This window comes from Rattus rattus, chromosome 6 (genome assembly GCF_011064425.1).
Source record: "Rattus rattus isolate New Zealand chromosome 6, Rrattus_CSIRO_v1, whole genome shotgun sequence".
Classification (NCBI taxonomy): domain Eukaryota; kingdom Metazoa; phylum Chordata; class Mammalia; order Rodentia; family Muridae; genus Rattus; species Rattus rattus.
Genome location: NC_046159.1, coordinates 104,274,303 through 104,396,198, shown reverse-complemented (window position 1 = coordinate 104,396,198; position 121,896 = coordinate 104,274,303). Strand labels below are relative to the sequence as shown.

Sequence of the window (121,896 nt, the reverse complement as noted above, 5' to 3'; positions counted from 1 at the left end):
AGGCAGAGGTAGTCGTGTTCCTGGCTAAACCTGGTTGATCACATTCTGTGGAGCATGGAAGCTTTGACTAGCATACAAGGAGCTATACACTCAGACTTCTGGTAGGCCGGAGATTTGACTTAATAAAAATGGTCAGAAGAAAACTATGCCTGGTATAAAACCTACATAGACAGTAGTAACGGAAGCGGTTACAACAGTGGAGTAACTGCAGAGGACTCCTCTTTCCTCAGACACATTTAGTCAGCAACCGATAGTGAGATCGGAAGCGTAGGACAGCAGCAAACAGGAGAGAGGTCGGCCTCTAGCCTCCCATTTTTCTGGTGGGAAAAATGACATGGTCCTCAGGAGGACAGAGGAGGCCTCGCTCTGCAGCAGTCATCAGAGACATTTATTGAGCACTTAGACTTTAATACATCGTAAAGAACCCCAGGCACATCTTCCCCTCAAAGGGCCCGTGGACGTGTAGGAAACACTGGCAAGACACTCTGGTGTTCTCAGAAACAAACTAGCTATTAAGTGGAGAAGTAAGTGTAACATCAAACCCACTGTGGTCTTAACCGTAGTTCTGCTCTTCCTAATGAGACAGGTACGAACCCTTTTCCTCCCTCACCACACTCACGAGGCAACTGAGTCTCTCATTGTGACAGTACATGGAGAAGCTGACTTCAGGATGGTTTGTTTGTTTTTTTCCATCTCTTTCCTTCGGTGGAATCGGGCCAGCCTCTTTCTGAAGGAGAATATTATTTCTTTACAGGAATTTGGCGCCGAGGTAGAGGGACCACTGAAGAGAGATTTAAGGCAGATAAGACTGGCAAAAGCACAGATTGCCACAGGAGGACCTCCTAAGCCTTAGGATCCGAGGTTACCTTTCTCTAGAGACAGGATAGAAATGCTTGAGGACATAGGTAAGGCTCTCTCCCAGAAGAGAGGTCACAGGCCTCATGATCTGCACAGGCAGAGTGATCTGGCTGGCTCTGAGTCCTAGGAAGGTAAGACTGGTAACGCAAAACCTAGTGAGGCTAGCCAGTTTCTGAGGCTTCCCCTCAGGGCACTAAGGCTTGCAGTGTTTCTGGTCTTCAAAAAGAGTTAGGGCTGGACACAGGAAGAGAGAGCAGCTGTAGTCTTTCTTGAGAGTTGGTGGTAAGGGAAGCAGGCAGGCTGGGAGGGAGACACAGCCAACACGCCTATGGCGGGTGGAGGAATCTGGGAGCAGGAAAATCCTCCATATGAGTCTGGGGTGTGTGCTCCTGGTGGTCTTCTTGGCCCGTGGTTCAGCTCTGGCTGTGCTAGGTCACTGTCCTTTCCTGTTAGGTCTGATCAGTGATGTTGCTGACCTTAGCCCAGGCTGGGAAAGTGTCCAAGTGGAAGAGGCTAACTCCCCAAGTATTGATGGCCACCATCACTATCACCAGGCCGATGACATTGACCCCTAGGCCAGCTTTCACCTGCAGGGCACAAGCCAGAAAACGCTGGTCATTCTGAGTCAACAGCAGCCAGACTGTCTCAAAGGGAGCCCTTCTTAGGCCTGGCCTTAGCCTTGTCCCCATGCCAGTTCTGAATCTTCTCCCAGCCCCCACCCCCAGTGGCTGCCTGGACTGCTCTCTTCTACCTCATCAAGTTGTACCCAATGGGGAAGGACTGGAAAGACAGGGAGGTAATGGGGGGATGGGAAAGACTGACGTTTGCTTCTCACCGGCAGCACTCTTGTCATAAAGTAGAAGCCTAGAAGTTCTGTGAGCTACTTGGGAAACCAGCTCTGAGGAATGTTGTCATTCATACAACAAAACCTTGGGGGAACTATGTTAAACATAAGGAGATATCCTGAGCAGGCACGGAATGCTTCCTAGGCGCTCGTGTACATTAAGAATGTAAGAGAAGCTGTATCGAGCCACTCCCCTCCCCTCTCTAAGGAATAGCTAAGGGATATAGAGTACCTTGGGTTTACTTAGGGGAAGTAGCTGTCTCTGTTCGTGGACCCCAGGAGAGCTACACAGGGAGAGCTGAGGCAAAACTCTGTGTGAGCAGACTAAGGGTTATGCAGTAAGGGGGGGGGGAGGAGAAAGGCCATGGACTCCCGCCCTGAAGTTGGCCCATCGATGAGCAGTTCTGATGGTGGAAAAGGTCTCCAAAACCTTCCTTGGTTCCAACTGCTGGCTTGTGTGGCTGCTGAGGAAAATAGCCTCACCTCAGCATGGGGTGACTGGACCCCATTTCAGACCACTGGGCCTCAGTGGTTCATATTAGTCTAATTTCTCCTAGACCTGTGGTCAGCTGTGAGGATTTGGTTGAGCCGTGATTATAACGGTGGAAAGTGGATAAGCCCAAAGCTAAGAGCAGCCACAGAATGTCTCTGCGGAGCCATCTCCTGTGAGCCAGCTGGAAACCAGAGTCCGGAGCGCAGGCATGTTACTCTGTGTCCTTGCTTCAGGGCTTCCTTGCTTGGGTGAGAACTGAACAGAAGGATCCTGTTCTTACGAGGTCCCTCCCCCGCAGCCTGGGTTCATAGTTTCTCATACTTCATTGTGTATGGATAAATCAGCTCTTGTCCAGCGAGGGTTTGTGCAAGCTCATGGCTTCTGGAACCAGGCCACAGCCTGTGCCCTGGGTAGCTTTATCCCTGTGCCTGCTTTCTTCCTGAGGAGAGTTAGGGAGAGCCCACTGCTATTCCTGGAGCTTCCAGGCCAACCAAGAACCTTTTTACCAGAGTCATTCTTTCCACCCACCAGAGAGTGTGCCGAGAGCCCGCTATGAAATGAGACTCCAGGAAAAGGCCACACGGAGAACCATCCCTACCCTGACGGAGTGGGGGCTGGCAGAGGGCACCCGTAGCTCACCATGTCTTTGATCTGGCAGTGCCCGTAGCTGAAGACGATAGCATTGGGAGGGTTGCCCACAGGCAGCATTACAGCAAAGGAGATGGACATGGTAACCGGGACCAGGGTGTACAGTGGATTGATGTGCAGTGTTTCGGACTGGAAGAGAGAATTAACAGTAACATTAACTTTGAGACTAGGTGGACATTTCCTGTGCACGAATGTGTTGGCTTGGTGCTAGGCACCATGTTCTGGGGATAGTTGGCTCCCTGCCCTCTGGGGCATTGGTTTTTGGCAACCCACAGGGGCTGAACCCTGAGACAATTCCAAGGATGGGTATTTGAGCTATGAGGAGGAGGGGGCACCGTAATGAAGTGGTTCTTGAAGTTTTAATTCTTTAGCTGAGAAATCCCTTCTTTAAAAAAAATAAAAATCTCATGAATGAAGTGGCTCTAATTGAAGCAAGACTCCCTCACCCCAGGGGTACAGATCTGAGGGACTCACCCAGCCCTGGAAGATTGTTTAATTGCTCTCTTCGGGATTTGAACCCATGACTTTCAATATTGCTGTGTTTTAAGATAAGGTCTTGAAGGGCATGGTGGCCCATGTCTTTAATTCCTGTCCTCCTCCCAGTACTGGGAAGCAGAGGAAAGTGTATCGCTGGGTTCAAGCCCGAGCTGGTATACCTAGAGAATTCCAGGACAGCCAGGGCTACATGGAGAAACCCTATCTTGAAAAATCAAAAAAAAAAAAAAATCTTGAATGCTCAACAAGCAAGGTGACAAAGGAGGCAGATAGGGCCAGCTAAACTGAGAGCTGAGAGTAGCCATGTGAGCTGGCACTCCGGGGAGCCGGGAGGATTATTTCGTAGGAGATGGGTAAGGGCTTTCATGTCCTATGTTTCCAGGGGCAGCATCGCCTGCGTTACTACGGTGGCTTTGTCAACAGGCTAAGGTTGGGCTGTTGTCCCTTACTCATTTCTCTCATTACAGGCTGGCCTGAGGCCACGGAATCAGGCTGATGATTGGAGGTGGTGACTGTTGTATATCTGTTTTCCTGAGATGGCTTTATTGTATAGCCCAGGCTACCCACAAATAATGCAGCCCAGGCTACCCACAACTAGATTAATTATGCGTTCTTCTTTTGAAAAGTATTTCTAAACTCTTAACATAATTTTATTTTACTAATTGTCATTTGAGGATTGTCGCTGTTTAAACTACGGGCGGAACACCCACCACTGGAAGGGGTGTGTGGTGAGAGAGCAATGGCTGTAGAAACCATTTCCTGGGCCAAGCCTGGGGCACTGCCTGGCCGTCTGCTTGTCTTATCCACTCACCAGGGTGCATAGGATGGGCAGGAAGATGGTGATGGTGGCTGGATTGCTGACAAACTCCGTGACGATGGACACCAGGACGCACGCCAGCAGAGTGATAGCCCATGGCGGGAGGCTGCTCAGGGACAGCATCTGGTGCCCAATCCATGTTGAGAGGCCAGAGCTCTGCGGGAGGAGGCAGTACCATGAGAAGGAAGAGTCAAAGCAGGTTCCAGAGGCCGGTGGTGAGGGGTCAGGAGTGCTGGCTGGGAGGGCCACCAGGCCTCAGCTGCCTTGTCTGGCCTGACCGGAAGTCATGTTGAGTTTATGACTAGATCAGTTTTGTAGTGCGGAAATGTCTCAAGGTTGTACAACATTTTGTCTTTGGGTTTCCTGCTCACGGGGCATCAGAGCCACCCACCTTGGCTGTGAGACCCTTCTTAGGGCACCAGAAGTCTTCACCCTGCACTTTGAACTTGAGTGTGACTCTCACCCTTCTCCCAGCCCGACAGCCTCATGCTCTGCAGCCCTGTCACAATGCTGACAGTTATCCCTCTCCTAACGTAATTCAATGCCTCTCCCACGGCATCGGATTTCTGTGCTAATCCATCCTGGGTCACATAGGCACTTTTCACCTTTCTCTCCTCTGTGGCTGACATGTTTAGACTCTTCATAGAGTATCCTAGAGACTGAAAAGGCAATAAAGAGATGGGGAGCGTTCAGAAACTGAGGTAGGGCATTTCGCAGTTCGTCGATGTTTTACAGCTTAAAGACCACCACGTGGCGGGGTGGCAGGCTCCCTTTGCTAAAGTCATCATGATCTCACGGACTTTCAGGGACTCTACCACATCCTGGCAAGCTCAGAGACAGTGACGACCAGAGAGGCCTTCAGCATTCTCTGCTCTGGCCGGGGCACGTGGAGAACTCTGAGAGAGGCACACACAGTCCATGGAGACGGTGTTGGTTAATAATTGGTATAGCCTCCAGCAACTGTCACTGTTCTTTCTTATAACTCATGATTACACCACGAGACTGGCACAGAGGCAGGTCAGGAAGGGCCATCGGGGGAGTTAGAAATGTTGCATTTTAGGAAACAGTGGAGAATTACTTATGTTATCCAAATGTACTTATCACTAGAGTCAAATAATCTAGTGATAATTACTTTTCCAAAAGAAATCTCCTACATTAAAATTTAAAATGAATGATAAACTGTGGTATCAAGTTAGACAAAGCATAACAAATGAAGACTTACTTTACTTTTAAAAATATTTGGTGTGATGGGATTTTCCTTACCAGTGCCAAAACTCTGAAGTAGCCTCCGACTCAGTAGAAATGATACAGGTTTCACCTGACTTGCTCTAGTATTAAAATTGGCTGAGTCAGGGCTGTAGAGATGGCTCAGCCGTCAAGAGCACTAGATGCTCTTCCCGAGGTCCTGAGTTCAAATCCCAGCAACGACATGTTGGCTCACAACCATTGGTAATGTGATTAGATGCCCTCTTCTGGTGTGTCTGAAGATAGCTACAGTATATATATGTATGTATATATATATGTACAGTATAGTATACATATTTATATACAGTATACATATAACATATATATGTAATAAATAAATAGATATTTTAAAAAGAAGAAAAAATACTAGCTGAGACAGAACTGAACTATGGTGTCAAAAATAAAAAATATAAAGAAATAAAGGAAAAAAGAAAACAAAGAAAAAAAGAAAAGAAAGAAGTAGGTCTTGCCAGGGTAGACTCAGGCCAAACTTATAATTGAAATTCAACAGAAATCAATATAAAACTCTGAACACAGAATTAGAAAGGCTGTCAGCACAGATACAGGGGATGCTGAAGGGACAGAGCTTTAATAGTGGCCGCTGATGCAAAGAATAAGTCACAAGTGATTGCGGTTTCAATGTTAGTGTTGACATGCGTGCCAGGGAAACCTCATACAAACTCCCACGAAGCTTCAGGTGGATGCTGACGTCAGAGACAGAGGAGGGTGACCTAATATAACTAATCCATTGGACTGCCCACCCCTGGACCATATTTAAATACAGTCGAGGAAAGCTGTAGGGGGTCCTGGGTGAAGCCAGGAGGTGTAACCTCTGAGAGTGGCTAAAAGAGCTCGGGTTAGCGTCTACTTCCTGCTCTAATAATTATTACCTAGAATTCCCAAAAACAGAGCCAGAACCAACACACAGACAGAGACTAAACAAAACTTGGCTGGCAGTGAGTAACGATTCTTTGTGTGGGGAGCACCCCGTCAGTGGAGGTGTGCAAGGATAAATGTCCTAGAGGGAACAGTCGGTGGGGAGGAGATGGGCCTCAGGGTCCCCAAGGTTCCCTCCCCATGTTGGCTACAGATGGTGACAGGAATGCACAATCAAAAGTGCACCAGATTGGCGCCGGAGAGAAGGCCCAACTGCTAAGAGCATTTGTTCTAGAAGAGGACCTGGGTCCAGTTCCCAACACCCTGACTCCAATTTCAGGGGATCCAATGCCTTCTGAACTCTGCAGGCATCAGGTACACATGTATACACACAGGCAAAGCACTCACACACATACATTTTAAAGTTTAAACTACACCAAGTCTAGGGCAGTTTAGTGCATGTAAACAGAATGGAGGAAGAAGCTTCCTGAACCTCGGTCTGATTCCTTCACCAGATTCTTCACAGAGGGCCAATGGCAGAGGCATCTCTGTTGTCTCCCACAAGCCTCACTGAAAAGATTCCAGGCTGAGCGATCCCATCCAGTGGGGCAAGCAACTCACTTCAGCTGAGAGTCTCTGAGAGGCTCGTCTAGGCGTGTAGACAGACTGAGAGACAACCCACTGAGCTGCCATTTGGGGTTCAATGAGCCCTTACGACCCACCCTCTGTCAGAACTGTGAGACGCCAGCAAGGAGACACCTATAAATTCCAAAATTCCTTCTGCTTGTGACAGTGTGGGCCCTGCAAAGGAGGTTTCAGCGCCTGTGTGCTGTGACCTGTGACACCTACTGAGATGGCCAGGGAGGAAAAAGAGCATCCGTCCTGCTGTGTTGCCTTGGTGACTATTAGGCTCTCCCTTGGTAACTTCTAGTCTTCCCTTCAGGGTTGCGATGGACTCCTTTAGGAAGCTCCTGGACCAATAATTGACCAAGAAGAGAACCGAATTGTTACCTTGCTGCCCGAAGCCAGGGCGTAGCCTCCTCCCACTAGGATGACAATCTCCCAGGGCATAGTTTTCTGGAAGTCCTTCCATGTGATGATGGGCTCTATCCCCCGGGAGGCTTCCTGGCCTGCTCCTGCTCCTGCATCACAGGTGGAGAGAAATGGAGTCAGAGAAGCCCCTAGAGCAGTGGTTCTCAACCTTCCTAATGCTGTGACCCCTTCCTTGAAGCAGTTCCTCATATTGTGTGACCCCCAACCATAAAATTATATTTGTTGTTACTTCATAACTGTAATTTTGCTACTGTTATGAATCGTAATGCAAATATCTGATATGCAGATGGTCTTAGGCAAGCCCTGTGAAAGGGTCATTTGACCCCCAAAAGGGTGGAGACAATTTGATCCCCACAGGGGTTGAGACCCACAGGTTGAGCACCACTGCACCTAGAGGCATGATTCGTAAGGAAGGGTTTAGCTAACGGGTAAATCACAGGGCTTGGGAACTAGCTCTACTGTTTGGGTTGGAGTCTGAAGGGCCTTGGGAAGTGTCTTTTGAAAATTCTGACTCGATATAAAGCCACTTCGCCCAACTTTGTCCTTGACACTAGCTCCTTTGTCATCAGCCCTCCATGAAGGAAAGGATCCTGTGAATGAATCAGACTGAGGTTCAGGATGCTCCCCCCCAATCTCGTTCACAAGCACTGAACGTTCACTGTCTCACCGTCACTCTTCTTCCCAAAGCAGGGCTTCTTCGCTGGGATGAGGAAGAGCAGGAAGCCAAGGAATACAGAGACGGTGGCGTCCGTGCGGTAGCCTTTCCTAGCAAAGACATACACAGGACAACAGGGAGGGAGTTGGGAATCCTCGAGAGCTGTGCGGTCTCAGGACAGGCTGTGGGGACACAGCACCTCCTCACAGGACCCAGCCTAGCAGTGACAGCAACCTGACTTTTGCCAGTTGTTGGGCTGTGCTGTGGTGGACTCGTGGGCAGGATTCCTGTCTACAGACAGCTTCCCTAAGGGAGTTTTAGTGTGAATTGACAGACAGGTAGTCTTTGAGTCCTGGGAGGGACTGGAGTTGTTTAGATAAAAGCAGAACATGGTTTCTCTCCTGTGAGGACCACACCTCAACGTTGGTGCTGGGATTGCTTATGAATCCACAGTGGAGCTGGGAACCTATGTGTTCCCCCCCTGGTGGCTTCTTCCTCCGAAGGCCTCAGACCCTGAGGCCACAGATTCATTCTAGCTAGTTCTTGATTGGTCTTATCCTCTTCATGGTCTTAGCATCCTAGGAATTAGGTGAGGCTCCAAGCACTTAAGACAACTAAGGTCACACAGCTGGTAAATGACAGCCCCTCGTTCCAACCCCAGACAGGGACTTCCAACACTGTGCTTTCTCCTGGCCCTATCTATACTGCTGTTTCCCTAGAAAGAAAGGATTTATCAGGGACAAAAATGCCTCCTGGGTTTGTGTAACCCATAGTCAGCACAGAGGACTGAGTGAGGATGGGCTTCCAGAGGAGACAGCATCACTTACTTTTCAAAGAAAGAATCCCAGCCAGGGACAAAGCCGGGCTCCCGGGTAAACCACAGCACTGTCATCAGGATGAAGAAAAATGCGGTCACCATTTCAGGGTAGCTGTCAAAGGTAGCAGAAAGAGCCACTCAGGAACTGGGAACTCACAGCCTTTTCATGCGGCTCTGGAAGCTCCTAGTCAGAGCACCAATGACATAGAACACAGTCGCTCGCTTTAAGCACTAGAATGGCTGGCAGGGAATTAGGAAAGAACTCACAGGATGTTAGAGACAATGGAGAAATGGAGAAATGAAGGTGGGGTGGAGAAATCACGGCAGCAGCATGCATAGAAAACTTAATCTTAGCCTCTCCAGAGAGTGCCAGACACTGAGCGCCTTCAAAATCTGCCCTTGGGAGCACAGACTGCTACCAACCAGTGTTGTCAACAATTTACCATATATCTCAGTTTTGGTTTTTCCCATCACCCGAGACAATGACTGGCAAAGTACAGTGGGTTATCACCTACTAAAAATAGGAATGACCGTGTTGTTGCTTATCCAATGAGAGTCCATGACAGCAAATACGTTTTGGTATAACTGTTAAATTGAGGTCCAACCAGTAATAGTCATGTTGTCACAGCAGAATGAATGACACAGGGGCATAGTCAGAGCAGAAAGTTAAGTGAAAATAGACAGATTTACAACTCTATTTAGTAAGAACCTTATAAAAATGTGTGCATTACACACACACACACACACACACATACATAGACACACAGACACAGGCACACATACACACATACACACACAGATACACACACACATACACACATAGACACACACACATAGACACAGGCACACATACACGTAAACACTCACACACACAGATACACACACACACACACACACAGACACACACACATATACACACACACACACACACACACACACACACACACACACACACGCACACACACACACACAGGACACACACACAGACACACACACAAACACACACACACAGACACACATACACACACACACGCACACACACAGACACACACACAGACACAGGCACACATACACACATAGACACACACAGACACACACACATATACACATAGACACACACACACAGACACAGGCACACAGACACACACACACCACACATGCACATGCATACACAACACATACATTCAAGGGAAGGAGTATATAATGGTAACAATTAACACCAGGATATAATTTTACACTTTTTTCTTATACTTTCCTATATTTTATAAATGCCATGCCATGAACATTTATGTATTATGAATTAACACTTTAAGAAATATAATTTCTATCTCATTTTTTGTTTTTACTTAAAGTTCTGTACAGGGAGCGCTCTGAGAGAGCATTAGACAGAAGGCTGCACTGGGGAGCTGTGGGACTACCTATGGAAACGTCTGAGGTTGTCAGTAATGTCTGGTTTTCATGTCTTTAAGTCTGTGTTTGATGTTGTCTTATGCTTTAAATACAGCACCAAGGCCCCCTGCTCCCTGGGAGTGATAGCTTGATCTGTGACTCATTTGGGAAATGCAGGAGCCCTGGCTTTGTAAGGAGTGGCTGTGTTTTCTTTCTGTCGATTTTTCTCCAGCTGCTCCAGTAGATGCTCCAACCATACATACCCTGGACTCTGGAGATAGAAGGGGGGGCCACTGGAATCTGGGCCAGCATGGCTCTGACTAAATGGCACCTTCTGAATGCTTAGACTCAAGAGCTCTGGAAGAGTCTGTCAATGTGGGGGACCCTAGGAACAAGGCTGCTGGTTCCCTTCACTGTTGGCGCTGCGTCAGGGAAAGGGGAACAGTGCAGCTCTTACCTAATGTCTCCCAGTTTTTCATATTCCTCCCGGATCCTCCTCTCTGACAGCTCCTCCCTCCTGGTCTTCTTCTTCTTGCTCAGAGAGCAGGTCTCTTTAAAGCTAAGAAGGGAGAGCAAGCACAAAAGTAAAAAGTGTTTGTGCTTTTGAGGTCACATACACGCTCCTCTCTTGCTGTGATCACTTTGTCCTGCACACTGCCCCTCCTCCTTCTGTCTGCCTAGTTACCCAGCCCCTCTTAAGACCTTCCCCTGGCCTTTGGTTATATTCATTGGGACATGGCTTGGGTGTATCAGCATGCAATTATGTGTTACAGATGTGCAACTGGGTATTTATGTCTAGTTGCTTCCACACAACTGTCTTGTATATGAGTGGAGTCAGAGTGTTGAAGGATGTGTTTGTGTGTGCATGCGTGTGTGTGTGTGTGTGTGTGTGTATGTGTGTGTGCTTGTGCATATGCATGTGTACATGTGTAGAGAAGGCTTGCCTGGGGTAAAAGCAGGTGCTGGTTTTATAATACAACATTGGCCTGTATGTGCAGCCATCATTGGTTTGGCAATAAGCTGAGTAGAAAGGAAACATCCCTTGGCCAACAGAGTGATGGGTTCCCTAGGCAGCTTATGTGTTTTCCCCTTTGGCATTTGAGGTGGATCAAATTTAGAGTAGACTGGTGTTTATTAAGAAAAGGCTTACTAAGCAGTTTAATATTGGAAATAATATCACAAGGGTCATATCCAACTTATCATTTTGGGAGATATGAGCACATTCCATACAGTCTGCTAAGCAGAAACCACCACTGCCTTAGGATTAAACCTAGGGCAGCTTTACTTAGAATCACGTTTCTAAGAGCAGTTTGGGTTACTCTGCATGATTTGAGGGCGATGAAGCTACCCCAGACGCCCTCCAGGCTCTCTATAAATCAGACAGCTCTGCTAGCCAAGTGGTTAGAATTAAGAACACATCTCATTGTGCAGAGAGAGAAGTTCATGAAATATTCAAGTCTCCAGAAGAGACCACGTCCCCAGTTGTGTCCCCTGCACTCCCAAAGCGCAGACCATTCGTTGGTTCTGGCCATGCCCACTTTGAGCAGAGCCTTCCCGCCTGAACCATCGCCTTTGGGAGAACCCTGGGGCTCTGCAGGCGGGGCCCTGGTACTCACTTGCAGCCCAGGAAGAGCCAGTGCATCCAGAACCAGCTGACCACCAGCATGATGAGAGAGATGGGGAAGCTGAAGAGGAACCAGGTCCCGAAGTTCACCACCTCTGCCGCCGGATACTGGCTGCAGGGTAAAGACCAGGTGAGGGGCAAGGAGCAGATGATGTTTCCACATGGTATTTGGGGGGAAGGGGATAGCCAAGAATGCCTTCAGAAGGCATGAAGCAGGGCCGAGTTCAGAGGAAACTACATTATTTAGAACCATGCAGACTCAACTGTACAGATGCACCTCTGCTCCTCCTCCCCTCCTCCTCTTCCTTTCCTTCCTCCTCCTCCTCCCTGGCACTCCCTCCAAAGGCCACAAAAAGCTCTCGTTCTAAACCCCCCTCCTGCCACCCCCACCATTCCATTGTGCTTTTCAGTTTCCATCCAGTACGAGTTTTCAAAACCATAGCTCTGACCTCCTCACCCCTTCCTTCGTATTCCTCGAACGCATCTCCTGGCCTTTCTTTCAGGTGCCGTCCAAGCTCTCTGTGGATCTTGCCAGCCCTCTGTCATCTGTTCCTCTCCCTCTCTGGTCCCCTTTGCCCTGCCATTTCTTTTACGTGCCCTATTCTCATGCCTCAGACCCCTCTCACTCCAGTAGGTTCTTTGAAAAGCTTATCTAGTTTACCCTGCCAGACCATCCAGGCGGCCCTGTTGGTGCCTTCTCTTTGGGGTGGAGTCTCTGTGGACGGAGGAGCTCCCTGAGCAGACTAGCATGCTTGGCTTACTTGTTCAACTAGAGCTGCTCCGCTCTGGCTCCTGCCTTGTTCCTAGCACCCGGTCCTGTTCTGTCCCAGCCACCAATATAGGCGCTCACCTGGTACTTGGTGACAGAGTGAATCACTTACTTGTTGAAATGCTCTAAGAAAATGAGGCTAGTGGAGGTGCCTATGATGGTGGTCAGGCCGCCAATGGTGGCAGCGTAAGATATGCTCAGAGAGAGGCACTTGCAGACCATCTGGTCATGGTGGGATCTGTACTTCTTCTTGTTCAGTTCTTGGTTCTTGGAGCTGGGGGTCGGGACTCCCGGTTTTTCCTACCAAAGGAGAATCAGGGGATCCCACAGTCAGCGTGGGCTGTCCTGCACTGAAGCCAGAGGGGCAGGACACACGCTGGCTCAGTGGACAGACATTGAGCTTCAACATCAGATGGATAAATCCCCACATAGCTGTGCAGGGCGAAGGAATAATGTATGCAAGACACTTGGATGGCTTCCTGGCCTTCTTTGGGAATGGTGTGTCACTGGGCTGTAAGCCATTTGGCTTCCAGGTTAAGAGCACTGACTGCTTCCCAGAGGACCTGGGTTCAGGTCACAGCACACATCTCACGTGGCTCCCAAGCACCAGTTACTCCAGTTTCAGGGGAGCTGATGCCCTCTTCTGGCCCCTATGGGCGATGAACCTGCATGTGGCCCAAACATATACATGTAGACACTCACATATACACATACAAATAGACACGTTTAGACATGATAAGCTATTTTGAGTTTTTATAAACTGTTATGAGTATTTTTGTTTTTTTTTTATTTCTTCTCTGGAGATGGGCCTGCAGGAACCCCAGTTAGCTTCACACTAACTATATAGCTCAGGCTAACCTCAGACAAGTGATCCCCTCCCTCCTGGCTCCTTAGGATTTTCAGTGTTATTGATGTTATTAATATGAACAGCATTGCTTGTTCTCACATGAGCTCTAGCAGCCCCCCACTTTGCTTTTAAGTCAACAGAAGATGCTTATTATTTTGAATTTTTAAATGTTTATCATTCACTTAATGTGTTGGTTCATTTATTTAATGTGTGTTTGTGTTTGTGAGTGTGTGTGTATGTGTGTGTGTGTGTGTGTGTGTGTGTGTGTGTCATGTGCATTGGTCCCCCGGGGAGGCCAGGGGAGGATGCTGGATCTCCTAGAGTTGTAATACTCAGTTGTGAGGCACCTTGTGGGTGTTGGAAATTGAACCCAAGACCTCTGCGAGAGCAGTCAGTGTTCCTCACTGCTGAGCCATCTCTCCAGCCCCAGATAGTTATTTTTATATGGAGGTGGGACGGCAGTCTCCGTGGGGAAAAAGGATTAGACTTAAGCTTGGAATGGGGATGTTTCTCAGTGGTAGAACACTTGCTTAACACGTACAGGGCCTTAGGTTTGCTATCTAGCACTGCAGAAAACGAAGCCAAACAACCCTTCAGTTACAGAAGAACTAATCTCCCGAAGAAAGTCTCTCTGCGTTCCCAAGGGCACCTCCGCTAAGCTCATGCCTACCACCATCCAGCCAAAGACTCTGTCTGGTGGGACCAGCCGGACCTCCCCTTTTCCCCCTTGGCCCTGGGCTAGATCCAGCCCTGAGGGACCCCACTCCGTTCTCAGCTCTTCCACCGCGTCTCAGCGGCACCTGAATACCCAAGAGCCTGAGAACCTGACGCCCTGGCCTCCTTACAGGTCCGGGGGTGGGGGTGCCCCAGCCAGCTCTGGCTGTGTCCTGCTCAGACCTGCCCGGTGGTGTGGCTGCGTTGGGTAAGCATGGTCAACTTCCTGCTCCTGCCTCCCAGAGCAGCCCGAGCCCAGAACCGATGCAGGACCCCACCATTCATCCTATACTGCTGGGAGAAGAAGTCGTCTCTCCACGCTTCTCACAGACTTTAAACTATTGCCTTCTTTTTCCGAGGGCCAAAGTAAGACTCTGGCTTTTCTTTTTTTTTTGGAGCTGAGGACCGAATCCAGGGCCTTGCGCTTGCTAGGCAAGTGCTCTACCACTGAGCTAAATCCCCAAGTCCCGACTCTGGCTTTTCTAACTACCAAAAGATTCACTGTTTGCTCAAGCTGGAAAGGACTGCTTAGATTTCCTGGATTTCCCATGAATTTTTCTTCTAATGAAATTTATACCGAACCCGAATTCACGATCCAACTGGCTTCTACTTTGTAGCTGGAGGTCTGCCAGGGGTTTAGCCACGTGTGCTGGAGGAATCTAGATGCTATCCTTTCCAGCTCTCCACTGCTAGTTCCTGGTTTCATTCTGCTCGATACCTTGATTGCAAGGATGAAGTTCAACACCACTACTTTGTTGAGCTAGGACTATGGAGAAAGTGCTTACCGCTGTGCTTGGTATATGTTTATGGACTAAACACTCCACATTTCTGAACAGTGATGGTGAAGGACGTGAGACAATTGAGACCAATGATGGTTAAAGAAAACTGAAACCAAGTGCCCCAGGCGACTGGAGCCTCTTCAGAGCAGCCTCAACACCCACTGTGTTTCTGCATTTTGTTTTAGTGTTACAGCAGCAGGAAAAGATTCATCTGTCCAGAAAAGCAAGTGTGCTTTATAATCGCAGGACATTAAAGAAAGTATTTGCATGGGGACTGGTACGATGGCTCAGTGGGTTAGGGCACTTGTCTCACAGCCTGGCAATCTGAGTTGAATCCCTGGAACCTACAGAGTAGAAGGAGAGAACTGACTTCTGGAAGTTGTCCTCTGACCCCACATTTGCATCTGCATACTCCTGTGAATACAGGCATGTGCGCATGTGCGCATGCACGCGAGCGCGTGCGCGCGCGCGCGCACACACACACACACAGAGAGAGAGAGAGAGAGAGAGAGAGAGAGAGAGAGACTAAGTGTAATTAAAAAATATTTATAGCCATTCAAGTGTCTTCAGAGAGTTATTTGAACTTCAAATCTAGCAACCTTGGACATCACCAAAATGAAAAACCTGTGACCCAAGAACTGGCACATCTTGGCTCTTGATGTCTAGTGAGCCTGTGTTCTTTCTGTGGTGCCCATGTCTGACATATGCTAATGACAGAGGCCTTGTCAACATGAGGGCCAGTGCTTTAGGAAGCATAAGATGGTCACTTAGGGTTCAGTTACCTGTGATTGCTGCTGCTTCTTCTGTTGCTGTTGGTTTGCTGTCTTGATGGACTTGGTGACCATGGGCACACCATTCAGATTCTGCTGGGACAAAAGCCATCATCACTGTTAGGAAGAGGATGTGGTCCAAGTACCTGGAAAGATACCACTTAATTGTCCCAGGACTACCCTAGGACTTGCTACTGTGGGACTTAGAGGTCTTGGAGGACATTCCTGAGAGCACTCCTACAGAGGATCAGACTCTGTTGTCACCGCTTCCATCCAGCCAGGGGAAGAAGCTCTGAAACCTAGGGACATCACTTTGTCCTTATAGGCAAAACTAGCTTTCTGGGAGTTGATGACGAACTCTACTACTGTTTAAAAGTACGAAATATTAGCAATAATCTATCACAATGAAATCTAGCTTTCGGGGATCCAAAAACCTCCTTCTGGACTTTGCAGACCTTTGCACTTAAGTACATACACACAGAAACATACATACATACACACAGACACATACATATATACATACATTCATACACACACACACACACACACACATACACACGTAAAATACAAATCTTAAACCACACAGGGGTTGGGAATTTAGCTCAGTGGTAGAGCGCTTGCCTAGCAAACACAAGGGCCTGGGTTCGGTCCCCAGCTCCGAAAACAACAACAACAACAAAACCAAAACAAACCACACAGTTTAATTGGCCATTTATACTTCCTGTGAAAAAGATGTAAACCGGTAGGGAGAGGGGGTGGGACTTAGCCACAGTATACAGGCAAACCCTCCCCTCTTAAATATTAAGATTTTTTTTTTTTTTTGGAGCTGGGGACCGAACCCAGGGCCTTGCGCTTGCTAGGCAAGTGCTCTACCATTGAGCCAAATCCCCAACCCCAAATATTAAGATTTTACGAATGGAATTCCCAGGGAGAGTAATAAAGTTCCCAGCTTAGACATGTGTTTCTTAAAATTGAGATGTCTGAATTTTGGGTTCCATAAAAACGGTTAGCTTGTATTTTACTTATTTAGATTATTTTGTCTTCTTGAGCTACCCAGGACTCAGAGCTGCCCGTGTCAGAGCCCCAGTGGCTCTTCTGTCCAGCCTGGGTGAGCACCTCTCCGCTGTCAATCCACTGAGCTTGCTGGCCTGTGGGAATGGCTACCAGGCATCTTGGTGCATGCGGTATCTGAGGGAGTTCCAGGTGATCTCAAAACCAGGGGTGGGGGGAACCGAGCTCATACCTTGTTCTGCATCAGAGAAGTGAAGTCTGCAGCCGACGTGCTGAAAACAAGAGAAACAGGGAAACAGAGTGGATCATGCTTGGTGAGAGGGATGCTCTTCCTCATGGTGGGTGTTTGGTATAAGGATGTTAGTCTTATACTCAAGTTGTCTATCCCCCAAAGAGGACCAGTTTTTCCCCAAGTCATTCCTGACTCCTGAGATGCAAGACCAGGGAGCTTGCTTCCTCCCAAGGACAGAGTGGCAGCTTCATTCGAAATGACACCAATATTCCTAACTAATGGCAAACATAGAGGGCTGACTGGGGACTTCATTCCTTATGACACTGCCAACCCACATGACAGATGCAGACCGCCAGCATCTATTTACATCATCAGAAGTGGGTGCACAGGGGTCTCCCACCGTCTCACTGGAGAACCTGTCCCCCGATGGTGTCCTTACTACCGGACTCAAGAAGGCCACTGTCTAGACACAGAAATGTGGGACATGCGTATGTGAGGAGACAGCAGTAGGAGGGACAGGCAAGGGAGAAAACAAGATGGGGAAGAATTTTGGGTCACTGACTACACCTCAGGGATGGGGTAGTCAGCTCTACTCCCTGAATCCTTCCCACATCTGAGGCTTCACAGGTCTTTTCCTTGGTGGAAGAGGGGAACAAATCAGAGTCACTGATATACTGAGTTTTTAGTAGCTGTAGACAATCTAACTCAGTTGTATTGGCTGTGAGCCTAGCAGCTCACCTACTGGACACTCACACACAGGTCAGAAAGTCCTGTAACCATCAGCCTGTCAAGGCTGCATCAGTGGGAGCTGAGGGAGGCTTCCAGGAAGGGGCTCTTTGGAGAATGTGCTGTCGTGTTTTGCTTCCTTCCTAGACTGGCTGAAGAGGGGAAGCCACTTCAGAAGGCAGGGGAGGTACTGGTCACAAGGAAGTCTACTAAATACTCTGGCTTCCATCAGCACAGAGGAATCTGAGAAGTCTAGGTACAGGTGAGCTTTTGTTTTAGACTTTTGTCACTGATTCAGTGTAGCTAGAAAGGCTGGAGAGGAGAGTGACTGTGGTCATAGGAGCAGCCTATACTTCCTGTGTTCTATAGAACACCAGCTCCTCAGGGAGTGGACACACAAGACATAGCAGGACTGGGGCCATCTGCAAAAGCACTGCCCAGAAAACCGTGAGCACAGGAAACAAAGAGGGCTAGACCATCAGAGCACAGACAAGAGTGGTGATGCATGGCCATCCAAGAGCCAACAGCTATCAGGCCTTGGTGGCAAAGAGGTCACCTCAAGGGGGTGACTGTGGACCCTCAAGCAGGGTGCTCACAAGTGACAGAGCTAGGGTCTGGGTCTCAGACAGGAGTCCACCCTGGAGCTCTTCTGCCCTTTGGTCTTTTCTGTACCCTAAGTTTACCCCAACCCTGGAGACTGCAGAAGCAGCAGAGTGAGGGGATGGTAAACAAGGGACAGGAGGAGATGTGGCAGGGGGCAGTGAAAGGTCAATTCCTCCCTCACCAACTCTCATCTCTTCTTCTGCAGGCTTGGGCCCAGAGGGAACAGCTGTGGGCCCACAGAAAGGGGAGGAGCTTTGGAAACAGAGCAGAGGTTTGATCCGAACCTAGGCTGTTGAGGCTCTGAAAATGACATCACTGTGCCTCTCTGAAGGGGCCAGAAAACCTGGGGCATCTACTTGAGATACCAAGGAAGATGGAGGGCAGCAAGAACAGGGTAACCATGGAAGACAGCGGGAAGACGAGGGTGAAAACATTTCCTGGCAAATTACAACGAACCATTGAGAAACACAACTTTTAAATGTGTAGTATTCACCATGGAATACCCTTAAAGATCATGTATGTATGTATGTATGTATGTATGTATGTATGTATGTATGTATGCATGCATGTATGTATGTATGTATGTGCATATAGACACTCTGGAAAGAAGTCAGCTGTTGATGGACCCCACAGCACATGAATGCTCAAGACTGCATTTGTTCTTTCCTACTTTCGCCTTTCTAGAGCATCAAACAGCCTCTTAACAACTGTCTGCTACTATTCTAACCACATCAGCCCAGATGGAATTGTACTTGGCAGTCATAAGGCGGCTCCTACATCTACTGGGATTTAACGCTGGTCTTTTTATTCCTCCCTATTCCCAAGTGTTTTGGAATTAGGGAAGACCCGCTCAAGATCTTGAAAGGTAGATCGAATGGATGGAGACAAGATGGCCATCTTGGCGCACACATCGAAAGGAGATGCATTTGGTCTTATCTTTCCTGTCCTCTCCAATGGGCCCAAGAGGCTCTGCCTGGGAAGAGGATGGATGGTCATACTCACTCTTCGTTGACAAAGATGAGTTCTACAGAAGTCTGTCTGTTGCTTACGTCCACACCTAAAGTGGTAAAGAAACACAAGGAGTGAAAACTAAGGCTGGAGTGGACCCTGTATGTGGAAGACCAGGGCCTCAGGGCAAGGGGCAGAGGTGTGATGGATGACCTTCTCCCCCTTCTCTCTGATCCAAAGGCATAGTGGGGCTGTAGATGCAGACAGACCCCAGAGTTTTGTAATAATGCTTGGGACAAAGAGAAGGGGCGGAGGGTACCTGTAAGCAAAGTAGGAAGGAAGAATAGGAACGGGTTAAGGGTAGCTTGGGTTATGCAGCTGGCATGGCTAAGAGGCTAGAATAAAGAGGAGGGGATGGGCACCAGGTTGGGCAGTGTCCCAAGGGGAGACTGGCAGGGAATGCGGGGGTGGGGTGTGGGGAGGGGGCAGAGCAAAGGGAAGGTGAGCCCCAGTGAACCGCACCCATGAGCTCAGCCTCCTCAGTGCTGGGGTTGCCCGCCACCAGCTGTTCCTCCTCAGCGTTGATCAGCTCCTGCAGCACGGCCTCCACGATGGGCATCACCATGGCGGTGGTGGAGGTGTTGGAGAGCCACATGGACAGCATGGTGGTACAGCACATGAAGCACAGCAGTAACCTGGAGGGCAGGGACAGTGGGGGTAAGACATTATCCCGCTGAATTATGACCCTGGGACCCTCAGGTGCCATTCAGCTTCAAACTCCCAGAGCTTGGTGCAGAGTAACCCTTATTTCAGCATTGGTCCGGCAAACTATTCCCATATTGTGGCTAGTGACCTTGGCCAGGAGAGCTTTTAAAGAAGGAAGGGATAGCTTTGATAGAAAGGCCCCAGGGTGTGGACTCAGTGGTTGCTCCCTTCTCTCTGTTTGGACATTAGGTGGAGCTCTGTGATGTGCCTCTTATGCGTAAGGGGATTCTTTCCCCTCCCCCTGCAGCCAGCAAGTCTAGGGCACCCCATGCTCTATGCAAGTCAGCATAGTTATTTGGGAGCAAACAGAGATAAAGGACTGGCACTCAGTCCTCCCACTACTCGTCCCAGTGGCAGCTAGCAGCAAGAATGGCTGCAAAGCCACAGAGGTCTCCCCTGTCACCGCTTTGAGTGCCTGTCTCCAGCTGGTCTCTGAAAGAGTCAAGCTTGGAAAGGCACTGAAGGAAAATAACCTTCAAATGATTTCCCTTTGATTTGAAGTGCCGTGCAAACAGTGCGTGTGCCGACCTGGGGCGTGTTGCCTAAGAGAGGTGGAGACAAAGATGACTTGTTCATATTTCCGATGACTTTGCACAGACTGGGGACAGCACATGTGTGGATTGTGCGGGCGCAGGGCGGAATCCTGGAACTCTTTGGTTTGAGCCGACAGTAACATAGTTCTCATGTCTGGTACACCCACTGATAGCATACCTTGATGGTACGAACTTGCTAGGTAGTGTGGCAAACAGGGAAGGCGGCAAACACAGACAGGTTTCTTGTTGATAGTATAAAGTTTTCAAGAGCTACGCAGGGGCTGGAGATGTGGCTCAGGGCTTGTTCATTCTCTCCACCCCTCCCCCAGTCCCACAAGGGAAACAAAACGAAACAAAACGGAACAGAATAGAGACAAAGGAACTACAAAGTCCCACCGTGTTGGAAGAAATGCCCCATGTGCCTAGGAAGCTGAATGAGGAGATGGTCGCTGGGCCTGGGTGGATTAAGCTGTAGTTAGTAAGGCTCTACTTAGCAACCTGGGGAGGCAGGAACATGCTTCTGAGTTCCAACAGACTAGTCTGAAAGACTAACCGCTGAAAACAATGCTACATTGTTTCTAGTCTGCCCTTCCAGCTGGTGAGGCGGCTTACATAAGATTCGTGACAAGTTCTGAACTAGGAGTGGAGAAAGGGGAGAGGAACAAAGGGGATCTGGTGCAGGGGAAGCCAGGCTATGTGAAACTGTCCACCTTGATGCCCTCATGTATGCTGTGAGGGAGAGGATGCTCCCTCCTTGGGCCTCTTGATGGCGGAGTAGAAGGAGAAAGAGGGAGCATGTGAGGGCCTGGTCAGACACCAGCAGGCCTGATGGATCTGTGTTCTGAAGCACTCCCCCGACCCCCCACCCCCGCCCTCATCAACTCGGGTGGACTGGAAGAGATGCTCATGGCTTCTTAAATGACAATGGAAAAGCCACCCAATTCTGTGACCTGTGTGCACTCTAAACTATAAGCAAAAATTGAGAAACTTTTTGTTGGTCCACTTTGTGCTTTCTAACAAAGGCCCTCAGGTGTTGCAAACCCTTCGTCCTTGCTGCCCAGGTTATCAAGAGAATTCCTTAGATTCAGGTGATAGTAACACCAGGGCCACTGTTCAGATCTGTATTCCCTGATTTTTGGGATCTGTCTCACAGGTGCGGGAGGTAGGAGTCCATTATTCTAATGTCATCTCCCACTTAGCAGAGGAGCTCAAGGATACATCCTGCTGTGACACAGCCCGCTGCCCCAGGACACCACGTGACTCACATGCCAGGCTTGGCTCCGGCCATCAAGACCATACGCAGGGCTATGCGCTTGTGTAAATTCCATTTCTCCACAGCCGCTGCCACGCAGATGACACCCACCAACAGCAGCGTTGTGTTCTTGAAGTACTCAGCCGCTACCTGTAGGGAGGTCAGGAAAGTCAGTCACCAGCTGGAAAAGGGCCATGTACAGTGTGTTCTCAGAGTCAGAGGCGAGAAACAGAAGCAGGGAGGTGAGGCTTATTGAAATACCTGAGCATTTCCTTATCTTCTTCAGCTCTGAGATTAAACCCAGGGCCTCTCTCATGCTGGGTAAGCATGCTACCACTGGCTAAAATAGTTGGTTCTTTAAAAATACCAACTCCATTAGGTGTTCATGGTGCAGGCCTTTAATCCCAGCACTTGGTGGATCTTCGATTTGGAGGCCAGTCTAGTCTACAGAATAAGTTCCAGGACATCCAGGGCTATGCAGAGAAACCCTGTCTCAAAAACTGAAAACTAGACTTACTGTCACACTCAGTGGGGTAGAATTCTCACGGGTACTTTTACAATTTGATTTCCTTTTTTCCCCATTTCACTCGAATGAGAAAACCAAAACATTAATAAAGAATACAATATTCTTTTGTATCCTTCACTTTGATTAATCCTCCCTTCTCGTCCACATTGTCTTTCCTGTACATCCAGCCCCATCCTTGTTGGATTGTTCCATTCCCAGAATCCCTTTCCTCACCACCTATCTTCTCACTTGGAACATTCTGTCTTTATCTCTGGCTGTACATTCGGGATGGACTTCAAAGCCAAGTTCAGGCCTGGTGCCCTCCAGAACACCTTCCTTTGCTCCTAGCGTCTGATTGTTCCCTGGGGACATTATTAATTCCTTGTACTGCAGAGCACTCAGGGCTGGGCTGGGATCGTGGCTTTAGTTAATCCCACACACCATGGTATGCTCAGGGCAAGGCTGAGATCAGGGCGTACTGTAGTTGACTGAGTTTATATCCACCTCTTCAGTCTTTTAGTAAAAACTTGGGATTGCCAACAGCGGAGTAACATGCTCAATAAATAATAGTCACATAGTTGAAGGATCCATGGCAGAAAGTGAGGAGATGAACTTTTAACCTAAAATGTCTTTTACGGTGACAGAACAAGAACAGTTTTAACGGCAGGAAAAGTAATTGAGCAGTAAAGGACATTTAAGTATAGTAAAATATATGGACGTCAACAATGTTATCTTAAGAGTTAAAAAGAGTTAAGAGCTATCTTTTGATTATTGAATGTAAAAATGTTGAGGGGCTAGGAAGATGGCTTGCTGGATAAAAGTTTGTGCCAACCAGCCTGAAGGGTATGAATTTGGATTCCCTGAACCCATGTTAAAAGCTAGATTTGATAACATGTATCCTCAATCCCAGTATCCTGTGGGGGAGAGGGGAGGCAGAGGCAGAGTCACCTGGAAGCTCTTTTTCGTTAGCTACACTGTCACACTGTGGCAGAAACAAGAGAGACCCTGCCTCAAACAAGGTGGAAAGTGAGAACTATTTCTTTAAAATTGTCCTCTGCCCTCCACAAATACACTGTGACACATACATTCCTGCAGTCACACACACACACACACACACACACACACACACACACACACACACTCACACAGACATACACACACACACACACACACACACACACACTCACTCAGACATACATACACACACACACACCCAGGCACATACACACCTGAGCACACACACACACTCAGGAGCACACATGCACCTACACACACATGCACACATACATGAGTGCACACACACAGACATATGCACACACACACACTCAGGCACACACACATATGTACACACACATACACACACACACACACTCACTCAGACATACATACACACACATACACACCCAGGCAAATACACACTTGAGCACACACACATACACTCAGGCGCACACATGCACATACACACACATGCACACACACACTTAAGTGCACACACACAGACATATGTACACACACATTCAGGCACACACACATATGTACATACACACACGTGCACACATACACTCAGGTACACCCCCACCACCACCACACACACACCTACAAACCAAATACAGTTAGTTACTGACTGGAGAGTGAAACGATGTGCAGCAGAGGATGTAAGAGAACACAATCCTCATCTGTCATAATGGGAAGTGTCATCTAGCAATGACAAGAACTAATGCAACAGCATGTTGGAGTATGGTGACTAATACCAAGGGGTAGCTGAGTTGGAAGGCGAGAAGTGTGAGGCTGGTTGGTGTGAGGAGGGGGTTGGTAGATGTGAAGTGAAGAGGTAGAGAAGGGGTCTGCTGGCATTCACAATAGGTTCTCTGTTACCATTCAGTGTTACACTTTGTTCAAAGAACCCAACACAGACACAACAAAGACATCTGCTCCATAACGCTTCATTCCTTTTTGTCCCATGAAAATTTCATTGGCTTGAGTTGAGACGATTCATGCCTGTAACCATGGTCTAGAGGCAGAGACCGGTCCTTCTGGTTGACTTAGCTCTTGTCCCAAGTTGACACTGTCCCTTAGGAGGAGTGAGCATAGCCAGATGCTTGCAGGCTCTAATGTGGGGATAGAGTACCTTTCTAGTTTCTTTCTTAGGCCTCTGTGAGTTAGCTTGGGGACACGGTTATATTTTCCTTTGTCTGCCAAGAGGGACCCCCATAGCAGACATAAGACATAGAAGTTGTGGGGAGTAGTCCCTCTATCACACTATGACCCCACTCTCTGCTGCTGAAGAGTTGAGGAGACCATAATTTTTTTCCTGGGAGGCTGGTAACAACAGTGTATACTCTGTTTCTTTGGCGTGTGACATCCCATAACACTAGTTAGTCTGTGATGTCTTTTAGAAGGTCAGTGAGTGCCTCACAGAGCTAAGACCACTTTCTCTGGGTCCATCGAAGAGTAAAAGGAGAGACTTCATGTAGACTAGAGCACCTTCTCCACTCCCTGTGCTTCTTGGCTTGCATTTGCTCTCTCCTCTGAGTTCTGCGCCAGTCCTGTTGGACATATGCGGGCTGTGTTTAACTTTAAGATGAGCAAACTCAAAGAGTTTGAGGATCGTGACTTAGGTCACAGTGCAAGGGCAGAGGCAGGGTGTCCAAGCACAGATGAAGCTAAAACCTATGAGGTAACATGGTGTATAAGGAGAAACCAACTGGAAACCAGTTGGGAGCAGACCAGAGTCCAGAAAGCACCGGCCAGCACACACTCACTGACACTGGCTGTAACTGCTGAGGCCTGGTACCAATCAGAGACTCAGCTCCAGTGTGCTATTAGCTTTGTGATGTTTTCTCATTTTTTTTATGGGTTTAAATCAATTCAGGAGCCCTCCCTGAACTCTTGTGTCTGAGCCAGGGGCTCTGGATACATAGGCCTTGCCTTCAAAAGTAGCATCCTGGAGTAGAAAGAGTGAGAATTCCAGAGCCAGCCACCCTAGGAAGATTACGCAACCTTTCTCAGCTTTATTCTCTAAATGAAAAAAACCGCGGGGTTATGTAAATCCCTACCTTGTAAAGTTGTTGCCAAGATGAAACACCAGTTTTGCAAACCTAGCTAGCACAGTTTGCCGGTTTGCCGCATCAACAATCAGGATTTCTGGACACCTCCTCCTGTTTCTGGGTACTTCCTCAAAGCCTGGCCCGGTCTGGGTGACCAGCAGCACACTGAGCAGGCTCACACACAGAGCAAAGCCTGCTCTTCACATTGGTCAATGAAAGCCCTGCTCCGGAGTGGTGTCTACAGCCTTCCCAGTGCACTGACTCCTGTTCCACAGTAAGATTTGCTTATTTAGAATTCCTCCAGGGAGTCCCCAAGTCTCCAGATTCCTGAGGATTATCTTAACCATTCTCTAAAGTGTGCTGTAGTGACAGTTCTGGACAATTTTGGTGTCCGAAAAATACAGAGGTATTATAAGAATATGTTTTCCTTTTAAACCCAGGTGTGGAGTATGGGCCTGCTTCGGACTGTCCACAGCAGCTGACTATGATTTACCTCGTGCTCTAGGAGAGATGTGGTTTTGCCAGCTACAGATAATTTCTGCAGTTGTGTGACATTTGGAATTCTGGGGACTTTTCAGAGGGATAGAAATGCTAGGGCCCCAAGAGGCAGTGTGGGTTGTTGGTTATTGTTGGTTTTGGTTTGTTAAGTAGTGTGCTTAAATAAAAAACATGGAGGAGGAGGGGGAGAGGGGGAGGAGGGGGAGGAGGAAAAGGAGGAGGAGAAAAAGTGAGAAGAAGCAGATTAGTAGTAGTAGTAGAAGAAGAAGAAGAAGAAGAAGAAGAAGAAGAAGAAGAAGAAGAAGAAGAAGAAGAAGAAGAAGAAGAAGAAGAAGAAGTAGTAGTAGTAGTAGCAGTAGTTAGATATCCTGATGTCAAAGATCAAAATTGCCTCAAGGAACTCATTACCCCTAATCAGCAGGAAATAGTCTAAGTATAACATTATCCCCTTTCCAACCCCTGACTTTATTCAGGGATCTCTTTCCTTTCCTCTATATTCTTTTTTTCTCTCTTATCTGATGTTAGAAGATTGAAGGGATGGAGAAGGGTAGAAGAAAGAAGAACCCACAAAGGAACAAAATGCTCCTTGCTTCCTGACTCACTAGAGCTCCTTCCTTCTCCCAGCCTCTTTTCAACACGCACAGCTCTCCCGGGTCCTATCCCAGCCCAGCAATGCCCACACAGCAGCAAGCACACTCCACTAGCTGCTGTCAGTACTGACCCTCCCTTCCCCTGTCCACCTCTTATACATTTTCTGTCTATTCTCAGGCCATGCAGTGTCCTCTGTCATGGCAAATGTCCTCAGCCGTCCTTTCCCCAAGTTCTAGTACTCACTGGCTTGGAAGACTTAACAGCAGAAGCTGTTAGCAGCACTAGGCTCTAACGGGGCACTCCTTCCGGGAAGAAAGCACACGGATTTGTGATGTGTGGGCAGTCACTGCTTTCTCTGCCTTTTGGTTTTGTGGCTTTTCTCAGAGTACCACGCTCTTGACCTCGGAGTGAATAAGTATTTGGAGGTTGCATTTTAGAAGAGATGGGTTCCCTTGAAAAGATGTCATCACAGAGGGGTACAGTGGGGAGCCTGGGCTCTGGGGATTAGCCAGTGGCTGTTACCCCTGACTCACTCTTACCTGTCTCACCCAGGAGCTGCAAGCTCCAGGACAAGCTAATGGACCCCATATTGGTCATTCCGGCCTATGACATAGCAACAGCAGAGATTCATAACTCACTAAATACTAGAACATCTGGGTCCTGAGAAGTGACCAGTGAAGTACTTATCAAAGAAGGAAAGGAACTCAAAGCCAGGGTGTGGGGAGTGAGACTAGGGTTCTGGTAGGCCAGCACAAGCAAATGAAGGAAACAAGAGAAGAAAATGTCAGGAAGGACAGACCAGACCTGGAAGAGGTCACTCCAGGTTTCCTCGGTGAGAGGGACTGCTCCCAAAGAGCTATCCACCTGGGACAGGATGCCTGCTGACTGGTCTTCTAATCGGGAATTGCAGATGAACCTTTAATTAGCTTTAACTATTTCTTTCCCTGAACACAAACCTATTGCTTGTGACCTGGACACAGCCACCTCTTTCCCTGCAGTTTTACTTTTCTGTGGTTTTACTCTTTGCAGAAGGGTAGGAACTCTCTTGCCTCCCATTTGGCACATGGGTTAGCCCCATGTATCTACCCTGTATATGGTATTCTCCTGCCAGCCATATAATAGCTGTGTCAGTCATTAGAATCACGGACGTACTGGAGCGCCCATGTTCATGTGACTCAAAGTTAACGGTGATCCTAATGCAAGGAGTGGAGTGAGATAAAGGTGGCCGTAGGCTTGAGCCCCAGAAGGACAAGGGAACTCTGTCTCTCTGTGGCAGAACTGCAGGGCACCGAACAACATAATTTATCTAGTATTTGATGTTCCATGTTTCTAGGCAACCGCGGGGAGACTTGGGACATAGTCCCTATGTATAATGTATAAGTGTGTGTGTGGGTAGAGGACTATGAAGTATTACTTTAATTAATTTTTAATCTTTTTTTTTAAGTGGGAGGAAGGAGAGTGTGGTTCTGTTCCAAGAAGTCTGAGAATGGAAATCCAGATATAACTTCATCTTGCTGTTTTCCTCACAAAGAATGTGGGCTTGAATCTCTCTTGGGGCAATCCTCTTGGGGGGCAGACAGATGGCTGACTCCTTGTTCTTGCCTGTTAGCTGGTGCTGGATAGGTGCCGTCACACTGAGACCAGCACAGGGGCCTCCCAGGGCCCATGAGGGGCTCAGAGTAGGTACCTCCAATTTGGCAGACTTTGCAATGTGGGCCAAATTCTCACTGAGCCCGAAGCTTCCTATTTTTATTTTCACCAGGTTGGCTGGCCATCGAGTTCCCAAAATCCACCTTTCTCTCACCCACAGTAAATAGGGTTCCCGACTCCTGTGGCCACCTCATAGGTGCTGGAGATCTGAACTCAAATCTCCTCACCTCACCAGAAAGTTCTCTAACTCTCTAAGTCATCACCATAGTCCCAGTTTACATTTTTTTTTTCTTGGAGCTGGGGACCGAATCCAGGGCCTTGCTCTTACTAGGCAAGTGCTCTACCACTGAGCTAAATCCCCAACCCCCAGTTTACGTTTTATTTTGGACTGCATTCATAGCTATTTTTTTCATTCATAGCTATTTTAGGGTGCATGAGGTCTAAGGGTCACAGGTTGGACATATCTGCAATGTTAGACCCAGAACACGATGACTGATTTAGCTCTCCATTAGCACTGAGCCCTGTCAAAGCCAGGGACAGTACACACCCTGGCTAGCATCTAAGGAAGACATCATGGCCAGCCATGTCTGCCACTCTTTGTCGTTCCCTTCAGACTGTGATGCCATTACACTGAGAATGCCCTGCAGGGGCTCCGGTTCCTTCTCATCACCTCATCTTCCTTCCTGGGAACAAACTGTTGCAGTAAATTCTAGGGGGTAGCCATAGGAAGGAAGGGATCAGGGATCAATCCAAGTAGCTGGTATGCTAGGCTCCCATTCCCTATGGGAGTAGGCCTTGCTCTTCTGTATATTGAGTGTCTTAAGGTTGGGTTTAAAGAAAAGATACCGAGTCAGGACTGGTGTCACTCATCTGTAATACCAACTGAGGCAGGAGGATTAAAAGTTTGAGGCCAGCCTGGGCTACATAGAAAGATTCCCCCACCCCTCAACAAATAAATGAAGAACTACAGAAAGAAAAAAAAAAGGAAAGGAAAAAATATAAATATAAATATAAAAATATTTGGCCAGGGCGGGGGGGGGTGCAGGGTGCAACTGGAGAGATGGCTCAGTGGTAAAGAGAATTTTCTGCTTTTCCGGAGAATCTGGGTTTGGTTCTCAGCACCCACATCAGGTGGCTCACAACTGCCTGTAACTCCAGCTCCAGGGGATCTGACAAATCTCTGGCTTCAAGGGCACCTGCATGAATGCAATGCACACAGACTCACCAGCATACACACATACGCATAAATACAAAATAAAAAAGTTAGAAAAATGTAAAACTCTTCCTTAGCAGGAAGACCTTGATGGATATCCTCAAAGCTGGCCTATCTTCCGTATGGCTGGAGATCTTGACCTTGCTCTCCAGTTTCTAATCTGGGACTCAAGAATTAGGCTCCGATTAGGAAGGCTGAGGCAGGGGCTGGGCTCTGAGGCCAGGCATAAAGTTTGCTCTGGTGTTGGCTCAGAGAAAAGTTGTTTTCTTCCACAGAAACGTGAAGTTAGCCTCAAAGGCTACAGGGTCTACACGGCTTTACATCAAGTCTGGATATGAAGTTCAGCTGAGGCTGAGTTTACGGCAGATGCCCGCCTGATCTGCAGCCTGCAGCCTGCATCCCTGAAGGGCCTGCGGGCAGGAGGAAGGTCAGCTCCATGTGCAAGAGAGGCCTTTCGAGCCTTCAGCGTGGGGTGGGGAATGCCTCCAGGGTTGAATAAACAGAGAAAGCCAGAGTTTGTACAACAGGCAGGCATCCAGAGGGTCAGAAAGACTGGGAGCCAGCAGGGAAGCAGATGGGTGACATCAGACTCCAGCAGGATGTGGCTGCTATCCCAGTGGGGGTTGCCCCAATCTCTCTTGCCCTGGTAGGACCTTGAATCTGAGTGAGGCTTGCCCAGTGGCTTGCAGTGCACGGACACTGGCACAGCTGATGGGAGAAGATGCTGACAGAAGGGGTTGTGTACAGACAGAACATGCAGATATTATCAGAAGTGTGGTAATGGGGGGAGGATGGGGAGGGGAACACGCATACAGAGGGGAGGGGGAGGGGCTACGGGGATGTTGGCCTGGAAACCGGGAAGGGGAATAACAATCGAAATGTATATAAGAAATACTCAAGTTAATAAAGATGGAAAAAAAAGAAGTAATTTCTGTGCCTGGGCTTCCTAGTAGTAAGGGTGAGAAGACTTTTAAAAGACAAATCTAATGTCAGTAAGAATCACAGAGGAGTCCAAAACAAACAAAAGGAACCATAAACACTGACTAAAATCCAGGATGGAGTTCTGCACAGCAGCAGAGGGAGGTATTACTTGATGCTCAGGGGAAGACTGCAGGAGGTATGGGGAGAATGCTTGGAACGTTACCCTGTAATTTCACCTCTCTGGAGGCAGAGACAGGATGATCCTTGAGGCCGGTTTAGGCTAGACACAGAGACCTAGTCAAAAATTAAATGGCAGAGTCCTAAAGTCAAGGGGACTTTAGTGTCTGATCATCTGCCAAGGTACAGAGTCCGTCTCTAGTCCAGTGTTCCTGACCGGGTCATTTGGCTTGAACCTCCTGGAACAGGAATGAGGACTGTGCCCAGCAGCCAGCTCCTGAGTTCCCCTTACACCTGGTACTTATGGTGAGGCGCTCCTTCCGGCCCTGTCACTGGTTAGTTTAGATTGAGGCCACTATACTATAGACACAGAAAACATGTCTCCTTAAATCGTTCCTTCATTCCTCATGCTTCTCAGGATCCAGGTCTTTGATGTTCTGGCCAACTCGCCCTTGGAAGTGCTCCCTGTGCAGGCTGAGGTGCTGTGCCCATCATTTATTAACCAAATGGAAGCTTTCGGTACAATGGCCCAGGGACCAAGAGTTCAGGTTTTAGAATCACACACCCCTAGATATAAGACTTGGTTTTATTGCTTACTAGCTGGGCAACCTTGGGTAAATTGCTTAACCTTCCTGAGCTGCAGTTTGCTCCTCTATACAATGAGGGTAGAAAACCGTGGCTCCTTTTAGAAGATTAAAAAACACAGTGCCTGGAGACATTTTCCAAGGAGCCTGGCATAAAGTGAACAGGTGGAGGAAGAAGCCCCTTTCCCCAGCTCTGCGGCCTGAACCTCTCATCTTATTTTCTGCTCCCGGGCTGGGATTTAGGCCACCAGCTCCCCTGGTCCTCAAGTCACCCGGCTCCTAGCTGTCACACCCAGTGCTCCCCTGGATGCCTGCAGCAGAACAGGTTATAGGATGTTTCAAGTGCATGGTGGAGGCAGTTTCTTATAAGCCATTTCTTTCTATGTCTGTATCTACAGCTATCCCACCCTCCCGTTGGACTGGCTCTGTTTCTCTCCAGTGTGCTAACTCCTATAAACAGCTTCAGTGGAGGGGAACTCAGGGGGGTGGCAGAAATAAGACTTGAGTGGGCAGAAATGGCGTATTTGCTTTGACCACCCTTTGGGTACTTCCTGAATGGAAGATTTAGAACTCAGAATCCCACGTGTATGATATGAAGGACGAAAGCCACAGGTCCCAGGGCTGGACCGACCCCATTCTCATGCTTTTATGGAGATCAGGCTCTTGCCAGTCCCAAGAAGAAATGGCAACTGAGAACGGAGGCCCCAGGGCACTGGGACACACACAGGCCCCGAGACAGTACAAGTCCTAGAGAATGTGTGTCTACAGAAGGTACATATAAATGGTACATATCATCTTGATGAAAGCATCAAGCTAGCTCGGAGGGTAGGGAACTACTCTTAGGTGAAGCCTTCAGACACATTTTTTTTTTTTTTTTTTTTTTGTTCTTTTTTTTTGGAGCTGGGGACTGAACCCAGGGCCTTTCTCTTCCGGGTTAAGCGCTTTGCCACTGAGCTAAATCCCCAGCCCCACATTTTTACCAGAGTGTAACTGAGTCACAGGGTTTTAGAAGTGAAGAAGCGGGGAGGACAAGCCTCAGCCAGGGAGGGTGGAGCAGTAGCTGGGTTGGGAACAGAATGTGTAGGTGACTTGCAGGCTCCTGGCAGGAACACCTTGCTTTTCCCTGTGAGCCATGAGGTTGGTGTTAGGGAGCACCTAGAGAGTGTGGAATGGGTGCTTCTGCTGTAGCTAGCTGGCCCACAAGGAGCTGTCACCTATGCCCTCTTTTCTGTTGGCATTCTCCTTTAACCCGAGCTAAGGTCAGCTGCACAGACTGTATTTGGACTAAATTGTTTCCTAAACCCCAATTGCTAAATAGACTTGTCCAAACCAGCTAAAGACATGGGTGGAGTAAGATTTCCACCTCAAATAATAAAATAGGTCTTCTTAAACCCACCCTCCGAGAAACAGCAATTCCTAATCACACATGAAGGCTATTCCTTTTGAGCTAAAAAAGCCCCCTCCCCAAAGCATTGCCTCCAAAGAGTCTTCCTATTAGGTTGGCCCTCATGTCTATGCAAAGGGGCGGGACTTGTGATAGCAGTTGTCTAGTTTCCTCTTTCCCTCCTCCCATGAAGTTCTGGTACCACAAGTTTTAAAAAGGCACATGAAGAGTTTGTACACTTTTCCTGAGGAAAAGTTGTCTTTAAGGTGGTTCATTCTTTTAGACACAGACAAGAAGCCCATCTCTCTTTCTCGCTCCCAAAAGAAGGCGGGGAGCCTTCCACGTTACATACATACATATCTGTGAGGACAAGAACCTGCTCACGGCTTCCCTAGGGTATGACTTAGACCTCTCGTAGAAAAAGGGAAAAGAAATCTAAGGCAAACTAACACAATTTATCCCATAGAAGAGAAGTTGTTCTATCGGCGACCAAATACCACTGTCAGGGGAACTTTCAAGAATGCTCTGTTGCCAGAGAGCATGCATGGGATGGGCCTACGTCCTCTGCACATGTGTGACAGTCGTGCAACTGGGTCTTCATGCAGGGGCTACTTCTGACTGCCCTGTCTGCCTTTGGATCCCTTTCCCCTACCTGGGCTCCTTGTGTAGCCTCAATAGAAGAAGATGAGCCTAGTGCAGCTTGATATGCCAAGGCTGGGTGAACCCAAGGTTCCTTTCCAGAGGAGAAGGGGAGAAAAGGTAGATGGTGGGAAGGGGAGATTGAAGGGAGGGACTGGGAGGAGAGGAGGGAGGGGAAGCTGCGATCAGAATGTAAAGCAAATAAATAATTAATAATAATAAAAATAGAACCAGCAGAATAAATGACTGATTGGGAAAGAAAGAGAATGTTCTGTTGTTCAGGGTTAAGGCAGCCTGTGGGCCAGCTTCATTCTTCCTCGTAGCTCGGAGAGAGATGCCCACAGTTCCTAGCAATTGATAACACTATGAAAGGCCTATATATGTTAGGGATTTTCTTTGTTTGGTAGAGCGAATAAAAGAACAGGCTCTGTGATGTCATAGGTACAGCCTGCTGTTTCCTACTGTATGACTGGGGTCGTTTAATTCTCTAAGCCTCCTGTGGAGATTGGAGCCACTGACACCCACTTCCTAGAACTCCTGAGAGTTCTGTATGAAATAGCAGGTGAGCATGGCGTTCCTAATGTAGCACTGGTTCTTAGAAGGACTCCGTCACCTGCTCCCTGCTCGCCTCCTTTGCATCGTCCTGTCCACGTCAGTCTTCCTCATCAAACACAACCAGGATGTTTTCAGTGTGAGCTTTGCCGAATGTTATAAAGTGAGCAGAGAGGGCTGGCTGCAGGCAAAGGGATCACACTGTGACCTGGAGTTGGGGAGGAAGAATCGGGAATGTGTGGTTTTGTCTTAGAGAAGAAAGAAGGAAGCCAGGACACAGGGAAACAGAAAACCCCTGTCCACAACTGAGTACCTCCTTCGTGTGAGCTCAGTTATAGGAGGGAAAGCCCAACAGATGGGAGCCCTGCTTCCTGCCTGTGTGGGGTATAGTCGGAAGGACATACAAGACACTGAAACAGACCAACTGTTGTCTCCGATAGGTACAAATCAGAAAGCCATAGTACCACATGCCTCCAGTTCCAGCACTTGGGAGGCAGAAGCAGAACTCTCTGAGTTCAAAGTCACACTGGTCTATGTAATGAGTTCTAGGCAAGATAGGGCTATATAATGAGACCCTGTCACTTCAAATATAAGGATCAATTGTCTGTGTTCAGTCAGGGAAGGTTTCCTGGAAGTGGCAAGCTTTGAGCACATCGAAGGAGATGAAGGTAAGGGGCTGAAGGGGAAGAATTCAGTGTCTGGATCAGCAGATACAAAGCTAGTGCCCAGGTATCCCTCCTCCCATCATGTGCATACGAATCTCCTGTTCCCTGAGGCCTCCTTCATGGGTCCAGCAGACCTGAGGAGAGGGTTGGGTCATGAGGGGTCTAACCTCACTGGATCGGAGAACGCCGAAGAACGGGTAGAGGAAGGCAGGCACGAGGGCTGCAGCTCCGAGAGGCACCGCCTCAGACACCCAGTACACAGCGGTCACAAGCAGCACGTAAGCACACGCAGCCTCCTGGAAGGGGAGGAAAGAGGTGCTTAATCATGGGGACACTCGTTGTCATGAAAACTCCAAAGGAGACCCAGGGCCAAGGCAAGAGACACTTAGACCCCATGAGGAGGACAGGATACAGTCCTGGGAGATGCTATGCTGACATTGGCCAATGAGGAGGGCAGCCATCTTTGTGTGGAAGTATGGCTGCTCGCTGGAAGGACCGGGTTGGGTGTGTGGTTGGATGACATATGCAGGCAGACCCCGGGCTTTGATAGAGTTCCAGCTCCGATGATCCTTAAAGCAGCATAGTGTAGAGAGTGACAGTTGATTTTGACCATAGCACTGGGGGTCAGACTCACAGGCCATAAAGCTGAGTTAAATTGTGGAGACCCTGGTGGCTCCTGGGGGTAGCGGAAAATAGAACAGTGTGTGTATGATTGGTTCACATATGGGGTCTGGGGGCAGTCATCCTAAACTTCAACCCAGGTCTGCAATGTATGAAGATTTTGGGGCATCTGGTATATATCCACTGAAAGGAAATGGTTTGGTAAGAAGTAAGATTTAAAAATAACACACAAGGTGGGCTCCATATTGTGTTCTCATAGCCTCTGGGGCAGGATCTATTTTAGGACTCTTCTAGGGAGACCAGCATGACCTTGAATCCATCCTTTCTCCGGCATCATTGGACTTACATCCTGGTGTTAACATTTAAATTTTCCATTGAAATATAAGCAGGCTTCACTGACTTAAAGTAGGCACAGTTAAATTCTCTTGCTTCGAAATAATAATTCAATACATTTAACTCAGTAGTTGTTTTGTTTCATTTTGGTTCGGTTTGGTTTTGAGGGACAGGGTCTCGCTATGTTGCCAGGCTGATCTCAGACTTAGGTTCAGGTGATCTTCCCAAGTCAACCTCTGTAGTAGCCAGGACTCGAGGCTTGCATCACCACATCTGGCTTAGATGTCGATCCAAAGAGTTGTTAGGCAAGAACTGTTGGCTATTTTCCCCTACAGTTCTCAGTCTGAGCATATACCATGTACTGGCAGTGAGCAGCGGTACTCTGCCTGGGCTGGGGGTCTGTTTTAGACTGTAGGGGACGTGCAGCGATCCCCAGTCCGAGAGGCTCATTTTAGAGGAGGGAGAACAGACTTGTCATTTCTCAGCTTTGGCTCTAAGGATACTTGGGATGGGCTCACTCTTCGCTCCTGGGCCTTCCTGTGTGGGACGCTGTGCCTAGCAGCATAACAATGCTCACCTCTTCTCACCTAGCTTTCAGAAGTACCTCCTCCCCTGAGTTACAGCCAGAAAAGGAGCTCACTGTCCTTGGAGACCATGCCCATGGCCTGTTGCCACAGAAATATCTTTCTACAGAGGGGATAGAATACCAACAATCTGCGTGGAATGGGAGGGTGGGAAACCTGGAAAATTTACCAGTGTTTTCCTCAACTCATCAAAAACCACGCTGTGCAACCGAAGAGTGGGGAGGATAAATTAAAACCTCTTTATCAAAACCCCATCCTTCTTGGCCTTAGCTTCCGGCAATGCTGAGTGTATGAATGGTGCCAGGAGTGATCTTGAGGAAGCCTAGGAGCTTTACTCTTGGGCGGAGGTCACTGCCTGAGATCTTAACAATTGTAACATTCCGAGGTGCAGAGAGGACAATTACATAGAGAAACCAGGCCAGCTGTTACTTTGACAGTGTTTACTTAAGGAGCGGATTTGGCCCGTTGCCAGCCTGCTTGCCCGTCAGGGAGCATGAAGGATCTTGCTCGGATCCTGGACCGGCGAGAGGCCGCAGGAGCTTTTAGCTGGCTTTGCTGGAAGGGACCTTGCTCCCTCCGGATGGCCATGGATTATGGCAGGTTGGCAGTAGGAAACGGGAAATGAGCCCACTGTTGACAGTTGCTCCCGCTGAGATTTCCTCTAGGGTCAAAGGATCAGACGAGATAAGACTTTGGAATTGCTGATAACATAATAGAATTGATACCTTTTGGAAAAGGATGAAGTTTAGAGAAATGGCCTCCTCGTGCTCCTTGTCCTTGGAAGCCATGCCCGTGGCCTGATGCCACAGAGACATCCTTCTACAGTGGAGAGAGAATTCCATCCGAGTGAGATTCGGGAAAGTGGAAAATCTGGACATTTCCCACTGGAAATAAAGTTCCACTCTCCCCTTTGTGGGAAAGAGAGAGGAGGAAGGGTTTTAATTCCAGGTTAGAATAAAGTGGCAGAATGTGGTCTGTCCCTCACCGGGGTGCCCGTATCCTAGTTACTTTATAGGGCCCTAATTTAAGTGACAAGGGGGGGAGAGGAGGGAGATAGATAGTCTTTCTGCTATGCACCATTTGATTTGAATTGGTAAGAGTTAGCTAGGCAGAGATCATCTGTTCAGCCGTAAATACCATAAGGATAAGTTAATAGAGCACTTGTCTCCTGCAGGATTGAGAAGAGGGTAAACCGCCATTGTGTTTTTTTTTTTTTTTCTTTCTAGCTTTCTTGAGAAGGATAAAAGATGCCTTTAGAGCGTCTTTTGTTTGCTCACAGAATTCATACTACTGTCTTTCTACTACTTCCCAGCCTTCTCCACCTATAGGTGACTGTGGGTTCAGATGTCCCCGGGACCCTCTAAAGTTCCTTGCTACTGTCTTCTGCCCTGTACCTGACCAGACTCTGGCGGGTAGACTCCCCCACCCCCCTCCATGTGTGTGTGTGTGTGTGTGTGTGTGTGTGTGTGTGTGTGTGTGTGTGCATGTGTGTGTGTGTGTGTGTGTGTGCGTGTGTGTGTGTGTGTGTGTGTGTGTGTGTGTGTGTGTGTGTGTGTGTTGCTTTGGGCCAGGCCCCACAGAAGCACCCAGGTCAGGAATGCCTTTTATGGACAGTGTTTATTTCCTTTTGGCTTCTGCTTCAAATTTGAACTGAAACCAGATATGGGAAGGGGGGAGTGTGAGTTTGAGGCTAGCCTGGGCTACATGGCAAGACACTGTCAACAGAACAGAACCAAAACTCAACAAAGAAAACAAAACCATCAAACGAACAATAAAAAGGAAAAGTGTTCAAAGTGGCGTTCCCCCGAGGAGACAGCTTCTACCTTAAACTCTAACTTAGGTTCCCTTTCCAGGAAGTTTACCCTGCACCCGACTCAGTCAATTCCCACACAAACCTTATTAGAAGGGGTTTGAAGTCTGTTCTGCTGTCACAAGCGACTGAGGGGGCACTTTGAAGAATCTCCTTTGGGAGCTTGGGGTGCAACCTCTACTAGAGGCGCTGAAGTGTTCAGAGGGATATCTTTTCTGGTGATTCTTTTCTGGGGATCAAGACTAGGGCCTTTGTCTGCTTAGCAAAGGTTATCCCACACAGCCACAAGCTCCAGCCCTACCCTCCTCTTCTGAAACATCATGGAGTCTATAGAGACTTTAAAGAACTGGGCAAGGGAAGAGGAAAGGTTATTTTGACGCCTTCTAAAATATGGCTGCGAACTTAGGAGAATTTGCAAACAGTGAACTAACGGTCCTGCCCAGATACTCAGTTGCTTTTTGCAGTTGCAGCCCAGAATAAGCAAACCTACGTAGGAATTCTAAGGATTTGAGTATCAGGATCTCAAAGTTGGGTGCAAGGGGTGGAAGATAGACAAGAGCTATAACCAGCATTATGTACCTAGTTTGTGCCTCCTGAGGACGATAGTTAAGGTCCCCAAAGATGAAGGCGGGGGGCGGGGTCAGGGCCTCCTAACACTGCTCTGTGAATAAGGGTAATGTGTCTCTCATGGGAATTTCTCAAACTAAGCTGGCATTGAGCGAAGAATACCATGAAAAGAAAATCCAAAGCATTAGGTCTACTTAGACGAAGCAGAAAATTGACTGATCTACAGAGTCCCTTACCCCCCAAAAAAGTCACTGGCAATCACTGTCTGCTAATCCCCGACCAGAGTTAGTTGGTGCCTCCTTGGAAGGCTGGGCTATTTATTTGCTAAAGATTTAAGTCAGCTTGTATTTAACGAGACCACGATAATCCCCTCTGTTTAACTTTTTAAACTTAATCTTGGTTACCCAGTCCCCCAGGGAACTGTGAGGGAGATATTCTTATAGTTAACCTGCCTTAGCTCATTTTTTTCCCCTAAAGTCTCAAGGACCATGTCAGCTGGAGGGGGTAGCTATGCATCCCCAGACAGGTGAGGAGAGGGGAGAAGGGAAGGGAGACCACGAAGGTCCAAGAGGCTGACAGAATGCAAATGGAACTATAGCGTCTTTGTTCTAGACCTCTGTGCTTTAAAATTAGGCCATGGTTTAGAGCTCTCGCATTTCTGTTTTCTTGTTGCATTAGGTCTGGTTTGTTTGTTTGTTTGTTTTTTTTATAGCAGAGACATATATATATATATATATATATATATATATATATATATATATATATATATAAGAAGCTGATAGTCAGAGGGTTCTAACCGTGAGACCAGAGTAACAGGCTAAGCTGTGCTTTTGACTTCAATATGCCCTTCCGGAAAGTTTGCATAGAAGGTTCAGGATGGCCGTTTTCATATTCTGGTTGTCAGAGACTACCATGACCGGAGGACAGACTCTGGACAGGCCCACTTCCAGCTCCATCATCCCTTTCTGGGTTGATAATGAGGAGCCTTCTGCATCTCCAATGGCTGTCATGTAAAAATAGCCAGAGGTTGAGAAACAGGGACTCCCCAGCCTGTCCTTTCTATGGATTCAACCACAGTTCCTGTATTTTTTTCCAACATGAAATTCATTTTAGCTATGGTCCCCCAGTCTGTAGGTGTTTGTTTGTGCAGAATTGGGGGACCCATCTTGAGACAGAGGGGTGCAAATGATAGTTTTAAGGAAGAAAGTACTTTGGTCTCCTCCAGAGAAGTGTGACAATTCCATCCAAATCTCAGTGGAGTCCTTTTGGGGTGCCCCACAAGCATTCGTCTTCCCTCAGACCTTCCCCCTTTGCTCCCCCACTTCTACTGATACCCCGACAGAGTAGGCGGTCTGCTACTTACGCTGGTGGGGTAGATAGTGGGCAGGGGCAGCAGCAGCAGCGGCACACAGATGACCAATAGCAGCTTTCTTGCTTGGAGAAGGCCCTGTAGCAAGCCCATGGTGGACCTGTCTGGATCGAGTCCTTGAAAGCGTTCTCCTCTGCTCCGCACTAGGCTTCGATCTCAGTCCAGGAAGACTCCTTATACCTTTCCTGGCTTCCAAGAGTTAGTCCTCTTTGGTCTCGGGAGCAGAAAAACAGGGTGGCTGTACCCAGTTTCCACAGAAAGCTGGGCTCCTTGCCTTTTGCCTTAGGTGGGATTGAGCAGCATAGTGTTATGGCCATCGAAAAAGGAGCTGGAAAAGGAGTTATGCACCTGAGCGGTGGGTTTGCCCTCTGGGGTTAACAAGAGGGTGGCTTCATTCGACACGCCAGAAAAAGTCCTCCAAAGCAACGGGCTTGAGGCTGCTGGGCAGCAATGAAAAATCACTTAAAACTTAAAAAAAAAAAAAAAAAAAAAAAAGAAAACCAGGAGCTTTTCTTCTTTTCTGGTGACCTGTCTGGGGGCAGCTGCTGTTTTACCTCTGACCTGGCTGACTGTTGGTAAAAATCTGGTGGCCCCTTCCCTTAAAGCCAGCACGGGTGTTAGTCTGAGGTATATGTAGACCTCAGATTGGGAGTGAGGGCGCTCTCTCTCAGTACCTGACACCTTAGCTCTGTTTAGATTTCTTCCCTTCAAATTAAGCTCCTACTTATAGTTTTCCTGAAGTCTGGACTTCCAAAGCAGCGGTGAAGAATCCCCAAGACATTCCTTTTTGTTACAGGACTAAAACTAGCCAGAGGCCCACCTTTAACTTTTCTAAACCAATGGGACGGGGCAGAGGGCAGTGGTTCCTCCCACTTCTCAAAGCCTATCAGCAAGTTGAAAAGAATGAGCCAATATCGCATCTGAAGGCGGCCCTTGATTGGTCTCAGCAGGGGCCTGCTGGTTTGGCAGGACCCAGGCAGCTCTCTTGTTTTTCCATTTCTCAAGCATCCCAGGGGTTGGATGTTGGTCAGCACCTTGAGCATAACCCCACTTCCCCAGCACTGCCCTGTTGTTTCCAAGCATGGGACACAGCTTTCCTGGGAGAGTCACTTGCTCGCCACTCAGGAAGATGACACATCTGGTGGCGGGGGCAATATAGACGTTCGTTCTAGAGAAACGTGTCCTGTGAACAGTATTAAGACTTCCTTCCAGGCAAAGTTTGCTTCTTAGGCACTTGCAGGGTAGAAAGGTCAGAGCCGGCAGGAAGGAAGGAGGGAAGATGCTGGGATGCTTGGGAAGAAGGGAAAGGCTCCCCCCACTGCTCTGGAAAAGTCTAGATGCCAGTTGGAGTGGGTGTCCGTGCACCTGTGCACCTCGCTGAGGCTCTTTACCAAAAAAGGAAGCAGGCTGTATTTCCCTCGATGGAAATACAGGAAACAGGAGCCACGGGGACAGGGCTCATCAATAGTCATACTGGGAATTCCATTTGGAGAAATGGGCTAACCTTTATTTATTTTTGTTTTTCATTTTCATATTCCAAAAGGACAGATTTGGAATAAGACCAAAAAGAAAAGGAGAAAGAGAAAACCCACTTCTTTTAAGTGATGGTCTTAAGTGATTATCTTGATCTGGGAGATGCATAGCCAGATCTCGTGAACCCATTATCTTTTGGATTCACAGGATTTGGGGACATTGTGCAGCCATAGCCCTTTGAAAGTGATCCCTGGCCCAGAGAAGTGGCCCCACAAAAACCAGTTCTCCTTGCTTTTCAGAGCCAGTAACACTGTGGACAGGTCTTTGAAGTCATCTAGCTTGGGTTATAGTGAGTCCCCTCTACCTGCATGTCAACGATGCAGGCTAGCTCAGCTAGACATCCTTGCCTCATCTTTTTGTGATGGTTTAGAAATGCAGAACAAATAAGACCACATGCCCGTGATGTTTCGGTTACAGAGATGAGAGAGATTGGATAAGAATAAACAGCTAGGGAAATGAACGCCTCCCGTCAAACCCAGAAGCTGCTTCAAATTCCTCCAGGAGATAATCTGAGGTAACCAAGATTCCAGTGAGTTTAGTAATGCGATTGGGCCGTTTGTATTACACCATGAGTGAAATTTGTTGAATAAAAGTGAAGCAAAGCAAGTTGCATGGTAGGGCTAGTAGTTCCCCTGGCCATCAGCTTCCCACACAGAAAAACTGCTGTCCAGAAAACAGCGCCAAGGAGTGTGTCAGTTCTGTGTACAAAAGGTACATAAAGTAGTCACACTCTTAAAATATTTATTTTGCGTCTCTAGTCCAGGATGGCTCAGAACTCACTATGCAGCCCAGGCTGATCCCCAACTCATGGGGGCTCCCCTGTAGAAGCTTCCCGAGTGCTGGGAGTACAGCTGCGGACCACCATGCTCTGCTGAAATGTCAAACTTTCATGAAAAAAAGGAAGAGTTCCCTTGGTGTGGGGAGAAACAGGAGGAGAGTTGCTCAAAGGTCAAAGGGTCATGACGTGTCAAGACGGGAAACTTTCAGAAGTCTGTCACACATCAGTGTGCAGGGCTGCTGATGGGATAGGGCTCAGTAGCAGAGCATGGGTAATCCTAGGTTTGAGCCCTAACCCCCAATGAACAGAACAAGAAGGGACTGTGAAAATGATGTGTGTGTGTGTGTGTGTGTCTGTATTTTAACGCTGCTGTGATAGCAAGTTTCATGTTGTGTGTGTGTGCGTGTGTGTGTGTGTGTGTGTCTGTATTTTTTTTTTTTTTGGTTCTTTTTTTCAGAGCTGGGGACCCGAACCCAGGGCCTTTTCCTAGGTAAGCGCTCTACCACTGAGCTAAATCCCCAGCCCGTGTGTCTGTATTTTAACGCTGCTGTGATAGCAAGTTTCATGTTGTGTGTGTGTGTGTGTGTGTGTGTGTGTGTGTGTGTGTGTGTTTTTTTTAGCCACAACAAGAGGAGGCTATGTAAGATATTAGATAGGCTAGGAAAGTAGGGGACATTACAAAGTCACTTAGCTGGCTTTTCAATTTATACCAATTCACCTGATAACATGCCTAGATATAATTCCTTCATTAGATTTAGGTGACGAGACTGGGCAACACAGCACCGGCTGTGACAGGTTTGTCATCGTAACTCCAGACATGCAGATGGCTATGAGCATCCCAACTGCACAGGAAGTTTCCAGACATCGTGGAAATGACAGAAAGGATCCTGTGAGTCACAGGCCAGTCTCCCCAGCAAACTTCATCCCCTCAAACTCTGTGAGCAAATGTGACTGTCCTGGGCATGGTGGACACTAAAGAAGCAAAAAAGAGGGTCTGGGCAAACCTGTTCCTTCGCTGTTCACTGAGCAGAGTGGGGTCATTCTTTTTGGGAGGGGTTATTTTGTTGGGCAGTGACATAACATTTGATTTTATGTATCAATGCAGCCAATGTTACCAAACTTTTAGTGTGTAAAATTGATCTGTCTTCATTTAGAGTATAGTGATGTTCAATAATCTAGCTACTTTGAAAATGAAGTCTTTGTTTATCTTTAAAAGGTCATGTCCGTTTTGCATTTTCAGCCATTGATTGCTACATAAACACAGGCCCCAATTTATGATATAACACGCCTTTAATTTGTGTGTGTGTGTGTGCACGCGTGCTGGGTGAATGATTTACCATTGATCCCAATGTTCCTTGGAATGGTTTTTCTCCTCACACATCTCCAGTCTCCCTCCCTCTTTACAGCATGGTGGGCAGCCAGCCTACCATGCTGGTCTTCCACCAGGCACCTGAGTACCAGGGTGAATCTGGTGGAGTCTCCAGATGGAGGCAACGCTGCTATGAGAGTTTTGCACGTTATCTAGGAGCTGCAGTGTATTTGGTCCCCTGCTCACTCCACACCAGGAAAATACAGAGTTGGCTGTAGATTCTGGGCCCAGCTCTGTAAAATCCAGCTGTGTCTCCATGCTTACTTTTGTTATATCTGAAGGGCAACAAAGGGAACAGTATGGGTGGAGTGGGACACAGAGAGGGGAGGATAGGGGGATGCTATAAGAGGGTGGAGATGAGTAAAACCCCCAAAATATTCATAACTGGATCTAGCTATCAGGACATCAGAGACATAATAGAAAAAGGCAGGCAGAGCAACTGCTGGAGAGAACATATAGTATGCAAATGAGAAAAACTGAGCAAAAAGCAGCTTCAGGGAGACGACTCAGTGGGTAGATCATTTGCTGGCCGAGCATGAAGACGAGTTCAAATCCCCATCATACTGAGTACATGGTCCAGATGTGGCCACGAACCCCAGTAACCCTAGCACTGATGGTTGCAGAGACAGGAGGATGGCTGGGACTTCGGGCAGTCAGCCTAGCCCGAGTTAGTGAGAGAGCCTGTCTCAGGGGAATAGAGAGAGTGATAGAGCAGGACGCCTGACATTTTCCTCTGAGCTCTGTGTGCACAGGAGGTGCACTCCCCCACGTGCACATACATACAGTGCACATGTTCACACACACCACAGAACATGAAGAAGAGGGATGGTTTGCGATGTATGAAGAATGTTCAGGGGTGAGGAAGAGCAGGACTGAGGGTTAGTGCTCTGAGCAGGAGTGTAGGGGGAGGTTCATGTTTGAGAGACATGATGTTTGGAAGAAATACCTAGCTCTTCTTCAGAGAGATCATGCAGCTGGAGCATGCAGGCAAAGCTCACCTGCCGGAAGAGTTAGGGGAAGTCCAGACTCATGCTTAAGTGAAGAATGTGAAATATCGTCTTTTCCAGAAAGTAGCCCAGCAGAAACCCTCACTCAAATATTGCACTTTCTGAAATTGATTTCCCAGAATCCAGCTGGAGCCCAAGAGGAGAAAGAAGCCAGATCTTAATGCTGGGACAAAGCCATCCAGAACCCAGGTGCTTCAGTCTATGCACAGGTCACAGTCTGTGGCCTCAGCATGAAATGGCTTGTGTAGGGGCCAGGCTGTTCAAGGAGAGCTGTCAGGGGCAGGTGTATGGGTAACAATAAAAAAATGTAATTTAATGACCTGGATGTGAGGGGGCAGCAGAGAACCCCAGGACCCTACAAAAGATGGGCAGAGCTTTTTCGGTCTTGTGTGAGAGCTGGAGAGAGGGTTTTCTAACAGTTCAGCAGACCCCATAGACACAAGACCCCTCCTGTAGAGCCTCGACAGCTGCAGTCATTTTACAAAGAAGGAACCTGGGGGTTGTCTGCCTCCTTTATTAGAATGTCCTAAATAATTTAGATATTAAACAGGGGCTGAAAATATTGCACACATGTCACTTAAACATCAACCGGTATTTAATATAAATAATGAACAGATATCAAACTAACATTTTGAAAGCAAAAAAAAAAAAAAAAATCCAGAATGTGAAGGGTAAACAATCTGTCATCTGAAAGCGATTTTTTTTCCCAGGAGCACCCAAATCGCTGACAGTGCTATGGTATTTTAGGACAATCAAGCATAGTGGGGTCACCTCCTTCACTAGGAAGGCACTATGCTTTAGCTTGGCTTCTACGTTGAAATGACAAGGCATGGGTGGACTGCTAGCACTTTCACGGGTCCTTTCTATTTCTCCTGTCTCAGAATAAATTCAGAAAAGGTGAGTCAAGCCATGTAGGTCACCATAATACTGATTCTTCTTTTTGTCTTTGGTGCAAACCAAGTGTAACCTTCTATGGCTAATAGTATATTTATTTGAATGCATCTCTGCCTTTCTTCTATTTACTGTGGAACCTGCCAGAAAATATTCTTTCAACACAGATCCCTTAGAAGCAAAAGAGTCTGCCCATCATCCTTCTGCCATGCCCTGGCTCTATTGTTAGTCCTTACTTTTGGGTATGAGAAGTCTGCTCATTACCAGGTAGACCAGTTGGCCTCTGGAGGTGTCTTGAAAGTCCAGTCTAGCCCTTTCTTAGGGAACATTATGTCGCAGGTCAGATATGCCTGTCTGGAAGCAACAAGGGACAAAAGGGTATTGGGGTGACTCATTTATCTTTGCTATTCTGTGTGGGAAGGACATACTTTTCTCTTCCAGTGCAGTAGAGGATGAAAGTTCTGGAAGACTGTGTGTGCCTGTCCCTGCTTCAGAGTCCTAGCCTGGACCATTCTCTCAGGAAGGCACTCCAGGGCTTGAGGACCTCATCAAGTCATGCCTCAGGGCCTGGAATAGGCTGATGAGGGATTGGGCCCAGATGTCCTTCTGGTGTCCTTCAGATAAGGCTGTTCGATAGGCTGTGTAAGCCAGGGTTAAGGCTATCCTTTCAAAGTCTTCTTTCTTGAGGACCCCAGGGTTGTTTGCCAGGTTGGCACTCAGCCTTCGGATATCTGGGATACTCTTGGGGATTATGTTGTTGCAGATTGAGTGGAAATTCAAGGCCTTCCGCAGGGAAGCCAGCTCCTCATCCTTGATGGAGATCTTCAGGTCTGGGCTGATCTCAATTTCAGCTAGCAAGAGCTGTGGAGAAAGATGGGATTTAAAAAAAAAATAAAACCAAACATGAAACAAACTATTGCTAAAGACAGAATGAGGGGTCACCATTCACATGTGGGGAGGCGTGCCTAGGGAGAACTTAGAATACAAGAGACCTGGGCCTCAGCTCTCATCTTTCTCCTTAATGTCTCTGGGCCTCACCTTTCTTCTCTGTAAAATGACCAGCTGCAGTATCCACTCCACTGAGGTATCACGAGAAGCATACAGGACAAATATGGGCAGATGTGACATAGTTTCTGGTATCAGCCACAATGCCACCATGTAGGTAAGCGATCCTATCTTCTCTTTGTCCCCCTTTACCCACTGAGGATCTTCTGAAGTACAAACTGACCTTTGCAGATAAAGTTATAACCAGAAGTGGGAATTTAAAGAATGCAGAGTGTTGTGCTGGGGCTGGGGGTAGTGGGATGCAGAGATGCTCTATCTCGCTGGCTTGCAGAACAGGGGCTGTATCTTTCATCTTCATTGCTGCCCTGCGCCATGAGGAGCCCAGCAAATACTCAAAGAATGGAAAGACTGCAAGTCTAAGTCTCCTCCCTTTTCTGTTCTCTGCCTTTCATGACACTGCATGTTCTCTTTCTGAACCACTGGTTTGTGACTCCCATTTTCAAGGCTTGGCAGAGGCTATGCTGGGGCAGGTTGGTGCCCAGGGAAGTGTTGGAAAGCTCCACTCTGGCTTCACTTTGTCACAGCCATCAAAGCTGGAAGGGACTATTTGGGGTCACATTGAAATTCCATGTAACAGTTGAGATTCGGGCTCAGAGACTCTTGGCCAATGGGCTGAAGTTCAGACCTTGAAGTTAAAGCTCCTGACCTGAACCAAGTGACCTCAAGAAACTCACCCCATGATTGGAAGGAGCTGGGTCTCAGGGAAGCAGGAATAAGCAGAGGAAGAAAGAGTGTGGCTAGCCCAGGCTCTTAGAAACTTGGGTGAGTCAGCGGGGCAGGCAGACAGCACCTCTGTACTTCAAGCAAAGCCCAGAGACACAGCTGTGCTTGGGTTCCAGTGTGGCTTTGCCTGGACATTACAGACAAGTGATGCCTTAAACTTTTACTTGGGACCTTCCACTCTGTGCCTGGGTGTGACAGGGGCACCTCTCGTTATGCCTGTACTGGACTCTGAATACTGTCATTTCTGTCAGGACACATGGGAAAGGTGAGGCGGTCCCTGGAATCTCTTACGTTGGTGTAGGCCAGATTCTGTCACATCCAGGGATAGTTTAGGGCATTCCTTGCTACAGTACAGACCATCCAAGTTCACGGGCCCAGGCAGACCACTTCTCAGAAAAAGAGAGATAATCTGTGTCTTTAGGTGACTCGGGTTGATGATTTTCCCTCTACTTACCTCATAGAGCAGTTCCACCTCCTCCAGGGAAGTCTGCAGGACTGGATTCAATGGCAGGGACAAGGACCTCTTTGGCCGATGGGCAGCTGGGAACAGTGCAGCTGGAAGAGACAAGAGACTGGCTTGTGGGGCTGTCATGCACGGTTGGCCACCTCTCTCTACTTAACCTTGAGGGCAGCCCTCTCAAGCATATCTTAAAAGTGGGTGGACTTAGGGTGAGGGGAGGTGGAAGAGCGTCTTGTTCCTCAGAAAGCTTCCAGGCATGTCAGACTAGTAGCTCATCAGGAGCATTCAAGGAACTGGAAAGAATTTCTTTGCCTGGGCTATGTTTGTGCTAGGAAATTTAGGTTAAAGCAAAGCAAATGAAGCAAAGTAGATAAAAAAAAAAGCAAGCAAAAAAAAGTTTCCTAATCTCACAAGGGAGACCCTAAAACTATTGTCCAACACATGGCACATCCGAATGCTTAAAATCAGTCTGTATGCAGTTGCTGCAGCCTTATTGTCAGAGGCTGCTACTTTGGCTGACCCAGCTTCTGAGGTAGAGATGCCAAGGATCTTCAGAGGACAGAGGAATGAAAGCCGATTGTGCAAGACCTGAACATAGGGCTCTATGTGGCTGAGAGCTTCCCTCAAGGGCCAGCTGATTTAACAATGCATTTACTGCACAGTCAAGGACATGTGGAAGCTGGCGGAAGATGGGTGGTTCCTGGTGGGGTGAAGGATCGAATGTACCAGGCACCGATGGAAGAATGAAGGAGAAAACAGAATATTGTTGAACACAGTTTTCAGGACTGGATCAGACAGCCCCTACCACTCGCTCAGCCCCTTTATGTATTAGACATCGGTCACTAATGGTTGACAAACCTGTGGGTAGGATAGGACCATGACCTTTAGAAAACCAGACGACTGTAAGTGTGGCCCTCTGACGTTGTGTTGTGCGACTATACTTTCCACAGCCATGGGAGCTTATGTTCTGTGCATTATGTGCTGATGAGGGCAGTGTGAAACTTTCCAGAATAAATTCCACCAGGAACGATAAAGGAGCATCTCAACCTGAAGGGACCTTCATGAGAAGCCCACTGCTTCCCACATAAAGTGGCTGGGTGCAGCTTTGCTTGAAAATGGCCTTTGCAGTAGCTTGCTTATGGCCCACTGCAAGTTCCTCAGGGCTGAGGTGGATGTCATTCTGTGCCTCTGTGTGCCCGTTCGAATCTGGAAGTACCAAGTGAGGGTATCAGTAGGACATATACTTTGCCTCTGTCTTCCTTGTAGGAAATGAAACATGGGTACCTGGTGTAGGACAAGGAGTGAGCTGTTTCTGTGTTTGTGTTTGTGTGTGTGTGTGTGTGTGTGTGTGTGTGTGTGTGTGCCTGTGTTCACACACCTGTGTGCTTGTGCACTTGCTTGTGGGAGCATGAGGGGAAGACCGGAGGCTGACACTGGGATGTTTTCCTCAGTCACCTCTTCACCTTAGTGTTTTGAGAGTCTCTCACTGAACCTGGGGCTCTTGCTTTAGCTAGATTGACCAGTCAAGGAGCCCCAGAGATCCTGCTGTCCCCATGCTGCAGCTCTGGGGTTACAGGTCCATGCCTGGCTTCTCAGGGTGTCGAGAATTTGAACTCAGGCTCTCATGCTTGTACAACAAGCACCTTGTCCTTTGACCATCTTCCTCCTATTTTACAAGCCTCTCTTTATTCCTGCCCTGAAAGGAGGAGAGTGACTCAAGCTAGGATATCAGGGCAGCATCATGCCCACAGTTCTCCTCCCAGGACGTCCTTGTTTTCTTAATCCAGTTTTTGAGAATTTTACAGGAGCACTGTATTTACATTAGCACCTCTTTCTTTTCCTCCACCCGCTCCTCCCATGTTCCTTCATGCTCCTGGTATCTGATTCTTTAATTATAAGTGATGTATATGTGTATGTGTATATGTATATGATGTATATGTATAAGTGTATGTGAATATGATATATGTATATGTATGTGCAATGGTATGTATATATTTATGTATATATATGCATATATCTGTACCTACATAAATTTATAAACACAGCCTTCTGAGTTCATTAGTGTTGTTCATATGTGTTTCAGGTTGAGCTCCTGGAATCGGCTACCCTCCTAGGGATGACAGGGGTGTCTCATCCCTGGAAAAAGATTGATTCTCCCTCTCCTGGAGACTATCAATAGCCCATAGCTCTTCTACTGTGGGTGGAGCCTTGTGGGAATCCAGATCCACGCTGGCATGGCAGTTGTTGCTGCCATTGTTAAGGTCTTCTTTAGGTGACCATTTTGTTGTGATTTCCTGGGTGCAGTTTCCCTGTCACATGTAGAAGACTGTGTCATAGCAGACATCCCATCCTGGCTCTTAGAACCTTTCTGCCCTCTCTTTTGAGATGTTCCCTTGAGTCTTCAGTGAAGGGGTTGTGTCATATATATATATATATATATCAGTTTGGGCCAGGAACCACATGGTTGGTTGTTTTCTGTGTTTTGACCAGTTGTGGCTTTCTGTAATGGTTTCTATCTGCTGCAAAGAGAAGTTTCCTTATATGGGGTGAGAGAAACCCTTACATGAGAAGCTAAGGTTATGTAGCTAGAATGAAGTTAGATATTATACTGGTTTAGTGAAGTGACAGTAGTAGGTTCTTTCCTAGGCTCCATGGCTTCACCAGTTACATGTATCAGGCCAGGTTTACAGTACCCAGCATGGATTCCTTCCTTCCGAGCAGGTCTTAAGTCTAGTTAGATGGTTGTTGGTTACAACCAAGACAAAAGTACCACTATTGCACCTCTAGGGGCAGCTTGCTGTTCTAGCCTGTGTTGTTATCCATAAGGCATAGCTGTAGTTGGGTAGGACTATTGATTGGTTTTCTCTCTCGGAAGCTTGCCTAGGTTCTTTGGTACCACGAGAGCTAGTTCCCTCAGGAAGGAAGTGTCCAGGCCTGTTCCACCTTCATTCTTTCATGCCATCTATCACATCTTAAATATACATTATGTATTTTATTTAGAATATAGGTGTGGCCTGCACATCTGTGTGTACACCACATGCATTCAGTGTCCAAGGAGGCCAGAAGAGCATGTTGGATTTCCCGGTTGGAGTTACAGGCAGATGAAGGAGGCACATGTGGCTGCTGGCAGCCAAACCCAGGTTCTAGGCTAGAGCAGCAAGAGCTCTTAACTGCTGAACCATTTTTCTACTTCCCAAAAACTTTTTTATTGGAAAATTTAAAGTATCAATCCGTTACGTGCCTCCTTAGTGTAGGCAGTGTGTCAGTCTCATGAAAGTATCCACTCTCCAGAGGATGGAGGGGGAGGGCAGGGTGTCATGGGCTGGGCCTCTCTGTCCCATCATCATGGTCACGGACTCCCTAGGGAAGTTACTGTAGTCTTGAGCTTGGGTCTTCTTTACTTAGTCTCTTTCCTGAGGACATATCTTTTATTATCCTTACCTTAGGGAACCTTTAATTCTCAACGTTTCCCCATTCAAAACTGAGCTTAGCAATGGCCATGATCAGTCCTAGCTGCTGTTCTCATACCTAATAATGACCCTGGTAGTAAGGGCTGGAAGTAGTTTTAGCTCTCCAGACTAGGGTGGTGGTTGTGTGGGAAGTGTGTGAGCTACACAAATATCTTGTTTTTCCTTTTCATGTGTGTGTGTGTGTGTGTGTGTGTGTGTGTGTGTGTGTGTGCACATATGCACACATGTGTGTTCATATACAGGTTGAGCTTGAGAATATCCCTTGTTCGCTCTTCCACTTTACTCTTTGAGACTGGGTCTCTCCATTAAACCCAGAGCTCATTAAAACAATTATCCATCTGGAACACAGGTACTTTAGAGATGGGTCCCTCTTTCCTTTTCTTCTCCCTTTTCTATATTGGTCCACCTCTTAGAACTGTATATTCCATAATTCTCCTCATATTTCTGTTGCTCCCTTGACCCTGTGCATTGGGTAAGGTAGATTTGGCCCTGTGTAAGGTGGAGACATGCATGTTCCCTAGGCTGCTGGAGGGTAGCTTACTTTTGGCTACCTCAGTGGCTCTTCAGCTGCTTAGCTTTGACTCTTTAGGCAAGACCTTGAGATGCTGGAGGTAACCGATGAGCAATGGTTCTGTCTACCCAGGCAATGTCAAAACACGGGGAAGAAAATTTAACACGTGCTTCTCCCGACCCCATGTTCTTGTCCATAACAATGAAGGCTGAATCCTGCCAAAAAGGCCTGTGGCTAAAACAAATGCTGGCTGGGTCTGAGCTAAACATACACAAAGTTTGAAACTAGGCTTGCTCCCACACCGCTGGGTGACATCCTGTTGCCCCAGGAATCCTTTCCTGTTCACCCCTCAACATGCATCTACCTCTGAGGCTTTCTTGTCTGTTCTCACACTTAGTTAGTGCCTTGCTGCCTTCCCCTCCTGGAAAGGGCTCTCGGGATTGCCGGCTTTTGGGATAGGGAATGAGTTTTCCTCTGTTTCCATCAGCTCTGCATCCTGTAAGGCTCAGAAGGCAAGCTCAGTAGGAGTGACTTAAAAAGAGCAACTGGATGTTAAATAAACCAGCAACCCTGATTTAAGGAGGCTACTGTGAGTCATCCGTGAACCACAAGACAGCATAAGCTTGGCAAGGAGAGAGTCCTGGACCACTCTCAGGCTTAGCATTCTCTTCCCATCAGAGGGTAGGGAGAAGAAGAAGAGAAAATGGAAACACCAGTGAATTCTAGAGGCCCCCACATCCTCAGGACCACTAGGTCTCAGACAAGAAGATTGCTAGAGGCTTTGCTCAGCATTACGGCTCTGTGTTCACACAGTTTTGTGGGGTGTGGACCTGGCCTACTTGCTTGCTTGCTTGCTTTTCTTCCTAGAGTTCCACGTGCAGCCAATCACTAAGCTTCTCTTTGTGGGGTGTGAGCATCCTCAGGAGGGCTGCTCCATGTGTCTGTCTTGGGGATCCCTGGAACTCACAGGTCTCCTTGCTTAAAAGTCTGCTGTACAGGATGGCCTTGGGAATGAGGACAGAGATTGTCCCCTCCTCCTTCATGGGCAAATGAGTATCTATGACACAATTGACTGACCAGCACAGAACAAGTGATTCACCTGCTAAGGTCACACCGGGTGGATCAGGCTACTTTAGAAACTGGATCCAGCAAGCCCTGTCCATGCCTCTAGTTAAGAGGACACCGCTGGACTGCAAACAGAAGCTACTAAAGTAGGACACTCACAGTCTAACAACCAATAACCCCAGAGCACTCTGCTGCTGGATGTGTCTTTTCATGAGTCCACAGAGTTGTCTGCACTCCCCGGTTTCGAGATGAAGACACTTGGTGATTAAGGGCCTTGGTCCAAATCTCCCGATTTGCTAGTGATAGGAAGGAGAGTATGATGACCAGCCCGTGGGCCCCAGAGTCCAAAAAGAATGGCTGCTCTTCATTTCTGAATAACGTTGAGAGAGATGGGTTTGTTATAAAATGGCGTCCTTAGATAAATCACGTACACATGGAGGTCAGAGGACAACTTACAAGAGTCAGTTCTCTCCTTCCAGATGTGGACGCTAGGGATTGAACTTGGTCATGAGGCTTTAGTGAAAAGCACCTTTACCCATGGGGCCATCTCTTGGCTCATGCCACCTATGCAAATGTGCACACCTGCGTGTGTTCAGAGGACACTTCACCACATTAAGTAGCTGACACACACCTCTCACACACACCCTGAGCTGCTGCCCAGCGGCCGGTCTCCTCCCGCTCTCACACTCTCTCAGCTAACGTCTTCCCACCATCAGCTCCTCCCTCATGCCAGTCACCTGCTCCTCACACACCCTCCACCCTCTATTCTGCCGTGGCCTCATGGCTCACATCCTCCATGTGTGTACGGAGCCTCCATGAAGACACAGGCCAGATTCAGCCTGTTCTCGCCCCCACCACTCATTTTCTTCTCTGCACTGGATCTTAGAGGACTCTACAGACACACGGCTGTGTCTTCCATGAGATTCCACCTCCCCCTCGCCCTGTGTGCCCTTCGTCCTCCCTTGCCTGTTGGCAGAGCGCTGAGCTGGCTTTCTTAGCCTTGCCCACTCACCCTTCTCACAGCCACACTCACTGCTGGATTGATTTTTTAACTTTTAGGTTCCTGGCATTTTCCTCCCAGAGACTCCTCCGATGATCTGTAATAGCTGTCTTCCCTTCCCTTCAGCTCGAGCCTAACATCTGTCTCCTACTCACACCCTCCTCTCCCACCCACTGCATACAATCCCAGCTGTACATACTCTCCACACACATACTCTCCCACATAGTCACACGTGTACACACACACACACACGCACGCACACACACGCCTGCATACACACACGCCTGCATACACACACATACACACACACACACGCATGCACATGATACACACACACATACGCACGCACACACACGCATGCATACACACACATGCATACACACACATACGCACACACACACACGCATGATATACACAAACACACACACACACGCATGATACACACACGCACACACACACACCTGCGTCCTCCCCACATTCTTCATCTCCTCCCGTGGCTCAGCTACTGTCTCTGGCTTTCTCTTTCTTTAACATCCCATATCCAGCTAACCATCAAATTTTGGCGATGGTCCTTTCCGAACTCATCAGGAACCTGCCTGCATCTCCACATTCCAACAGCCTCCTGGTCTTCTAACCCTGACCCCTAACCCCTAATGGTGTCTCTAACTCCACCCCCAGCTCATCCTTTCTCCGTTCTTAGCACAGTACCTGAAGTCTGGTAAGTCTGTGGAAACAGGGGCCTGCAGACGTCACTACACCCAGAACCTTCTCTGGTTCTACCTTTTCCCAAGGACAAGCCAACGAACGAACAAAAACCAAGCAAACAAAACCCACAAAGTTTCATATGGTACCAAGTACTCCCAGATCAACGTCCTCTTTAGCTCTGCATGCATCCCCCATCTCCCTGGGTCAAATACCCTGGCCACAGACAACCTCACTGTGTTTCGAAAACATCTGGCCAACTCTTCTATCAAGGCACATCTGTTTCTTCTCCCTGAAATATCTGCTCCCAAGCTCCATAGAGATGACAAGACTCCCCCCCACACCCCTCAGATCTCTTGTGACTTTTTTCTCTTCTAATGGAGTCTTCTGTGACTGATGTATTTAGGATGCTAATCCTTTCACATTCTAGCCTCCGACCTCACTGTGCTGCCATCCGGCAAAGTACACATTGTGTTTATTCGCGTGCTTGTCTCTTGTCCCCTTCACTAGAAGGCCAGCTCCGTGTGGCAATGGGACCTGTCTGTGTTGCTCATCACGGCATTCCCGGTACCTAGCATTGTGCCCATTACTGTTTGTCGACTGGATAAATGACACTGTAGAGTCGCACCAGCTACCCTGCCAGTGAGCTTGGTTCTTTGTACAAAAGCTTCCTCTTTGCAAGAGAGTGAGTCTCTCATCCTTTAAAGTTCCAGGTCTGGTCCCAGTGAAGCCGACTTTGACCAGTGCCATTCTCTCTCCTTATCTCTCAGGAGTCCTTGCTCCAGCTAACAAGGAGCTACTCCTCATTTATCTTGGTCAGCGCAGTTGCTATCTCCCCATGTTTTGTTCCGTGCAGACTTTGTGACCCGGAGTGCAGCCAGCAGGCTCCCGGGGAGGAAGCAGGGTCACGATGGAGACTGACCTCTGACTTTTCATGATCTTGGTTTGAGACGGTCCTTTGTCTTCCTACTCCCATTCCTGTGTGTGGAGCCCCTCAGTGGGGTCCACTCAGCCACTTGCACCAGAGAACTTGCTGGAAGGGATACTGGCTGCAGACCACATCAAGCCAAAGCACAGTGCCACTGTGAATGGATCCTTGAAGCAACTCTGGGTGTGGAAGGGAAATGTTCTTGCTTATGAAAGATCTTCTGCCAGACCCTGATGTTGGTCACTCTTTGGCTCCTGGGACAGCCTTTTGGAAAATTGGTGCTGTTTGGAGAAAACCGCAGTCCCAGCCTCCTCCATGCCTGGTTCCAGTGAGACAGTGTTGTAGAGGAGCGATTTTGACTAGAAGGCTCCGCAACAGGGGGATGAAACAATGGCGAGGAGGTGAACGGGGTAGTGGGGCTGATCTCAGATGGATGTGGGGTCAGATCTACTGAGCCCTCTACCAAGGTAGTTCGGGGTATCTCCCTTCTTCTCCCTTCCACTTCCCTCACCCTGGAATCATTATCTGCATGGGGTATTGAGCAGCTCTGTAGAGGCCAATGAACTCTTTCCAGTCACTGTCCTTACCTGGAAGAGTGTCCAAGAGCAAGGACAACACAACTCTCAGGCATGCACCAGCCCTTGGGGCCGTCTTCTCTACTTAACGGTCTCATAAATAAATACTTTAGTGGGGGTGGGATGATGGCTGAGCAGGGAAGGTGCCTGCGCTCCAGCCTGACTCGTGAGGAGAGAACCGAGTCCTACAAAGTGTGCAGCGTCACACATGTGCCCACACACATGCACACGGACATCCATACACATAAATAAATGTAAGAAAGTAGAGCTACTTTATATGCCCTTAACAACAGCATAGTTATGATTATTGGTTACTAGGCATGTTAAATTTTACCTTTTTAAAATCAGGCAAGCCCTCTCCCCTCAGGTATTGCCCTGAGAAGCTGTGGGACATTCCAGGACATGGACCATGTGGGTAGGTCAGTGTCCTCAGGTTGGCCCTGTTAACCACAGAAACCACAGGTGAGTCACTGAGACTCCGTCATGCCGGTGGGGCTGGACTGCGCAGTCCTGGATCTGGTTGTGAAATCTCCACCCTGGGAGGCGGGGGTTGGGGGAATCCTAGAGAGCACTTCTGAGGGGGAGACTGGGAGAAGGGGCGGAAGAAGGCTGCCTGGCAGTGGGCAGACTCCTTTTAGAGCAGTGTGTGTGTGCATGTGTGTGTGTGTGTGTGTGTGTGTGTGTGTGTGTGTGTAAGAATACAGTCTCATAAAGAGAGTGTCCCTTAAAGTCCTTTTAAGGAATTCATTGAAAGCAGGGTGGCAGCTCAGAGTTGGAGTAAGGATAAGGTAAAAGGGACAACACCTGTGGGAAAGTTATTTGTCTATGTGTGTTTGCACACTCTTGTGCACACATGTAGAAACGTACCATGGACAGCCTGGAGAATGTTACTCACAGGAACACGGTCCATTTTCTTTGGACAATATGTCTCACTGGCCCAGAGCTCACCAGTTGGGTTAAGCTGGTGGTCAGTGAGCCGTGGGATCCTATGCTCAGCCTCCATAGTGATAGGATTCCAGATACCGGCTGCTGTATCCAGCTTTTTTTTGGTATATGGAATCTGGAGTAACTCAGGCCCTCATGCTTGCATGGGAAGCACTTTATCAACCGAGCTGATCTAAAGGTGACAAGAATTGTGTCCTTTTTTTTTTTAATTAGAAAAAGTGTTTAAGACAAAGGGAAAATAAAAGCCAACTATGTGGAAGAATTTTGAAGAAACTTGGATGGACTCCATATCACTTGTTGCTTCTGAACACAGTGTTGGATCATACATCTTCGTACTTTGTCCCGTAATGGCCTTTTGGTCATTTGTGTTGGCCTTGATTCTTTAGAGCCTGTGCCCCTACTGGGAAAATCTTCTCCAAAGAGCCTCAGATGTTGCTATCAAACACGTTGAGAGATCCAGCTTTATGTACATCATTTTCGTAGCATATTTTTGAATGGCGTCCTCAGATCAGCCCTGCGAGGGCAATGTTTTATGATTGCTAGGATGCTGCTTGCTAACAATACCCAGAGAAATTAGAAAGCTGCCGGAGATCACGAAGGTGGCTCGTTAGAGAATTGAAATCTCTGAGTCCTTGCAGGAGTGTTTATGAGCCTTCTCGCACATCCGGTCCTCCCTTGGCCTCCTGACAGCCTTAAGAAGAGTAGACGCCTTTGTCTCCTTCGGCAAATTAAGTTGTGCTCCCAGTGTGACAAGCGTAAGTGACAGAATCCAATGCTAGGACCTCTCTGCTTTCCACTCCAAGTGCTGCCCTTAAAGACTATGCACATGATGAGCAGGTAGGCGTGTGTGTGTGTGAGTGTGTGTGAGAGTATGTGGTGAGTTTGTGTGAGAGTGAGTGTGAGTGTGTGTGTGTGTGAGTATCTGTGAGTGTGAGTGGGTGCGAGTGTGTGTGAGAATGTGTGTCTGTGTGTGTGAGCGTGTGTGAGTGTGTGTGTGAGTGTGTGTGTGAGAGTGAGTGTGAGTGTGTGTGTGTGAGTATCTGTGAGTGTGAGTGGGTGCAAGTGTGGGTGCGAGTGTGTGTCTGTGTGTGTGAGCATGTGTGAGTGTGTGTGTGTGTGTGTGTGTGTGTGTGAAAAGTCTGCCCTATTTGCATCTCAGCAACACTTATGTCCTGACCAGTCCCTAGTATCAGGCTTAAGTACAAAGAGGATAAAATAAGTTTAATACCTCGAGCTCCTCTCTTCCGTTGCAAATGTGCTTCCTCTGCTGCTCCCTGACACTGTCCCTGGGAAGGAGGGGCACATCCTTGTCACCATGCCAATCCTCATCCCCTTAGGGGGTCTCTACAGAGAGTGTCTTGGACAGGAACACTGTATTTCCAGGTCTTTCTGGGAACATGAAGTCAGCTGAACGTAGGCAGCGGAAAGATTTCTCCTCTGACTGGCATGGGGTGGGTAGCACTCCCAACTCTTCATTTCCTGATGGTAATAAACTAGCTGGCTTGATATGTCCCTGGTGCCTGCCAAGTGCAGCCAGACCAGAGTGGCATCCGAGGGAGAAGATGTCAGCACGAGGGAAAAGCCTTTGCACATACCTGCTTCTTTCCACAGTGACTTGATGGGAATGGCGGGGGCCAAGCGCACTGGATGGATGCCCCAGAGACTCGTTTTTCCTTACCCACCACCATACACCTCTACTTGGCTGCCAAAATGCATGCCCATAGCATCCTGGAGACCTTGTTCTCGGCCACTGCGGCCAGGAGCTCTCTGCGTTAGTTTCCCAGGTAGCAGCCTCTTGCGTCCCAGGGGCCACCATTCCATCGCACAGGCAGCAGGACTTGACACCTTCTCTCAGGGGGTCTGTCCCAGCAGTAGCAGCCAGGGATCTGGAGAGAACCCATATCCATCCTCCCAGTCAACAGTTCTCCCTGGCTCATCAGCGGGAGCGACCTGATGGCTTCTTGACCTCCGTTAGGCTCCCAAATCAGCTGTTTTGACGTTCTTCCACCGGCATTTTCTATCACCTTTTACCAGGAGGGACCACACCGGGAAAGTATAGAGCACCGGCAAAGTTGGCATATGAAGCAGGCACAGGGCTTTTAATTCCTTCCTCCCTCTACCTCCACTCCACAGCCGCAATTGTATTCAAGAAAGATGAATGAGCACCAGAGAACCACAAGCATAAAGGCAACTCACCCCTGCTCCACCTGCACGCAGTGGCCTGGGCGCAGGAGAGCACCAGCAGAATCGTCAGCACCTTCCAGGGCATCTTCCAGGAGGGAGACAAACTGACCTTCTATTGGCTCAGGACCCCAGGAGCCACAGGTGGGCCCTTGCTCTTCTCTGCGAGATGACAGAGGAGTTCTTACTGCCCTTTCCTGTCTATAAGGAAAGCAAGGGCCTCTCCCTGGCTCCGCAGGGTGGAGGCAGATGCTGCCTCTTGGGTGGGACAGAAGTTGGTACCTCTCTCAGCCTAACTCTCTCTGGGATTAGGGGACCGGGCTTCCACACAGAGGCTCTGTTTTTGAGCACATCTGGAGTGACTCACGGGGCATGTGATCTCTTTGGCAGTGGGCTGGATAAATATAATTTCTGTACTTGAGTTCCATGTGTTGGATGAGCCCACTGGAATTTTTCTTTAACAAACAGACCCGCGGAACTTGTTAGAGAGCCCGGCGAGAAGTTGGCTGTTTTCCCCGTCCACACATACTACTTCAGAGCCAGGACTGAGGGCTGGAGGAAGAGCTGGGAGGTTGCCTGGCAGACAGTGGGCTGGTGGAGCTGAGTTCCCTGTAGGACAGCACAGTCATTGTAGTACTGGGGTGGAGTGCTCCTGCTAGCCTTCCCTGGAGCTAGACTTGTGGGTCTTGGTTGGGGTCTGGCGCCTTTCCGAGGTTCTGGGTAGGTGGGGAATCGGCAAGTTGTTAGGAGCAGAATGGACAGGTGGTGTGGAGAGTAGGTATTGCCTTGTGAACCCTGTGAGCCTTTGCGGGAGGCTGGCGATGAGCTCCCATTCACATCCAGGATGCTTGCACTGGGTGCTTTCCACACAGTTTGTAAAGAAAAGAGGTCTAATTAGCTCATTATCCTGGAGGGGGTCAAAAGCATGACACTGACTTCTGCACAGTTCTGGCTAGGATCTGCTGAGTGGGAATCTTTGTGAGGAAGAGATTTCATGGTGATCTAGGAAGCCTGGGGGGGCGGGTGGTGGTGGTTAGACTTTTCTATTTGCAAAAACCTTTCATGGTAACTAACCGGGGTCCCCAAAGAGCCACATTAATCCCTTCCAAGGACATTGCCGCAATGACTTAGTTACTTTGCACTTGCACCGAGCCCCCCACTCCGCATCTCAGAGGTTCTATGTACTTTTTTTTTCTTTTCTTTTCTTTTGTTCGGAGCTGGGGACCGAACCCAGGGCCTTACTAGGCAAGCGCTCTTCCACTGAGCCAAATCCCCAACCCCTCTATGTACTTTTAAACCCTACTATACTGGGGACCAAGCTTGCCAAATTAGGTTTGGTGCTAGACTCATCCTCTGCATTAACTGGTCAGTGTTTGCAATGCCGAGGGCCGTATGGAGCAGCACTTCCTGCAGACGTATGGGTCACAGATGAAATTACAAATCCTAGCAGCCCCCTTAGAGTCAAAGAAACAGGTGTAGTTAAATCTAATTATACCTCTTACTTAATTTACCATATCCAAAGTATCATTTCTACAGTCAGTACACATGCACAAGGCCCCCCCCCTCTCTCTCTCACACACACACACACACACACACACACACACACCATACAAAAATCTTTGAAGTCTTACATGTGTCTCCTACTCCCATCTCTTTCTTCTTTGGTGGGGGGAGCGTGGTAGGGAAGTATTTAATGGTTGATAAAAGTACTAAGAGGCAGAATTGAAAGACTAATTCCATTAATGAATATTTTCACGGCTCATGCATTCTCTCCACCCCTCCTTACCCTTGAGTATTCTGGGTCTGGGAAGCCACACACATGATGCACACAAATCAAAACTTAATACTCAGTCTAAGTGGGAAGTGGTTCCACTGTGTTTCTACTTAATTTAGAAAATTGAAATTAAAGTTTAAAAATAAAGGCATCCACTGTCAGGTCCCCACAAAGCTTTCACACGCATGTAAACACATCTTATAGACAGCATACATGCGAGGACTGCAGCCATGCCCCATTCAGAGGAGAACACATTTCCCACCCAGTGCAGATGGCTCAGAAAGCAATCTGCCCGCTATTCCAATTCTGCCTGGCTGTGCTTCCGTCTTCAGATACGTTGTTGTTTCAGATCTAGTTCAAGAACCTTTCCGTTCTAATTAATAAACACTTTAATGTTTTTCTTTGTTAAAGTAAAAGCCAGAGCCAAAACCCTCTTCTCAAAGGATGGTGGTGAGTCCTTAAGGGAAGCACGGCTGCAGTAAACCAGAGACCAGGCTGTGTGCAGTCTGGGGCACGTGATTGCATCTTCAATGTCAATCAATCAAGGCGATCCCTCTGTAGTGGGGAGTGGCCAGTGACCACCAGTGCAGGGCTGGAAGCCAGGCAAATCTCTGGGGGGCAGGCTGCCTGCTCTTATGTTGAGAGTTACTAGCTGTGAGGTCCCTTCATCCACCTTTTCCTCCATTTCCCCCTCTGCAGAATGGGGAGAATGTTAGTTTCCTTTCTGAAGAATGCTATTAGGAATTGGTGAATTAATTGTGTGAGTGCGAGACCACGATCTGCTCCAGACTATGCATTCAGTGTACAGGTGCATACATGCTAAGCACACACATGAAGAAACAGGCTCAGAGGAGTCATCTACCTAAAGTCACCTCGTTAGGGGACCTGGGGCTTCACCCTGAGCCTATGAGATCGTGCATGCAAAATTACTCCTCTCTAGCCTCCTCACACAGCCTTTTGTTTCTGGAACCCTTAAATGGCGGGTTGGTTAATCAGTTCTCAGGAATTGGGGAGAAAACCTAGTTGGCTTGCCAATTTCTCTGGTGAACATACTTCCACCAAGGCTGCTCTGAAGCTACTAAATGGTTTAAAAATCAGCTTCCAAGTTTCTGAAATTCTAACGACGGGCCCTTGGCCATCCTGTAGGAGCTGACCCAGCATCTTATGAAGTTAGTTCTCCTGGCTCTGATACTAGCCGGCTTCTGGTGTCATGTTTTCCCATAGAACTTATTTTATAAATCTACAAGGATTGTCCAAAGGACCTGGAGGGAACAGGGTTTTCTTGGGTGTTTGCTGATTGGCTCTAAAGCTGGGCAAACTCCAGTCTTTCTATTTTCTTGCTGTGACTCTCAGACTCTCACCTTTCACCTTCTCATTCCACCTCTTGCTTCCTGATATCCTGACCCATCTGGCAGCAAAAAGGCAGGCGTGGGCTTGGTGACATGGTCCACAGATGTCAGGCCAAGGGAAGAATGCTCAAGATGAACAGGACCCATTCAGTCTGTAGGGAAAGTGTTGAATGAATGAGCAGATGAATGAAGAAAGAAGTCATAGGTTTTGAACAGTGAGAATGCCTGTGTCAGCTTCCAGCCTTCTCTTCTGGCTTGGTACCCAGAGTCTGTGTCTACTGAATCCTCCCTCTCTGTCTACACAGGCAGCACCTTCCGTCTGGATTCTATTTTAAATCCGTAAGTGAGGTAATTTGGTCCGACAGCAGAAACACAGATGAAGTCACAGAGTGCTGGCCTCCAAGGCAGAAGACACATCCATCCATTCCTCTAGGACTGCCATCATCAGTGACTCAGTAATACGTGTAGGCTTGTGTCAAGCCAGGCCAGAATGACCTCTTGAAATGTCCATGTGCATAGAGTGTTCTCTGCCAGGTGCAAGAGTCCTTTGGGCAATTCAGTTCCCATGTCTATGTGAGGCTGCTTCCCAGAACAGTAGTCAGGGGAGAAAGGGTTGGGTCTACTAATGGCTACACTGACTGAACATGGTGGACCAGATCTCTGCCAACTTTGTGGGGTTCGCTCAGTGCACTTTGGGATCTGTTCTTTATACTCCAATTTGTAAAGAAGAACTGAACTGAAGAAAACTCTTGCTTCTATAAAAATGTGCAAGCTACAGTTCCTTAATGAATTATGACTTAGACAGTATCAACCAACCAGACCACCCAGAGCTCCCAGGGACGAAACCACCATCCCAAGAGAACACAGGAATGGACCTATGGCTCCATCCACATATGTAGCAGAGGATGGCCTTGTTGGGCATCAGTGGGAGGAGAGGCCCTTGGTCTTATCAAGGCTTGATGTCCCAGGGTAGGGGAATGTCAGGGCGGGAAGGTGGGAGGGAGTGGGTGGGTCAATGAGGGAGCACCCTTGTAGAAGCGTGGGGAGGGGAGAGCGGGTTTCTGGAGGGGAAACCAGAAAGTGGGATAACATTTAAAATGTAAATTAAAAATGCAATAAAAATATTTTAAAAACAATTGTGACATAGAAAGCAAGAAATATAATTTAGAAAGCAAACGAAAGCCCCTGTGTAGTCATGGCTGGATTCAGGAAGATCAGCAGCTGTTAAATGTGAGCAAATGTGAAACTAGGTGCTGGGGGCGTTTGTTGTAGAGTAGCCTGCTCTAACTGACTAGTGTATTCTGTGTGTGTGTGTGTGTGTGTGTGTGTGTGTGTGTGTGTGTGTGTGTGTGTGTCTGTCTGTCTGTCTGTCTGTCTTAGATTCTTAGAGATTAGAGAGGTAGAAGGTGGCAATGGCTATGATACCAGAAGGAATATTCTAGAATGGAAAGTTCCCTGGAGACAGTATCTTAATTTGCTCGATTACATAGGAGAAGGCATGTGGAGCCTTATGGAGGAGTGGTTAGTTCCTCCTATCTTCTCCCCCTGACTTCTGGCTTAGAAGAGATGTGGGGAATGGACATGAACATTTGCTCTGGCTTAGTCAGTGGTTGGTCAGCCATGTTCAGACCCAGTGGTCAGCAGTCCGGGAACAGGAGAGAACCCAGGGAGGAGTTGGATTCTCCTGCTCCCAGCAGGCTAGGGAGAGAGCGAGTTATGTAAGGAATTTCCTGCTTTGAATCTCGATGCCAATAACCACAGCTCAGCAGGTTCGTCTCCTGGCCACTGTCTGTGATTTTCCAAAAACACCTCTGTAAATGTTCACATTGGTCCCGCTCACTTCTGAACCCGACTTAGGCAAAGAAATGAACAATTGATTTATTTCCATCCACAATCAAAATGGAAGGAAATCTTCCTTTTCTCCCTTCTGAATTTGGAAACTCTGGGGAAGAATTTTTCTGGAAAGAGCAAGAAGTGGGTGGAGGGCGGGAGAGGTCAGAAAAACACTTGAGAGCCCTGGCAGGTGTGGGCTGATGGCAGATGGCACTGTCTGGCTGCTTACACAATGTTGTGGCTTTCATGTGTTGAGGGTCAGTCCAGCTCAGGAACAGGACAGTTACAGACCAGGACCAGCTCTGCCTGTCATTGCACTGGCAGCCCTGAGTTCAGGGGCTTCCACCAGCTCCTTAGTATCCCAGGGAACCATTTCCTCCCAGTCCTCAGTAAAGCCAAGTGGGTGGGATGTCACCTCAGCTGAGGTCCCAGAAGACTCTCGTGTGGGGTAACGTTTAGGGAAAAACAGTTTCTAAAGCAGGATTCAGGAGCAGCTTGACCAAAGGTTCTTTAGCAGCCAACTTGACATCTTTTTGTTCTCTATTCTTTTCTCCCGAGCCCACAGAAGAGAGATCAGTAGAGAGCTGGGAGTAGCTACCACAGAAGGGGTGGGTGGGGGTGGGGTGGGGAATAAAGGGTGAGCTCAGAGGAAATGGGGCAGAACTGGTGCCTCCAGCATCCTGTACACAGTGTTTTGACTACAGTCTGAGGACCTCACCTTAGGTGTATTAGGTATGATTTTTTTCTAGTTGTGACCAAATGCTGAACAAGAAGGGACTTAGAGAAGGAAGAACGGGGTTTGGTTTATCGTGGCCAGGAAGACATGGTGACAGTGGGTGGCTGGTCTCATGCACCTACAGTCAAGAAGCAGAGAGATGAATGTTGGTCTTATCTGTCGTTTTCCTTTTGAGATTTATTTATTTTACATGTGTGAGTGTTTTCCTGAACACATGCACGTCCACACTCATGCATACGCCATGTTAGTGCCTGGTGTCCAGGGAGGCTATCAGATCCTTTGGAACTGGAGTTACAGATGGTTGTGAGCCAGCCTGTGGGTGCTGGGAACCAAGCCTGAGCTGTCTGTAAGAACAGCAGGTGCTTTCAACCCTGGAGCCATCTCTCTAAACACCCACCCCACCTTGTTTTTATTCATAAGGAACCCTAGTCCATGGGATGGTTCAACTCGCAGTTAGAATGAGCCTTCCTGGTTCAGTGAGTCTCATCTAGATAGTCCCTTACAGACAGACCTGGGGGTTTGTCTCCTTGGTAATTCTAGATCCTGCCAAGCCAACAATTAGTACAAATCACGGATCATTCCTGTAGGCAATTGGAGGGTGCCTGTGTCAGATGCTTGGCTTCACAAACGTAGTAACTGGCTTTTGGGCAGTTCAGTGCTTATAGCTTAGCAGATCCTCATAGGTGAAATCTTCAGCAAAGTGATTCTTTTTTTAATGTTCGTATCATTCAAATGATTGCTCTTCTCTCTGCACGTCCAGGGATGCCTCCCTCTGGGATGGAGTGAGGTGGTTGGGATGCTGCACTTAGGTTCAGCCTGTAGAGGCGGGATTCGAACACACATATCAGGATAGGAGCAAGGTAGGATGCAGTGCAGAACCCAGAAAGTGGGCCTGGTGTAGGAGCTTTGGAGGGAGACCAGGCCCAGGGCTCCACCGTGGGCTTCGTTCTTCCTACACATCCCCAGGAGAGACTGACATTGATTTTCATGGAGGCAAAAGAGTGAGTAGCTTAACCCATTTTCTGGCACTACCACAGATTACCTGAAGTTGGGTAACTTACAATGCAAAGAAATATATTTTGGTTCGGGGATCTGGGAGTTTAAGAGCATCAGTCTGGTTTTGATAAGAGCCTCACTGTGAGCTGGTGGTGGTGCCCGCCTTTAATCTCTGCACTTGGGAGGCACAGGCAGGAGGATCCTTATGAGTTCGAGGCCAGCCTGGTCTAAAGAGTAGGTTCCAGGACAGCCATGGCTACACAGGGAAACTCTGTCTTGAAAAAAAAAAGTGCTTCAGTGGGAAGAATGGAAGGGCAAGGAGACACTCATGGGAAAGCCGGAGGAGATGGAGAGAGAAGGGGAGAAAGAGAGGGGTTCTCGACTGGCTTTACAACAACCATTCTCTTGGTAACCAATCCCGTCTTGAGAGACTGAGAGCCCACTTCCAGGAGAAAAGTGTTAATTCCTCCCGAGATCCTAATCATCTCCCAGATGCTCCTATGTCTCCTTGGTCCTTTCTGGGCCTGCCTCTGTGTTATAGTGAAGTCGGTATGGGTTTTGATGGGAAAAAATATATTAAAAACCGAAGCAGAAAGACTTTTTTTTTAAGCTGCTGCTAGTGAGGGGAAGATGGTCATTTCATCCTCCCTCCCCTCGGCCGGGGAATAAATGTCATCTGGAGAGGTAAGAGATTGGAATGTTTCTTATACTTGAGTGAAATCCCTGGCCTTGAGTTTTAGGTGCATAGGTCACATCCCTGTGTAGAGATAACCCCCCTCTATGCTTACTACAGATAAAGGCATCTGCTGTGCTGCCCAAGCAGGCACAGGCCAGCAGCCACGGGGCAGAGAAGAGGTGAGATTAGAGGATTAGGGCTGAAGAGGTCACCTGGGGCTCTCCAACACTTCCTCCTGACTCAGTGCTCCCGAGACCTATGGAGGATGACTTGATTAGCTTTTGTTTGGAGAGGAATTAAAGTTAACATCAACAGCAGAGTTCCTACCCAACTCTTACCTTTAGGCTGAATAACCATAAAAGCCAAAAGCTAAAAACAACCCAAATTAGCCTCCATACAGGGATGGATAAATGTGACGGGGATGGATAAATGTGACGGGGTGCATTCATACAATGCGATCTTGTCCCACACTAGAACGGAGGAAAATGTTACCACAACATGTGCCATAGCACACGCAGCAAGTGTATTAGACAAAAGAGAGTACGATTTTAATGATGCCAGGCATAGATAAAACTAAGCTCTCATGACGGAAGGAAAAAAGGTATTTATCGAAAGGGGGTTGACTGTGAATAAAACGGTGAGGGGATTCTCTAGGGTGCCAGGGATTTGTAGTTGATCTGCATGTGCACTGCACCAGTGTACATGCACACGAAAGTCACTGAGCTGTACACGTAAGATCTGCTGTGCCGGTGCTAATGGATCAGCAGTTAAGATAGCTTGCTGCACTTCCAGATGACCTGAGTTCGGTTTCTAGTGTTCATCCTGGGCAACTCACAGCTTCCTCAAGTCCAGCTCCAGGGCAACCGGTGCAGCGCCCTCTTCTGGCCTTCTGCGGACACTGTAGTCATGTGCACATACACATGCATAGAGACATACATACATACATATGTTTAATTAAAAAGTAAGTCTTAAGAAAATTTCTATATACTCCCAGTTATAAATCATACTGTCGTCTCCCCAAACACAACCCAACAGCCAATGCAAGATACGTGTCCAGCTGACTTGAGAACATTTACTGTCTATGGCTTCCGTGGAGCAAATCTGACATTAATGGAGTCCCCTCATCTAGCAGCTGAAGTAACTTGGGTGTGTTACCGAATGAGTCTGGAATTTAGTGTTTTTCTTTTCCTCTCAGTTAAAGAGGAATAAAGATTGCTTGTTTTTCGTCGCCTCCAGACCGCTACCTCAAATGGCTCCGGGTGGCAGTGGGGAGCACACAAAGGCGGTCCAGTTGCAGACCTGGATACTCTTCTTCTAGGACAGTGAGCCTAATGACACTGGAACCCGGGTGTCTGCCAAAGCCAGCCCTGTCCTTGCTGCTTCCCAATTCTCTGGTGACAGCTAGCTCTGAGGCAGCCTTATATTCTGGAGCCTCCGGACTCCCTCCTCCAGCCCTTGGTTCCTCTGTGTCTCAAACCTGCTCTTGTCTTCCGATCCTGACGGGCTCTTTCTGTCTGGCAGACAGGCTTTAAAAACATCACAAGTGGGGTTGGGGATTTAGCTCAGTGGTAGAGCGCTTGCCTAAAAACATCACAAGAGAAAGGGAACAGCAAAGAGTTTCTGGGTGTCTAGTTCACACAGCCTTACAGTCTGAAACGTGTGGCTAAGAATCCGGTCTACCCTGACCTTAAGGAGACAGATGACAAGAGGTCCCCTTTAAGGCTGCCTATAGACAGTTAGAGACCTACTGCCCCACACCCTGGGCTGGCGCTTCCTGCCCTATTGCTGCCTCAGACCCCCAAAGGGAATAAAGTGTCGCTTGTGGCTGGATCTAATCACTGAAAGAGCATCTGAGTAAATTTCCACTCCGCTTCATTCGCTCATACCTTTTCTTCAGACCTGGGGCTGTGGGGAGCAAGTGAAATGGCTCTCGGGTACTGATGGGGAAGCTTAAGTTGTGATAGAACAATCCTGAGCTAGGGTGTTTGGGCCTTCTCCTTGATTTGTGCTCGCCCGCAGCACAGGAAGCCAGGTTATCTCCCTGACCCGAAGCAGAGCAGACTCACTGGCCTCAGCATCTTCTTGTTGGGAGCGGAGTTCAGCGGAAACACAAACATGGGCCCAATAAACCGGAGACTCTCAGGCTGAAAGGGATTTAGAGCTTAGCGATCAGAACTCTATTCTACAGATAAACAAGTTAAAACTGCGGAGGTAAACTGGCCGAGGGGCAAAAGCCAGGCAGTGCTTGAGGCGGGAGAGGAACAGAAATGATTGACGGGGCTCAGAGCGCTGAGCTGACCAGAACGAACTGACCATAGCACCCTTGAGGCCAGAGGTTCTCAGCCTGGCACCGCTGACATTTGGGTTGGATAATCACTCGCCATGGGTGGGGGCTGTCATAGGCACTGAGGGGGAGGTTATGTGTGTCCCTGGCCTCTAGATACCAGTAAGAGCCTTCACCCAGTCCATGGCACAGATGTCTCTAGACATGACAAATGTCCTCTGGGAAGTCAAAGTTAGCCCTGGCTGAGATACGATGTTCTTTCAGTTCTACGTTTCAAGGTGCACTGCGACATTGTTTGTAGGTCTGTCTTCTGTTTCTGAGTGTGGCTCCTTGAGTGGGAAGATGGTGGTTCATTGAGCTTTTTGTTTCTCATCTCGCATAGCATCTGGCATGTGAGAAATGCAATGAATGACTTTAAACAAACGAATGAATGAATGGAAATGATGGATGGATGGATGGATGGATGGATGGAAATACTGAGCCTCCGGAGGATAACCTTTCATTTACTGACTTCATATAATTTATTATATAAGATGTACTATATATAAATACGTATCCCTGGCTTTATATAATATATTCTATTAAGCATCAGGCTGACGTCCTCTGGCAGGAGGCAGTGGAGAATGGCTTACACGACCTTCTCTCTGAAGAGCTGGGGCCCTGATGCTCTGCCTTCCCAGCCGCTATCACAGTCACACAGAAGGCCGCGCTCAGCTCCCCTCCGCACACTGCAGGCTTCATTATGAGCCTTCTTTTCATTCCGTGAGACAATGGGAAGACTGTAATACGCAGGGGAGCGCCTTCTCACTGGTGGATACAAGCAACATTCAGAAACATTTAAACCTTCAAGAACGAAGTACCCAAGGACAGTCACAAGAAGCCACGGGAGCCATGGGAGACGTTTGCCTCACAGTCTTGAAGTTTCAGCACTGGAAAACGTCACAAGTAAAATGGAAAAAGAAACATGTCTAACACAAATCTGACTGCGTTTTTCTTAATCCCAGATATTTTTTTTTTTAAAGCACTGTTGACTGTGGTAAGTGACTATTCTTTTTCTGTCTTCTAAATGGTAAATGTCGGAGAGGTTAAAGTCCCAATAGCACAGTACTAAAAACAACGATTCCTCAAAGCTATCCTCTACTGTGACCTGCTCACACCTGCGTATGCACCAGTACATACAAATATTAATATTAATTATAACAACAATAAATAATATATTATACAATAATATGCAATAGTATATTACTTTATGATAATTATTAATTATTATTACCGAGTGAATATGAATGAATTCTACCAAGCACTAACATGTAGCAAGAGGACCGACCACATGAAGCCCTCCTGTCTGGTCCTCCTTGTGTTAGAAGCTTGCCTTTTAGTCAACTCAACTGCAAAAAATACCTCCATAAGATCATGTTATAGGCAAGCCTGTTGGGTATTTTCTTATTGAGTGATTAATGGGGGAGGGCCCAGCCCATTTTGAGTGGAGCTGTCCCTGAGCTGGTAGCCCTGGGTTCTAAAGCCATCTGAGCAAGCCATGTGAAGCAATCCAGTAAGCAGCACCCCTCCATGGCCTCTGCATCAGCTCCTGCCTCCAGGTTCCTGCCTTGCTTGAGTTCCTGTCCTGACTTCCTCCAATGATGAACAGTAAGGTGGAAGCATAGGCCAGATAATCCCTTTCCTCCCCAAGTTGCTTTGGTTATGGTGTTTCATCACAGAAATGATGATTACTCCTGACTAAGACACTGTGGACTGATTGCTTTGAGGGAAAGAGAGGCAGGGGGTTTGGGGGTCCAACGCTGATGGGGGTGTCATGTTAGGACCAGTCTTCTGGTTTGGGAGAGGTGAGCTGTCAGAGGAGTATAAAATACTTTAGGGACCTTGAGGAAGTGGTGTATGTGCCTGGTATGTGTGGAGAGAAAGAAGCTGAGGCAGGAGCCTGTGTGCTGGGAGTTTGGACTGAGCAGGACTTCAGACCCTTAGCCCCAGCTCTCCTGGGAGAGTCTGCCAGCAGAGGATTTGAGAGCAAGGGGTTTTGGGAGTTGCAACCTTAGGGTTTTCAGATGGAGCCCAAAGAGGTAGGTGTTTCCCACCTTCTTCCCGGTATGCAAAGGAAAGTTTTCTCTTAGGCTCCAGTGGAGGAAATGGCCTTGTTTATTCTGAGAGCACCAAACACGTTTATTTGATTTTCATTTGTTCAGGGAGACTTTAGGCAAACAGGCCCGAGCGGTTCATGTGACTTAGGTGAGGGTTATCTCTGCTACTTAATGCTTAACTCAGCACACTCTTCCTGCACATCTCTGGTTGTAACCCCTTACCCCAAATCCTCTTTTGGACCCAAGGAATTCTGCAGGGCTTTAACTGAAGTCCAGTGGGAGACTGAGTCACAGCCAGGGGTGGATACAGAGGAGAGGCATGATGTGATGAGGAGCTGCAGTGTTTAGCACGTGAGGATGAATACAGGACACGCCGGTTTGAGTTTGAGATGAACAGCGGATCATTTTAAACATCTAACCCCGCGATAATCACTAAAAGTCACTTAACTGATCATTTGGAATTCGAATTGAACTGAAAGTTCTGCATTTTGTCTGGCGATTCTTAGGATTCTCAGCCGCAAAGAAGTCTCTGAGCTTTGATGGTAGTAATTCGGAGGGTGTGGTGCTCCTCTCGTTCCAAATGAAAGATGGCTGCCAAAATCTGCCGGGGCGGGGGCGGGGGCGGTGGCGGGGGTCTTCAGGAGACAGAGAAGCTAATGTCTTTGGGAAGGAAGGAGAAAGAGGTTTTCCCAGGTTACTGTGGCTGCAGCTAATTCCCTCCTCTGTTTCCTTTTGTGTTGTTCTAGAAAGAGGAGCTGCTTTAAGGATTGAGGACAGAAGGGAAGAGGGCAGATAAAGCCAGCGCACACTGCCGCTTGTGTCCTGGGGAGATAATGGCCCTGAACCTGCTAAAGTAAACGCCTGCTTTGTTCTTGAATAATAATCAGTTGGCAGCTTTGTTCTGTCTTCCCAGCAGCTGGAGGAGGAGATTTTTGATTTCAGGGGAAAAATAATTGACCCCAGGCTGACCACATGGGCCAGGGGAGGAGGGAAATTTACCACCTCTGCCTCCCTGAGGTAGCCATAGGACATTCTTGGTGCAAAGTGCCTCTCTGTCACCTGCTATATTTCCAAAGCTCTGACCTCAAGTCTTACCGCTAATGACCTTCTCCTCAAAACAGCAAATATCCCTAAATAACGTAATATTTATCATGTCCTTTGGTCCCCTGGCCTCAAATATGGGGGAGGGGGACTATGAATGCTACTCAACACATTTGTAGAGGGCAGCGGCTTGTCACGCTGGTACAAAGTCGTACGTTCCTGTAATAGTGCTTCCTTAGGGTGCTTCAGAGAACACTCTGACTGAGGGCAAGCATTCAGTCGTTCTCAAGCCAGTACCCGAGTCACATCTCCTCTGGAGATGCATTCTGGGTAAGGTGGCGGCCCTCTGTGTGTTCTTTTACTTGAGCCGAAGTGTGGCTACAGTGTTTGTTATCAGTTCTCTGGTCAGCCCTGTCCTAGATTAGACACTCTAAGGGAAGGGGTGACTTTGGTATCTGTACCTCACAGGTATTTGAACCATTAAACTGAATTGCAGAAAACCTCAACATATAGAGCCGATGAACTTGCTGTGTAAACACAAGAACCAGAACCTGTGCGTCTGGTTCCCCAGCGCTCAACTGAAAAGCCAGGCTCAGTGGTATGCAGTCTTAATCAGCCGTGCTGATGAGGGCAGAGGCAGGAGGAACCCTGGAGCTTGCTGACTGGCTAGTCCTGTTGAATTGATGAGTTGTAGGGTCCCTGGCCTCCACATATGCATGTACCCGTGTGTGTGTGTGTGTGTGTGTGTGTGTGTGTGTCCCACTCCCTGCCAGAGAGAGAGAGAGAGAGAGAGAGAGAGAGAGAGAGAGAGAACAGTAATTATGTCTTTGTTTTTAATAGCCAACTTTTACACCCTTTAGGCAAAGATGGCCCTTGGAGCTTTGTTTATATCTTGGATGTCTCTGGAAGTTTCCTTGCCTCATTCAGATCTCTGGGTCGTGACTTAGAGCACCAGGGAATTCCAAGGGAACAGAAATCAGCTCGCTGCTGCAAACTCAAATGTCCACTGTTCTGATAAAGGGTACCAGCTGTGACAAGGAGATAATTTACTTGAAATTAACGAGCAAAGCTAATTCTGGCAGTGGATTTGGGCAGGGACAGCATGTACCAGAGCAGAATGCTGGCAAGTGTTTCTAACCCTCTGACTTGGCTTCCGAGCTAGGGAGCTTCCCGGGACATGTCGGTGAATTTTGTTCTCTGAATTGCCTGTTGAGCGGCAAGCGGACTTTCAGATCGTGGTTTGGGACTCTGTTGTCTGTCGAGAGCCAAGAATGAATGTCTGTGGTTTGTCCTTTTCCTCACTGGCTCCAATTTTGCAAGATATGGAAGATAGTTAAAGTCTGGCTTTTTGAGGGTGTGGGGCTTTGGATCCGAAACTTCATTCTTTACACTTCCCACAGGGCCCCTCCCCTACAGAGTGGGACGCCTACCTCTTCTCTCTCTGGACTCAGGAGTGGCTGGTTCCCCTGGCTTTGCCTTTCTGTTTCCTCTGTGTAGTGTCTGACTCTTTACATCAAGTTTGCCTGCCAGGACCTCACCACCACGGGCCTCACCTAAGGATGTTCAAGCCTCTTCTCTGTTTGTACAAGATGCCAAATCCCATTACAGTGTAGCTTCCAAAACTCCTTCCATTTCGTACAGTTTGGTTAATATGTGACCTGAGAGGAGGTCCTCATGAGTGGTAGATGGAGATTAAAAAATGAACGAACATATACAGCATACAGGAGATATGAGAAAAGGGGAGTAGGCTGAGGAGCTCTGGGATGGAGAGTGATAATGAGATAGCCAGGGGAGGTTCATTGAAAAAACACTGAATGGTAGAGATGAATAAAACAGTGCAGGTCCAGGTTTACCAGAGGCTGTTGAAGTAGGCACCCTGGGCATGAGGACTACGGTGTAGAAGTGATCACCATGGCAACAGTGAAGGTGCAGGGTCCGATGGCTGTAGGAGATGAGGGTATGGTGGCATCTGGAGTGAGAGTGAGTCATTAGGGAAACTGTCAGGAGCTGGAGCAATGACGATTTCCCCAGACAGGTTGATAGAGCTTGGGCCCTGCAAACCATGAGAAAGAAAAGCCTTGGCACGCCTTGGCCTTGTGGGTGAGACACACAGCCTGGTGTCAGTTAGGGGCGGGCAGAGATAAATCACTTCTGTTAGAGAAGAGCGGGTCTGAGGCATATCCTGGGACATGGCAGGTCCAGCTGAGGGGACAGTGGAGGGTAGAGGTGGAGTGGCTTGTGGCAAAGGCAGTTTGGTTTTAGAGACTGGGACTTCGCAGGGCACGTGCATGCTGAGTTAGCAAATGTACCCCGTAGTCTATGCTTTGAGTTCTTCAAGGCAAACAAGGGATTTTAATGGACTGACGTTCTTGATATTTTAAACAGGGTCTCATGTTGCCTTAGCGGTTCCTGGACCCTTCATCTTTCCTCTTCTACGTCCTACGTGCTGAGATTATAGTCCTATACCACCTTGCCTGGGGAATTATTATTATTATTTTTTAAAAAACTTGCAACAGAGGGATTCTTATTATTTATTTTTGATTTTTTTTTTTTGAGACAGGGTTTCTCTGTGTAGCTTTGGCTGTCCCAGAACTCACTCTGTAGACCAGGCTGGCCTTGACTTCAGAGACCCACCTGCGTCTGCCTCCCAAGTTCTAGAGTTAAAGGCAAGCACCAGCTGCCACCACCCTGCTAGGAATTCCTACTTCTTATAGTCGCATCAAATAATAGGTCAAAATGAAGAGGAAACTCAACTGTATCATATATTTGATTCTACTTCAAACTTGAAGTATTATCTGTTCACTGTCTGCTTAACATGCAGCTAGGGTCAGCTTGATTTTCTCAGTACTGACTCTCTTCACAATGGGTCAATAATGGGAGTGATCCTCACTACTCATCCCATGGTGAAGAGTCTTTACTTCAGTGTGGCCAGGACCTTTTCTTGGCCAACAGGATACAAACAAAATGACATTCAGGGATTTCCACAGCTGGGTTTGAAACACTCCCTGTGTTCACTGGAGCCCTTCCCCAACCCCCTGAGAAACCACACGAGATGTTCACTGTCCCAAGTTGCCCGTGCTTGAAGGGCCATATGACGCCTGAGGAAGGTCCCATCTGAGCTCAGCTTCTACCCATCCCATCAAGAAACCAGACAGTTGGCTGGGTGCTCTAGCCCGCACCTTTAATCCCAGCGCTTAGGAAGTGCAGTCAGGTGGATTTCTGTGTGTTTGAGGCCAGCCTGGGCTACATAGTGGATTCCAGGACATCAGGAATATGTGGAGAGACCTTGTCTTTAAAAAGAGGAAAAGCCAGGTGGTAGTGGTGCCTGCCTTTAATCCCAGCGCTTGCAAAGCAGATGAAGGCAGATCTTTGTGAGTTCAAGGCCAGCTCCGGTCTACAGAGTGAGTGTCAGGACAGCCAGGGCTATGTAGAGAGACCCTGTCTTAAAAATAAGAAAAGAAGCCAGGCTTGTAAGGGAAGCCATGGAGGGTCCTCTACACCACTCTGTCCAGTGTCAAACACCCTTTATATGGAACAGAACAACGGAATAACTGAGTCCTGTCTGGACTCCTTACAAACAAAACTGTGAAATGCACTTGAATTTTGAGTATTTTTAAGCCACCAAGTTCCAGGATAGTTTGTGGAAGGGTAGAGACCACTAGAATTTTACTGGAAAGAAAGCTAGGCACATGCTCATCCAGCCAGGAGAGACCTAGAGCTCCCTGGTTCATACACTATAATTCTGAATATCGGGGCTGGTGATAGCATGGAGTAGTAGAGGCCCTGGGTTCTAAATATTTCTCTTTCCTGGATAACCTTGTTGGAGAAGTGTCCGCAAGCTCACGCAGGCCATCTGGGCGAAGCTGCTCTGAGTCTGTAGCTGGTGTCTGTCTGCCTCTCCCGTAGCCAGGGAGGGCTCTCTGAGGTAGGGCCTTCGTTTTCCTTTTGACTTCCCTCTTCCCATTCCTTCTAGCCGGCCTGCAGAAGAGAACCTCCTTCCACCCTGGGAGGGGCAGTCACTCTGCCTAGGGAGAGTTGTAAGCATCCCTACCTGAATGCTAAGGCATGGGAGCCGTGCATGGATCCTAGCAGGGACTACTCCATCCTAGCCTGGCCACACAGGGCCTCCTGTACTGACGAACACCCAGTCTCACATTTTGCTCTTAGCATCTTGAATTTCCAAACTTCGTTTTGAAGGAGGGGTTTGACATTTTTATTTTGTATTGGATTCTGAGAAATTACGTAGCTGATCTTGTCCAAGGCTTGGTTTGATAAGACTAGGGGCTTTGACTGGGCCATTGCCACGGCCTACAGACTCTCAGAGAACTGGGTGGAGAGGGGGTGGGGTGGGGATGGGGGACAAGCCACATGGACAACTGAATGCAGAATCCCTTCGCTCTGCTGGCCAGCCCTTAGGACAGATCCTCCTGTTCTCCATAATGAATAACATGGTCCTCTCTGGCAGGACTAAGTGGGTGGCAGGGACTCCTGCCTAGGAGCAGAACTGGGGGGTATATGGTGTAGCTAGGGCCAAAACAACAAACCCAGAATGTGCTGACTCTGTAAAGTTCCTTACTTGGAACCAAGCTGGGGAAGCACCTCCCCCAGTGGCTGGTTTTCCCACAGGGGAGATGAAAGTCCGCCTTGTCAGGTAGCACAGCTTCTATACCAGGGAAACCATGAGCAGCAGGAGCCCTATGCCGAGTCCCCATAAGGGGAGAGGGGACCCAGGCTCACAGCCCCCTTGAGAGCAGAGACCAATCCCACTGTGCCTAGGCTGTTACACACTTGGATCTCAGTTTGAAAACTTCTCCGCCTGCTGTGGGCTCGCCAGCTCACAGATCGCCCTCCATTCAAAACACAGCTGCCTCTTTTGTCAGCCAGCTGTGCTAAAAAAAATATCAACAAAGCCAGGTCGGTGGAGGCTGAGCACTTTGCTTCTCTGCCCTTTTTTCTATTGCTTTGCTGGTCTACGGCTGTCATTTTCCCTGTCATGGTCCCTAAACTTGTGGCATCAGCATCACCCAATGAATGAACAGAAATGATGATTCTGAGGACTCCACCCCAATTCTACTGAATCTAAAATTGGGGGGGGGGATCTGGTACCCTGCAAGTCCCCAAGCCTTTCAGGTGGCCCTAATAATCAGGGAGCTTGGAGAACTAGTCTCCTGTGGCAGAAACAGGGTCCTCTTTTCACCCTGCCTCCGATCCCCCCAAGCCATGGAGCCGATACCTGTGTGGTGGGTGGGTTACAGTTTTGAAAGGGAAAGAAAGAGTAACCATGTGTGCGGATCACAATCCTCTGCCACACACAGTCAAACACACACACCACACACACAAGAATGTGTGAAAGCCTGCCTCGCTCCCCATTCCTCCTCCGGTTTAACATCTGTTTGGCCCACTCTGGGTTGTTTGAACAAGGGAATCTGTGTCAGGGTGAGCTTGCTCGCAGGGTGTCTGGAAGGCAGGTGCAGCCGGGGCCTGCTACTTTTAAAGCAAGCTGAGAACAAACGCAGCATAACACAGCATAGGGAGCTCAAATCAGCCTTCCGCTGTTAGAGGCAGGGCTGGGATTTCTGTTTTGCTGGCCCTGGGCCCCCTAATGGGCTGCCTTACCTTGGGGTCTTAATTAGAAGCAGCAGTGGCCTTGGGGCCTGCTGCGTTTCTATTTGATGTGACTGCTTAAAAGCCCCGAGATGAAAACCAGGCCTTTTGTTATTTCACGGGGTCTGAAAAGCTGTTTCATGAAAACCCTTTCATAGGCTCCCCTTTGCGCTCTCCTGTATAGATGTAATAAAAAAAAATCGTTTATACAGGGAAGCGATTGGTAACCGCTAACTCTTCCATGCACCATGGGTTCTCAGGTTCAGGTTAGGTCGTTTTAGACAGCTTGGCCTTCTCCTACCCACGACCCTTCCTTTTATTCAGCATTCTCTTTCTCCCATCAGCTTTCTTTGGGTCTCTCAGAGACATTCTGGTCTATAGTATTGACTTAGAAGCACAGACATTAGAAAAGTATCCAAGATTCAGACATAATGATAATTTCTGTAATGCTTGTTATCCTAGCACTTGGGGTGCTGAAGCAGGAAGCTCTCAAGTTCTCAAGTTCAAGGCCACTCTGGGCTACCTAGTGAGACCCCGCCTCAAAAAAAAATTAAGGTTGGTGGGTGTGTTGCTCAGTCGCTAGAGAGCTTGCCTAGTATTTAGGATGCCCTGGGATCATCCCAGAACCACATAAAATCTGGCGTGAAGTGTCTTAGCTAGGGCTTCCATTGCTTCGATGAAACATCATGACCAAAAAGCAAGTTGGGGAGGAAAGGGTTTATTCAGCTCACACTTCCCACAGAACTGTTCATCACTGAAGGAAGTCAGGACAGGAACTCAAACAGGACAGGAACCTGCAGGCAGGAACTGAGGCAGAGGCCATGGAGGGGTGCTGCTTACTGGCTGGCTTCTCATGGCTTGCTCAGTCTGCTTTCTTATTCTTAGACAGCCAAGCTGTCTAAAATGACCTAAACTGAACCCAGGACCACCAGCCCAAAGGGAGCACCATCCTCGATGAGCTAAGCCTTCCCCTCACCAACCACTGATTAGGAAGATGCCCTACAGCTGGATCTTATGGGGGCATTTCCTCAGCTGAGGCTCCTTTCGGATAACTCTAGTTTCTGTGTCTACTTAAAATAGGACTGGCCAGCACACTCGCTGTGCACACCTGTGCATACACACACTTGGAAGCCACATCAGTGTGTCAGTGTCTACCACCCTCTGTCTTATCCCTTGAGCAGGGTCTCTCACTGAACTAGAAGCTTAGCCTCTCATCTAGGCTGACCAGTCTGAGAGCAGCTTACACTTACTAACTCCCTCCTCCAACTGCTGGGTTCCGGGCAGGTGCAGCCATGCCCATCTCTTTATGTGTGTTCTGGGGCGTTAGACTCAGGTCCGCACAAGTGCACAGCATGTGCCCTTAGGCACTGAGCCCTCTCCTCAGCCTTTCTGTGTCTGTTCTTTAGGCTTCATTCTTTCCCCTCTTACTTAATTCCCTTTAAGCACAAAAAAGGACCTTCATGGAAGGACACTGGAGCATCTCGAAGAGACGGAAGCCTAAGCTTTATTAAGCTTCATGAAGGCCTAGACCAGGATGTGCACAGAAAGTCATCAGAACACGGTTGGTTCATATTCATTCATTCATTCATTCATTCATTCATTCATTCATTCATTCATTCATTCATTCATCTCTCTAGCCTCGTTCCCCTTTCTTTCCCTCAGCCCACCTGAACTCCTATTTCTCTCTCTCTCTCTCTCTCTCTCTCTCTCTCTCTCTCTCTCTCTCTCTTTGACATTTTTTTCTTTTATTGGATTTTTTTAAATTTACATTTCAAATGTTATCCCCTTTCCAGGTTTCCCCTCCAGAAACCCGCTATCTCCCCTTGCTTCTATGAGGGTGTTCCCCACCCAACTACCCACTCCTTCCCACCTCCCCGCCCTGGCATTCCCCTACACTGGGCCATTGCATCTTGATGGGACCAAGGGCCTCTTCATAAGTCCATTTTAGTTTAGTCCCTGGGAGCTCTGGGGGCTCTGGTTGGTTGATATTATTGTTTTTCCTATGGGGTTGTAAACCCCTTCAGCTCCTTCAGTCCTTTCTCTAACTCTTCCATTGGGGACCCTATTCTCAGTTCAATGGTTGGCTGCCAGCATCTGCCTCTGTGTTTGTCAGGCTGTGGTAGAGCCTCTCAGGAGACAGCTGTATCAGGCACTTCTTGGCATCTGTGATATTGGTTTGGTGGCTGTATGTGGGATGGATCCCTAGGTGGAGCAGATTCCTTCTGTCTCCATATTTCCTCCTGTGAGTATTTTTGTTCCCCTTTCTAAAGAAGTATCCACATTTTGGTCATCCTTCTTCTTGGGCTTCATGTGCTTTGTGGATTGTATCTTGGGTATTCCAAGCTTTTGGGCTAATATCCACTTTTTGGTGAGTGCATATCATATGTGTTCTTTTGTGATTGGGTTACCTCACTCAGGATGATATTTTCTAGATCCATCCACTTGCCTATGAATTTCATGAAATCATTGTTTTTGATAGCTGAGTAGTACTCCATTGTGTAGATGTACCACATTTTCTGTATCCATTCCTCTGTTGAAGGACATGTGGGTCCTTTACAGTTTCTGGCTATTATAAATACGGCTGCTATGAACATAGTGTCCTTGTTATACATTGGAGCATCTTTTGGGTTTATGCCCAGGAACTCCTATTTCTTCACTTGAAGTGGCTTTCCTTTCTGAAGGACAGTTTTTACTTCTTTAATGTGACTATGCACTAATACGGCTGAAATAAAACGATAGTCTCTGCTCCCTCATTGTGGTGGTTTGTATACGCTTGGCCCAGGGAGTGGCACTATTAGGAGGTGTGGCCTTGTTGGAGTAGGTATGGCACTGTAGGCATGGGCTTTAAGATCCTCATCCTAGCTGCTGGAAGACAGTCTTCTAGCAGCCTGCAGATGAAGATGTAGAACCCTAAGCTCCTCCTGCACCATGCCTGCCTGGACACTGCCATGCTCCCACCTTGATGATAATGAACTGAACCCTAAACCTGTAAGCAAGACCTAATAAATTATTGTCTTTATAAGAGTTGCCTTGGTCATGGTGTCTGTTCACAGCAGTACAACCCTAACTAAGACACTCATTCAAAAAGGAGCCCTGAGTTGAGTTTGGGACAGTTGTGACCTAGGCTGTGGGTAGGGACAGAGTGTGATACCAATGTTACTGTCCATAGTTCAAGAGATGTGAATTTGTTCTGCTAAGAAAAAAATATTTCAAACTAGGAGATGAAGTAGAAGGATACATGTTAATTGTGTCCATGTATATGTTCTTGTGTTTGTATGTGTGTCCTTGTGTCCTTGTGTCCTACCAGAGTGTGGTTTAATTTCTTAAGTCCTTGAATTCTCTTTAGTATTGCATCTCTGTTTAACTCATCCTCTGTGGCTGACTAGAGCCCCAGCCTCTGAGATTCCATGTTAGCCTGTAGGTTTTTCAGGAGAGAAGTGAAGGGTTTGTATTTGGTAGGAAAGGCCACTGGAGGTCATGGGTTTACTTTCCAGCAACGCATCAGCCAGTTTCTGGTTCTAACAACTGCATTTAGCAGCTTCCTTCATTAACAGCTGTAGAGCTGTCTATGCCATCTAAACCCACCCTGTGGATGAGTTCTGCTCTCCGCTGGTTTCTCTGTAAACAAGTTAGACCAATCCCCGCATGTCTATTTTTAGTATTTGAAAAACTTATTTTGTTTTCACAAAAAGCAGAGAATTAGTTGACACCGTAATTTTACCTTTTCTTTCTTGAGATTTTTCTATGCCTCCTCCCCCCCTCCCCCTTCTTTCCTTCCTTCCTTCCTTCTTTCCTTCCTTCCTTCCTTCCTTCCTTCCTTCCTTCCTTCCTTCCTTCCTTTTTTTTTCCCCTGTGGCTTCCACAACATTTTATCAACTACTTGGCTGTTGTTTTTGCTGCGTGTCTGATATTAGGGAATTGTCTGTTTTTATTGGCCTGAAATATATTTCTTTCATCTCTGTTCCTGAATCCAACATTTAGTAGATGAATATTCTAAGTTGACTTTTTCTTAGGCCTCTCTCTTATTTTTCCTTTCTTCAGCCAGGGTATTGTCAAGTACCTGGCACCTATTACATATGACTGGGCCAGCATACATATGTAATTTAGGCTGTCCTAAAAGAAACTCTCCTGTCTCAGCCTCCTGACTGCTGGGACTCATAGGAGTGAGTGATCCACAACACCCACATTGAATCTTTATAAGCACCATTATAACTTCTGGCTCCATTTGTCCATCTTCAGAAATCATAATTAATGCAATGGGCATTGCGTCACTGGGAAGGGATCTGTCACTCTTGTTGTCTTGGTGACCAAATTCCCAACAAGCAGCAAGCTACGGGGGGGGGGGGTTATTTTGGCCCAGGATTGCATGACAGCAGGAGCCTGAGGCACCTGGTCACATTACACTTCCAGTCAGAAAGCAGAGAGCAGACAGGAAGCAGAACCCTCGCCCTCACCTTTCTCTAGCTAGGTCCCACCTCGAGGGCTGTCCCCGTGGGGACAGAGTGCGCAGACACACAAGTCTGTTGAGGACATTTCACGTTCAGAACGCAGTTCATACTTCCTCCCTTCCCTCTGGTTACTTTTAGCTCTCTCTTACTAGTATTTGGAATTTTGGCTGTAAGGGCCTTAACGTGGGTTCATTCTGGTGTACACTGCTTAGAATTTATGGAACTTTATGACTCCGAGAGTTCGTGTTTTTCATTCCATTCAGGGGATAATTAGCTATTAACCTCAAATATTACTTCTTTCCATTATTTCTCTGGGAAACAGAATTCTAGAATTCCAAATTACTGCATGTTAAATGCTTGAAAATTATCGGGCTGGAGATGGCTCAGCGGTTAAGAGCACTGTGTGCTCTTCCAGAGGCTCCAGGTTCAATCCCCAGTGATCACATGGACACTTTCAGCTGTCTGTAGATCCAGTTCCAGAGGACCCAACATGTTCACCCAGACATGTACACCAGACAAAATACCAATACACATGAAATTAAAAAATAAAGAACTTGAAAAAATAAAAAGTGTTTTAAAATGTTTACCTATGTCACTTAACTTATATTTGATAATCTTTTCCTCATAGCCCACCAACAAGGGCCGTATCCAGGGCATCATCTGAATTCTCCAAATCTGACATCCAGTTTACTCATTCTTTCATTGGCAACAGCTGGTGTTCCTTTCTATCCAATATCTATATGAGCAATATTTAATATGATCATGGTAGGATTACGGCAATAGAAATTACTACACTGTGGTCAGCGTGGTCAGCATGGCGGTCTGAATGACAGTGGCCTCCGTAGGTTCATAAGGACTGACACTGTTGGAGTTGTGGCCTTGTCAGAGGAAGTGAGTCACTGGGAGCTGGCTTTGAGGTTTCAGATGCTCAAGCCAGGCCCAGTGTCACTCTCCCTTTGGATCTGAATGCAGAACTCTTAGCTCCTTCTCTAGTACCATGTCTGCCTGTGTGCTGCCGTGCTTCCTACCATGGTGACGATGGACTAAACCTCTGAACTGTAAGCCAGCCCCAGTTAAATTAATTTTCTTCGTAAGAATTGTTGTGGCCGTGATGTCTCTTCACAGCAGTAGAAGCCCTAAGACAGAATGGCTAAACTTCAGAAGTTGGATAATTTGAGGCAATAAGAATATGGGGAAACAGAGACAGTGCTGGGCAGTATATGGCTGCTGCCTACTGATGTTTTCATGCCTTTTGAGCTAGAATGTTTACTCACAGGCATAGAATGAACTGACACCCAGGTATGTGTGTACTCACAAACCATTCCTAGCAACATTGCTCATCATGGCTCCAACTTGAAAAATTTTAAGTGTCCCTTAGGGGGAAAAGGACAAGTTAGCTGTGACATAGTCACAGAATAAAAAAAGCTACAAGGGGCCCTACTGGACAGACTGTAGTTACACCCAATACCGTGACTCTCAAACACAGTAATGTGTGACAGGAATGTGAATCAAGAGTTTTAGATGAAGCTGTTTATGTAAATAAATAAAAACCAATCAACCCCCAAATCACAAAACTATACTAGCATGGGGTAAACAAAGAGGAGTGTTTTTAAAATAAATAAAGAAAGAAAGAAAGAAAGAAAGAAAGAAAGAGAGAAAAGAAAGAAAGAAAAAAGCACTCCAGTGGTCCTACTAGCATGTCAACCCCTTCATCAAGGGTGGGAAGCGTAGTGCCTGAGAAGGAACACTATTTCCTCACCTCCATTAGTGTCCTCTTATGATAGATCATGAGCTGTATGCTATTCCATGGAAAGCAAGATAATTGAATTTGTAATTAAGGATACTACAAGCCTAAGCGTCTGAGATATTGAGATACAGTTAAGGAGGTATTGGACATCACCTTAAGATGCTTATATTAGATATCAGAATGGCAAACTATCGAGGAACTTACGGAGTTACTAAAAGGGGGCTGGAGAAATAGTTAAGGGGGTTAAAGGCCGCTACTGCAGCAGTTCTCAACCTGTGGGTCGCGATCCCTCTGGGGTCCGCCTATCCGTTATGCTTCGTATCAGATATTCGCATCACAGTTTACCACGGTAGCAAAATTACAGTTATGAGGCGGTAAGAGAATAATTTTATGGGTGGGGGTCACACAACCCGAGGACCTATGTTGAAGGGTCACAGCATTGGGAAGGCTGAGAGCCACTGATCTACTGCTGCGCTCAATGGTTAGCACTCATACCAGGTGGCTCCCCGTTCCCTGCGACTTGAGCTTCAGAGAGAATTCTAGCAGTATCTAGCTAAAGGTTCCAACTGCATTTACAAATCCCGCTGACCAGTTTACATTACATCCGTCACTGGGAACATTTTGAACCCCTCTTAATAATTCCAAAACTTAATAATTCCGTGTGGTCATTACCAACAAGTAGAGACCGTTGTGTCTCTTCCTTTCTGGTTCCCACGTCTCTTCGTGCTTCCGGCTTCCTCAGTGTTCCAGCTGGGAGAATCCGTGTCTCATTCCTGCTTTCTTCTTTTTACATTAAGCCTTGAGTTTACCAGGGGTTATTTGATAGGTAGATGTCCTTTATCAGGTTCTGAAAGTGGTTTGTCAAAACTCTTTACCATAAGCCGATATTACATATAATTCAAACAGGTTTTCCGCTTTCCTTGAGAGAAATACCATGCCGATTTTCTCATTCAACTCATAAATGTTGTTCCAGAGATTCAGTAGAATTCAAGTGTTGAATCACTCTTCTACTTCTGGCATTAGTCACAACCTCTGATAAATACATATGTGTACATATTTATTTATGTGCATATATACATATATGCTTATGCCATATGTATGGATACATATATACACACATACATACATGAATCTATATGTCTCTCTCACACATAAACACATATAAATAATTTCCTCAGTTTCTGAAAAACGTTTTTCACCAGAGTCTCATTATATAGCCTACTCTGGTTTCTAGTTTACTTTGTAGCCCAAGCTAGACTTGTAGCCCAGGCTGGGCTTGACCTGATAATCTTCCTGCCTCCAGCACCATAGCATCCAGATGGCTTGCTGAAAGTCCGTTTTGGACATTTTGCACCCATGTTCAAGAATACGGTCAGCCTGTAATTTCCTCTTCATTGTGTTCACAGTATGAAGACATTTTGTAACCTCAAACGGAATTGGGAATGATCCTTCGTCTCTTCTCAGAGTTTGTCATAGGTCAGTATTAAAGTCTGGAGTCTGATGAAATCTGCTTTAAAACTATTTTAAGGGGGCAAGGTCTTAAAGGAAAGGTTACTTATTTACTCCTAATTCAATTTATTTAGTGATTTTTGAATAATTCAATCTTTCTTTCTATTGTAAACCAGTTTCCATAATTCATTTGTTCCCCACTTATTTTTTCCCTCTTATTGGTTTCTAGTCACTGGTATAAATTTGTCCATAGTGGTTTTTCTAATCTTGGTAAATCTGCTATGCCTTTTATTGTAGCCATATTATTGACTTATTTTTATATTATTATCAGTATTTTCAGATGTTTGCTAATTTTGTTAGACACAGCACATTCTCTGTATTGAACATTTTATTCTATGTCTAAATGGTATTTTTAATTATTAATAGCGTCTCAAATCTTCATTGTTTTTATTCTACTTTCTTTGGGCTGTATTGATGTTTCATTTGTTAACTACTTTTTAAAAAATATTTATTTTATTTTAATTATGTGAGTTGTGTGTGTACCTGTGAGTGCAGACCCCAGCAAAGGCCAGAGGAACTGGCAAAAATTAAGACATATTTAGAATAAAAATAGATAAATACAAATCTAAAAATTGTGTCTATCTTTATTAATAGAAAAGCCATAGAGAAGACACAGGTACGTGTAGGAATACACTTTCTGTCCACCTTTCTAATTTTGAGCTCTAGATTGAAAGCATTTCTCTTAAAAAATACCAACGTGGCTTTTCATGGAATTTGGCAAGCCGATTTTAATATTTGTTTGGAAATGCAAGCTGCCAAGAAAAGCCAATGCGGTCTAGAATAAGAAGAGTCAAAGTTTTAAGTCTCTTTACAAAGAAATGATCATTAAGATAGTGAATGATTAATGTCTGGTAAAGTGGCACGCAACTTTAATCCCAGCAGTTGGGAGGCAGAAGCAGGCAAATCTCTGTGAGTTGAAGGCCAGCCTGGTCTACAGGGCTACAGAGCAGGCTCTAGGATAACTAGGAATATATAGAAAGATGTATCTCAAAAATAAATAAATAAATAAATAAATAAATAAATAAATAAATATTGTGAATTGTTAGAGTAGGACAGGAAACACCAACCTCACTGGGAACGTCCCAGAGTCCAATATGGATAGTTGAGAAATGAAGAAAGTAAATTAACTGGGAAGCAGAGACATGCTAGACCACCACCACACGGAAAGTAAACTGGAGCCTATAGCACGTCATGTACAAAGATACAGTCTACACTGAATAAGTGCTCAAAGGTGAAAGGCACACCTTAAGCCTTTTAGACAACCATGAAGCATCTTTAAGACGAGAAAGGATTTCTCTTTTTCTTAAAATCATAATTTTATCTTTTGAGAATAAATGTATTTATACCATATTCAGCCCGACTCCTTCCTTATCAGCCCGCTCCACCCTCACCTTCCCACTCACCCAATTTTCTGTTTTCTTCCTTTTTATTCTGCTCCCATCAAGACCAGTTTATGTTCCCCTACTCTTGGTTGCCTAAGCCTCAATTTGGTAGCTTGATATGTATTCAGTCTCCCTGAAACCACCCACTCTTCTCTTTTAACACATTATGTTCACATGGTACTATTTTTAAATTTCATACACGAGGACGCAGTCTGAGAGTTGGACCAGGGAACATTTGAGTACAGCAAGAGGAAAAGTAGACAAGTAGGGAGAGAGTTTCTGGGGCAGTAGGGCCAGAGATCCTGCCCTTTCTCTGCTTGCTAGGGCGGTGGTTCTGTTGTGCTTCTGAAAGATTGGAGGTAAGACTACAGGAGGAGAGAAAGGACCTACAGCAAGGGGAAGGGCGGAGAGGAAGGTCTGACAGCTGGGCAAGCAATCCTCAACAGAACCTCCATTCATCTCTACAGCCCAGTTTCCCCCCACAGAAAAGGGTCATTCATCTGCGTAGCTCCTGGAATGTGCACCGGGGAGCTCAGTCCAGGGGGCCAGCCCTCCTTTCCCCATGACGCCAATCACAGCCTAAAAATAAGCATCACCTACCCCCTCCATCCCCTCCTCCCCTCTTCCGGAGCCAGAGCTTTCCAGGGACTCCTGCTCCCATGTTGACTCAGGTTAGGACAGGGAGTGTGTTTCTGGAAAAATATTCCTAGCCTGAACTGCTTTTTCTTTCCAAGTCTGGCAACGTGAAAACACTGGTCTCGATAAAAAGCTGAGAAACTACACAATTTCAACACCTGATTCAAAACCGAACTCAGCCGAAGCCCAGGTCCTAATGTGCAAACGCATGCACTTATATGGGGGCTGCCGGGTGCAGACAATCCCGCCCTTGCCAGCAGCTTATGGAGGCCACATAAATCAGTGTTGACGGATGATCGAGATGGAGTCCAAACCGTGAGCACGAACACGAGAGGAAACTGCCGTACTTGGTTAGCGTAGAAGCAATGAGCTTAACAACAATATGAATATTACTGATTCAGAGCTAACGTGAGGCAGTGTGGTGGCCAATAGGAAAGTCACCCAGGGTCCCTCCAAGTCCAGAAGCACCTGTGGGACTTGGCACAGAGGAGTCTGTCATCACCTATGTACTCACCATAGTCTGTCATTACCCTCAGGCAAGGCTGTGGGCACCTTGGACTGTGGTAGTGATTCTTCCTACCCTCAGACCTTACAGCCAGTCTGTCCTCAAGGCAGTTTATTATACGAATATGGAACAGCGTGTTGCGTATACCATTCTGCCAGCTCTTCAGGAAGCCTCCCCGATTAGCCTAACTGCCTCCCAGTAGATCTGTAACTTATTCCCTGAGTGCCTTTTTGTCCAGTTGATTTTATCAAAAAATAAAAAGCGTAGCTCTGTGCATACTCTTTAAGAGCATACCATAGCTCCCACTGCTGCCTCTACACAGAGTTTTGCTTGGATGGCTTTCACAGGCTTCTGTTTGTACAGTTGTTGTGGGCTCTCTGTTCTAGTCAGGCGGGGCTCCAACCTCTGCATCTTTCCTAATATTACGTTTCCTCCTCTTTGACGCCCAGCCTGGTTGCTTTTCTTTGCTAGATGCTGACCCCCATATCATAACGGGGCGTTACTGCTCAGCCTGTGTTTCTTTTGTAGTTTGTAGTCCAGTGGTCTCAGAGAAATGTTGCAGAGAGGAACAGAGGTTATAGGGAAGAAAGAAGCCGGTTTCTACCTCTGAGAATTTACCTCATCCCTTCTCTTCTCCATTTCTCTAAAAAGCTAAGTCTTGGGCATTGTTTCTCAGAGCCCCAGCTTTTTAGTGGGATCGTTCCATTCATTGCACCGTACTCCCACTCTTGAGACATCTGGTCACTGTAGAAGACCAACAGTGCCAACTAACCTGGACCCTTGGAGCTCTCAGAGTCTGAACCACCAACCAAAGAACATACACGGGCTGGACCTTGGCCTCCCAACACATATGTAACAGATGTGCAGTTTGGTCTTCGTGTGGGTCCTGAACAACTGGAGTGGAGGCTCTCCCAAAATCTGTTGTTTGTACGTGGGATATGTTCTATTAGCTGGGCTGCCTTGTCTGGCCTCAGTGGGAGAGGAAGCATCCAATCTCTCAGAGACTTGAAGTGACCGGGTGGGAGGGATACCCAAGGGGGACCCCGCCTGCTCAGAGGAAAAGGAGAGGAAGAAGGGGGAAGGATTGTTGGAGAGGGTGACCGAGAGGCGGGCAGTGAGTGGGATGTAAAGTGAATAAGTTAAAAAAAATTGAAAAGGAAGAAATTCAAATGCTCATTTATATATATTAAAAGCACCATATCGATACGTTAATTCTTATATATATCCCATCCCAGGGTCTGCTAATGTCCTTCTTCTTCAGAATATTTTTGGGAGATTTTTAAATAATGTTTTAGACTTACATTGACACATTAAGTCTAGGAATTCATTTCGAGTGCTATTACAACCTGGTTTGCCTTTCAGCCTGGTCCTCTTCTGCCGTCTTGAAGGTTTCTCTTTCCCTCAGGGAAGGAAGACACAACACACGATAACTCCTGGAATCCAGATTTATAGATACAGATGTGGGTAGGACCTGAAGGCAGAGGAGAGTGTTTAGAGGCAGGAGGGGACCAGCAGCAGGGGTGAGGGGCCCAGCGGGAGGGGTGTGAGGCAAAGCACAGTGGTCTGCACGTGTCAGGATGCCACAATAAAATAGATTAATTTGCGCATTAATAAAAGTAAAATGTCAATTTTGTTATTGCACTGGAGTCTTGTCCCACACAAAGATGGGTTTTGGTTGTTTATTTTATCTTTTTCTCCCCCACTAAGGTTTCCACGATAAAAGGAGTCTGCTCCCTGCACTGATGTCATTTTGACTGATTCTGCGGAATACTCAATATTCTTATTGTTAAGGTAGTTTTCCTGTTGATTTTCTCGAGTTTTCTGACTTTTATCATCATTGAACGCCTGAATAGTATTTTTTTAAATTTTTAATTAAAATCTAATTACAAATCCGCCCCTTCTCCCTAAAGTGGATATTGGTGTTTTACTTTTTTTCTCTTAATTTTTTTCACCTCCACTTCCTTGACATTCCCTAGGAAGCACATGGAATGTCTCATTAGTGGCACCCATGCCAGACCTGTGGGCAGACTTGGGGGGAGTTTCCTCAGGAGTGCGGGTCTGTTTAAAGGAGCTTCCCGGTAAAATCTACTGTTGTTAGAAATGTCTGCTGTAGGCTGACCCGGCCTGGTTGTATGTGGCAGGAAGATAGTGGGAAACTCTGGGAACAAACTCACCACAGGGCTCAAAGAGGGCTTGGGGTTGGAGCTATGCTTGACCCAATTCTACAGGCCTTGGGTGTGACTTTGGGGAAATATGGCTGTGGAAGGTGTTTGAGAGTATGTGTGTATGTGTGTGTGTGTGTGTGTGTGTGTGTGTGTGTATTTGATTGTGTGTATGTGCCTATGTGTGTGTGCATGCGTGTTGCATATACTTTCCTGTAGGTATACAGGAAACGGTAGGCTTTGGTGACCTCTACCATTTGAAGCTTGGGTTCCTACCTTCCTCTATGGCATATACTATGCCTGGCTATGAGTGCTGGGGGACACACTTTGCATGGGCCGCAGCTGTTGCACTGCCTTTACGTCTGCAGAATGGAGTCTCCACCAGCCTGTCCTGTGACTTTCAGATGCGTGTTTCCTAGTGCCCTGGCACTGGAGGCCTGGTGCTTAGGAAGGGACGTCGCAGGCTGAGACTGGGACTCGGGGAGGACTGACCAGGAGCTTCTTCATCTGCAAACTCCTGACAGAGCTCCAGAGTCGAGCTCTCCAGCTCCACCCACGTACAGCAGGCGGTCACAGGGGACACTGTGCAGAGTCCTTTTGTGACAGCCGTGCTGTTTAGCGTTTACTATGTGTCTGCCTACTCTAGGCAGGAGAGAGAGAGCACATTATTACTAAACACTGAGGCTCAAGGGCAAAGAGCGGTTCTGTACCCTGGAAGTGTTTGAAAATAGTCAAGGAGGCGGGTGAGAGAGGCTGAGATCAAGGTCATGTTCACTGGGACAGAGGACGGACACTGTCACTGGACCTCTTGGCTTAATGTTGGTTCTTGATGGTAGTAGTTTGCTTAGGACTTGGAAACCCATATTCAGTTTGTCTGTGGCACCATGTAAGCCATAGCTGACGCACAGCTTCAATGCTCTTTGGATTTGCTCAGTATCCAAGACTGAGTTTGTCAGAGCGGGACAAGATGTCATGTCCAAAGACCATAATCCCACTAAGGATTTTGACAGACGTAGAGAGCCCACCCTGGAAGGGAGAGACGATGGCCTAGTGCCTGCAAGAACTGTTCCAAAGAGCACAAACCATCCCTAATATTAAAACGCCACGAGCCTGGGCCGTTGTCTTTAAAAAAAAAAAAGAACATTTTTAGTTAACATACAAAATAGAGGTTTGAACACGACATTTCCATCTGTGCATACCATTGTTGTAGTTTGCTTGTCACGATGACCCCTTACCCACTGTCCCCACGGTGCCCCTATCCTGGCTCCTGCTGGGTCCCTGTCTACCCTTAGCCTTTCTTTTGCTTTCATGTCGTATCTGCCTTCCTTGTGTGGGAGTGAACATGTAATGGTTGCCATTCCTCCCCAACCCCATTCCTTTCCCTTTCCCCTGCCACCCATTAGATCATTGCTCCCCCTTCACAGTCCTTACACCACTCCGGTATCATTTATATGCATTTATATGTGTGTGTGTATTACAAATATCTATATTATGTATATTATATAGATAATGTCTAGATTAATAAAAGAGGGAAACTAGGGGATCCATCTTTCCAGCTCATTTCCCTCAACACTGTGACTTCTAAACCTACATTGATGGCTACATGAAACTCTACCTGCGTACGTCGACACCAGATTTGTCCTCCCTTGTTGATGGGCAGCCAAGTTGGTTCCACATCCAGGCATTTGTGAATCACAGTCATTCGCCAAGTGAATCCAGAAAAGGAGTGTTAACTTCAGACTTAGGAGCCCGGGGACTCTGACTCACAGCAAGCAGGAAGCTTGCGTACCTCTCAGCCATGCTGCGGATGCTGCGGACGCCGGAAGCACAGCCCTTGAGTTTGCAAAAGCAATCCTGAGATTTTAAAAACGTGTGTATTTTGAGAAGGACGTTTCTAGAAATCAGAAAGACCCTGGACAGCTGAGGACTTTGAGATGTAGGAGAAACATGGCGTCCTTTCACGTCACTCCTTTCCAATCAGCACAAGGGCTATTCTTTGCTCTTTCGGGTGAGGCCAGGGGTGTTGAGAGTGGTGTGGCCTCTGACGTCTTCCTCCTTGGTGCTCGTTTTACCATGGGAAACAGGCCGCACACTAGGCTCTGCAGCGTGCAGTGGCGAGCACTGGGTTTTCAATACTCTTATTTCTCATGGGGGAAGCAGAGTTGCTAAACCACTGAAATTGGCCAGAAGTTGAACGGTAGCAGCCCGCTCCGGCAGCAGACACGCGGTCCGTGGTTCTTAGCCTTGATGTGGTATCCAGTATGTGAGAAGGAAAAGAACCAGAAGCCTTGGTCCAGAATCTTCTACTCTGGCCCCGTGTCAGGATGGGAAAGGTGCCTGGAGCCTTTGCAGATCCCAGTTGCTATGGACTCTTCTATGTGGGCGGGGCCAGCAAATGACTCATGTTCAGACAGCTGTAGTAACCGCTGATCCATACGGCCCTCGGCACAGTGACAACACAGTTTTGAGACTGTTGGCAAGTTACTTTCACTTACTTGGACTGCAGTTTGACAATTGCTGAGCTGGAAGGATAGAGACTTGGTTTTAAACCAACACATCCCAGGGAATGTTAGAGATGGAGAGATGTTAGAGAGGACCTAGGGAGGGAGAGACAACTCCATGTTTAAGATCACTTGTTGCTTTTCCAGAGGACCAGGGCTGGGTTCCAGAACCCAGAAACCATCTGCAACTCCAGTTCCGGAAGATCCAAGGCCCTTCTTCAAGGCATCCTCCAGCAACTGGCATGCCGTGATGCACAAACCTACATTCAGGCAAATCAAATAAATATGTCTTTAAAATGCAGAGGAGATACAGAAGAAATAGATTCCCAAGTCCTATGGCTAGAATGGAATCACGTCAGCAAGAACTGTCCCAAGGAACACAAAACCACCCCCCAATATTAAAAGCCACTCTCTTTTAAAAAAATATTATTTTTGGTTAACATACAAAATAATAGGTTTCATTATAACATTTTCCAAACTGGAATCTCTGGGATCCAGGCTTGGGGAAGTTCCTGGGTGGTCTCAATGCAGTCACTTATTAGTCAGGACCACCTGGCCTCAGCGGTGGTCTGGGCCCTGGTACACTTACCTGACATGCCTGAATAGTTAGCCGTAAACTCAGGACGCTAATTTCTTTTTAAATTATCTTTAATTTTCTTTTTAAATTTTTTTTTACAGTCAAGTCATTATCTTTCTCCTGGCCAGGAGGCTAATCTTTCAACGAGTGTTAGCAGCTGCCATGATTTGCTTACATTCTGTCTGTCTATCTGTCTGACTGACTGACTGTCATCATTCTTGCAGGTATGTCCAGCCTGTAGGCTTCAACATAGTTACAGATGTTATACAACACAAAATTGTCAACTTCCTTAAAATATTATGGGTGTGTGTGTACATGTGTGCATGTGTGTGTGTGTGTGTGTGTGTGTGTGTGTGTGTGTGTGTATCCTTGTGGTTCTCTGGAATGTGGGGCAGAGTATCACACCACAGCTTTCCGATGCTGGTTACCTGACTTTCTGGAGATTCACAGTGGGAATGGATGTGACTGGGGCTGTGCCCTCTCTGAATGACTGTCTGTGGGGAACAAGAGAAGTCCTATGGCCTCCTCATGGTCCCGGGTCTCATCTTGGGTACTTAGATGTTGATAGGTCATCGTTGTCTTGAAGTTGACACCCTTTGCTTATTGCTTTTCTTCTTCTTGTGACAAAATACCCCACAAATGCAATTTAAGGAAAGTAGGGTACAGTTTAGTTTTGAGGGGACATAGTCCTCCATGGTGAAGGAGGCAAGGCAAGCAGGCACATGGGGCAGCTGGCCACACGTGTCCACAGCAGGGAGCAGAAATCAGAAGAGGTGTTCAGTGTTCTTGCTCTTATAGAGGACCCTGGTCCATGGAATGGTATCATCTGCATTTATGGGGGTAGTCTCAGCTCAGTCCAGTCTAGAAACTCTCTCACAGACATGCCCAGAGATGGTCCCCAAGGTGGTTCTATTCTGTCCTGTTGTCATCAGTGTTATCCACCACACCCTTGGGGTTTACAATGCATTTATCCACATTGTCTCAGTGAGTTAGCTGCATGAGCTTCTTGTTAGCTTTGTGGGGTTGAAACTCCTTTTCAGCCTTGTCAGTTAAGAGTGATGCAGCTGCAGTTGCGTATGTAGCCTTGTCAGACATCAGTGGTCCTCGAAAGCTCCATGCCCTAGTGTACAGAAATGCCAGGTCGGAGAGGTGAGAGTGGGTGGGTGGGTGGGTGGGGGAGCACTCTCATAGAAGCAGGGGGAAGGAGGATGGGATAGGGGGTTTCCAGAGGGGAAACCAGTTAAGGAGATAACATTTGAAATGTAAATAAAGAAAATGTCCAATTAAAAAATATCGACACAGATATAGATGAGAGGGCTGCTCTAGTCCTCGGTCTCCCAGGCTGTTAAGGGAAGTGAGTAACAACAGCTTTGCAAGCGGCAGACAGGAGGCAAAGCGTATAAACACTTCTGGAACTGTCTGTGGCTCTAAGCAGGGGCTGACGACTTGTAGCTTGTTCCCTTATTGTTCCAGAACGTTCAACATCTTACTTCCTTAGCAGACAGATTCTGAGGACTGTCCAGGTGGACTGGTCAGCTTCCTTATCCATGGTCCTTTCCATGTAAGGTGACCTCTGTGCACACCCTTAATGCACTCGCTAGCCAAGCGGAAAGCAGTTCTGTATAGGAAGAGAGATAGTGAGTGGTGAGAGCTCACTTTGTATAGAATCTAACCACAAATATGGCCCTTTAAGCTCTGGTTTTTAAAGATAGACTTCATCTTTACCAAGAAAGCGTTAAAAGCCACACTCCACCTTTTCTCATTTCCCACACCCAAGACCGAAGTCTCATCTTCTCTCTGAACATCTGCATAGCTTATTAACCAGTGGCTATGGATTCTCTCTCTCTCTCTCTCTCTCTCTCTCTCTCTCTCTCTCTCTCTCTCTCTCTTCTCTCTCTCCTTCCAAACTACCTGACTTTATCTTCCCAAAGGCACAGTTCTTTTTAAAAGAGTTCTAGTCTTGAGCGTGTACGTCGTGTGCCTATAGTGACCATTCCCACTCGCCGCCATCCCTGCTGTACTGATGACTCCCATCCACGGCCATCCTTCCCCAACCCGACAAGCCTCTATTTCCCATCCATATATATTCATTTTGGTTGTTACTCACTGGGTTTAATTAGGACAACTGCATGGCCATGAATTAGAGCTGTTTATTCATTGGGGCCTGGTGGGCTCAGCAGTGGGTACATATCTAAAATCTCTCTCTCTCTCTCTCTCTCTCTCTCTCTCTCTCTCTCTCTCTCTCTCCCCTCCCTCCCCTCAGAGTCTATCAATAGCTAGTAGTTCAGAGGGAAAGGGTAGAGTCCCCTGAGGTCCCCCCTTCTAGGACGGTCAGTAGGGCCAGTCTTCCGTGGGCCCAATGCAGGGAGCTAGAGTTGATAGGGGCTAGGGATTATAATGGTGGTTTCAGGTCTTGAGGAAAATCTTCAGCCTTTCACCTAGTCATCTGACTCTTAAATACTTGCCATTTTCTCTTCTGGAATGTTCTCTGAGCCTTAATGAGGGTAGCAAAAGTGACATTCTAGGGCTGGGCCACAACTGTCACCTATTCTCTGCATTTTCCTCCCTCACAAAAGCTTGGCATCCTCACAACTTGTCCAGTGTAAAAAAAACCACAGGACGCAAGGCCCAGCTCACATTTCCAGCATTTTCTATTCTCCCTCTCGGTTTTCAAAAATGACTTTATTATTATTATTATTATTATTATTATTATTATTATTATTATTATTATTATTATTTAATGCTCTAGCGTATCAGGACTTATTTGTGTTCCCTTGAAAGAACAAACAAGCAAACAATCAAGCAAGCAAGTAAACCAACTAACCCATGGGCTTCTTCATGGCATTTTCATACATGTACATAATGACTTCCCTCATAGTCACTGTCCCCTTTCCTGTCTAATCCTCTTTCACTTGTGCTAAGCCCCTCCTCCTCCATACTAATGTCATGCTAATTTATTTTTCATTTCACTCTTCATTCAAGGGGATGGGACTTGGAACATTGACTTAGATGATACTGAGGAAAATTATCCATTCATGTTTAATGGAGACACAGCTGACACAGTTGATCCTGACAGCTGTAGGGTTCTTGGAGTCCTCCAAGAAAGCTGTTCTTATAAGACTCAGAAGACATGAGGGCCCTTTCTACAGCCTTTGAGCAGTACTGGAGTGGGTCTGTTGTAGCCAAGGCCCAGCACTTCAGTCCCAGTCACAGGAACCATCTTGGGATCAATTCTTCTTTGGATCTTTGAATGATTCCTTGACCTTTAACCGCGTTGGCTGTGCTTTGGGCAGTAGGATCTGGGCCTCTCTGGCTTCACTTTAAACCCTCTTTACAGTTGGCCTGCCCTTTGGTCTCCCTGTCTTTGGTGGCATCGGGTTAATTTGAGGGGACCTCAGCCCTGCAGCTGCATTCTTAGGCTGGCCACAGGGCTCTACCTTCTGTGACTCTGGAATGAAGAACCTCAGAACAAAACAGAAGTCCGGCCCGGCCATTCTTAAGAGTTTATTATTAAAATCTAAACTAACCAGCTTTACCCAGTGCCAAATAGCTATCTAAAGGAAAACACGTGTTGATGTTCTTTCTCAGTGCTGTGTAGTCCAAACATTTGGCCCCGGAGAGAATCCGGCATATGTGTGTATTTAGCACACAGACATCCAAGCTTTTGGACAAGGAATGGAGAACTCAGCAAACACAGGGAAGCCTGGCATTTGTAGAAAGGAAAGTCGCAAGGCTTTGGAGTCTGTGGGTGACTTCAGGCTGATGTCAGCAGCCCAGGATCTCCGAGAGCAGCAGAGCCTCTGGCGAGAGACCCATCCCAGCCTGATGAAGTGAGGACAGGCGGTAGGGTCAATGCTCACCTCCCTGCATGACCTCTCTGCCCTTTCTAGCTTCTGGGCTAAGGAGCATGTGTCAACTTGCACAGCCCCCAGCAGTCTGCTTTCTTGGCTCGTGCTTACCTTGGAAGGCAAGAATAAGTTCTTTGTTCCAGCATACCACAGCTACTTAGATGTGGAAACTTAGCCTTCTTAAGATCAAAATCCCATCACTCACCCTGTCTCCTACTATATTGGAAAGCTCGTGGCCCACAGTCAGCACGGCTGTAAGCAGGCTAGCTAAAAATGTACCTATCTTTGGAAAGGTGACGACCAGCCAGGAGCTAGCACATTTGGCCCGAGGTTGGCATATTCGGAACTAGACACAAGGCAGACTGGTTTGTAAGCTTGTGTCTTCATTGCTTCTCAGTAGACAGTAGACAGAGAAGGGATTGGCTTCTCTGATGCATCTGCCTCTAGATGACTCCAAAGAAAAGAATTTGCCTTTGTCAGACTGAGATTGATTGACCTGACCATGGTCTAGCCTGCTGTAAGGTTCTAGGACCTGCTACACCCCTGCCTCTTTCTTCTGTCTTCTGTCTTGTCCCAGCAAGGAGCTGGGAGTATGGCTCAGTGGTTGAGTGCAAGAGCACAAAGCCCTGGGCTCGAGCTCTGGCACAGTCACAGAGAAAACTAGCAAAAGAAAAAAATTCACACGATGTCTTGCTAAGGAGACATACCCCAAACGAGGCTTCCCTGTCTGGATTCTTCCCTTTCAGTCTAGGCTGGAAGAATTCTGTTTCTCAGAAGGCACATTCTTCATCCAAAACATCAACAAACCCCACCGCCTTTGAACATCAGAATCCGAGCAAAGCAAACAAGCAAACTAGAGGAACCCCTTGTGAAAGTGGGAGGGGCCTCGCGCTGGCTGCTGGCAGCAAGTGGCGCCCTTGGGTCACCCTCTTCAGCCTCGAGCAGGACAGCGCCTCTTACCTGTCACAACCCTTAACTTTTCTTTTTCAACCTTGAGTGTTCCAGCTTCCTGACCCTCTCAGCTTAGGAACTCCCTTCTCCCCTCCTCAAACAGGGCCCACATGTCATCCTTGCAATGGACAAGCTGTCTGGAGTTGCATTTCTGGGTGGATGGAACTGCATTTATCTTACCACACACAGCAGAAGGAAAACAATTCCACCCAGTCCCCTTTTCTTTAACTGTTAAAAAACTATTATTATTAATTATTATTATTATTGCTGTTATCATTATTTGTGTGTGTGTGTGTGTGTGTGTGTGTGTGTGTGTGTGTGTGTGTGTATATGTTTTGCCTGGATTTATTTCTGTGTGCCATATACATGCTCGGGGCCTACAGAACCCCTGAGTGCATCAGATCCTGGAACTGGAGTTCTAGATGGTTATACACAGGCATGTGGGTGCTGAGGAATTGTGCTCAGGTCTCTGGAAGAGCAGCCAGTGCTCTTAACTGCTGAACCATCTCACCAGCCCAGGTCCTTTCCTTATGATGGATCTCCCCCCCTACACACATACACACACTTTAACCCCATATTTCTTCCTCAGCTCTTCCATAAGCAGGGGATACCTGTAGGCAAACTGGGTGATGGGCTCAGAGCACGTGCCCTGCTGTACCTGGGTGATTAAAGGTCAACCAGACTTGCCCCATGAAGCTCCCCTTGAATCTCCCTTGCTGGAATTGCTGTTTTCTGCCCCAGCCATTTGCTCTTATAGACGCCAGTATCGGTGTGGACCTCCATGGACACACAGAGTAGTTCAGCTTGGCTTGACCCTTCAGCTTCCTTAATTCCAGAGCTCTAGTGTTGCTAGGGCTACTATGGATTCCAGCCCCCAAGTCCTCATGTTATGTACTCTGTCCCCCATAGCAGGGCCACCAGATGTGCCCACACCAGATGTGGCCAAAGAGCCATTCACACATTTGTCAGGGTTCAAACGTGTTTCACCAATGGTTGCCTAAGAGACTCCATGTAGCTGACCCCCTCTTCCTTCCGCCTTGCCAGATCTCCCTCCTCCCCTGCTCCCACCTCGCCCACACCTCGGTTTCTCACATCCGGGTCTTTGAGACTCTTCATCTAACTCTGGGCTCACTGGATCATACTTCCAAGCAGGAGGCTGAAGGGGAAGGGCGTGGCTCTTAGGTATTTATTCTACTTTGGTGTAGGATAGAGAAGAGAAGACAGGCCTGCGATTCAGATAACAGAAGAGGGGACAGAAATACAAACGTGTCTGTATGAGGGCTCACGGGGCCTACATGGCATAAACCTGGGGTCTTATTCATGCAGCAATATGACATGGAAAATGTCTCCAGTGAGCTCCGATTCCTGCCATCCAAAGGCACGATGGATACACCGACCTACTTTGAACTCTGAAGGCCACCATTTGAGTCACCTCAGCCATACCAGTATCACACTGAATGGCCCTGAACAGCTCTACCACGCCCCCCCCCCACCTCCATATTCCTTATTTACCAACTGAGTTGGTAGTTGATGGCTACAGACAGTTGCTTCAAGGATGAAATGAGATCTGCTGGTTTCCTGGCATTTATGAGGTGCTGAGTGAGTAGCACTGTCTCAGGGGCTGTTTGGGCATCCCCCTGCTGGCCCTTTTAATGTGAGAATCTTCAGAACCTCCTGGGTGACACAGAAAGGAGGACGGAGGAGAAGATGAGATTGGAGCTTACTTGAGAAAATGACACATTTATCAAGGCACATGGCACTGGTGAATTTTAACAGGAATCCCAGTGCTGCTCCCTATGTACTACCACTTGTGAAAAGCAGCTCTGGTGGGACAGACAACCAGGACCTGTGAACCCTGTCTCTCTAAATGAGTGGAAAGGTACAACATCTCTGCTTGCCATTTTGACGTTGCTTGGTAATTCTTTAGATCATTCGGTTCTAGATCTGGCCTTCTAGATTTTTTTTTTTTCCGTGAGACAGAGTCTTGCTGTGTGGTTCAGGTTGGCCTTGAACTCTCTACCTTCCTGCCTCAGCCTCTTAAGTGCCGGCACTCTTTTGTGGACATCTCTCTGAGTAGTGAGCAGGAGAGCTTCTCTACAGATGAACACAAGATGGTCTCTGGTGGCAGGATGGGGTCAGCTCATTCCACAGGTTGGGAGCTGGGGTCACGGTGTGTGTCACGGTGTGTGTCACGGTGTGTGTCATGGCGTGTGTATCTTCTGTAGCTGTGATGTTACACTGTCAGCAGATGCTGAAAGTCAGGATCAGCTCACCCCTAAGAGCAGTGTTGGGATGGCCTGGATACCGCGCAGAAGGCTCAGACCCAAGAGGACATGTGTGGTATGTACTCACTGATGAGTGGATATTAGCCCAAAAGTACAGACTACCTAGGATACAGCCCACAGACCATACGAAGAGTAACAGGCAGAAAGGTGTATGTGAGGAGGCTCCAGTCCTACTTAGAAGGGGGAAGGAAATAATCATGGGAGGCAGAGGGATGGTGGGACCTGGGTGGGAGAGGGGAAAGGGGGAACAGGATCAGATATGGGGGGACAGGAGAGAAGCCCAGAGGGCCAAGAGAATGAATGCAAATCAGCAGCCTCAGGGTGGAGGGTGGGAAGTGGGAGTGCTCTCTAGGAAGTCCCAGAGACCTGGGAGGTGCTAGACTCTCAGGACTCACTGGGGGGGTGACCTTAGCCATAATGCCTAACACTGAGGAGAAGGGACTTGCAGAGTAGATAGACAGGGACTCAGTTGGAGGAACAGGGTCACTAATTCACGGTCAAAATTTCTGACCCAGAATTGTTCCTGTCTAATAGAACTGCAGGGACAAAAATGGAGAAATAACTGAAGGAAAGGCAGTCCAATGACAGGCCCAACTTGGGATCCTTCTCATGGGGGCCACCAAAACCTGACACTATTACTGATGCTATGGCATGCTTACAGACAGGAGCCTAGCATGGCTGTCCCCTGAGAGGCCCTACTAGCAGCTGACTGAGACAGAGGCAGATACACATCCAACAACTGGACTGAAGTCGGGGACCCCAAAGGTTGAATTAGGGGAAGGATTGAAGAAGCTGAAAGGGAGAGCAACCCCACAGAAAGACCAGCAGTCTCAACTAACCCAGGCCCCAGGGAGCTCCCAGAGACTGAACCAAGAACCAGGAGCAAACAGGAGCCAATCTGAGACCCCTGGCACATATACAGCAGAGGACCGCCTGGTCTGGCTACAGTGGGAGACGATGCAAAGATGCATCTAACCCTCCCCCAGGGAAGGGGGAGGCCTGGTGGGGGTGGGGAACACCCTCTGGGAGGCAAGAGGAATAAAATGAGGAACAGAGGTGGGGGTGGAGGTGGGCAACGACTGTAATGTAAATAAATAAAATAACTTAAAAAAGAAAGGAAGAAAGGAAAGAAGGAAGGAAAACAAAAGGAAGGAAGGAAGGAAAAAGAAAGGAAGAAAGGAAGGAAGGAAGGAAGAAGAAGAAAGGAAGGAAGGAAGGAAGGAAAGAAAGAAAGAAAGAAAAATGGAGTGAAGGAAAGAAAGAAAGGAAGAAAGGAAGGAAGGAGAAAGGAAGGAAGGAAGGAAGGAAGGAAGGAAGGAAAAAGAAAGGAAGAAAGGAAGGAAGGAAGGAAGAAGAAGGAAGGAAGGAAGGAAGGAAGGAAAGAAAGAAAGAAAAATGGAGTGGAGAAAGAAAGAAAGGAAGAAAGGAAGGAAGGAAAGAGAAAGAAAGAAAGGAAGAAAGGAAGAAAGAAAGAAAGAAAGGAAGGAAGAAAGAAAGAAAGAGAAAAATGGAGTGGCGTATGCGTAAGTTCACTGATCGCCCACAAGATGGCACTCTCTTCCCAGGAGAAAGGAAACTTGAGGCGGGGGCGAGGGGTGGGGGCGGAGGTACTACCGCTGAGCCGGTTGCCGGAGGGCTGGACTTCTGTTTGCTTGCTCTAATCCATTGCATTTGTGCACTTGGCTTGAGATGAGCAACATTAAGGTCAAAATCAGTGGTCCGCAGCCTGAGGAATGTGTCCTCCGTGGCGATTTGTGTCAGCGTCAATTATTAGCAATGCAGAGGAGGGGAAGGGAGTAGAAATATACCCAGCCCCACTGCGAGCCGAAGCGGATGGTGAATCTTGTGTTTGGAGACTAAGGGGAGGACATTAAAATTGACCCTGAAGCTCTAGAATGTGACCAAATCGCTCTTCACGCTCCAGACGGAAGACATAGGAGGCCGAGACTACTTTGTAGATTCTGAGTTCTCGGCCTGCTTTGTCCCTTCTGTTTGGGACACGTTCCACATCATCTACACACCAATGGTCCACACTGACAATGAAACCCTGAGGATTCTGGGTACCGCAGAGAGGCAGCTTGCCATCCTGATAGTTTAGCACAGGCTTGAGCACCTGTCTACCCGCTTTAGGTCATTGGAATTTTCTGGAAATGGTTAACATGAAGCATGGGAATCCATACCCTTTTTGGTGATGTGCTGCGTCTGGATGTTCTAGCCCAAACACAAACTTTTTCTCTCAGACCACTTTGGTTCAGATGTTAAGTTTACTCCCCTTAAACCCCGCCCCAAACAGCACCCTGTGTTCTGCTTTCTTGACTGGGTTGGCTGATGGTCTTGTAGCCAACACTTCCATGGTTGCCTACTGAGACAGCTACTACTGGTGGTGCCTCAGTTTCCTCTTCTGCCTATGTATACTCAGCCCTGCTTTGACGGTCTCCCCAGGTGACATAACTTAGGGGCTAAGGAAGCTTAGGGGCTTCCATTTTCCTCAGACGCCAATGGCCTAGGTTCCTGGACATTTCCTCTGTGCAGTCCCCTCACAAGGAAACCAGTAACCCTCCGAGAGCCCCACAGATACGCTCGTTGTGCCCAGCTTCTGTAGAAACTATCATCGGGAAGTAGGCTATGGGGTTTTCTGTTGAAGCAGAGCGATTCTCTCTGCTCAGTTCTGAGCAGGCTGTGAGCTGCTGGGATCGGTGTTTATTCCACATCAAGGGCAACACGACGCAGAGTGGCTTCATCTTTTAGCGTCACGAACTGTGGCAAGGCCAACATCCTCCCCAGACGGTCATGGCCAGACCTGCTTTGAAGGAAACAATCATGTCAGGACCTCAATATCTTCTCCTCCTTCCTTTTTTTTTTTTTTTTTTTTTTATTCAGAGAATGTCGGTATCTGGAGAGGCACATAAGGTCAAATGTGTGTTTATTCAAGGTGAACAGATTTTGTTTGAATCTGAAGGAAAAGGGAAACCGGCATGGTATTTGTGGTTGTTGATAGTGAAGAAGGAAAACAAGGCTTTCAAACAGGCATTGAAACTTTGAGACTAAATCGTTAGGACCACCGGAAACACATACATCCTGCCCTACCAACCCTTTCTTAATTCTACCATGGAGTTCCCCTTCTCAACTCAAGCTCTTCGTCTGCTTTTGGAATTCGAATCTCTTCCAGCCTTTTTCCTTTCAGGCTCTGTAGAAAACTGACATCATCAGTGGCCCATGAATGGCTTCTGTACAAGGTGAGACCTTTTGCCCTGTAATGCTCCGTGCCCGACTACCCTGACTAGAGGACCTAGAGTTTGGTGTGGTCACCAAATAGGAGCAGCATGTGACTTTGCAAGGGCACAGTGGTGACTAGAAACAGGAGTTGGACTGCTCAGATCAGCGGCATGGAGCAACCCATCCATCAACTCATGAGCAAAAATAAGTGTTTATAGCTGAAGGACACCATCGTGTTGTGGGTGGCTGTTGGGCAGCAACACTGTGACCTTAGGTGTTGATGCTGGCATTGAGATTACTCTTTGATTTGAGGAAGGGGGTCTTGCCATTACTTCTTGTCCTAGGGCATTGGACCGGAACACTGTCAATGTCAGTTTAACTCTTGAGATCCTGGATAGAATCAAGTTGACCTCTTTTCTCCTCTTCCTGTCTTGGCTGGTGGGAGAGGATTGGGACGGTATTGAGAGGGTTTGGTGACTAATTTTAGCATAAAGGCACACAGGAAATCATGGCTGTATAGTTACTATGTGTGATAGAGAAAGGTCTCTCAGAATAGGGGAAGGGACACTATGACTCTTGGTGGCTCCATTACTAAGTAAGCTTTATTTAGTGGATTTAGTTAATGAAGTGAGCAGGATTTGCTATCACACATGATGATGATAAGGTGGTTTGATTATTGCACCAATATTGGTGATATGAAAGATTTCCTTGTTTCCAGGCACTGCTACATTTATTTCCTTCAAACTCTAGTTCATTCCTAAATGTTCTGTTCTTTGCTCAAGGACATGGCAGCTCTGTGTGGTCTTTTGGGCTAAGCTCAAACTCAGTCTGATGTTTTATTGACTATGCTCTATCCTGTCCTGGTTGTCTAGTCTGTCTTCTGCTACTCCATAGCACAATGGTTCTCAACCTTCCTACTGCTGCGGCCCTTTAATACAGTTCCTCATCATGAGGTGGCCCCCAACCATAAAATTATTTTGTTGCTACTATAATTTTGCTATTATTATGAATAATAACATAAATATATAATATGGGGACAAGGGGGTCATGACCCACAGGTTGAGAACCACTGCCCTAGAGCTTCAGACTATTCACGCATTTGGGTTTATTCCAGCCACTAGACCCTCCCATCTGGGGACAGGTTCCTTGTCAGCCACCCCACCTACACCAGCAGAGTCTACTCATCTGCCTAGTCCCTACTTAGCTCTCATCTTGCTCACAAAGCCTTGTTGGTAACTCTAGAACATGCTAAGTTTGCCTGTGTTAGAACTGAGACTAGTCATAATCGGACACGGGCTGCACAGTATCCCCCTGCTCCAGTGTCAGTTTCCATGGAGCGAAGACAAGGGTGGGGAATCTGGACAATCTGGTGGGGTGGTCAGCTCAGAGCTGCTCTCGTCTACAGGAGCAGTTACTAAAGGGTGCTCTTCCCTACTGTCTAAATCCACAGGGGACCAAGGCAAGGAAGAAAGCACCATTCTGTATAATAATGTGATTCTTCTCCCTCAAAAGACCTTGGTATGAAGATGGCACCTTGGAAGTTGCAAGTCAGAAATGTTTCCTTCATAGAATAAGCAATTACCTTTAGGAACATCTTTTCCTGTGTGTATCCATGTGTATTAAGGGGCCTGTGAAAGTAAGTCCGATAAGAATTGTAAAGCCTCTAACCCATGCAGGGGAGAGGCCACAAGAACAACCTGACCCCAAAGGCCCAACATTTCCAGGCCGTTCTATTGTTTTTTTCTGTGACATTTGATGTGCATATAATGACTGTCATCATTGAGTTCTACTGCTCTAACAAAATCCCACATACTTGGTAATTTATTAGGAGGAGAATTTTATCTATCATGGTTCAGGAGGCTAGGAATTCCAAGGTTTTGGGTCTGGTGAGGGTTCTTTACTCAACGTCCTGGGGTGTGACTGGCTTAATGTTATGTCTCCTATGGTGAGAGAAATGGAAAGTGCTGACTTGTTTGTTAAGTCGTCTTATAAAGCAGTTATTCATCCATAAAGGTGGAGCTGTCATGGCCTAACAACCTTCTAAAGGCTCCACCTCTCAATACTACTGTATTGGGAATTCTGTTTCTCTGTGAGTGTTCAAAGGCATGCATATATATGCATTGTATATATATAATACATATACATGCATGTGTATATAAACCCATATACATACATATACACACAAACATATATGTGTACACACACACACACACACACACACACACACACACACACACACACACACACACGCCATAGCAACAACCACCTAGGGGAATTCTTACACCCTTCTACCACTTGGGTGAGTTAGACTTGAAAAATGAGTTAATGAGGAGAAGGGGGATGGTGGTGGACATTAAGGTTGCTTTTGGTTCACAGTGTTTGGTACAGGAAGGCAAATGGAGATTCCTCATTAGGAAGTCTGATGAAGTGAGATGCAATGAAGAGAGACAGGAAAGAGACGTCCAGGCCATTGTCATCCATGTGGAGGAAACCATGTTGTGGCTGCTTTTCATTTGGAGGCTAGTAAAGTCTCGTTTGTTTAGGGTCCTGCTCATTATTGAATAATGCCATTGCATAATGAGTGTTCAGTTCACAAATCTAACTTCTGTGAGCGGAGTCCCATATTGGCTGGCATGGAGAACCAAGGGAGATGGATAGATGGACGGTCCGAATGAAGTTTACAAGTATTATTTCTGTAATAATATAATTATTATTATAATTATTGTCATTTTAATTTAAATGTTTATATGTATAGATATTTTATCTTTATGTATGTCTGTGCTCTACGTGGATGCAGAGGTCAGAAGAGGGCATCAGATCTCTTGGAACTGGAGTTGTGGACAATCGTGAGCCACCACATGCTTGCTGGGAATTGAACCCAGGTCCTCCAGAAGAGCAGCCAGTCCTCTTAACCTCTGGGCTTTCTTCCCAACCACCCTTTATAATTATTTCTTAATTTTGGTTTTGTTCTATTGAAAAACAAAAAATATGAATCTAAGCTAATTGAAATAGCCAATTTTCAAACGTTATAATGTTCTTGTGATTAGAAGATATATATGTCTGCACCCAATCCCCTTTGTTCTAAGTGAAAGACTGAGGAAATCAAAGTGATTGATAGGAACGAGGCTTTTAGTATCCAACAATCAATGGAGTCTTGGCGTCTGATAGTGTCTAGTCGCCCAGGATGTTGAATGTCACTGTAGTTTTGAATAAAAGCAGATACACTTTTTTTTCAACTGAATTTTGCAACTAAAAGTTGATTAAAGGAAGTGTAGTTTCTAGATTGGGGAGTGGGTATTTGAAATCTCATCACCCAGGAGGCCAGCTTAGGGTACATAGTCAGATTCCCCACCTCTCCACCCATGACTCTCTCTTCCTTTCCCTCTCTAACTATAGTAATAATTTAGTAAAAAAAAATTCTTTTCTTAATACAAGCAGTAGCGAGATGAAATTTGATACAAACTCAAGAGTGTCACAATGCTAAGCTTATCTTTAATTGAAGAAGTCCTCCAGTGTTATCAGCAGATACAGCTCTGAAGCAAGCATTTGAGGATTTCATGCTTGTAAGTTTTGGTTAAGTCTGAGGGATGATTATTCTCGACTAGCAGACAAAGCCTTGAAACCATTAATATAGTAATTTTGAGCAGCTCTCTTCTGTAAATAGACCTTTGCTGAATTAGTACCACAAAAGACAAACTTCAAAGCTGATTAAAGACAGAGCCAGACCTGAGGTGCCTTCTAGCATTGAACTCAACACTACTAATTTGGTTTCAGCAAAACACTATCATTAAACTGGCATTGTTAATTTGAATATTATTAGTCTTTCAAAAGGTTTTCTTCTTAGTGTATCCTGTGCAGATTTTTCCTGGCATTTATTTGTAAGCTAAAAATATTGAACCAAGTTTTATACTTAAACATGTATAGGTGACACGATAAAAATATTTTGAGTTAGCCTGGAAGGTTCCTGAATTTTTTTCTCTGGAGAGGACTCAGTATTCATTATCCTAATTTGAGAATACCCAGATGGATAGAAAGATCCTTGGATTACATACATATTATTGACATCAGAAGCTGTCCTCCAATCTTCACTGCTGATTAATTTATTACATATCTTTGGTATAGTGCAGCACCCAGAATATGTAGGTTAATAAACACTGACTGAACTGAAATGGTTGCCTTTATTTGAGAAGTATGAAGAAATTTGAGTTGGTGTGAATAGGTTATCGATGGATTGGGAGAGGGTGAAAATTTTCCGTTCTGATGCAGAGTTCTCTAATGAGGATGTAGGTTCTAATAGTGTAGGGACATACACACACATGCACACACACACACACACACACACACACACGCACACACAGTTGCACATGCACATATGCACACACAAATATATACACAAAGGCACACACACATGCACATACATGTTCACAAAAACATACACACACTCTCATACACACATGCACATACACACATGTACAAACAAATATGCAAACACACACACAGACACAAATATTCTATATATCCACTGATGGTCTATGTATCCACACAGATATTCCATATATCCAGGGATGGTTAATCTTAACTGCCTCCTTTGGTTAGATCGAGAGATGCCTAAGAGATTATGAAGTGCACCTCGGGCGTGTCTTTGAGAACATTTTCAGAGAGCATTGACATGAGATCAAAACTGAGACCAGTTCTGAACGTGGGTAGCACCAGCTGGTAGCCTGGGGCCCAGATGGACTGAAAGAGAAGAAGAAAGCCAGGCAGCACATGGAAGCTCCACTCTTCCCACATGAGTGGTCTACCAATGCTGCCGTCGCCTATGGATCTCAGTCTGGCTTCAGACTCCTCTGGCTTCAGAGTCCTGTGTCTTCAGCCGTTTAACACGGACCATCCAGCAACTCTCTAGGGAATTCCCAGACAGTTTCTGGGCCTTCAGCCTTGGACTACTTCACTGGTCCCCATTGATATGTGACTTCTAGCTTCTGATTGAGTTGCCGCTGGGTTTCTGCCTCACCAGTGTAGAGACAGTCACCGTGGGACTACCCAATCTCCAATAATGTAAGCCAATCTAGTAAACCATTGATTCTCTTGTTTTACTTTGTTTTGTTTTTTTCCTGGAAAAACCTAATACAGCACTTTGTTTCTCATGGTTCAATACACAGATGGTCAAGTGGCAATTATAAAAGAATTTTATCTTAAGCTAAATAAGGATAAAGTAATCAAACACACACACACACACACACACACACACACACACACACACAGATACTCTATCTATCCACCGAGACCCATGGATCCCGTGTACCCTGTCTGTGAATACACACATATACACACACACAAGCACACCCTCTTTTCCCTTGCAGGGCAGAGTGGTAGTTGGAAGTGGAACACTGTCCATGCAGAGGAGTCTTGTCCTTGTGTGGCTTCTCTTGCATCTGGAAATCTGATCAGAGCAGCTCAAAAAGGCAGTAATCTAACCCTGGTCACATTGTCAGTGGGTTCTCAAGTGTCACACAGCCTTCCTGACATACACCTACAGCTGAGTTTCCCCTCAGGTGAGGCCAGGCCAGCTAGCTGTTTCAGAATGAGATCACAGTACCTGCCAGGGTAGGCTTAGCTACAGCCCAAGCTTTGAGGGCAAGCTGACCTGGTGGAGACTCACTTTATCACTGTTTGTTACAAGCCAAACAGACCATGGCTGATGAACCTGTGAGGAAGCCATGAGGAGGCCGTATCATTTCCTAACCACTCATAAACACTCTGGTATTGGGGCAAAAGTCTCTGTGGGTGAGCGACAGTAATGTGAGTTTTTTTTAAAACAAGCTTTCTGGGAGATTTGTTCTTCTCATATCCTCCAAGGTCACAGTCTCTTCCTTCTCCCTGTGGGATGCTTTCCTGTAAGGGCCCAAGCCTTCCCACCCAGCCAAGCCTAGGGATTGAGCTGTAGGCAAAGACAAAGGCTCTGACGAGCATAGCTCTCTGCCCTGACACAAAGTGTCTTCATTGGCCACCAAAGGCTTCCTTTGCCTTTGCCTCCTCCCCACTTCTGCAGCTTTGCTTTGCTTTGTGTAGCAACCGCATGCCTGACGTAGGGGAGAGGAAAGAGCTCGAGTGGCCGGTGGTTGTGATACCCTCTCTCTTGCCTGTGTTAAGAGCAGTCTCTCATCTACATCAAGGGAACCATTATCAATATTAGCAGAACAAAGTGCCAAGGACGAGTTCTTTCCCCAGTGGATGCTCAGGAAGAAAGATTAGAACAGGTCTAAAGAATTTTCTCTATCCTTCCAAACCTCTCCCCAGGCACCGTCTTGCATTCTGACATCTAGCAAACAAATGACAAACAGAGGCGGTTGACCAAGGGCACCGATGGCTGTCTTCCTATCCTTAGGCTGGCTTTGTCCCCTTAATAGCCAAGCTCCTTTCCTGTACCTAAAGGCTGGTGGGAGGACTTGGCACTTGCATGTGCTTAATTTGTGTGCCTGTCACTCCAAAAACAATAATTACGATGCTGAAGGGCAGACATAGTCATTGCAGAGGAACTGATCAGAAATGGAAGCCGGGAAGCAGCCCCGATTTTACTCCTGCAGCCGGGATAGACACAAGATTTCTCATTCGCAAAAGTAGAAGCTCTCTCCCTTTTGTTGACCAAGTTGGTTGACCAGATGGTCAGATTCCAATATATAATCAATGGAAGAGTACCTACTGGATGTTTTCTTCCACCCGAGTCTTCTGAAGCTTGCCTCTCACTACAATGAATCATTTGGGGGAACTGTAAAGAATGTAGTTTTGGGCTTTCTGTGAAACTAGGGCACGCTGAGTTTGAGCCCTTGCGAATCCATGCTGCTACAGAGCCCAGCTCTGTGGAGGTGGAGAAGCTGTATTCTGTGAGGCTTGCAAGGCGGTCAGCACAGCTTAACTGGCAAAGGTCAGGATGTCTCAGTTTCCTCTCTTGTTTCTGTAACAAAGGACCCTGGCGGTTCAAGACACAGTCCACCATGGAAGACAGGTAACAGAAGCATCTGCTCACATCCCGTCGAGTCAAGAAGCAGAGAGCAGTGCATGCTTTCTGCCACCCAGCTCCCTTCCTCCGTGTCTATAGTCCAAGGTCCCCCGGTCAGGGAACGGTTCCCACCTAGAGTTAAGAACTGTCTTCTCCCATAAGTTCATGGAATCAAGATGCTCCAAAGGCACACACAGAAACCCGTCCTCCGGGTTCTTCTAGGGTCTGTCAAGGCTAATGAAAGACCCTATCTTGAAAAACAGGTGGATAACAATGAAGGGATGGCCCGTGAGGTTTTCTGGCCTTTATACTCTGTGCATGCATGTACACATGTGCTGGTATGCCCACACATGTGCGTGAACACAAAGGGATATCTATACATACATACATACATACATACATACATGCATGCATACATACATACATACATACATACAACAAAACCAAAACAAATCAAAACAGTTTTCTTCTCCTCAAGATTCTGAGTGAGTTGGGATGAGGCTTAGTACCTTGGCTTTTTACTGTAATGCATTTAAGAACCTGCAATCTACACTCTGAAAAGTGACATGACGCTACAGAAGAATTATAACAGTCTCATCAACTTTGAGGCGTTTAGTGTCTATTAGGGAACTATTAACATCCCAGAATTGTGTCTCGTCATGTTTATAAGATTACTGTAGAACCTACCTATGCTAGAAAAACCTTAGAACAGGGCAAACATGGGCCTTCCCTCAGCGTGCTTGTGAGTAAAACTTCATTGTATCCTTTCCCACAACCTGCACAGGTCAGTGTTGTCACCGGGGTCTGAGGGAGGCAGAAGTGTGCCAGGATCAGAAGTCCACTGCTGAAGTGTTGCAATCTCATCTGGGCTCCTATGTTGACAGCTGAACACACTGTGTTCCTGGGAGGAGGTGTGACCTGCTAGGAGTTATACAGCAAGCTCTTAGTGGTGGTGTGTGTGAGAGTGAACTTCAGGATTGTGTGAGAGTCTCAGTGGTGAGTATCCCGGGACAGACAAACTCAACACATCGCAAGGCAGTAACATCAGCTGCCTTGATCCAAGAGTCCATTGGAGGTCATTCCCCAGAACTCTGCCATCAGGGTTCTGCACAGGTCTGATGCTCTGGGCTTTGTTTCTCTTCAATGACATTTCCTCAAGCTGAGGGAATTCTCAGGAAAGCCTGCTAGACACTTGCATGCTAAAACCAACTCAAAGGCATTGGGGGGTAGAAGAACATCCATCCCACACCATGAGACACTCTACTTCTCTTCTGGAAAACTACTTTAAATAAGCACACAGAGAAGCTGTTGCAATCGACATAGAACTCACAGGTAGGTCAGTGGTCTAGCTGAGGTCCTCTAGTGGAACATGGCCAGTGAGATGTACAGAGGAGGAGACAAGACAGACTGACTCGCGTGATTAGGGAGGTGAAGACATTCTGCCACCTGCTGTGGGCAGATGTGAGGCCCAGGAGAGACGCCTATTCATTTTGGACTGCAAATATTAGAGAACCCGAGGTGCCAGTCCAAAGGCATAAAAAAGGCCAATACTCCAAATCTCAAGCAGGCGGCAGAAAGGGGAAGGGAAAAATTTCTGCCTGCTCTGAATTTTTGTTCTAGTTTTGGAGACAGAATCTGGCTATGTGTCCAGGCTTGTCTGAAATTCTGGGGCTCAAGGCGTGCTCCTGGCCCAGCTTTTGGAACCACCAGGACCACTATGAGCTCTCGTGCTCTTGTTCTTCCACAGACTGGATGATGCCATCCACTTAAGGGAGGGTGAGCTGTTTTTGCAAGTCCGAAGATTACAGTGTGGGGTCTTGCCTGGGAATACCTCCCCCGATACTCAGAGTTTCATTTGGGTATCCCTACTCCAAGAGGAGTTGACAGTTAAAATTAATCAGAGTAGTCGGCCAGCCATAGAACTCAAGAGGAAGCCAGAGAAGCCAGAAGGAAAAGTGGCCTCTGGGATCTGGAAAGGGTTGGAGTGTGGGGTGTAGGAACAAGTACCCTTGGTTCCAGAAGCCAGAACAATTGCCCTGCCTCTGGTGAACGAGGAGAAGGTGCCAAGAGCTGAGACTTGCTTTGAACTGTTCCCCTACAGGCTCTCTCACAGGCGAGTTTCGTAAGGGAGCCCTCTAGTGACTCCTGTATTTCCGTTGTTTGACAGACTTCCCATTTGTTTTAATGATGGGTAGTAGTGTAATTAGCATCCTATCGGTAACCTGGCTGAGTGGAGTTGGTCTATTGTTAAAAATTAAAGATACATGTACATATAAAACACAGAGGAGGAAAGCAGGATTCGTCCACCTTTCAGTATGTGAATGTTTGCCGTGAGTGATGCTGGTGCAGTTAGGTTATCTGAGGCTAGTACACTCCTTCTATCCCCAAGTTTGTCCTACTGGAGCATGGAAAAGTGACCCAGAACTTTAAGCTACCCTCTTGCAAGTCTCAAAAAGGGAGGGGCTTCTGATTTCTGATGTTACATCCAGTCAACTTGACTCCAAGCTGCTCTGTCCTTGTGAGCAGAAAGTCTGCCTAGTTTTCCTGGCAAGAGCTTGCTTCCTGTTTAAACACCCTCACCCCCATCTATAAATTCTGCTGGGTTGATTACATTGTGCTCCGTCTCCAAACAATGGCAGCCCTTCATGCTAGTTTTTCCTAAGGTTTGGGGGCCTGTCTCTAAATTCAGTCATTTTTAGCTTCAACTCTTTGCTGCTGTTGCTGTATCCTGCTGGAAATATGGTTTGTTCTCATGCAGATCAGGAAAGTCATTTAGCCCAAGAGCAGCTCAAGTGATGGGCCCTAAGGACATCCACATTCGAACACACGAAGCCTTTGGATGAACAGATTGGATAACATAGCAAAGGGGACTTGGAACATGAAATTCAGAAAAGTCTCTACAACAGGGAGACAACTATGGCCACCTAAGTAAGTGGACCCATTATGATAACGCAGGGTCTTAAAGCACAAAGGAAGGTACATGAAATTCAGCCGAAGCACAAGGCAGAGATGTTCTGGGCAGGGGACAAATTAGACATGTCCTGAGATGCAGGTGCCCTACACAAAGACCTATGCAAAGCCTCTGAGAACTAAAGACAGCCTTGCCTCCCAGCCAGCAAAGCTGAGACCTCTGTCCTAGAATGCGAGGAATTGGATTTATTTGTCCAATAACCCGAGTGAGCTTGGAATTGAGTTCTTCCTCGGGGCCAGGAAAGAATGTAGCCCTGATACATTTTGACTGCAGTCCAGCGAGACCCACGTTGGCCTTATGACCTGCAGAAACTGCAACAATAAGCTAACGTTATTCCAGTCTCCCGAGTTTGTGGTAATTTGTCACAGCAGCAGTAAGAACAGGGGTACTCAGATAATAAGAGTCTACCTGTCATGTAAAGCCGAGAACTCAGGACTGTAGCACCGGGCTCTTTTGCTTTTACAGTGGCAGTCACCATCAGTGGTAAAACACCCAATGACCAAGCCTCATCATGGCTCTCACATTTATCTGTGTTTCCTATAGACAATTTTCTAACACGGTGTCTGTTTTCTGACTGTAGTCTTGCAGATAGGCAAGGACTGTGGGGACGTTTGTGATAATGTCTGAGAGTCATACGAGAAGGCAGGGATTGACCAGTTACATTCATTCATCTCCCCATTCATCCATTCTTCTTGTTTTACTATCTCAGAGGCAGAGGAAGGAGAGTTAAGCAAAGCACACAATCAGGGGGCTCCCTAAGGAGTTTAGAAGGGGCAGAGACAAAGAAGTGGCCAATGGCTGGGGAAACCCAGAAAATAGCCTTGGTATTGTTCTTCTTAATCTAGCTAAGGGGCCAACCAGAAAGAGATAGAACAGCCTTGCCATTCTTGTCTCAGTTTCCTCTCCTGTTTCTTTGGTAAAATACTCTGACAAAAGCAATTTAAGGGAGAAAGGTTTGTTCCAGCTCATGGTTGAAGGGTACACAGTCACGATGGAAGTCAAGGCAACAGGGGCTTGAGGCAACAGCTGGTCACGTGACCTCCACAGTCAGACAAGAGAGAGTGACGAAAGCATGTGGCTCCTTAGTTCCCATTCAGAATTCCATCTGGGAAGTGGGGCCCCCTCAACAGGTGGGTCTTCCCACTTTAATTAAGGTAATCAACATAATCAGGCATGCCCAGGTCAACAGTGCTAAATATCACACAGCATTTACGCGTCTTGCTTCTTCTCTATTACTCTTGGTCCATATCTCCCCATGGGTGTGGTTAATGGCCTGGAGATCTAATCAGTATGTTCTTTCAGATGAGATGCCTACCCAGGAAGAAAGGTGGCTATGGGAACTGGTAGAGATATTGTGCTTTGAGACCCCATTTGTATGGGACCAAAGAAAGAGGTAGAGTGTAGATTCCCCCTGCTCTGTGTGACTCTTTGGCCAATATGAGTTACAGCAGCGATCAGAGAGCCTTGCCAAAGCACTGCTTGTAAATGACCGTGCTGCTGTACCTTACCCTATCTGCCTCAGGCTTCCCTCATCCATAAATTTCCCAAAGCACTCTGTGAACTCAGGAATTATGTGGGAGAAGCTCAGTTCCCTATAGGCCAATTCTTCATCACCATCAGCATCACATCATGAGTATGATCACCATCACCATCTTCATCATCATCATCATCAAAATCACTACTATCATCATTATCATAATAAAACATCATTATTAGAATCCCCATCCCATCATCATCATCACCACAAAAAAGCTCTATACATGGACCATGCTGAAGATCCTGTCTTCAAAGCATGCAGTAAAAAAGATCAATAAAAAGTTAAAACATGATACCTGACAGGAAAGAAGTCTTGAAGTTGAGCTGAATTCCTGGAGTTATTATTTATGCCTTGTTCAAGCACTTTAAATTTCATTGCCCATCTAGGGACTCCCGACCGTGTCCACATTAGGTACTTTTGCATTTCAGGGTGTGGAGGTTGGTTTACAGAGCGGAAATGGAGACAGCACATGTGGGTGCCTCGTGTCTGAGATTATCCTGGCCTTGAAGGTTCTGTCCACATCTCTCCATTCTCCAAATTAACAAAGACTACTTAGAAAGATGCCCTTGGGCATTCACGGGCAGGACAGCATCAACATGAGCAAAGTGGGAAAACTTCTCACCAGTGGTGTTCTCTTGAAATGCTCTTGGTTGTATCTTAGCATCACAGTCCAAAAGGAAGTTGATTTTGCTTTGACAGAACTCTGGAACTAGAGGACCCTGGATTTCAACATTCTTGGATTTTGGTGGCCCCAGGATCTTGACCTTCCTAGTCAGTAGAACTGTTAGAATCTCTCTCTCTCTCTCTCTCTCTCTCTCTCTCTCTCTCTCTCTCTCTCTCTCTCTCAGTCTCAAACAGACTTACAGTAGCACGCAGAAAAGATATAATGATGTATTATGAACTCTCCTTTTCTCTTACAACTTACTTACCCAGAAGTCTTAGGTGGTCTGTTGTAATAAGAACAAAACAGATAAAGATACAGGCCAAGACCTAGCAGAATATCCGGCTTACGGTCTGTGTTTTAAGAACTATTTGTTGAGCAAATAATTGTCTTTTCCAAGGAGGCTCTATTGTCTTCTCAGATAGAGGCCAGCATTGTTTGCCCAGTGTTGGCACCTAAGGGTGAGTGACTGTGGAATCAGGCAGTGTAAGTCTCATGTTTTGAATGTGTGTTTTGCTTTTGCTATTTTTTCCCGATTCTCTCTGACTGTATTAATGAGCTTAGACTCTGAGAGGGAAGAGGTCTAGAAGTCCTTTTCTTTGGGGGGGGGTCATTTAAATCAGGCACAAAGGGACCTTGATGTGGCAGAGAACAGGTTGGTCCCCGGTGGGACCCTTCCAGGCTCATTAAAGATAATTTGCTTCCAGCCCCTGTGGCCTCTCTTCTATGGGAGGTAAGTGGTCGACTTGCTGGAATCTGGAGAGTTCAGAGGACTCTGAGGCAGGCGAATGATCAATTGCTCATGGCTGCTTCTTTGCAGAGGAAAAGGAGCAGCTTCTGGATGAGTGGGGAGGCAGATGTCCCTCCCGTCTATGCCCCATCTTTCCCTGGTTAACTTGCCAATTAATCCTCCTCTACCATACGGAGTCTGGGTCACAAGAAACGGAACCGGTCTCACCAACGTTCCTGGATCTGAGCCACAAATGGAAGTGTATTGTTAGCTGTCATGGGCTCCTCTCCTCGCTGGTGGCTCCCTGGTGCTTGTCCTAGGGCAGTTGTTTTACCCGAGCTGTGTCAAAGAACATGCATTCTAATGTCTGAGAGTGGGAGTTGCTGATGGTGGATAGTGAGGCACCAGGATAATGTCTTGAACATACGCTTCTATTCAGAGCTCTCAACACAAGAGACCCTCTTTTCTTTAAAGAGAAGCAGACAAATCCTTTCTGAATGGCGGCTTTTGCCCCTGGTGCACTGATTGCATGGAGTCCTGGGGGTAATGATGCTCCCTCCGGCTGACAAAAGATTCACACAAGAGATGTTTTCCAGGGTGACTTTGTCTTTGTGTGACAAGGTCAAACTGTGTATTTAAGTAACGAGGCCCCTCATGGTCTCTGAGCCATGAGGGACTTATGATCAGACCGCATGATGAGCCAGGGCCTTGTGTCCTAAGGGGCAGTTGTGTCTCTATTTGGCCTGTGTTGGGTACTTAGGGAGGCAACACGATACGTACTGTATCAAAGTAATTGACCAGGATGTACGATGCTCTGGGAAGATTCAAGAAGGCACACAACAGTTTTTCACCTGAAGACCAGCTAAATCAAGGTTTAGGCACTTTATAAAGGATGGCTGAATGTAGTCTTGGGGTTCTCTCTTCCTCTGGCATGCTCTGTGCCCTGCTCCCCATTCACCCGACAAGGGAGGCAGAGGCAGACACCAGGCAGAAATGGAGTTTCAAAATGTACTGTCCTTCTGTAGCTGAGGAGACAGCACACGGCCCTCCCTGGAGGTTCTGGAAGTCACAGGACTCAGGCTTGCTCCGGCTCAGGGATCTGCCCCAGGGCAAGATCTGGGCTTGGGGTTGGCTTTGCATCTGGCCTGCAATTCCAGCCAGTGCAGAGCAAGCAAGGTCACCCTGGCCAAGGTTACCGTGGCCTCCTCTGCTCCCGGGAAAGCAGTTCTCCGCTGAGCAGCAGAAGACTCACAGGCTTTGGCGTCCTCCCTAAATGACTTTCTGATTCAGTGGGGCCAGGTTGGAGCCTGGGGCTCCGAGTCTGAATGAGCCCTCAGGAGCTGCTGCCAGCCAGGATCCTCCGAGAACTTCTGTTCTGGAAGCAGGCCCGGCTCAACACTGACCAAAGACCAGGCTTCCTGGAGATCGAGGAGCCCTTCAGGCTGTCCCCCTTTTCTGGTCTCTTTACTGAGGACACCCCAGATAATCCCCTTCTGATGTTTTATCTCCAAGCCTCAGCATTATGCAAAGCAATTTTATTCCTTTATGTTAAATGAAAGAGGGTCCCCGTGTCCTTGCTGCCTTGGCCCTTTCTGGCTTAGCTTTGCCTTTTACGGCAGCCAAGGCAAGTGTCTTAGCCCTGCCTCTCATGTTCCTGGTAATGCAAATGGTAGGCAAATGGTAGGCAAATAGTCACCGCGTCCTCAAAGATCAAGCCATGTCCCGAGTGTCTAGTATCACTGGGCCCTCTGTCTATTACTATTTTAATGACCAGTGTGGAATGGTGGCACTTAACAGTATGATAATGAAAGTTGGTGCGGAACAAAGCTCCTAGTGTGTGTGCATGTGTGTGCATGTGTGTGCATGTGTGTGCATGTGATGTGTGTGCATGTGATGTGTGTGCATGCATGTGTGTGTGCATATGTGTGCATGTGTGTGCATGTGATGTGTGTGCATATGTGTGCATGTGTGTGCATGTGTGTGCATGTGATGTGTGTGCATGTGTGTTCATGTGTGTGCATGCATGTGTGTGCATATGTGTGCATATGTGTGCATGTGTGTGCATGTGTGTGTGCATGCGTGTTCATGTGTGTGCATGCACACATGTGTGTGCATGTATGTGTGCAAGCGTGTGCGTGCGCACGTGTGTACTGTCTTCTATCTCCTCAGCTCGGAGAACTCTAATGTAGTGATTTCTAGAAAGTGTTTTCTTTTTTTGCATTTTTTTTTTTGGTTCTTTTTTTTCGGAGCTGGGGACCGAACCCAGGGCCTTGTGCTTCCTAGGCAAGCGCTCTACCACTGAGCTAAATCCCCAACCCCTTAAAATTTTAATTCACTAGAAAGTGTTTTCTTTTTTTGCAATGTAGTGATTTCTATGAGAAGACTCTGGTGGAGAGGAATTGCAGAGGGGAAGAGTTTACTGCTTATGGCTGCTGCCTCAGTTCACCTAGATCTGATTTTTGAAAGGGCACAAGGAAAGTCTTTGAAAGGGAAAGCTGTGCTGAGTGTTGAGCCCTGGGCCAGGCCCGTGGTTAGGGCTCTTCTCTGACCAGTACTTACACTCATTATTTGCAAACACACTGACTTTTGCTAGTGGTCCCCCGCCACGCTGATGTGCCTGGGGCTTCAGCTCTTCCTGTCCTCACCTCTGAACTTAAGACGGGCAGATACGGGCAGGGAGGGGCATCTTCCAGTCTCACACAAGGCTATCAACACCTTGGGCAAGGCTTTAAGTCTGAAGACATGGTGTCCTCCAGAAAATGCGATCTTAAAGCTTTGATATCATTCAGATAAATGAACGACACCCCCTGCCTCTATCCCATCTTGGCTCACCCGGAGCGTATACCATGGCTGCTATGGCCTCATTGGTTCCATAGTTGCAGATGGGGATGGGGGTGGGGGACCAGAGTAGCTACCTCTAGATAGCCGCTATGAACACTCTCTTTAGCTTTTCCAAACTCCGCTGAAGTGCTAAGTGGCCACTGCGATCAGGGAGTGGGGACATGGAGGACATGGGACGATCCTAGGTCCTCTGTGCCAATGTTATTCCTCTTCTGGGTGTTCCCATTCCTTATCTGGGTTTCACCTTAGTGAATTTCACTTTGAAATGGGCTTTTAAAAAAATCAGTCCTCTATCACTCAGAAATGGACCTCCAGCTTTGTTTGTTCAGTGTTCCCAGCCCCTGGGGCTCCACTTGAGATCCACAGCGTGGAGTGAAGCCGGCAGGTGCTGCCTCCCCACCACACAGCGGAGAGCAGACAGGCACTGGTCTAGAATTCCAGGCTTCCTGCTGCAGCCTGGAAGGTGACCTGCATTCCCCACATTCTGTACTGCCGTTGCGTTGCACGTTGCACATTCGAGCAGGATACTTGTTTCTCAAAAAAATGTCCCTTGGGCATTTTCCTGGCAGGGAAGGACCTGTGCCCGGAGCTCTCTGCACGTGGTGAATGTGAAGGGGTAACAGCCCAGGCAGTGAGCAGCGGTGAAGAGCTGGTTCCCTTCCTTGGCTCCCCTTGGGGTTCTGCCTGGCTCTGTAGATCCCTGGATGAGGTTAATGTACGGTGTCTTCTACCTCTTTCTGAAGGCATACACGGACTTCTCAGAATTTCCCGGGGTGCGCGAATATGTTTGGAGAAGGGAGGCATTATCACATAAAGCCACAAATACATTTAAAAAATATTTATTTTATAAATAGAATTACATATATTTATATATACATTATGTAGTTTTAAAATAAATGTAGCAATGCACAAGTATCTGTTTATGACTCTATGCACACGTGAACGCAAGTGCCCGTGAAGGCCAGAAGAGGGGTGGAATCTCCTGGATCTGGAGTAATAGGTGTTTGTGAGTTGCGCAGCATGGGTGCTGGGAATTGAACTCTAGACCTCTGCTAGAACAAATGTTCATTACTACTAAGCCACCTCTTTGTCACCAAGCCTTTTGCTAATCAGCTGACCTACTCCTCCTCTTCCATGCCTACTGAGATTCCTGTGTAATAAAACTGTTACCCACAGGAACACGTCATGTTTGCGAATGACAGAGGGGGAAGAGGCAAGGCAGAAAGACACTATATTTCTTCATTCCTCCATTCTCTCATTCTCAAACGTTCACGGAGCAAGGCTGTGATCAGGCACTCTCTGGCTGTGGAGATACTGACAGGAGTAGAAGGTTGAAGGAAAATACTTGCTGGTCTCCATTTCAGTCAGGATTACTATTGCTACGATGAAAAACCACACCCATAGCAACTGGGGAAGGAAAGGGTTTATTTAGCTAACCCTTCCTCGTTGCTGTTCATCATGTAAGGAAGTCAGGCAGGATTTCAAACAGGAGGCAGACACTGAAGCAGAGCGGTGGAGTACTGCTGACTTGCTCCTCTCGGCTTGCTCAGCCTGTTTTTCTAATAGAACCCGGGACCACCAGCCCAGAGAGGCACCGCCCACAATGCACTGGGCCCGCCCCCATTGACCACAGACGGAGAAAATGTCTGACATGCTTGCTTACAGCTGGATCTTATGAAGGCATGTTCTTAGCTGTGAATCTCTCCTCTCAAATGACTTTAGCTTGTGTCAAGTTGACCTAAAACTACCCAGCACAGCATCTCAATGTGAAGGTTTGAGAACCCCATTGGAGGAGGGGAAAGGGGCCTTTTACCCCTCCCTTCGCTTTGGATGCTGTACTGGTTAGATTTTTGGCAACATAGCATAAATCAGAGTCTTTTGAGAAGAGGGAACTTTCATTGATGATATCATTCAGGGTCATTTGGGAAGAGAAACTTTCATTGGGAAAATGCCTCCATCAGATTAGCCTGTGGGCAAGCCTGTGGTGCACTTTTCTGACTGCTAGTTAATGTGAGGAGTCTCTGCATTACAGCTAGTTAATGTGAGGAGTCTCTGTATTACAGCTAGTTAATGTGAGGAGGCTGTGTCCATTACAGCTAGTTAATGTGAGGAGGCTGTGTCCATTACAGCTAGTTAATGTGAGCAGGCTGTGTCCATTACAGCTAGTTAATGTGAGGAGGCTGTGTCCATTACAGCTAGTTAATGTGAGCAGGCTGTGTCCATTACAGCTAGTTAATGTGAGGAGGCTCTGCATTACAGCTAGTTAATGTGAGGAGGCTCTGCATTACAGCTAGTTAATGTGAGGAGGCTCTGCATTACAGCTAGTTAATGTGAGGAGGCTGTGTCCATTACAGCTAGTTAATGTGAGGAGTCTCTGCATTACAGCTAGTTAATGTGAGCAGGCTCTGCATTACAGCTAGTTAATATAAGGAGGCTCTGTATTACAGCTAGTTAATGTGAGGAGTCTCTGCATTACAGCTAGTTAATGTGAGGAGTCTCTGTATTACAGCTAGTTAATGTGAGGAGGCTCTGCATTACAGCTAGTTAATGTGAGGAGGCTCTGCATTACAGCTAGTTAATGTGAGGAGGCTCTGTATTACAGCTAGTTAATGTGAGGAGGCTCTGCATTACAGCTAGTTAATGTGAGGAGGCTGTGTCCATTACAGCTAGTTAATGTGAGGAGGCTCTGCATTACAGCTAGTTAATGTGAGGAGGCTCTGCATTACAGCTAGTTAATGTGAGGAGGCTCTGTATTACAGCTAGTTAATGTGAGGAGGCTGTGTCCATTACAGCTAGTTAATGTGAGGAGGCTCTGCATTACAGCTAGTTAATGTGAGCAGGCTCTGCATTACAGCTAGTTAATGTGAGGAGGCTCTGTATTACAGCTAGTTAATGTGAGGAGGCTCTGCATTACAGCTAGTTAATGTGAGCAGGCTGTGTCCATTGTGAGCCTTACTATCCTTGAGCAGGTGGTCCTGTGTTATATAAGGAAGCGGGCTGAGAAAGCCAGGAGGTATTAGCCAGGAGGCAGGATTCCTGCATGGTTGCTGCTTCAGTTGCTGCCTGGGCATCCCTTCATGATGGATAAACTGTCAGGTAACGCAAGTCCTCGCCTCCTTAGGTCACTTTTGGTCACAGTGCTTATCCCGCCAGTAGTAACAGACTAGGACGGATGCCATCTGTCCTTCTGGGGTCCCTGCCTCATGTAAGGTGCCTGGAATGACAGTGCGCCAGCGTCTGCTCTAGTGTTTTCTCTCAGATGGCCAGACCTGGGTGCCCAAAAGAATATGTCGTAAGTTTAAACCAGAGGAAAACTAGGTAACT

At 47.2% G+C, this 121,896-nt stretch overlaps 2 protein-coding genes across 2 annotated transcripts; both read right to left on the bottom strand.

Annotated features, from left to right (window-relative positions):
- Nucleotides 1-365: 365 nt before the first annotated feature.
- On the bottom strand, nt 366-36,515 carry Slc13a4 (solute carrier family 13 member 4). Its single transcript, XM_032907260.1, has 16 exons — nt 36,453-36,515; nt 34,357-34,485; nt 21,777-21,913; nt 19,736-19,908; nt 19,268-19,322; nt 16,937-16,976; nt 15,706-15,786; nt 12,696-12,883; nt 11,807-11,926; nt 10,648-10,749; nt 8,812-8,913; nt 7,997-8,094; nt 7,288-7,412; nt 4,150-4,311; nt 2,835-2,972; nt 366-1,445 (listed from the first exon to the last, which is right to left on the bottom strand). The coding sequence occupies exons 1-16, from the start codon at nt 36,513-36,515 to the stop codon at nt 1,308-1,310; spliced, it is 1,851 nt and encodes a 616-aa protein (XP_032763151.1). The 3' UTR covers nt 366-1,307.
- Nucleotides 36,516-44,737: 8,222 nt separating this feature from the next.
- Nucleotides 44,738-58,901, bottom strand: Fam180a (family with sequence similarity 180 member A). The gene is made up of 3 exons (XM_032905224.1): nt 58,692-58,901; nt 47,294-47,394; nt 44,738-45,912 (listed from the first exon to the last, which is right to left on the bottom strand). Exons 1-3 carry the CDS (start codon nt 58,762-58,764, stop codon nt 45,568-45,570), a joined length of 519 nt encoding a protein of 172 aa, XP_032761115.1. The 5' UTR covers nt 58,765-58,901; the 3' UTR covers nt 44,738-45,567.
- Between the last annotated feature and the right edge of the window lie 62,995 nt (nt 58,902-121,896).

Excerpts from the sequence above, each read along its gene's own strand:
- Fam180a (XM_032905224.1), bottom strand. The coding sequence starts at position 58,764 with ATGCCCTGGAAGGTGCTGACGATTCTGCTGGTGCTCTCCTGCGCCCAG. Across the intron at positions 47,395-58,691 it reads TGCGTGCAGGTGGAGCAGGG|CTGCACTGTTCCCAGCTGCC; the intron begins GTGAGTTGCCTT and ends TGTCTCTTCCAG. Across the intron at positions 45,913-47,293 it reads AGGTGGAACTGCTCTATGAG|CTCTTGCTAGCTGAAATTGA; the intron begins GTAAGTAGAGGG and ends CTTTCTCCACAG.
- Slc13a4 (XM_032907260.1), bottom strand. The coding sequence starts at position 36,515 with ATGGCTTCCAAGGACAAGGAGCACGAGGAGGCCATTTCTCTAAACTTC. Across the intron at positions 8,095-8,811 it reads TGGGATTCTTTCTTTGAAAA|GAAAGGCTACCGCACGGACG; the intron begins GTAAGTGATGCT and ends TGTCTTTGCTAG. Across the intron at positions 1,446-2,834 it reads ACTGCCAGATCAAAGACATG|GTGAAAGCTGGCCTAGGGGT; the intron begins GTGAGCTACGGG and ends TGTGCCCTGCAG.